This window comes from Rutidosis leptorrhynchoides, chromosome 9, assembly GCF_046630445.1.
Source record: "Rutidosis leptorrhynchoides isolate AG116_Rl617_1_P2 chromosome 9, CSIRO_AGI_Rlap_v1, whole genome shotgun sequence".
Taxonomy (NCBI): domain Eukaryota; kingdom Viridiplantae; phylum Streptophyta; class Magnoliopsida; order Asterales; family Asteraceae; genus Rutidosis; species Rutidosis leptorrhynchoides.
In genome coordinates, this window is record NC_092341.1 from 70,301,407 (window position 1) to 70,445,585 (window position 144,179).

Here is a 144,179-nt window from a genome sequence, read left to right on the forward strand (position 1 = left end):
TTGTTACCAATTTTCACGTAGCTAAAATGAGAAAAATTATCCAATCTTGTTTTACCCATAACTTCTTCATTTTAAATCCGTTTTGAGTGAATCAAATTGCTATGGTTTCATATTGAACTCTATTTTATGAATCTAAACAGAAAAAGTATAGGTTTATAGTCGGAAAAATAAGTTACAAGTCATTTTTGTAAAGGTAGTCATTTCAGTCGAAAGAACGACGTCTAGATGACCATTTTAGAAAACATACTTCCACTTTGAGTTTAACCATAATTTTTGGATATAGTTTCATGTTCATAATAAAAATAATTTTCTCAGAATAACAACTTTTAAATCAAAGTTTATCATAGTTTTTAATTAACTAACCCAAAACAGCCCGCGGTGTTACTACGACGGCGTAAATCCGGTTTTACGGTGTTTTTCGTGTTTCCAGGTTTTAAATCATTAAGTTAGCATATCATATAGATATAGAACATGTGTTTAGTTGATTTTAAAAGTCAAGTTAGAAGGATTAACTTTTGTTTGCGAACAAGTTTAGAATTAACTAAACTATGTTCTAGTGATTACAAGTTTAAACCTTCGAATAAGATAGCTTTATATGTATGAATCGAATGATGTTATGAACATCATTACTACCTTAATTTCCTTGGATAAACCTACTGGAAAAGAGAAAAATGGATCTAGCTTCAATGGATCCTTGGATGGCTCGAAGTTCTTGAAGCAGAATCATGACACGAAAACAAGTTCAAGTAAGATCATCACTTGAAATAAGATTGTTATAGTTATAGAAATTGAACCAAAGTTTGAATATGATTATTACCTTGTATTAGAATGATAACCTACTGTAAGAAACAAAGATTTCTTGAGGTTGGATGATCACCTTACAAGATTGGAAGTGAGCTAGCAAACTTGAAAGTATTCTTGATTTTATGAAACTAGAACTTTTGGAATTTATGAAGAACACTTAGAACTTGAAGATAGAACTTGAGAGAGATCAATTAGATGAAGAAAATTGAAGAATGAAAGTGTTTGTAGGTGTTTTTGGTCGTTGGTGTATGGATTAGATATAAAGGATATGTAATTTTGTTTTCATGTAAATAAGTCATGAATGATTACTCATATTTTTGTAATTTTATGAGATATTTCATGCTAGTTGCCAAATGATGGTTCCCACATGTGTTAGGTGACTCACATGGGCTGCTAAGAGCTGATCATTGGAGTGTATATACCAATAGTACATACATCTAAAAGCTGTGTATTGTACGAGTACGAATATGGGTGCATACGAGTAGAATTGTTGATGAAACTGAACGAGGATGTAATTGTAAGTATTTTTATTAAGTAGAAGTATTTTGATAAGTGTATTGAAGTCTTTCAAAAGTGTATAAATACATATTAAAACACTACATGTATATACATTTTAACTGAGTCGTTAAGTCATCGTTAGTCGTTATATGTAAGTGTTGTTTTGAAACCTTTAGGTTAACGATCTTGTTAAATGTTGTTAACCCAATGTTTATAATATCAAATGAGATTTTAAATTATTATATTATCATGATATTATCATGTATGAATATCTCTTAATATGATATATATACATTAAATGTCTTTACAACGATAATCGTTACATATATGTCTCGTTTAAAAATCATTAAGTTAGTAGTCTTGTTTTTACATATGTAGTTCATTGTTAATATACTTTATGATATGTTTTCTTATCATAGTATCATGTTAACTATATATATATATATCCATATATATGTCATCATATAGTTTTTACAAGTTTTAACGTTCGTGAATCACCGATCAACTTGGGTGGTCAATTGTCTATATGAAACATATTTCAATTAATCAAGTCTTAACAAGTTTGATTGCTTAACATGTTGTAAACATTTAATCATGTAAATATCAATCTCAATTAATATATATAAACATGGAAAAGTTCGGGTCACTACACAGTTGGTATCAGAGCGATGGTCTTAGTGAACCAGGTCTTGCATTAGTATGTCTAACTGATAGTTGTTTAAATGCATTAGTGAGTCTGTACTTCAACCGTGTCTGCATGTCAAAAATTTTGCTTATCATTTCGTGTCGAAAATTATCTGCTTATCATTCTTAGTCTAGACACATTTTACTGCATTGATTGCATGAATAGTGTATAGACAAAAATTCATATCTTAGCGTATCTGCTAAATCATATCTTAGCATATCTGTTAATGTAGACTTTGCTTGACAACTTCCTTAGATTCCTCTGTAACTAATGGGATTTTAGTATTATATATGCATATGTAAATTATGTATTGCAGGGTACTAATCTACATCCTAAAATCTATTTCTTATCGAAAATCCTTCATCTGATCATACGAGATGAATCCCTCAACCAGTTCGAGTCCCTCAGATTCCGATAGCTATTCCGATATTTATTCCGACAGCTATTTCAACATGGATATTCACCTAAGCTCTGAGAGCGGTGTCACCAGAATGAATCAATCAATCAACCATCCCCAATTCATCTGATGGGTTCGTAGTCGACTTAATCAATGGAGACGCGAAGAAGGCGATCCCTTCCACCAATCGAATTCACCTTTTGACAATGAACCTGAAGCGTTTACCGGCGAACCTGTTCGAGACACCATGTTCTCTCTCATTTCCAGAGTATCTCATCACGATTATATACTATCTCAGAATCTAAACCTCATTCATCTGCTCATCCGAACCGACAATCATCCTGATATAATAGAAGAAGTCTACGAGCTTCGCGCCCTAGTTGTAGCCTTGTAAAATATGGTGCAAAACATACCAGCTTCAGCAACATCACCGGCACCAACAGTACCATCAGTAATAACACCCGTACCATCAACAACACACGCTTCAACATCTCATTCTGTACCTCGATTATAATCATCATACTACATATTGTTCTACATCAATTATCTTCGTTCGACATGGCGATTATGTAATCTCTAATGTTTTAGAGATTTTATATTCTTGTTCAAACGGTAAATCAAATGAGATTAATATTATATTAACTCATTAAATCCATGATTACATCTGAAGAGAATATATATGTAAGTATATTTTTATAAAGATTGAAAAAAAAAAATATCTTTCGTACCAACTGTTAATGGTGAAAATATTTTAACGGGTAGGTAATACCCGAGGAATATTAGATTTCACATTAATAAGTTAAACTGTACATTCTTCGAATCTGATTCAACAGTCATTTACTATCCTACTTACAACCACCGTTATACGTATCCGTTCACCACAGAATAACCATTTTCATTCAATTTCATATTTAGATTTTGACCTATCAGAATCCCACAAGTGGCATAATGAAGAAATAATGGACACAATAAAAATTGATTAGAAACAGACTAATTAACAATATGAAAAATTTTGTTAAGAATCCACGCTAACTGTTTCCAGCTAACTGTTCCTAGCTAACTGATTACATTTTATTTCTCGCAATTTATTTTATCGCAATTTACATTCTCGCAATTTTATTTATCGTCATTAAATTTCTGTTATTTACTTTACGCACTTTATTTATCGTTATTTGATTTTCTGTTATTTATTTTACGTACTTTAAATATCGGGACACGTATACAAGGTTTTGACATATCATATCGACGCATCTATATATATTATTTGGAATCACCATAGACACTCTATATGCAGTAATGATCGAGTTCTCTATACAGGGTTGAGGTTAATTCTACAATAATATATATAGTTTGAGTTGTGATCGAGTCTGAGACATGTACACGGGTCACGATACGTATTAATTAATTCGAATATTATATATTAAACTATATATGAATTATTTGACTGTCAACTGTGGACTATCAACTGAGGACTATCAACATTGGACAATTAAAATGAATTAAAATATTGATTATAACATATGAAACTAAACAATTCTTCAAGTTTGCCACTTGATTTCATCTTAAACCTCAATTGTATCTTGACGATTACAATCTACGTTCAAACCTTTCATGATTCTTGAAAACACCTCAATCGAGAGTATGAACCAACCGCACTTCATCTACGGAAGAAGAGATTGACGCATATAGTTATGCACTTGAAAACTCTTGGAACCTGAGTAAACGATAAACACGTATCTGTGTTAACTCTTTTGGCATTGTTATTACCGAAAATAACTTTGCTATTCCTATCCAAAATTAGTCAATTTTGTCACAGCTCCAGCAAATCACCTTCGACTTTTCGTTCGAAACAACCTTATTATAATTTTGATATATATGCGTGCTCTTTTGTTGTTACCGGGGAATATTTTATATTCCATCATATTACCAGTAGACATACCAGCAACCTCGTTGCTCCTTGGTTTAAACCCCTCCGACAAATCACTATATTTATCTATTAAAGTCTCATCATGTACTCATCCGCATCTTATAACAAGAATTGCCATACCAATTACCGGGAATCAGCAAATCTGTATTGTGAGTCTCGCAACGTTTCCACATCAACAGTTATATGTATCTGTATAACCTTTAACTCTTAGAACTATGATCTTCCATTCTGAAATTCTGAAAAGCACCAAGTCTGCAAATCAATACTCTGAATGTTGAAAAAGCTAAATGAAGCAGCAGAAACCGTAGACAACCGTAATGACCTTAATCATCGAAAGTTGGATGATAAAAAAAATAGTATGTTGGAAAAGCTCAGAAAAGTTGGAACTGGATAACGGATTGAGCTAACCACGAAGGAGACCAAGGACAAATACAAGGATCATACCCTATATTCAAAGGATTCAGGTAATTCTAGATCCGTTGAAATCTTTAGAGAATATCTTGCTCCGAAGTCATGTTAAAATTTTGCGAAAAATCTTTCTCCATCCACCATCGAACTTAGAAATTCCAAAATATCATCAACAATATCTTCGATATTTCTGAGGATATTTTCATAAATATTTTCGTCCAAAATTATATACCTCTTCGTGCTTCCTGTGTATCATTATATTGGAAACATTCAATAGAAAATTTCGTACCGAAAAGCAGATTATGCGAAACTATGAAGAAAGCCTTGGACAAATCACAAAGAATAAGTCCGACTTCAAAGAATCCAAATGATTCAATGTCTGCTAACGTCTTTAGTGAATATCTTGCTCCTTACTCTAAACCCTTGCAGATAATAGTTTATATCATCCTCTGATCTTAGATATTCCGAGATATTATCGTATCTTTCATTATAAATACCCTCCATATTTCTGGAGATATTTTTATAACTATTCTTATCTGAAATCATTAATCTCTTCGTGCTATCAATATTACATCATATAGAAACTGTTAGTTTCTATATTCTGTAAACTTTTGAGCTTAAAATATGAATGTTATTGAAGTAATGTTGGGAACTGATGCATGAGTTAGTATAATATAATGACACTTGATCAACGTGATTATATTACAGTAAGTCATGCTGAGTTTCTAATGAAACGTGATGATTCACAGACCATAACGTCATCATGTGCCAGGTTACATGACTCTTACATTCTATCTAATCTCCAAATATATTGAGAACATATCTTCTTGATAAATCTATTTTTCCAGGATATTCTGGAAATTTGACAAATCAAGATTATGCCCTTACAATCTCCTTCTTAGAATATTAACTATGCTCATTCCGAAATTAATATTTACGAATTCTGCTGGACCATTATTCGCTTGATTTAAAGTCGGGAAGATAAAACAAAAGCATGAAGCCTCAAAATATCAATGGGGGTATAACTCACATTAAATTGGAGAGTGTATTAACTGTGGATGTCAATGATTATGGAAAGACAGAAGCAGAGACTTCGAAGTATAAGGGAAAATATAAAACCCAATAACAACGCATAAATTTAAAACCGTGGATATTAATACGAATACCAATATAAAGACACGATAAAATTAAGAATAGTATCACCCCAAGGTAATAGTAGAAGTAAACAGATTTTCCTGGTGGAGGATTGTAAAGAAGGATGACAGAAATGATAATTAAGAAAATATCAGGGATTAGAACGGGATTAAGCATTTTCACGATCTTTTGGATGTATGAACTAAGAAAGAAAGTATAGGAATGGTGAGAATAATGGAACGGAAAAAGTTTAATTTATAATGAAAATATCACACAGGGTAATCGAGGCAGATCACCGTATTTAATTATAGAGATCTTAATTTCCTTATTCGTCGAATAATCAAAACTTTTAGATTTCGAAGATTTTCTTTATATCCATTGAATTCCGGAATTCAACCAAGACGACGTCAAAAGTTAAAGACGAACCTTATTCTCTAAATTCAACCATGATTAGTGAAAAGTTATGATGAAACTTGTCTATCTCATTTTACTATTTAGTGATAACTTCATTCATCCGCTTCGAGTGATTAAATCGTTTTATCTATATTATTCAATAATGATAAAACTCTATTTATCAATTAATATTCGTCATGAAAACATTCTTATTGTTAGTTATGAAGACCCCACTCAAATTTCGGGATGAAATTTCTTTAACGGGTAGGTACTGTGACGACCCGGGAATTTCTGACCAAATTTAAACTTAATCTTTATATAGTTTTGACACGATAAGAAAAGTCTGTAATGTTGATGTTTTCAAAAACTTTGAATTGTGTTCATATAATCAATTACCCTTCGACTATTCTCGACGATTCACGAACAACTATATAAATAGATGCAAATAGATATTATTGAAATAATATATGATTAAGCTGTTAGCATTAAATATGTAAAATAGTATGCGATGTAACGGAAACTATATTTATAAATATATAGATATATATAATTATGTATATAAATATCACTTGTAAATATATAAAGTTATATTAAATCCATTTGTTTAAAAATATATAATATATTTGTTTTAGTAATTAAACTTTCTATTTTTAAAACTGTTTATATATAGAATGTGAATATATTAAAAATAAATGATTTCGAGTTTAATTAGTAAGCGTTAGTAACACTTGGTTAACGTTTTGTTAGTTTTAATATAGATATAGTACTTGTTCATGAAGGATTGAAATAAAAGTTGAACTGTAAACTGATTGCGAAGATCTTAGATTTGTTAAATATATTTTTACCTTTTTAAGTTTGAATATTAGTACTCCGTACATATAAATTGGAACAGAAAATAAATATTTTTCGAACCTTTTTTATCAGGTTTCAAACAGTTAATGAGTGAAATAATTAAATACATTTAATCTAAAAATTTGGGATTTTTAGGAACACTTTTATATTTTAACTGTTTAGCATTGGACACGAAATAATATTCGAAGTCATTAATAACTCCGATGGCTTTACTGTTCTTTCACATGTGTTTTTTTTATTATATTATTATTATTATTATTATTATTATTATTATTATTATTATTATTATTATTATTCTTATTATTATTATTATTATTATTATTATTATTATTATTATTTGATTATTATTCAATCTGTGTTTTCAATTGATAATTGTTAGGAGTTGTTATCCGTCCCCATCTATCCTTTTCTATCTTTAATCTTATATATTACTATCTATCTATCTTCTCTAATATATATTTACATATACATAGGAGATATACACAGATAAAATCCATCACCATAACCATAACAACAAACACACATCCTATCACCACCCTACAACCGTCACTATCATCTTTCATCATCCCTCTCGTTCCCTCTCTTATTTGTAACCAAGAACCACCATGGTTCTACACCATCTTCAAGACTCGACACCACCATAATCGTTTCCTTGTTTCATTGTGAACCACCACCACTATCACCCTAAATCATCACGATCGCCATCTTCTTCTTCTCTTTTATTTCTTCTAACCATAAATCACCATAGCATTTATTCACCATCGACATCTCACCACTGCAATTATTATTGGGCTACTGCTGTACCGTAACTGCTACATCCGAAAACCAATTAGAAACCATCACCCAACGCCACGACCACCCTATCTTCACCGTTTCTGTTTCACTTGCACGACCACACACCACCGTCACTCTCCTCTCTCTCAATATCTCTCTCCTCTTCATAGCTATAAAACACTCAAACCAAAATCACCACTATATACTTGTTGTTTCTGTTTTGATGTTTAAAACAAAACTACTTCACCACCATTCTTCTTTAAACAGTCACTAATGACTACCATTTTCCTCCATCACCGCCACCCTACAATCACTTATAAACAAACATCATCACCTCAATCCACCATCGTTCATCCCTCTATCTCTTTCCCCCTCTCTCTCTCTATTTTTGAGAAACATCAAACCAATGTGACTGCTTTTATTAATACTTCTATCAAGAACAACATATAATCTCCACCATCGTAAACCAACCCAACACCAAAGGCCTCCTATCATCTTTTTCTTTGTCTCTTTCTTTATGTCACGTTTACTGCTGCACCTGTTTGCTGTTACCATATTTATTCAGTGAAGACAAGGAAAATGATGAAGAAGATGATACAAGAAGAAAATGACAATGAACGGTGTACGTTGCTGTTACGATTTTAATAATGACGATTGTTGTTATAATTCGAAGATGAAGACTCTCTGTCACGATGATGGAGACGATAGTATACAATGGAAGATTAACACACGAATAAGAATAATGATGACGATTGTAGAAGATGATGAACAGTAGTGGGTGTTGTCGATAATACACTTTTGATGATGACACCGTGACCATTCTTCTTGTTTTGTGTTCCTGATCGAAGGATAGATAAAGATGATGATCGATATGATGACAGTGTCGTTTCTGTGTGTTGAAATCGTTACCCAATTATGTTTTAAAACCTAATATCGGCCCACTGGATCACTGTAATAGACTGCTATTATTCGATTTTTACTTGGACTTGTGGAGTGTATACAATTGGGCCAGAAGGTGGAGATGGTGGCAAGGTAGATTGATGATGAAAATGGGTTAACAAGAGTTAGTACGTGAAATAGAACAGAATGTAAGAGATAGAGGAATGGTTTGGGCGAGCGGCGAGTTAGCTGGAGGTCATGGGTTCGAGCCCGGTCCATGGCAAATCTTTTTAGAAAAAGCTTATAAGGGTATATACAATTATTTTTATTTCTATTATTATTATTATGATCCTTAATATTATTGTTATGATTATTATTATTAATTATTAATGTTATTATTACAATTATTATTATTATTACTATTATTATTATTATTATTATTATTATTATTATTATTATTATTATTATTATTATTATTATTATTATTATTATTATTATTACTATTAGAACGATTAAAAAGATTATTGTTATTATTATTATTAACATTTTATTACTAGTAATATTATCATTATTAATACAACTATTATTATTATTATAATTAACATTATTATCAGTATTATTATTATTGATATTATCATTATAATTAAATACAATTTTTTTTTAATACCATTATTAACATTATTTTACTAAATAAATATTATGTATATAAAATTATATTTATAAGTAATATTACATAAGTATTTACTAATCAAATTAACGAATTTTATACGAATATTTATATATAGCAAATTAAGTATTTTTAATATAGTATTAGCTAAATATATATTAATATAACTATATAAATAGTAAATTACTTTTCATATATATACACAAATCAAATATATATAGTATGTAAAATAAGCTTTAATATATGAATTTGTTCAATTACAATTATGTGTGTTAATATAAATATAAATGATATAGGTTCGTGAATCCGAGGTCAACCCTACTTTTGTTAAATGACGTCATATGTATTTTTACTACAAAATACAGTATGGTGAGTTTCATTTGCCCCTTTTACTCTTTACATTTTTGGGGCTGAGAATACATGCAAATGTTTTATTAACTGTTTTACAATAATTATATGCGTGAGTTTCATTAATCCCTTTTTAAATGCTTTTGCAATATATATTTTTGGGACTGAGAATACATGCGCTGTTTTTATAACTGTTTTACGAAATAGACACAAGTAATTGAAACTACATTCTGTGGTTAGATTATCTAATCAAATATGCCCTTTTTATTAAGTCTGGTAATCTAAGAATTAGGGAACAGACACCCTAATTGACGCGAACTCTAAAGATAGATCTATCGGGCCCAACAAGCCCCATCCAAAGTACTGGATGCTTTAGTGCTTCGAAATTTATATCATGTCCGAAGGAGGATCCCGAAATGATGGGGATATTCTTATATGCATATTGTGAATGACGGTTACCAGGTGTTCAATCCATATGAATGATATTTTTGTCTCTATACATGGGACGTATGTTTATGAGAAATGGAAATATGAAATCTTGTGGTCTATTAAAATTATGAAATGATTATTTATGTTAAACTAATGAACTCACCAACCTTTTGGTTGACACTTGAAAGCATGTTTATTCTCAGGTATGAAAGAAGTCTTCCGCTGTGCAATTGCTCATTTTAAAGATATTACTTGGAGTCATTCATGACATATTTCAAAAGACGTTGCATTCGAGTCGTTGAGTTCATCAAGATTATTATTAAGTCAATTATAGTTAGATATATTATAAAATGATATGCACTCCGTCAACTTTCGATGTAATGAAAGATTGTCTTTTCAAAAACGAATGCAATGTTTGTAAAATGTATCATATAGAGGTCAAGTACCTCGCGATGTAATCAACTGTTGTGAATCGTTTATAATCGATGTGGACTTTGTCCGGATGGATTAGGACGGGTCCTTTCAACCTCGCCGTAAGGACGCATCTCATGCGTAGCATCCTTACACAAATTAAAAAGCTCCCGCTCCCCTTAGTTAAGGTCAGGAGTCTTGGAGACATCTGGAGAACGCTTGGAATGCCATTGTACGAGGTGGGCACGCCCTTCGCCCAACAGTTCGGTCCCGGAAAAAAAGAACATTCTCCTCCACTCATGGAGGGATGGAGACTTCTTAGTGGTGAAGTTACATTTTTTATCAAAAGTGTACCACCCCTTTCCGGAAGCAGTGAGTTTGAACGTCGCTCGGAAAACGTTCAGACTCGCGGGTCTATTTTGTGCCCTAAAAAACATCTCGAAAATAGTAACACCCTGCCATGCGTGAGGATGTAATTGCGAGATGCTAATGTGATAATGGTCTAGTACAGCCGCCACGAATGGGCTCAACGGAAAATGCAGGTTGCCCAACGCCACCGCCTTCCAATATAAGGTAAAGTATCCTTGTGGCGGCTCGTCGGCATGCTGGCCGGGTATCGCTTGAAATGTCCCGTTCATATTGATTATAAACGTTCCATATTAATTGATTTCGTTGCGAGGTTTTGACCTCTATATGAGACATTTTTCAAAGACAGCATTCGTTTTTAAAACAAACCATAACCTTTATTTTATCGACAAGGTTAACAAGACACCACTTAGATTATCCAGAAATGATAATCTAACAAATATCACACTTACACACTACCAATACATATTGGTTTACAAATATTAATATGTTAAAACAAAATAAATCTCGAATGCAGTTTTAAACAATATAATACAAGCATGCTGACACCAAATCTTGTCCATATAATAGCATGCAACGGCGGAAGCTCTTAATAATCACCTGAGAATAAACATGCTTTAAACGTCAACAAAAATGTTGGTGAGTTATAGGTTTAACCTATATTTATCAAATCGTAATAATAGACCACAAGATTTCATATTTCAATATACATCCCATACATAGAGATAAAAATCATTCATATGGTGAACACCTGGTAACCGACCTTAAAAAGATGCATATAGAATATCCCCTATCATTCCTGGACTCCCTTCGTACATGATGAATTCGAAGTACTAAAGCATCCGGTACTTTGGATGGGGCTCGTTAGGCCCAATAGATCTATCTTTAGGATTCGCGTCAATTAGGGTGTCTGTTCCCAAATTCTTAGATCACCAGACTAAAAAGGGGCATATTCGGTTTAATAATCCAGCCATAGAATGTAGTTTCATTTACTTGTGTCTATTTTGTAAAACATTTATAAAACTGCATGTATTCTCATCCTAAAATATTAGATTTTAAAAGTGGGACTATAACTTACTTTCACAGATTTTTACTTCGTTGGGAAGTAAGACTTGGCCACTGGTCGATTCATGAACCTATAACAAATATGTACATATATATCAAAGTACGTTCAAAATATATTTACAACATTTTTAATACGTTTTGCTGTTTTAAGTTTATTAAGTCAGCTATCCTCGTTAGTAACCTACAACTAGTTGTCCACAGTTAGATGTACAGAAAATAAAGCAATATATATTATCTTGAATCAATCCACGACCTCATGTATACAAGCCTCAGGATAGATCACAACTCAAAGTATATATAATATTTTGGAATCAACCTCAACCCTGTATAGCTAACTCCAACATTACTGCATATAGAGTGTCTATGGTTGTTCCGAAATATATATATAGATGGGTCGATATGATATGTCAAAACATTGTATTCGTGTCTATGGTATCCCAAGATTACATAATATATTAGAATACATGTATAATACAATATGAGTTAGCTAGGATATGATTAATAGATTTGTTACCAATTTTCACGTAGCTACAACAAGAAAAATTATCCAATCTTGTTTTACCCATAACTTCTTCGTTTTAAATCCGTTTTGAGTGTTTCAAGTTGATATGGTTTCATATTGAACTTAAGTTTATGAATCTAAATAGAAAAAGTATAAGTTTATAGTCATAAATACAGGTTACAAGTCGTTTTTGTAAGGGTAGTCATTTCAGTCGAAAGAACGACGTCTAGATGACCATTTTGGAAAACATACTTCCACTTTGAGTTTAACCATGATTTTTGGATATAGATTCATGTTCATAAGAAAAATAATTTTCCCAGAAGAACAACTTTTAAATCAAAGTTTATCATAGTTTTTAATTAACTAACCCAAAACAGCCCGCGGTGTTACTACGACGGCGTATATCCGGTTTTACGGTGTTTTTCGTGTTTCCAGGTTTTAAATCATTAAGTTAGCATATCATATAGATATATAACATGTGTTTAGTTGATTTTAAAAGTCAATTTAGAAGGATTAACTTTATTTGTGAACAAGTTTAGAATTAACTAAACTATGTTCTAGTGATTACAAGTTTAAATCTTCGAATAAGATAGTTTTATATGTATGAATCGAATGATGTTATGAACATCATTACTACCTTAATTTTAGTAGGTAAATCTACTGGAAATGAGAAAAATAGATCTAGCTTCAAAGAATCCTTGGATGGCTTGAAAGTTCTTGAAGCAGAATCATGACACGAAAACAAGTTCAAGTAAGATTTCCACTCGAAATAAGATTGTTATAGTTATAGAAATTGAATCAAAGTTTGAATATGAGTATTAAATTATATTAGAAAGATATCTTACTGTAAATAAGAAAGATTTCTTGAGGTTGGATGATCACTTTACAAGATTGGAAGTAAGCTAGCAAACTTGGAAGTATTCTTGATTTTATGAAACTAGAACTTATAGAATTTATGAAGAACACTTAGAACTTGAAGATAGAACTTGAGAGAGATCTATTAGATGAAGAAAATTGAAGAATGAAAGTGTTTTTAGGTGTTTTTGGTCATTGGTATATGAATTAGATATAAAGGATGTGTAATTTTGTTTACATGTAAATAAGTCATGAATGACTACTAATATTTTTGTAATTTTATGAGATATTTCATGCTAGTTGCCAAATGATGGTTCCCACATGTGTTAGGTGACTCACAAGATCTGCTAAGAGCTGATCATTGGACTATATATACCAATAGTAAATACATTTAGAAGCTGGGTATTGTACGAGTATGAATACGAGTGCATACGAGTAGAATTGTTGATGAAAATGAATGAGGATGTAATTGTAAGCATTTTTGTTAAGTAGAAGTACTTTGATAAGTGTCTTGAAGTCTTTCAAAAGTGTATGAACACATATTAAAACACTACATGTATATACATTTTAACTGAGTCGTTAAGTCATCGTTAGTCGTTACATGTAAGTGTTGTTTTGAAACCTTTAGGTTAACGATCTTGTTAAATGTTGTTAACCCATTGTTTATTATATCTAAAGAGATGTTAAATTATTACATTATCATGATATTATGATGTATTAATATATCTTAATATGATATATATACAATTAAATGTCGTTACAACGATAATCGTTACATATATGCCTCGTTTCGAAATCCTTAAGTTAGTAGTCTTGTTTTTACATATGTAGTTCATTGTTAATATACTTAATGATATGTTTACTTATCATAATACCATGTTATATATATATATATATATATATATATATATATATATATATATATATATATATATATATATATATATATACATACATATATATATATATATTCATATATATGACATCATATAGTTTTTACAAGTTTTAACGTTCGTGAATCACAGGCCAACTTGGGTGGTCAATTGTCTATATGAAACCTATTTCAATTAATCAAGTCTTAACAAGTTTGATTGCTTAACATGTTGGAAACACTTAATCATGTAAATAACAATTTCATTTAATATATATAAAAATGGAAAAGTTTGGGTCACTACATCGCTACCATTGTCGGTACGCCTCGAAGTACCGGATACTCGGCTATAAATTTCTCCATCTCTTCCGTCGTAACGGTCGTGTCTTCTGTAGAAACATTAGCCTTAGACATTTTTGTTTACCTTAGAATCAAAACGGCACGCGTAATAAGAGGAGATAAGAAATTGTTTAATAATAAGGAAGCGGAGAAAGAGATGTAACAATGAGGAGGTAAAAATGCCATATTTATAGAAGAAACTTAATGTGGGCCCAGTTCATGGGCTTTGATCCTGATCGAACACGTGTCCTAGGGATGTTGAACCATAGCCGTTGGATTCGTGGCGTTTCATTTTTACAGCTGTAAAACGTAATGATTGCTGACATCATCCCCTAGCACACCCTACGAGGAAACAGGATTTGACATTTACGGCGTGTCAGCGATGATGGCCTTTTATAATATTTTATTCAATATAGTTTGGTTACAATCAAAGGCAATTTGATTCCAACCAAACTGGGGGGACTTAATGACGTACATCCCGCTAATTCCGTCACGTGAGATGCATGGCGTATCCTGTAGCTGGACGTTTAGCTTCAGCTCCTGGTTGGATACCAAGTCAACGCCGCTCTCAGGCCACGATTACTCCTATGCTACGCCACCCGTAGCGTGTCATTAACCATTTGACTTGGTCTACATAGCTACTTGTCCGTCTGACAAATCAGGAGAACGTGGAGCAGTTAGTGGGCATGATTAGAGGATTCCAGGAGTGGTAATTGTGGTTTAGTGGGCTAGTGGTGGTTATCCTTGGTAACCGCCATCTTATGCCTATAAATACTGCTCATATCACACATTTAGCGATTGATATCGCATATTTAATACACTTTTTCCTTAGCAATATCGATCACATTTTGGTCCTTTTGGATACAATTTGGTGTTATTTCGATAAGTGTTCGAGTTCTAAGACCAAGAAGATGATATTTGAAGTTATTTGACGGTTTTTGTGATTTTCTATGGAAACGAGTGAAAGATATTGGTTTGATGCGAGTTTGGATGAATTTAATGAGTTTTCAGCTCGGAATCAGCAAAAAGGGGCCAGGAGCGCCGCTCAGAAAGGTGGAGCGCCGCTCCATATATGGAGCGCCGCTCCACCTTCTGTCGGCTTCAGAATTTTACTATTTAAAGGCCGAATTTTTACCCTAATTAATCATTATTGCATCCAGACAAATTTCAGCAGCTTTTTGACAAAAAAGGGTGATTTTTGGGGAATCCCAAGATCATTCTAACACCTCAATCATTCTGAAAACGCGTCTCGATCCATTCATCATTCAAGAACACAATTTTCATTATGTTTTATTCTTATCATCATAATGAATACTCTTAATTGTTTATTTGTGAATTTGGTTTTAGCTATGATTGTTGGCTAAGCACTTTAATGTTTGTCTAGATTGAATGTTCGTATGTGTTTGGATGATACTTTAATGTTTAATTTGATTAATGCATGATAATTATGAGTTTTGATTAAGAACCATTCTTGTGGGTGATGATTATTGTTACAAGGCTTGATTAGTAATCTTGTTTGAACAAAGGGAACCCTGTTTCAATTTAGTACACTAATTTCCAATTGATTTGTCTTAACCAATTGGGTGCTTACTGGACCAAGGGGTAAACTGGGTAACATAGATTGAACAAAATTGGGGTGAATTGTGTGGAGCGAATGCGTAACCAATTGAATCTTAATCTTATAATTAGTTAATTACTAAGTCACAAACGAAAGAGGTCTTTGGTGAAAGGGAACCCTAAGCCAATAAATCCTAGTTTGACGTGTTTGCTAAAAGAGAAATCTGGGTAAACCGGCTCTGTAGTTGCATGTATTGATAAATTGAACTAGTGCTTAATAACAAATCATCTGACACTGTGAATAGGAGATCTAGGATTGAATTCAAATATCTTTACTTTTCGTTGAGTCTGCATTTATTTTCTATAAACTTAAAAACACAAAAATATTGTCTTTTACTTTTAATCCATCCTTGATTTAGCTAATCGTTAAATATCCATAAAACAAATTATCTCGTACTTTCAATTTTCATAGATTAACTTAGTTTATTTTCATTAGTTGCAATCTTAATTCTCACGTTTAAACTATCCTTGGAACGATTTCGGAATTACCAACTTTATACTATTGCACGATCGGGTACACTGGCTGTTAGTGTGTAGTAATCTTTAAAACTGGCATTTTCCAGAGATAAATTATATACTAGATTTCACACATCAAGTTTTTGGCACCGCTGTCGGGGACAGTTGTGTTGAAAATTAAGATTGTTATCTAATTGTTCTTAGCTTAGTTTTAATTGTAGTTTAATATTATTTTTCGTTTATTCTCAGTCGAATCGGTGCATTTAAGTAGTTGTTAGTTGTGATTTCACAGATAACAGGTAGTGCATGCCACATACGCGTTCTTCTAATTCTCCGATTCTTTAACCGTTTGACGAACCCAAAAGAGAGTTATTCAGAGCGTTAAGTCAAGAGCAACAGTCTACAGTGGATTCATCTTCTTCTTCGAGTGCTAATATAATTAATTTGGGTAGTAGTTCTGATACTGTGATGCCCGATACACCACCTGAAATCAGAGAAGAAGAAGAATCTTACGTTTCTTTAGATATTTTCGAGACTGAAGAGATGGTTGAACAACAAAATCGTCCTCAGACTATGGCAGAAAAGTTGAAGGCCACCCGAGCTGGCCAAGGCAATTCGATTACTCAACCAAACATCACTCAGCCTTTCCAAATCACAGGACCAATTCTGAGTTTGATAGCTACTGATTGCCAATTTCATGGCAAGGATAGTGAGGATGCTAACGAGCATCTTCGTGTTTTCAATGATGTTTGCAACTTGTTCAAGCTGAATCAGGTTGCCGATACTTTGATCAAGACAAGGCATTTTCCCTGGACTCTTAAGGGAGAAGCTAAGCGATGGTTAGATAAACAACCAGAGGGAACGATTACCTCTTGGGAAGTTTTGGTGGATAAGTTTTTATCAAAGTTTTTCCCTGCGTCTCGAGCTGCTAGACTTCAAGCAAAAATTTCACAATTCAGGCAAAAGAGCAGTGAGACATTATTTGATGTTTGAGACCGTTATGCTAATATGTTACGCTCGTGTCCTCAACACGGGTTGAATGATTTACAAAAGGTCCAGATTTTCTATAAGGGGTGTGACATACCAACTCGTTAGAGCATTGATCAAGCAGCAGGTGGTACTTTAATGGATAAGACAAAAGAAGAGGCACTAGAGATCATTGAAAAGCAAGCTGCCTACACTTATGAATGGCATCAAGATCATGAGTCAACCCGTTCAGCGTCAGTTAAGAGAACCGAAACCACTGGTGTGTATGATGATTATGGGTCTATTAATGCTAAGTTAGACAAATTTGGTAGACACTTGGAGAAGTTAGAAAAGGACATGCATGGTATTAAGGTTGGTTGTGATTTTTACGGGGGATTACATTTAGGAAAAGATTGTGATGCAGGTTTGACTATGAACCAGAAAGAAGAGATCGCTTATATTAGTCAACATAACAACAATCAGTTTTAGGGATGTGCTCAGTTTAATAGGAATTTCAACAATCCCTATAACCCTCAAGGTAATCAAGGTTCGAGGTTCCAGCCAAGATCTAGTGGAGGATATCAACAGCAAGCTCCCGGGTATTTTCAGAAGCCCCAAGCCGAAGAGAAAAAGTCCAACCTAGAAGCGATGATCGAAAAGCTTGTGATGTCTCAAACTCAGCTTGTTACCACTGTCACCCAAAACAATGAGAAGAATGATCAAATGTTTCGCAATCAACAAGCAGCTATTCAGAATTTAGAGAAACAAATTGGTCAACTTGCTAATCAGAGTAATGAGAGGAAACCGGGGGAATTATCGAGCAAAACAGATACTAACCTGAAGAATGGGCACGTTAATGCTATCACCACCCGAAGTGGTTTAGCATATGATTCACCGCGGAAGCCCGATGAGTATGATTTGCGAGTGCCATTAGCTAAGGATAGTGAACCGATTGTTGTTAGTGAATCGGAGGGGGAAAATGAGCCAGAACAGGTGATTGAAAAAGTTTTAAGGGTACCGAAAACCGTTGCTTCTAAACCGGTAGTTAAAGAGTATCAACCACCGCTCCCATTTCCGAGGAAGCAGAGATTGGAGAAGCTTGAGGCGGAAAAGTCCAAGTTCATGGACTTGATTAAAAAAGTTAACATAAATATGCCTTTTATTGATGTGATTGCAGGTATGCCAAAGTATACAAGGTTTCTGAAGGATTTTCTAACTAACAGGAAGAAGCTGGAGAACGTGTCTTCAGTCAGGTTGAATGTCGCGTGCTCAGTGGTAGTTGCAAACAAGCTTCCCGAGAAGCATGAGGATCATGGGAGTTTTACCATTCCTTGTTTACTTGGTAATTTAGATTGTGTTATGGCGTTGGCGGATTTGGGGGCTAGCATAAATTTAATGCCTTATTCTATTTATTTACATCTAGACCCCGGGGAGTTAAAACCCATGCGTATGGCTATTCAGCTAGCTGCCCGCTCTATAAAATTCCCTCGTGGAATTATAGAGAATATGCTAGTTAAGACCGGGTGGTTGGTTCTCCAAGCTGATTTCATGGTTTTGGATATGGAAGTGGATGAAAGGATTCCACTTATTTTGGGTCGGCCATTTTTGAATACTGCTAGGTGTATCATCGATGTTTATGGCCAAAAGTTGACCCTTAGGATAGATGACTTGAGTGCAACATTCTTAATCGACCATGCTTTAAAGTACCCTGCCTACACTGATGATACATGTTATTTTCTTAACACTGTGGATGTCCAGTCTGAGTTTTTGCAGGAATTTCTAGAGTTACAAGGTTCAGGAGAATGCTCCTTGGTTGAAATTTATGAGGACTTGCAGGTTGAGGAGGTGGATATTCTAACCGCCTTGATGGAAAACGGCTATGAGTCGACTGAGGAGGAATTCAAGGAACTCGAACGTGATGTGGACTACCGGAGCAAGTCTTCAATTGAAGAACCTCCCGAGTTAGAATTGAAGCCACTTCCAGATCATTTAGAATACGCTTATTTGCAGGAGGAATCTAAGCTCCCGGTAATTATTTCTTCTTCTCTTACTACAGGTCAGAAAACTGAACTTGTGACCATGCTAAAGGCCCACAAACCGGCCATTGCGTGAAAAATTCATGACATCAAGGGTATTAATCCCTCCTATTGCACCCACAAAATTCTACTAGATGATAACTCCAAACCTGTGGTGCAACTTCAAAGGAGGTTGAACCCGCACATGCAAGATGTCGTGAAGAAAGAGATCATTAAGCTCCTTGATGCAGGTCTGATTTACCCGATTTTTGACAGTCCGTGGATTAGCCCGGTACACTGTGTACCTAAGAAAGGTGGTATGAATGTTACCACCAATGATAAAAACGAGTTAATTTCCACTCGAACTGTCACAGGGTGGCATGTTTGTATTGACTATCGTAAGTTGAACGACGTCACACGCAAAGATCACTTCCCGTTACCTTTCATGGATCAAATGCTAGAGAGGTTGGCGGGAAACAGCTTTTATTGTTTTCTTGATGGTTTTTGGGCTATTTTCAAATTCCTATCTCGCCCGAGGACCAAGAGAAAACCACTTTCACGTGCCTGTATGGCACATTCTCATACCGTCGCATGCCCTTTGGCCTTTGTAACGCTCCGACCACTTTTCAATGGTGCATGATGGCCATATTCCATGATATGATAGAAGATTGCATGGAGGTGTTCATGGATGACTTTTCAGTCTTCGGTGACACTTTCGATTCATGCCTTCTTAATTTAGAGCGGATGTTTGTAAGGTGTGAGAAATCTAATCTTGTGCTCAACTGGGAAAAGTGCCATTTCATGGTACAAGGGGGTATAGTTCTCGGGCACAAGATTTCTAGGAACGGTATTGAGGTGGATCCCGCAAAGGTAACGGCTATTAAGAACCTTCCACCTCCCACCGATGTTAAGGGTGTTCGGAGTTTTCTAGGGTACGCCGGTTTTTACCGGCGGTTCATTAAGAATTTTTCCAAAATCGCTAACCCGATGAACAAACTCCTCGAAAAAGACACACCTTGAACTTCTCCGAAGAGTGCCAAAAGGCATTCGAACTTCTTAAGGAGAAACTCATCAATGCACCTATCATAATTGCCCCGAATTGGTTTCTTCCATTCGAACTTATGTGTGATGCATCCGATTTTGCTGTTGGCTCTGTCTTAGGCCAAAGGGTTGAGAAACATTTCCGACCCATTTATTACGCAAGCAAGACCTTGCAAGGAGCGCAGTTGAATTATACTACCACTAAAAAAGAGCTCCTTGCGGTGGTCTTTTCATTCGACAAGTTCCGGTCCTACTTAGTCTTATCTAAGACTATAGTCTTTACGGACCATTCTGCTCTAAAGTACCTTTTCGCTAAACTGAATGCCAAACCTCGACTGCTTAGATGGATCTTGCTTTTGCAAGAATTTGATATCGAGATCCGGGATAAGAAGGGTGTCGAGAATCTTGCGGTCAACCACTTGTCTACACTCGAGAATCCAAATCTCGAAGTCCTTCTTGAGTCGAGCATCCATGATGATTTTCCCGATGAATATCTCATGAAGATGGACAAGGTGGATGAGCCATGGTATGTGGACATTGCTAATTATCTCGTGAGGAAATTCATGGAAAAAGGGTGGTCACATCAAAAGAGGAAGAAATTCTTTAGTGACCTTAAGTACTATTTCTGGGAGGATCCCTATCTTTTTCGTTGTTGTCACGATGGGGTTATCCGCCGGTGTGTTTCCGGTGAAGAGTGTATGCGTATTTTAACCGAGTGCCATAGTGGGCCTACCGGTGGGCATTTTGGACCCCAAATCACGGGGCGTAAAGTCTATGATGCCGGCTTCTTTTGGCCGACAATCTTTAAATCGTGCGATTCTTGTCAAAGAGCCGGTAAAGTCACCAAACGGGATGAGATGCCTCAACAAAGCATCCAAGTATGCGAGGTATTTGACGTTTGGGGAATTGACTTTATGGGGTCATTTTCGAAATCTCATAATTATAGTTACATACTCGTTGTCATTGACTACATGTCTAAATGGGCCGAAGCGCAAGCTTTAGCCACAAACGATGCACTAGTTGTGATTTCTTTCCTTCAGCGCTTATTCTCTCGATTTGGAACTCCTAAAGCTTTAATTAGCGATAGGGGTACTCATTTTTGTAACGCCCAAATGGAGAAGGTATTGAAGCGATATGGAAATCTCCATAAAGTTTCTACTTCATACCATCCCCAAACGAGCGGACAAGTTGAGAATACCAATCGAGCTTTTAAAGGAATTCTTGAGAAAACTGTGGGGTCGAATCCGAAGGAGTGGGCGAATAAGCTCGGTGAAGCTTTGTGGGCGTTTCGAACCGCCTACAAAACACCGATTGATACCACTCCTTATTGGTTGGTTTATGGAAAAGTATGCCATCTCCCATTGGAGATTGAGCATAAGGCAATGTGGGCACTTAAAAAGTGCAATTTGGATTTAAAGGAAGCCGGACGCCTAAGGGCAGGGCAATTGAATGAGCTTGGTGAATTACGCCTTGATGCGTATGAAAATTCGTTGATTTATAAGGAGAAAACCAAGCAATGGCAAGATAGAAGGTTAAAGGGTCCGAAAGAGTTTAATGAGGGCAATCGAGTGCTTTTGTTTAACTCTAGATTGAAGCTTTTACCGAGAAAACTTAAGTTCCGGTGGACGGGACCATTTGAGGTTGTTAAGGTGTACCCATACGGTGCGATTGATTTGAAAAATACGAGTGGTACTACCTTTAAGGTTAACGGACATATATTTAAGAAATATTTTGATGGTCCGTTGGAGATTGATGACGGGGTCCACATTGAACCCGATCCTAACGTCACTTGAAGTTGGGGACGAGTCTTGTGAATGACTCGGTAATAAATTTCACATTGTTGTAGAGTTTGTATGTTTTTGTGCTTGTTGATAATATGTGCAATGTGATCGTACTCGGCTTTTTTTTTGGGGTGTTTGTTGGTTTTTAGGATGAGAAATTGGGTTAAAATGGCTTAAAATTGCGAAATAATGTGTTATCGGAACTTGGAGCGCCGCTCCAAACCTTTGAGCACCGCTCAAGGTGCACGTACCTGATGTGCCAGATTGTTAAAAGCCCTCGACATGATTTTTACGCCTAATGGAGCACCGCGTGAGCTTTTTGAGCTCCGCGCCATACCTGGAGCACCACTCCATTTGACAGACGGGCGGGCTGATTTGCTTTTTAATATTAAAAAAAGGAATTTTTCAACCACACAAAAATAAGAGGCGGGTTCCAGCTTTATTTTACACTCAAACTTTCTTATTCCATCTATTCTATCTAATTTTCTACACCTACAAACCCTTAGATCTAAAAACCCTAAATTCCTAAACTTCAATTTCTTGTCTAATTACTTTCACATCATGCAAGAATGGCTCCCCCTAAGGTCCAAATTTATTTTCTATCTTGCTAATTTCATCTAATTATGTGTATTTATTTGCTTAATCTTTGATTTACATGATGAATTAGTGTGGGGTTTGTCTAATTGGGGTTTTGTGTTCTAATTAGTGATGGGTTTTGTTAGACTATGATTGTATGCTTTGATTTCATGATTAATTTTGTGTTTTTAGAAGTTATATTTGAACCTAGGGTTTGTGTGTTTGAGAATCTGAATTTGTAAGTGATAGAAGAGTTACTTGCTTGAAATTGTTCTTGTTCTTGAGTTGTTGATATGCTTTTGAGCTAGTTTGAGGGTTGTGTTCATATGGGCGGGTCTTGTTGGTTTGAATGACATGTGTTATATTTGGTTTGTTTATTTATGATGCCATGCTAGAGGGAACATAACATGTGTTTTGTGATGTGATGAGTATTGTGTTAGTGGTAATTTGAATTGGTGAAAGTTAGCAAACATGATGAACTTTATTAGATTTGTGGAAGTTAAAAGAGTTATGTGTAATCATGTTTGTCATGTTTTAGTTATGTTGTTATGAGAGTATGGTTGTTATGTGCTATGTTTTAAGAGATAATGCAATATGCATAGATTTGAGCTCTTGGCATGTTTACATGTGTTACTTGGTTAACTTGGTGATTGTCTTTAAGGTGGATTAACATGCAACATGGTTTGGTTGTGATAGATATTTGGTGCCTATTATTTTGAATAACACTAACTTTTGAGTTTGGTGTTTTGTTTTCTTTATTTGTTTCATGTGTGTAGAGATCAAGAGGAAACACAGAACAACCACGACAACCACCAAATAACCTGGAACTTTGGTTGTCCCAAATCGCTAATGATGAGGAATTAGAAGAACGTTTTACGATAGTGAGAGCCCGTCCGATCGAACGAACATATTATTTGGATTGTACGCCACTTACAGCGTTGGGTAATAATATTGTTAGAACATTGCATCAGTATTTGTGGGTAACATATGCGGGTCAAGAGTTGAGGTCATACGAAAGGTTATTTGAAATTCGTGAAGATATTTTTGAACAGTTGACTATCGAGTTCTTTTCAACGGTTAATTGTCAACCGCGAGCCTCTCCGACCGAGGCAGATTTCTTGACATTCAGGTTAGGTGGGTTAGAGCGTAGCATGAGTAAGATTGGGGTAGCTCGGGCGTTAGATTTGTATCCCGAGTTGAATGACAATGATTTAAAGTGGTTTTTGATTCAATGCAAAGTGTTTGGGCAGGAGGCTTTTAGTGAGAGTGATTATTGGCCAACAGTAGCGAAGGAAACCGCGGGTGCTTTTAGTTCCAGTTGAAGTGTTCAGTCAATGTTACGACTTCCGGAGGACCGAATGATTTTCAAGATGATTGCTCATATGTTCATGGCTAGAGGAAATGCAAATGAGATTTAGCGACGGGACCTTTGGATTCTACAGCAGATTAAATTGAGAGAGCGAATTGATGTCCCTTGTATGTTAGGAGTGTGGTTACAAGAGATTGGAACGGATAAACCAACGGAATGCCCGTTGTTAGGTGGGCATTTGGTCACTAGGTTTGCTCGGGCATTTTCAGTCCCGACTAATAGGTGTGATATGTTGGGGGTTGAGGCGATGCCCACTAATATTCTATTTTTCTCTAAAGCTGAATTTATCAGGAGAGGTCCAACAGGTTGGGTTTTATGGGAGGATGAGCAAAAACAACCAGGTGGCGGTGCTGGACGCGGTCGCGAACGTGGAGTTAGTCGATCCACGTATGAGGCAGGTAGTTCGAGTGCAAACGTACCGGGTACGTGGTCCCTCAGTGAAGAAAGTTGGGATTCTCTGGTTAACAGCATTGATGGTATGCATTTGGAGTATCGGGATAGTCGGTCAGCGTATAATGCTCAGGTTGAGCATAACCAGAGGATGTTGGAGGAGCAACGATGGCATAATGACGATATGAGGGTTTGGCATGAGAACAGTTATGCGCTGATTAACACAGCGCTGGGACAGTTCGGAACGGAGGTTAGTAACTTGGGTGAGCATGTTAATAGGGTCGAGTATGATGTGAGGGGTATTCGGGCTCACAATCAGTGGGAGATGCATCAGAGGCAAATTCAGAGACAGATACGTCAGAATCCGGAAGCTTATATTCCGACACGGACTACCATTCCTGATTATACAGCCGTTACTCCTCTGAGGCCAGATCCGTCATATGACCCGTACCAGGCTTACAAGGACACTTATGGTGTGGATTGGGACCCTTTCAGAGATTTATGGCCGAGAGAATGATTGGTTGCGCATGTTTTTGTTGTCATTTGTTTAAAACTATTTCCTTTTCATTGGTCTGTATTTGGATAATTATGTATTCTGCTTATGTACTTTGAAACTTAATTTGGGGGCAAGGCATTTTTGCATCGGGTGGTGCCACCTTGTCCTGTTATGTAGTTTTTGGTTTTTCTTTTCTTAGGTTTGTTGGTGAAACGATTTTCAAGTCTGGCATTAAGTTCAGCAAAACTACATGATTGATGATATTGGTGTGATGATCGGGAATGGACGATGTTCTTATGCTGGCAGTCTGTTCAGCTCCATCTGTCACTGGTATTTCGCGATCAGTGGTTAAGCTCGATAAGTTTTTATATTTTCTTTCTCACATAACCCTTTCGATTTTAATCTATTTTTGATCTCAAGTGATGGGGACATTACTTGATCTCAAGTGTGGGGTGGGGGATGTAAAATCTCTCGGGTTGGTTGTTAATGGAATCATCATCATAGTAGTTTTAATCTAAAAAGACTTGACGTTTCACGGGTTTTTGTCGTAAAAAAAATTGAAAAATTAGGGGAAAAATAAAAAAAAAATAGAAAAGTTAGTTTAAGAATAAAAAAAAAGTAGAAAAACAATTGAAAATTCGGCCAAAACCTTTGTTATGAAAATTGGTTTTGATTTGGCTTGGTATTTTATGGCATATTTCGTGATTTCAAAGAAGCCAAAACCTTTGTTCCACATATTCATTTTCTTGGACATGAAATCCTACGAGTTCGGGGAACTCAATAGTAGGTCACATGTACCAAAACGGGTGTAAACCGTGAGAGTGCGGTGATTGCATAGCGTGATTGTGACCGAATCACGTGCCAGATCAAAAACTTTTGGTTACTTGGTATAGCAGACTTCCGAAACTATACCATTTTATTATTACATCATCTAATGGTGTGATACTGTGGGAAGAGGAGCCTTGAGCTTCACCAGTGTTGTCCTTTTTAGGAACAATAGCTACGTGCTTGTGTTTACTTAGACAACACAACCTATAGTCAAAAGCTATGGCACCCAAAGGTTTTTGGGATTTATCGGAAGGGTAGTATCTACTTCCTACCTTTCTTAAAACAAGCATAAAAGCTTGTCATGTGGGAAGTCGGCAACTTGGAATTAATTCCAACCACGTTCATTACTATTGAATGTGAAATCCTACGAATTCTTTAAGAATTCAATCGTAGGTCACTTGCACCAAGGCGGGTGTCAACCGTATAAACGGTGATTGTATCGTGTGGTCAAAACCGGGCCATGCGCAAGATCGAAAACTTTAATAGGGCGATCCTCATTGTTTCTCCTAACAAGGACAATGTTGCACCCGACCACTTTACATAACCCGAGGAGTAAAGTCTCCAAATCGACACACTTGCTGATTTATTTCAGAAGCTGTAGTCCAGACCAGTTGTAGGGTGACGAAAAATCTTGAAAAGTCATTGCTAAAATCGACTGGAAATCTACCAGGCCTCAACATCAAACAGGGAAACTGGTAGTCAGACTTATCTCGATGAGGGAGATCTGTCTCGTCAAATGGGAAGCGCACCATGATACACAATTCTGTGATTGATCAGATTCCCAGTTGGATAACCTCCGAAAAGGTAAGATATCAGCTTTTAAGCCTGATGAACTTCAATATTTATGATTGACTTAATGGATTAGATGATTACCTCATGATTATTGATGATATCTGGACGTAATGTGTATCCTCCTAAGCACATTATTTTCTTACCGACATCTCACGATATTAGGTACTGTGGGAGGCATTGGCTTGACCAATTGCGGGGTAGCCCGTGAGTTCTTTTTGGCATATGCGTTCGATTGTCATATCTTGGGTGTTTGGCTCCCACTTGATTCCCGGTTCCTTTGAATACTTACATTATGGTTCGAGATTCTTTGCCTCATTTTATTTGGTACGCTATTCAAGACTATATTTAGCTACTTAGTTCATATTTGATTGTTTAAGGATTGGAAAGTTAATTTCGGGGGAATGCAAGTGGGAGGTATGGGTGATATTTACTCCAAAATCGTGCCCATGCTAGATGATGGTTTATTGGTTGTTCGTTTAGTTCTACATACATGTTTGAAGAAGTTATCATATGGTAGAAGATTATTTTCGAGTTTAATTGCTTGAGGACAAGCAAAACTCTAGTGAGGGGTTGTTTGATATCACATATTTAATACACGTTTTCCTTAGCGATATCAATCACATTTTGGTCCTTTTGGATACGATTTGGTATTATTTCGATAAGTGTTTGAGTTCTAAGACCAAGAAGATGAAATTTGAAGTTATTTGACGGTTTTAGTGATTTTCTATGGAAACGAGTGAAATATATTGGTTCGATGCGAGTTTGGATGAATTTAATGAGTTTTCAGCTCGGAATCAGCAAAAAGGGGCCTGGAGCGCCGCTCAGAAAGGTGGAGTGCCGCTCCAGTCGGCAGGAAATTGAGTTCGAGAGTTTTCAGAATGCCAGAGATCAGGTTTCAATGATATGGAGCGCCGCTCCACCTTATGTCGGCTTCAGAATTTTACTATTTAAAGGCCGAATTTTTACCCTAATTAATCATTATTGCATCCAGACGAATTTCAGCAGCTTTTTGACGAAAAAGGGTAATTTTTGGGGAATCCCAAGATCATTCTAACACCTCAATCATTCCGAAAACGCGTCTCGGTCCGTTCATCATTCAAGAACACAATTTTCATTAGGTTTTATTCTTATCATCATAATGAATACTCTTAATTGTTTATTTGTGAATTTGGTTTTAGCTATGATTGTTGGCTAAGCACTTTAATGTTTGTCTAGATTGAATATTCGTATGTGTTTGGATGATACTTTAATGTTTAATTTGATTAATGCATGATAATTATGAGTTTTGATTAAGAACCATTTTTGTGGGTGATAATTATTGTTGCGAGGCTTGATTAGTGATCTTGTTTGAACAAAGGGAGCCCTGTTTCAAGTTAGTACACTAATTTCCAATTGATTTGTCTTAACCAATTGGGTGCTTACTGGACCAAGGGGGTAAACTGGGTAACATAGATTGAACAAAATATGGGTGAATTGTGTGGAGCGAACGCGTAACCAATTGAATCTTAATCTTATAGTTAGTTAATTACTAAGTCACAAACAAAAGAGGTCTTTGGTGAAAGGGAACCCTAAGCCAATAAATTCTAGTTGACGTGTTTGCTACAAGAGAACTCTAGGTAAACCGACTCTGTAGTTGCATGTATTGATAAATTGAACTAGTGCTTAATAACAAATCATCCGACACTGCGAATAGGAGATCTAGGCGAACATTCTTTTATCTATTGAATTCAAATATCTTTACTTTTCGTTGAGTCTGCATTTATTTTCTATAAACTTAAAAACACAAAAATATTGTCTTTTACTTTTAATCTATCCTTGATTTGGCTAATCGTTAAATAGCCATGATGTTAAAGCTAAGGGGTATAAAATACTATTAAATTTTAGCAGGAAATACTATTAAATACGATACAATTTTACACAAGATATTTATTTATTTATAGAATGGATATACTTAAACCTTGCTACAACACTTATAGGCAGTGTACCTAATCGTACAGTAGTGTAGTTTTTAGTAAGTCCGGTTCGTTCCACAGGGAAATCTTTAAACAAAGCTCAACGCTATATTAGTTTACTTTTATTAAAAATACAAATATATATATAAGTAATATTATTATTATAAAAGGGGGGTTTTTACCGTTTAATGACCGGTTTGTCGATTTTAAGACTTTAGTCGCAGTTAAAACCTAATGTAAAATATAAAATAAATACAAGACTTAAATTAAAGCGTAAAGTAAATAACGATAATGAAATTGCGAATAATAAAAGTGCGATAAAATAAAATTGCGATAATTAAAAAGTACGATAATTAAAAGTGCGATTAAATAACAATAAATAAAAGTGCGATAATTAGAAGTGCAATTAAATATAAAATAAAGGAAATTAAATATGAAATAAAAGAATTATGCTTATTTAAACTTCCGTAATCATGATGTTTGACGTGTTGATTTTAGTTTTATGCCCATGGGTTAATTGTCCTTTGTCCTGGATTATTTAATATGTCCGTCTGGTTTTTGTCCATAACAGTCCATCAGTCATAAATATAAAGTGCGAGTGTCCTCATCAAATTATTATTATACCCGAAGTTAAATATTCCAACTAATTGGGGATTCGAATTGTAACAAGGTTTTAATACTTTGTTTAATGAATACACCAGGTTATCGACTGCGTGTAAACCAAGGTTTTACTACTTTGTTAACAATTACACCAATTACCCTTGAATGTAATTTCACCCCTGTTTTAATTATTCTAGTGGCTATTAATCCATTCCCGTGTCCGGTTAAATGAACGATTATTCGTACATATAAATACCCTGCCCATCGTGTCCGATCGAGTGTATATGGTAATTTATAGGGACGCCCAATTGTAAATCTTTATATTAACATTAACAAACTTTCATTTAATTAAACAAATATAAAGCCCATTAATAGCCCATAGTCTAATTTCCACAAGTGTCGTTCTTTTGTCCAAACCCCAATTATGGTACAAAGCCCAATTACCCAATTTTAGTAATTAGCCCAACATCATGATTACTTCGTTTTAAATAAGCATAATAATAACTTAGCTACGAGACATTAATATAAAAAGGTTGAACATAACTTACAATGATTAAAAATAGCGTAGCGTTACACGGACAGAATTTCGACTTACACCCTTACAACATTCGCTAACATACCCTTATTATTAGAATTAAAATTAAAATTAAAATATAAATTATATATATATATATAAGTTTTACGTATGAATGAGGAAGAAAAGATGATGATTTTTGATCAGAATTCGGTTGGCTTTATAGCCAGAGTTGAAATTTGGGGCTCCGCGACTCGCGGCAAAATCCCCTTCAAACTCCGCGAGTCGCGGAGATAGTATTTACAGCTCAGTCCTTGGAGTTTTCTCTGCCGACGGTTTTTTATATATAAATATAATATATATATAATTAATATAATTAATTATATATTATATTATATTTATATACATAGTTAACTTGTAATTTTTAGTCCGTTGCGTCGAGCGTTAAGAGTTGACTCTGGTCCCGGTTCCGGATTTTCGAACGTCCTCGCGTACAATTTAATATCTTGTACTTTGTGTTTTGAATCTTGTACTTTTGTAATTTCGAGACGTTTCTTATCAACAATTGGAACCTTTTTGATTGTCTTTTGTACTTTTGAGCTTTTTGGTCGTTTGCGTCTTCAATTCGTCGAATCTGTCTTTTGTCTTCACCTTTTATTATTTAAACGAATATCACTTGTAAATAGAACAATTGCAACTAAAAGCTTGTCTTTCTTGAGGAATAATGCTATGAAATATATGTTCGTTTTTAGCATTATCAAATATTCCCACACTTGAGCGTTGCTTGTCCTCAAGCAATATCGTCTTGAAATACTAGAATCACTTCTTTATTCTTCACACTTTGTACATCAGTGATTTCTATACGGCGGTATAAACAATGGTAGTAACGATATGGTTTACAGTCCCACATGACTATAAAAATTTAGATCCATTAAGGAAATTGGATCTTTATGAAAATATTTGATCTTTTGAAATCTAGTTTTTACCCTCGATAAGTTTTCCGGAATAACCCTTTACCGGTGTTTGCAAAATATTTTTGTGGGTTTGGTGGGTTTCAGATTTGAAAATTTTAGCTCAAAACTTGCGGTTTTGTGTCACCCACTTGCTAACCTTGTATTTGGAAAGCAACACGTCCAGTTTACTTGTTCCGTATATTACCTTTCGGCAAACTACCGTCCGGTTGTAAAGGAAAGCGTTGAACAAGCAACTGTTAAGGCAATGTCCCGTGACATGCTTTTGATTATGGTCTATAACGTGTCGGACGCAATTACTATCCTTGGTAGGAGCAATAGTAAAGCTCACCCTTATAATTTTTCGGTCTGGCACAAGGTCCTGTCTTTGACCATGCTATGCAACCACCGTTCTTACGGTTGACACCCGATTTAGTTCAGGTGACCTAATGAATTCCAGGTGAATTCCTAGGATTTTACGTTCAATGGTAATGAACGCATTGAAAATAGGGTTTTCAGAAAACAAATCGGTTTGTAATTTTTGATCAAAATATTTTCTCGTTCAAGCTCGAGTTTAGATATCATTGAATTCCATGAGTTTGAATTCTCAATCTTTAAGGTCAATCTCTAGGATTGAGTAATATCAGTCTTAAAAGCTGATTTTAAATCTTTAAGGAGATTATCCTTTCTGGGGATCTGATTCATTAGTCTTATCCAGCTAATTTGCATGGTGCCCCCCCCATTGTACGAGATAAATCCTTCTCATGGTTAGGATAAATCTGACCACTTGGCGACCCTGTTTAATGCTGAGGTCCGTGGATTTCTTGCTGATTTTAGTGATGACTTTTCTAGATTTTTCGTCAACCTACAGCTGGTCTGGACGACAACTTCATGACCTAAATCAAGAAGCGCGTTTCTTTTTAGGAAGACTTTACTTCCTTTTAATGATGGAATTGATTCATCGTGTAGATCCATCTCTTCTTTTCTTTCATTGGGTAAAACAGTTTAGTTTAGTTCAAAGCAAAAGTATTTTCAGTTATTTGTTACAGATATATGTGACATATGTTTAAAATAACTTGGTAAATTTTCCCACACTTGGCTTTTATTTTCCTTTTTATCGTCCTCTATTCCATTTTAAATGAATTTTGACATTTTAGTTTGTTTCTTAATTTATGTCCTTTCCGAGGTAACAATAATTTCGGTGTTAAAACCTAGTTTTATCGTTCATAAATATGTATAAACATGATTTTGAATTCATTTAATTGAAAATTTTGAACCATTTTACTAGAATTGGGTAGTCAGTATATAAGACTAGGGCTGTTCTTTTTTATCAGAGAGCACTAGATTCTAATATAACTACTGCTTTATTAGTATTTTTAATGGTAACCAAGTGTTTAATATAAAAATTTTAAAATCCGAAAGAATTTAACCCCTTCCCACACTTAAGATCTTGCAATGCCCTCATTTGCAAGAAATCAGTAACAATTTAAATTATTGAGGGTGATTTGTGTGAAAATGATTAAATTTTTACCAAAGTTTCCAAATATATTGGCGTTTGTTTGCTGAATGATAAATGGTGCACATCATTTGTTCATTCCGTCTTGTTGTTATTTCACATATATTTTGCATCTTGTCGTCAAAATTACTTGCTTTTGCTGAACTTAATGCCAGTCTTTGAAAATGCGTTGTTTTACCCTGTTGTGTACATAAGATAAACTGCAAACATATATACATATTTTTGAAGTTTGGTATATTACCCCACATTCAAAAATTATTAAAATCTAAGAATAAAAGTTAGATAAAAATGATTACAATATTAACAAAAATATTAAATGTATCAATAATTACAAATTACAAAATAAAAAAAAATAATAATAAGTAAACTAAGGATGATATTGGTACCAATAGGGGTTCCAGGCATAACCATAAGTGCTATAGAATGCTTCGGCAGGGTCATACGTAGGATATGGTGGCTGCATCTCTATCGACCAAGGAGGGAAGACGGGTTTCGGTGTAGGAATATAGTTTCTACCTATATGTTGGCAATGCGCTATGATCTGGTTCTGATGAACTTGCCAATCTTCAAATGCTCTCTGTCTAGCATTTTCGTATTCCTGAGAAGCTATAAACCTATGCATTTCTTGCATCTCATTCCCCCCTCCTACATTACCTTGTTCCTGGTTTCTCTCCACCTGTGGATGTCTACCATGGTATCGTACTGCGGCGTTATTTCGCCGCTTCAAAACTTTCGCACCATGGTATACATTTAAACCTATAGTGTCGCGGGGTTCCGGCTCTTCTAGTAATAATCCCCCCCGACTTATATCCACACCGAGATATTCACCAATCAAAGTAATAAAAATACCACCTCCTATTATGCTATGTTGGCGCATCCCCCGAACCATAGCTGATAAATAATAACCCACACAATATGGTATACTTACAGCGCTCTGTGGGTCTCGAATACACATATGGTAAAACAAATCTTGTTCATTTACCTTTTCTTTGTTTTTACCCCTTTGTGTAATCGAATTAGCTAAAAACCTATGTATTACTCTTAATTCGGCTCTATCTATATCCAAATAAGAGTAGTTTCCCCCTTTGAAACGGTGATGGCTTGTCATTTGACTCCACACACCGTGTGTATCAAAATTTTCATCTATCTTTCTACCGTTTAGTATCAATCCTCTACAATCGGCAGACGCTAACTCCTCAGGCGTATATATACGTAAAGCCTGAGCCATGTCCAGTAAAGACATGTGGCGCATCGAACCGCCTAACAAAAATCTAATAAAAGAACGATCGGTTAAACTAGCTACCCGATCATTCAACTCTATACTACATAACAACTCTTCACACCATACTTTATATACAGGTCTGCGTATGGTGAATAAACATATCCAGTCATTAAAAGAAGAATTACCATACCTCTTTACAAGTAATTCCCTAATTGGCCCGGCCAATTCTACAGCTTCTAAGGGTCCCCATTCTATGACCCTCGGTACCTCAACAACCTTAGAGTGAAGAGTATGCAAACCCCGTTGATATTTTGGATAATCTATCCAAAGTCTGTCAAATCTCAGGTTCGGGTGCAACTCTTCCAAATGCATATCGGAAAAGGTCATGACTGGATGAGGTACATCCTGCTTGTAGTAGTTATCTACCTCCTGTTGTTCCAAATTCTCAGCAGGAGCATGGCGGGCTTGGGATGAAGATTCACCCCTTTCATTCTGCAAAACACATCAAACACAAATTTTGTGCATCCAAATATGCATTAGTGTCAGCAAAATCATCAATCAAAATAATTACAATGACATTATCAATTTATATCAAACTTAAGCTTATTTTCACATTTTTATCAAATCTACACTTTTTCAAATAAGCATATACGAAAATTTTCGCCAAGTTCATAAGCATTCAACTTAAATAACATGTCAAAATAATCATTACTAGCAATCAAACAAGTCTCAAATGGCATTGTCTTTCAAAAATCAAATTCATGAATTTTAGACTTGAAAAAGTCCACTTTAATTCTCAAAATCATGTTTAGGCTCAAAGTTTTGATCATTTAACTACCTAGACATGTTACACTACTCAATTTAGCAACAATTCATGACAAAAATCGGCCATAACCTGTTTATATCAAAAAGCCCCAAATTGCTCAAGAACACAAACCCTAGATTATTCAAAATTTGAAGTTTAAGGCTTCTAATCATGTTAAACAACATCAATCTAGGTTATACAAGCATAATACATAAACAATTTAAGTCTAATTACACTAAAAAGCATCAAAATCAAATTGGGGAAAAAATAGCTCAAGAACACTAAAATTCGAATTAAATGGTGTTTAGGTGTAGAAATTTACCGTTTTTCTTGAGAAATTCTTAGATAGCATCCTTCTTAACATGATTTTAGCAAAAAATTTGGTGATTAACGGTTAAAAATTGGGATTTTTGGGGGTGATTTTCGGGTTTTTCGGGGTGTTTTTCGCTGTGAAATTCGCAGTGTTTTTGTGTGGGAGTTGATCAGTTCGTGCAGCTCTTTTATTTTTTTTTTTCTGGGTTTTGGTCCCTCCGCGAGTCGCGGAGGTTTTGTACTTCAAACTCCGCGAGTCGCGGAGTTTGCTCTTTTTTTTTTTTTTTTTTTTTTTTTATAATCTTTAACTTATAAAACAATTAAGAAATTAATTTTAACATTTTGTTTCCCTTGTTATTTAGGACGAGGTCGTTTCGGATCGATGTCCTAGTCCGTCCCTCGACAAAATTTTAAAATTTGTCTTTTTGTAGCGATTGTTTTAAAAGCTAAGATTTTTGGGTTTTTTAAATGTTTTTGGCATACTCTAATTCAATAAGATTAAAAATAATGATAATAAAAGTTCTCGTCCCTCCCTCGGGTAAAGCAATTTCAGTTCAAAGACCTAGTCTTCAACTTACGACGAATTTTAAAAATCATATTCTTAACTTAATGAGATAAAGTAAATTTTTGTTTTTAAATTCACACAACATAAATATAAAATTCAAAATTAATATTAAAAATTCACACCAAACTCAAAATTTAAAATGCATAAAATTAAAAATTAATATTTTAAAAATTAAAAATTCACACCAAACTTAATTTAAAAATTTATAAATTCATATCAAACTTATATTAATTTTTCAAATATTTACAATTTTAAATATATTGTTTTTACAAAGTTTACAATATTAATTTAAGATTTAAATATTAATTTTAAAAACATGGTAAAAATAAAATTAAAAATATTTTTGTCTTTTTATCCCACTTTAATCAATCAAATATTATCAAAAATATGCGCCCCTCTTTTCGGTAAAGTAATTTCGGTTCCAAGACCTAATTTAACTCATGACGAATTTTTGAAATATTTTGGGTTGATTGATTAAAGATATTTATACCTTAAGAATAAACGTTAAATTTCGCAGTGATGTAATAAATTTTTGAATGATATCAATAATTTCGGTCGCCAAACCTAATTTTATTCAATACCAATTTAATACTTTTTAGCGAACAAATTAGCGTTTATTATCAAAAGGTTAAAAATAAAAATAAAAATAAAAACTGTACAGACATACCTGTGAAATAGATTTCTTAGTTATATGATCTATTATATTCATAAGATAGTCGGTTTAATTGATTTTCCATGGCTCCATAGGCGTAACCTCGAGCATTCAGTGTCTTTTCTTCTAAACATATGAACGGTCCGTCTCTGCATAAAGTAACAAATTCGGTATTTGAATAGGTTTGATTATTTGAACATTTACCTCCATGTGACCATTTTCCGCATTTGTGACATCGTTCTAGGTGTCGTGCTCTTCTTTTCGCTGCGGATTTTGATTTTCCTTTACCAAATTGTAACTTATTATCTTCGCATCTGGATTCTTTTCTAACTCCGTCCATTCTTTCTCTGATTACTGATACTATTTCACTCGGTAGTATGTCATTATTTCTTTTAGTGATCAAAGCGTGTAGCATTAGACCATGGTTTAGTTCACAGGCAGTCTTCATTTTGTAAAAACCTAAAAAAATAAAAATTCAGAATGGGGGGAGAAGACTAGTTCTTTAGGGTCTGCTAGGGAAAGACCATACGTGTTCCATTTTCGAGAACTACACGAAAACAGACAATCTAACTCTAACAGAAATACATATTATCCTTTAAAGACTTGATTCTCCCCACACTTAGTTAGCTGTGGTGTCGAAATTGTGATTAACTTCGTTGTCGACTTCCATCGGACCATGTATGTAATGTTTAACTCTGTGACCATTAACTTTAAATTCAATCCCATTTGAATTTATCAATTCTATCGTTCCGTATGGGAAAACTCTTTTGACTATGAATGGTCCAGACCATCTTGATTTCAATTTTCCAGGAAATAGCTTGAATCGTGAATTGAAAAGAAGAACTCTGTCTCCTTCTTTAAATTCTTTTGAACTTCTGATTCTTTTATCATGCCATTTCTTCGTTCTTTCTTTATAGATTAACGAATTTTCGTATGCTTCATGTCTTAATTCTTCTAATTCGTTTAGTTGACTTAATCGTAGACGTCCGGCTTCATGTAAATCAAGATTACATGTCTTCAAAGCCCAAAATGCTTTGTGTTCAATTTCTACTGGAAGATGACATGCTTTTCCATAAACAAGTCTAAAAGGTGTGGTTCCAATTGGAGTTTTGTAGGCTTTTCTAAAAGCCCAGAGTGCATCCTCCAATTTAATGGACCATTCCTTCGGATTTGATCCTACGGTTTTCTCTAGAATACGTTTTAAAGCTCGGTTGGTATTTTCAACTTGTCCACTTGTTTGTGGATGATATGCGGTGGAGATTTTATGAGTTACTCCATATCTTTTAAGAACTTTCTCAAGTTGATTATTACAGAAATGAGTACCCCGATCACTTATTAAAGCTTTCGGTGTTCCAAACCTTGCAAAAAGACGTTTTAGAAAGTTGACTACAACTCGTGCATCGTTAGTTGGGAGAGCTTGTGCTTCCGCCCATTTAGATACATAATCAATGGCTACGAGTATATATAGATTATTATGAGATTTTGGAAATGGACCCATAAAGTCAATACCCCAAATGTCAAATACTTCACATACTTGGATGACATTTTGTGGCATTTCATCACGTTGACTTATTTTTCCGGTCCTTTGACATGCATCACAGGATTTGCAAAGAAGGTGTGCGTCTTTGTAAATTGTAGGCCAATAGAATCCAGCTTCATAAACTTTTCTTGCTGTTAGTTGAGGCCCATAATGCCCTCCTGTTGGTCCTGTGTGACAATGGTTTAATATTTTACTAGCTTCATCTTCAAATACACATCGGCGTATTATTCCATCGGGACAACTTTTAAACAGATGTGGATCTTCCCAGAAATAGTGTTTTATATCACTGAAGAATTTCTTTCGTCTTTGGTACGATAATCCTTTTTCAAGGAATCCACAAACTAAGTAGTTTGCATAGTCTGCAAACCATGGGATTTCTTTATAATCTATCTTCAATAGATATTCATCAGGAAAGTTGTCTTGTATGGCCGATTCATTTAGAACTTCTAATTCGGGATTTTCAAGACGAGAAAGATGATCAGCGGCGAGATTTTCTGCTCCTCTTTTATCTCGGATTTCAATATCAAACTCTTGTAAGAGTAAGATCCAACGGATTAATCTTGGTTTAGCATCTTGTTTTGAAAATAGGTATCTAAGAGCAGAATGGTCGGTATAGACCACCGTTTTTGCTAGAACGAGATATGATCGAAATTTGTCAAAAGCAAAGACAATAGCAAGGAGTTCTTTTTCAGTAGTTGTATAGTTCGTTTGTGCTCCTTGTAATGTCTTACTAGCATAATATATAGGTTGAAATCGTTTTTCAATCCTTTGTCCTAAAACGGCTCCCATTGCAAAATCACTTGCATCGCACATTAGTTCAAATGGTAGATTCCAATTTGGTGTTATCATGATCGGTGCATTAGTGAGTTTTTCTTTAAGAATATTAAAAGATTTGATACACTCATCTGAAAAGATGAATGGCGCATCCTTTTCTAGGAGTTTATTCATAGGAGTGGCAATTTTAGAAAAATCTTTTATGAAACGTCGGTAAAAACCGGCATGCCCTAGAAAACTCCTAACTCCTCTAACATTTGTGGGATGTGGAAGTTTAGCAATTACATCTACTTTAGCTCTATCCACTTCAATTCCTTCTTTTGAAATTTTATGTCCAAGAACGATGCCTTCTTTAACCATGAAATGGCATTTCTCCCAATTAAGTACTAGATTTGATTTTTCGCATCTAATTAGCATTCGTTCCAGATTAACTAGACATGATTTAAATGTATCACCGAAGACTGAAAAGTCATCCATGAATACTTCCATGCATTCTTCTATCATGTCGTGAAAAATCGCCATCATGCACCTTTGAAAGGTTGCAGGGGCGTTACAAAGTCCAAATGGCATGCGTTTGTAAGCAAAAGTACCATAAGGGCACGTGAATGTGGTTTTCTCTTGGTCTTCGGGTGCTATTGGAATTTGAAAATATCCGGAAAATCCATCTAGAAAACAATAGTAACTATTTTCGGCTAATCTTTCCAACATTTGATCTATGAAAGGTAAGGGAAAGTGATCTTTTCTGGTGGCTTCATTTAATTTTCTATAATCAATACATACACGCCATCCTGTTACAGTCCTAGTAGGAATAAGCTCATTTTTCTCATTTGTGATAACAGTCATGCCACCCTTCTTAGGTACGCATTGAACTGGGCTTACCCATGGACTATCAGAAATTGGATATATCAAACCTGCATCTAGCAGTTTAATAATCTCTTTCTTAACTACATCTTGCATATTAGGATTTAGTCTTCGTTGGCGTTGCACATACGTTTTATGACCTTCTTCCATAAGGATTTTATGTGTGCAATACGAAGGACTTATTCCTTTAATATCATGAATCTTCCATGCAATGGCTGGTTTATGAGCTTTCAACACAGAAATGAGTTGTGATTTCTCATTTTCAGTAAGAGAAGACGATATTATTACAGGTAATTCAGATTCACCATGTAAATAAGCGTATTCCAAATGGTTTGGAAGTGGCTTTAACTCTAATTTCGGAGGTTCTTCTATCGATGATTTATATCGATATCTGTCTTCTTCTTTTAGCATTTGAATTTCTTCTGTTGTTGGTTCATATCCATTAGCTATAAGTGTAGCTAACATTTTAGCTTCATCAATTGGTTCATTACCTTCTCCTAAAGAACATTCTCCTGTTCCTTGTAATTCTGGAAATTCTTCTAATAATTCTGCATGTGCATCTATAGTTTGAATATAATAACATGTATCATCTGCAGATTGTGGTTGTTGCATTGCTCTATCAACTGAAAAGGTAACACTCTCATCCTCTATACTTAGGGTCAGTTTCTTACCGAACACGTCTATCATTGCTTTAGCCGTGTTTAAGAATGGTCTTCCTAATATGAGAGGAACTTGAGAATCTTCTTCCATGTCCAAAACAACAAAATCTACTGGAAATACTAAAGTACCAACTTTAACTAGCATGTTCTCCATTATCCCTCTAGGATATTTTATTGATCGGTCGGCTAGTTGTATACTTATTCTTGTTGGTTTCAATTCTCCAAGGTCTAGTTTAGCGTATAGTGAATACGGCATTAGATTTATACTAGCACCTAAGTCTGCCAATGCTTCTATTGAACTAAGACTACCCAGAAAACATGGAATTGTGAAACTTCCTAGATCAGATAATTTTTCTGGTATCTTATTCAACAGCACTGCTGAACAATTAGCATTCATAGTAACAGCCGAAAGTTCTTCCATTTTCTTTCTATTCGTGATCAGATCTTTCAAGAATTTAGCATATCTAGGCATTCCTGAAATCACATCAATGAAAGGAAGATTTACATTTATCTGTTTAAACATATCCAAAAATTTGGATTGCTCTGCTTCAAGTTTTTCTTTCTTCATTTTACTCGGGTAAGGAAGTGGTGGTTGGTATGGTTTAACATAAGGTTTATCCTTAACTGTGTTATCTTCATTAACCTTTTCAACTACCGGTTCTTTTTCCTTATCTTGATCAGGTTGTGGTTCTTGTGGAGTAGGAATAGTTTCATCAGAAGTTACAGGTATTTCAAGTGATTTAAGTGTTGTACCACTTCTTGTGGTAATAGCTTTAGCTGTTTCATTCCGGGGGTTAGCATTTGTATCACTAGGTAAACTTCCCGGTTTTCTTTCACCTATTAACCTTGCTAGGTTACTTACTTCTTGTTCCAGATTTTGAATAGAAGCTTGTTGATTTCTAAATGCTTGAGCATTTTGTTCATTAGTTTGTTTTTGAGATGTGAAAAACTGCGTTTGAGTTTCAACTAGCTTCGTCATCATATCTTCTAAATTTGGTTTTTTATCATCGGTTTGTTGTGGTGGTTTGTTTTGAAAATTCGGTCTTTGCTGATTGTAAGTATTATTGGATACTTGTTGATTGCTAGGACCTTGTTGGTTGTTGTATGGAATATTTCGGTTATAATTCTGGTTTTGATTGTAAATCGGTCTTGGCGGTTGATAATTATTCTGATAATTATTTCCAGGCCTTTGGTTTATGTATGAAATATTCTCTCTTTGTTCCATTGTTAATTCAATACTGAGACAATCTTTTGTCAAATGTGGTCCTCCACACTGCTCACAACTAATTCGTATAGCATGAATATCTTTAGTCATCTTTTCCATTCGTCTCTCGAAAGCATCTATCTTTGCCGAAATGGAATCTAAGTCATGGCTAGAATCGGCTCTAGCTGCTTTAGATGATCTAATGATATCTTTTTCTTGGTGCCACTCATGTGAGTGGGAAGCAGTATTATCAATAATTTTGTAAGCATCAGTTTCGGTTTTCTTCATAATAGAACCACCAGCTGCTATATCTATGTCTTTTCTTGTAGTGATGTCGCATCCTTGGTAGAATATTTGTACTATTTGGCAGGTGTCTAAACCATGTTGCGGACATCCTCTTAACAACTTTCCATATCTTGTCCACGCCTCATATAGAGTTTCATTTGGCTTCTGTGTGAACGTAACAATTTCTGCTTGAAGTCTTACGGCTTTAGATGCAGGAAAGAATTGTTTAAGAAATTTGTCAATTAAAACGTCCCATGTATCGATCGCCCCTTCAGGTAACGATTCCAACCAATCTTTGGCTTCTCCCTTTAAAGTCCAGGGAAATAACATGAGATATATCTGTTCATCCTCCACTTCTCGGATTTTAAATAGTGTGCAGATCCTATTAAAGGTACGTAGATGTTCATTTGGATCTTCCTTCGGCGCACCACTAAATTGGCATTGATTAGTCACCATGTGTAGAATTTGTCCTTTGATTTCATAATCTGGCGCATTAATGTCTGGATGAGTAATTGCGTGACCTTGGCCAGTGCGTTTAGCTCTCATTCGGTCTTCCATACTTAAAGGTTCCAGATTCTCCATAATTGAATTTGTTGAATCGGTATCACTAGATGATTCTGATTTAATGGTTCGTTCCTCAACAATCTCTGTTTGAATGATTGGTGGTTCCGGAGGAAAGTTTAGTGGTTCAGGATCTATGAACCGTTCCTGAATATTTTCCGGATTCTCAATTGTGAGGTCGGGTTCAAAAAATGGATTATCGGAAATTTGAACTGAAGTACTTGGTTGACTGGATGACGATTCTAAAGAAAAATCAACGGCGGTTATATTCGCTAAATGTCTTGATCTAGTTACAGGTGGTGAACGTACAAAAGGTGATGAACTTCTTGCTCGGTGCATTCACTGAATATCTTATTAGTTTTAAAAAGGAAAGAAAAATTATAATAAGTTATCCAATCAATAGACTTTTCTGATTTTGCCCACGTTTCGAATAGCCAAAAGATGCAGCAGAGGGGCAGGATTCGTTTGGTCTCAATATAATTGAGGACTGTTTGGCTCCAATAACCCGGTCCACGTACAAATCCAACTATTACTACGAACCAGAAAATTTTGATGTCTATTAATTTAACCACTTAAAATAAATTTTCGTAATTTTAAGAAATTTAGATAAGAAGTAGAAAAAATTCTAAGTCCTAAAAACTAGAATAGCGAGAAATAAGAGAGAAAAAGAGTTCGTCGAAAAAGGTCGAAAAAGAAAAAATGGTTGAAAAATAAAAGGTGACGGAAAAATAAAAGAAACTTATAAAAACTTAAGAATACTTAACTAACCTAACCTTATTACTACAACTAACTTAAAATTATAATCGCAAATTGAAATTATTAATTGGAATGATAATTGGTACATAGTAAAAGGTGTCTAAAAATATTAAAGCTTACAAGGAAAAACTAAATCCCAAATGGAAATAACTTAAAAAAAAAACTAAAACTTAAAAAGGCGTCGCAAAATTCTAAAGCACCTAAATCTTAGTCTAAAGAAAAAGCACTTAAGGAATTCTACGGCAAAGCCTAAAAATATAGGAGTAAAAATAACTATAGCAAAAACTAAGTTTAAAATTAAATATGAGCTAAAAATACAAAAATTACGCTACAACGATTAAAAAGGGACAAAATATAAAAATATACAAAAAGTTGTACAAAGTACAATTTTTATAAAAATATTATTTTTATATTATTTATTTTATAAAACTATTAATTTTATAATTTAATAAAACTAATTTAACTAAAATATATAAATAAAAAGTAAAAAGTAAAAATAAAACTAAAACTAATAATAATAATAATAATAATTAGGTTAACTAATAATAATAATAATTAATAACCCGTAATTAATGCAGTTTTAGGGTTTCTGTTCGCGTGTCAGAAAGGCTCCGCGACTTGCGGTATTCAAGGCTTCAAACCCCGCGACTCGCGGGGTTCAGAAATTCAGCTGACAGCTTAGAATTTTTACGCGTTTTTCTTTATTTTTTTTTTTTTATTTTATGTTTTCTGTTTTTTTAAATAAATAAAAGATTTTAAAATAAAACTTATATTTTTATAAACTAAAATAGAAATAAAGAAACTTATAAAACTTAAATATTTAACAAAATCTTAAAAATGCTTATATTTTTGTTTTTTCTTTTTTATATTTTTGAATAATTAAAACGTATTTTTACAAAAGCGAATTTTAATAAAAGTAAACTAAAAAATCTTTTTTTTTTTTTTTTATTAGCGTTGCGCTTCCGGCTTTTAAGATAGTTCCCCGGCAGCGGCGCCAAAAATACTTGATGTTAAAGCTAAGGGGTATAAAATACTATTAAATTTTAGCAGGAAATACTATTAAATACGATACAATTTTACACAAGATATTTATTTATTTATAGAATGGATATACTTAAACCTTGCTACAACACTTATAGGCAGTGTACCTAATCGTACAGTAGTGTAGTTTTTAGTAAGTCCGGTTCGTTCCACAGGGAAATCTTTAAACAAAGCTCAACGCTATATTAGTTTACTTTTATTAAAAATACAAATATATATATAAGTAATATTATTATTATAAAAGGGGGGTTTTTACCGTTTAATGACCGGTTTGTCGATTTTAAGACTTTAGTCGCAGTTAAAACCTAATGTAAAATATAAAATAAATACAAGACTTAAATTAAAGCGTAAAGTAAATAACGATAATGAAATTGCGAATAATAAAAGTGCGATAAAATAAAATTGCGATAATTAAAAAGTACGATAATTAAAAGTGCGATTAAATAACAATAAATAAAAGTGCGATAATTAGAAGTGCAATTAAATATAAAATAAAGGAAATTAAATATGAAATAAAAGAATTATGCTTATTTAAACTTCCGTAATCATGATGTTTGACGTGTTGATTTTAGTTTTATGCCCATGGGTTAATTGTCCTTTGTCCTGGATTATTTAATATGTCCGTCTGGTTTTTGTCCATAACAGTCCATCAGTCATAAATATAAAGTGCGAGTGTCCTCATCAAATTATTATTATACCCGAAGTTAAATATTCCAACTAATTGGGGAATCGAATTGTAACAAGGTTTTAATACTTTGTTTAATGAATACACCAGGTTATCGACTGCGTGTAAACTAAGGTTTTACTACTTTGTTAACAATTACACCAATTACCCTTGAATGTAATTTCACCCCTGTTTTAATTATTCTAGTGGCTATTAATCCATTCCCGTGTCCGGTTAAATGAACGATTATTCGTACATATAAATACCCTGCCCATCGTGTCCGATCGAGTGTATATGGTAATTTATAGGGACGCCCAATTGTAAATCTTTATATTAACATTAACAAACTTTCATTTAATTAAACAAATATAAAGCCCATTAATAGCCCATAGTCTAATTTCCACAAGTGTCGTTCTTTTGTCCAAACCCCAATTATGGTACAAAGCCCAATTACCCAATTTTAGTAATCAGCCCAACATCATGATTACTTCGTTTTAAATAAGCATAATAATAACTTAGCTACGAGACATTAATATAAAAAGGTTGAACATAACTTACAATGATTAAAAATAGCGTAGCGTTACACGGACAGAATTTCGACTTACACCCTTACAACATTCGCTAACATACCCTTATTATTAGAATTAAAATTAAAATTAAAATATAAATTATATATATATATATATAAGTTTTACGTATGAATGAGGAAGAAAAGATGATGATTTTTGATCAGAATTCGGTTGGCTTTATAGCCAGAGTTGAAATTTGGGGCTCCGCGACTCGCGGCAAAATCCCCTTCAAACTCCGCGAGTCGCGGAGATAGTATTTACAGCTCAGTCCTTGGAGTTTTCTCTGCCGACGGTTTTTTATATATAAATATAATATATATATAATTAATATAATTAATTATATATTATATTATATTTATATACATAGTTAACTTGTAATTTTTAGTCCGTTGCGTCGAGCGTTAAGAGTTGACTCTGGTCCCGGTTCCGGATTTTTGAACGTCCTCGCGTACAATTTAATATCTTGTACTTTGTGTTTTGAATCTTGTACTTTTGTAATTTCGAGACGTTTCTTATCAACAATTGGAACCTTTTTGATTGTCTTTTGTACTTTTGAGCTTTTTGGTCGTTTGCGTCTTCAATTCGTCGAATCTGTCTTTTGTCTTCACCTTTTATTATTTAAACGAATATCACTTGTAAATAGAACAATTGCAACTAAAAGCTTGTCTTTCTTGAGGAATAATGCTATGAAATATATGTTCGTTTTTAGCATTATCAAGCCATAAAACAAATTATCTCGTACTTTCAATTTTCATAGATTAACTTAGTTTATTTTTATTAGTTGTAATCTTAATTCGCACGTTTAAACTGTCCTTGGAACGATTTCGGAATTACCAACTTTATACTATTGCACGATCGGGTACACTGCCCATTAGTGTGTAGTAATCTTTAAAACCTGCATTTTTCAGAGATAAATTATATACTAGATTTCACACATCAGCGATCAACCAATGTTGTGCACTTACCACCGCTGATTACTCTTCTAAGCTCACCTTGGAGGCTCGGAAAAATTCAACCACCACAACACCCCTCATACTCATCACGTTAACCGAAGGAAACCCTTCCGAAGGTTAGTCATTTCAACTAATTGCACTCAAGTCAATTTTGGCTTGATCAATAAACAAAAGGATCTGGTAAATCTCGTATTGGATACTCTATTTCAGGTTATATAGAAGCAACTTGAACGTAGTTTACTCCAAAAAATAACAATAGGTTATAATCCATGATGGTTGAATTCAATGTTTGGGGTTTAAAATTAGGATTCTTATTATTATTATCTATAGTTAATATTATAATGATATAATGATGAAATCATAAATAGTTATTTTTCTTCATTGAAAAAAATCAAAAGAAAATAGAAAAAATATTTAACCCACTTGGATGAAATCATAAATCAATTTAATGTACAATTAAAATTTAATTTTTACAATTATTTATAATTTAATTATTATGATTAAGATATAATTTAATCTTTACAATTTTAAAAAAAAATTAAAAGACATTTGTTATTAGTTATAATTATTATTAAAAATATAAATACTGTTATAATTTAGTAGGCTTATAACTACCTTTATGGCTGATCTTAGCAACAAGCCTTCTTATAAATATATATATGAGCATAGATAAAAGAGAGAAGAATAAAATTTTTTATATATGTGAATTGGTATCTACACTGATTACAATCGATCGCATATTTATAGTATAATAATTCACTGTGCAGTTAGGTGCACAGTAATATCCGTGAATTTGTAATCGAATAAAGTTCACTTTATCAAAAGTGTTATTAAAGTTGTCGGCCATAAGTTTTGGCTATATATAACACTCCCCCTTGGACGACAATTTTGTTTTATTAAAAATCAACTACATGTTACTGCCTCGTTAAAAACCTTGCTAAAGAAAAACTCAGTGGGATAAAAACTTTAGCCAATGGAAAAAGAGTGCAGCATAGAGTTGACTCCCCCTCAAGTAGACATCGCTGAGTTGTCACATGTTTTGAACATGCCTCATGCCAATATTGTGAACATGCGTTCTGAAAATAGTAGTTGGAAGTGCTTTGGTGAAAAGATCGGCAGAGTTTTTGCTGGATTGAGCATGTCTCATTTCAATCTGGTTGTCTTTGATGAGATCTTGAGTGTAAGAGAAGAATCTAGGAGGTATGTGTTTCGTTCGGTCACTTTTGATATACCCTTCTTTCATCTGTGCTATGCAAGCTGCATTATCTTCATAGATAGTTGTTGGGCTTTTATCGCGTTCTAGTCCACAAGAATCAGTAATGAGTTGTGTCATTGATCTCAACCAAAAACATTCCCGAGTAGCTTCATGTAATGCAATCACTTCAGCATGATTTGATGATGTTGCAACAAGTGTTTGTTTTTGAGAACGCCATGATATTGCGGTACCTCCATTTAGGAATACATATCCATTTTGAGATTTAGCTTTATGTGGATCAGATAAATAACCTGCATCTGCATAACCAACTAAATCTTGTTTTGAATCGTTAGAATAAAATAATCGCAAATCAGCAGTTCCTCGAAGGTAGCGGAATATGTGTTTGATACCATTCCAGTGTCTTTTGGTAGGAGCTGAGCTGAACCTTGTCAACAAATTAACTGCAAAAGAAATGTCAGGTCTTGTACAATTTGTAAGATACATAAGAGCTCCAATTGCACTAAGATATGGTACTTCTGGTCCCTGGATATCTTCATGATCTTCACAGGGACGAAATGGATCAGTGTCAACATTAAGTGATCTAACAACCATAGGAGTACTTAATGGTTTTGCCTTGTCCATATTGAAACGTTTTAAAATCTTTTCCGTATAAGTTGTTTGATGTACAAGTAAACCATTAGGCATATGCTCAATCTGCAAACCAAGGCAATACTTGGTTTTTCCGAGATCTTTCGTTTCAAATTCTTTCTTTAGAAGTTGAATGGTTTCATGGATCTCTTTATTTGTACCTATGATGTTAAGATCATCGACATAAACAGCTATGATCACATATCCGGATGTTATTTTCTTAATGAATACACATGGGCAAATAAGATTATTGGTATACCCTTTGCTTATCAAGTAATCACTTAATCGTTTATACTACATGCGACCCGATTGTTTCAACCCATATAAAGACCTTTGTAACTTAATTGAGTACATTTCTTTGGGTTTTGCATTGGTTGCTTCTGATACCTTAAATCCTTCAGGTATCTTCATATATATATCACTATCAAGTGATCCATATAAATAAGCAGTCACAACATCCATGAGATGCATTTCTAAATTTTTAGAAACTGCCAGGCTGATTAAGTATCTAAAAGTAATTGCATCCATAACAGGAGAATAAGTTTCCTCATAATCAATTTCTGGTCTTTGAGAAAAACCTTGAGCTACAAGTCTAGCTTTATATCTTGTAACTTCATTTTTCTCATTTCTTTTTAGCACAAAAACCCATCTATATCCCACAGGTTTCACATCTTTAGATGTGAGAATGATAGATTCGAAAACTTTTCTTTTATTGAGCGATTCAAATTCAGCTCGTATTGCTGCTTTCCAATGATCCCAATCATGTCTATTTTGGCATTCCATGACAGATTTTGGTTCTGGATCATCATCATCATTCATGATGTCATATGCAACATTATATGAAAATATCTCATCAAGATTTTTCATTTCATTTCGTTTCCATAATATTTTTGAATGTGCATAATTGATTGAAAATTCCGTATTGACATCATCAATCTCCTCTGCAGAAGGAGTATTGATTTGTGGTTCTTCTTGAACACTTTCTTTTACCTCATTATCAGCTGATTTTCTTTTTCGAGGATTTTTATCTTTGGGACCAATTGGTCTCCCACGTTTCTGGCGTGGCAAAGACTCAAGAGTGACATTATTGCCAGCTTTTGGAATTTCAATTCGAGCTGGAGCATTTGCTGCTGGTATATATGATTTAGTCACTCTTTTTGTATCTGTAAATGCATCAGGCAGTTTATTCGCAAGTTCTTGCATATGCATTATTTTTTGAACTTCGATCTTGCATTCTTTTATGCGAGGATCAAGATACATTAATTGAGGTTCACACCATGAAACATCATTTTCTTTATTTTTTATTTCTCCCCCTAATCTAGGGAACAATGTTTCATTAAAGTGACAATCAGCAAAACGTGCTGTAAAAACATCATCCGTCATGGGTTCAATATATCTTATGATTGAAGATGTTTCATATCCAACATATATTCCCATCCTTCTTTGAGGACCCATTTTAGTGCGTTGTGGTGGTGCGATAGGAATATAAACCGCACAACCAAATGTTCTAAGGTGGGAAATATTTGGCTGATGGCCAAAAGCAAGTTGCAAGGGAGTATATGTATGACTTGCACTTGGTCTAATGCGAATTAATGATGCAGCAAGTAAAATTTCATGACCCCATACAGATACTGGGAGTTTTGTTCTCATTATCAATGGTATAGCTATTAATTGCAATCGTTTGATTAGTGATTCGGCTAAACCATTTTGTGTATGCACATGGGCAACAGGATGTTCAACAACAATCCCAATAGACATGCAAAAATCATTATATGCTTGAGATGTAAACTCACCATCATTATCCAATCTCACCCTTTTAATAGTATAATCAGGGAAATGTGCTCTTAATTTAATAATTTGAGCAAGAAATTTTGCAAATGCCATGTTTCGACTTGATAATAGACATACATGAGACCATCTACTAGATGCGTCTATTAGGACCATGAAATATCTAAATGGTCCACATGGTGGATGAATTGGTCCACATATATCACCTTGAAATCTTTCAAGAAATAATGGTGATTCTTTTTCAACCTTAAGAGGTGATGGTCTTATTATCAATTTTCCAAGTGAGCATGATGTACATGGGATAAGTGCATCATGAGGGATCTTTTGATCCATCAATGGATGTCCATGTGTATTTTGAATTATTCTATTCATCATTGTTGATCCTGGGTGGCCTAATCTTTCATGCCACAGATTGATCATTACATGATCACATGCCTTTTCATTAACTACCATGTGTGCTTCTGGTACATTTATATATGTATAATGTAAACCAGAACTAAGTCTTGGTAGTTTTTCAATCACATGCTTCTTGTCAGTGATACTTAAATATATATCATTTTCTGTAGTCACTGATTGATAATCATATCCATTTTGGTATATGTCAGAGAAGCTTAACAAATTTCTCTTTGACATGGGAGAAAATAAGGCATTTTTTATCAGAAAATTTGTACCATTTGGTAACATGAATTCTGCCTTTCCCATTCCTTTTATTAAATCTGCAGGACCTGATATAGTATGTACCATTCCTTCTGTTGCTTTAAAATTAGTGAAATATTTTTTAGATTTGAGTATAGTGTGTGTGGTACCACTGTCTGCAATACAAAGATCCCCACCATTTGACTGATTTTGCACTCCAGTAGTGTACATCATGAACTTCAAAATATGAGAAACGAATAATGAGTACATATTTCATCAATATATTACATTCAAAATATGTTATAAACGAAAGTACATAATAAGGAAACATATAGTAAAGTAGATATGGTATAGATCGTAAATCTACATCCATTTATTTGATATGGACATATAATAGAAAATTTATTCATTAAAGTAGTCACTTGTTGGCTCAGTGATTTTTGTATCAAGGTCATCCAAAAGGTTTGCCTCTTTTCCTTTTCCCTTTAGGAATTCTTGATATTGATTAACAGAATATTAATTTGTTCGACAGTTCTTAGACCAATGTCCAATTTTACCACATCGATAACAAGAATCTTCAATATTCTTTGAAGAGCTTTCTTCAACATTATGATTTGTGGGATTGTATGGTAGTTGAAATTTATAATTTTGTGAATTATTATTTCTTTGTCCACGACCACGACCACCGTAACCATTACGACCACGACCACCACCACGACCATTACCATAAGGGTGATTTCGAACATAGTTATGATTTTTATTATTGTTATGGTAATTTCCATGATGATTTTGGCCAATATGACCACGACCTCGCCCACGTCCTCGTCCAGGTGCATTTCTTTTTTTATTATTATTATTGTTAATAGCATTAGCTTTAGGGAATGTTAGCGCTCCCATAGGACGAGATTATTGATTCTTCATCAGTAATTCTTTATTCACTTCTGCAACTAAAAGATAAGTTTGAAGTTTGGAAAAAGTTTTGTAATTCTGCAATCTTAAATTTTCTTGTATAGTAATGTTTGAAGAATGCATTGTGGAGAAAGTTTTCTCTATCATATCAGCATCACTTATTTCTTGACCACAGAATTGAAGCTTTGAACGGATCTTGAACATGGCCGAGATGTATTCACTTACCTTTTTAAAGTCTTGGAACCTTAGATTTCTCCATTCTTCCCTCGCAGCTGGGAGTAATATTTCCTTTTGATTATCGAATCTACTCTTGATACTTTCTCATAAAACATGTGGATCTTTGATAGTGAGATACATATGTTTTAAGGTGATATCAATATGTTTGCGAATAAAAGCAATTGATTTTAATTTATCTTGATCAGAACAAGTATTATTTTCTTTTAAAGTTTCTAGAATACCCAATGATCCAAGATTTATTTCTACATCCATGACCCATGATGTGTAGTTTGTTTCCGATATGTCTAGGGCATCAAACTCAAGCTTTGATAAGTTTGACATTTTCTATTTTCATAAAGATGAACAACATTAATTATAATCATAATCAATTTTTAACAACATGAAATTAGAATTATTTTAAATTCATAAGTAGCAAAAAACAGAATAATGGTATGATTACAAATAATAAAACCACAAGGACAGGATAGAATATAGGTTCACCCGGTGGTATATTAGCAACAATGATGATAGTTAATATGACCAATACAATAGGAAAAATCATCCTTGTGTGAATCATCTTTACAAAAAAAAAATTTTGAGAGTGGTAATCTGAGAAAATGAAGATTGATTTGTGAAAATGTGAAAACAGAGATGTTTATTTTATATTTGAAAAATATAGTCGTTGTAACGTCGTCAGTTGACATTAACAACCGTTATGTATATATGACCGTTGTAATGTAGTTAGTTGACGTTAACGAATGTTATGTACTCGTTATATTAATAATCATTTTAATAAAATAATTTTATTAGTATAAATATGATTACTATAAAATACATTTAGTATAAATACGTTTAGTATAAATACGAAGATTAAGAGAATAAACATATTATGCATAAATAATAAATTTAAGAATAAACATTAGTATGCATGAAATAAATAATGATTAATTGCATAAGTAGTCATAAATGTTAGATAATATAAATATAAATGTTAGTGAAGTTAATAAGAGTTAGATTACAGAAATATAATTCAGGCGGTATAACCGACCATATATAACATAAATATGAATGTTAGTGAAGTTAATAATAGTTAGATTACAGAAATATAATTCAGGCAGTATAACCAACCATATATAACATAAATATAAATGTTAGTGAAGTTAATAATAGTTAGATTACAGTCTTATAATTCAGGCGGTATAACCGACCATATATAACATAAATATAAATGTTAGTAAAGTTAATAAAAGTTAGATTACGGAAATATAATTCAGGCGGTATAACCGACCATATATAACATAAATATAAATGTTAGTTATGATGATAATAATATTTACCTTACTAATAAATAATAGAAGATATCGTTAAAGAATTCTTTTTTATTATTATTACCTTGATTAATGACTTGTGCTTGCTTAGATAAACCTTGGTTATACGGAGCACTTCGTGCTGATAAGGTGTTATAATTCAGTAGGCTTATAACTACCTTTATGGTTGATCTTAGCAACAAGCCTTCTTATAAATATATATATGAGCATAGATAAAAGAGAGAAGAATAAAAATTTTTATATATGTGAATTGGTATCTACACTGATTACAATCGATCGCATATTTATAGTATAATAATTCACTGTGCAGTTAGGTGCACAGTAATATCCGTGAATTTGTAATCGAATAAACTTCACTTTATCAAAAGTGTTATTAAAGTTGTCGGCCATAAGTTTTGGCTATATATAACAAATACTCAATTTTTAAACAAACTTTATTATTATTATTATTATTATTAATATTAATATTATTATTATTATTATTAATTATTATTATAATTATAATTAAAATAATTATTATTATAATATTAATAATCAAATATGGATTCTCCTTACGTGATTAATTACGTTACATATGTATGTGAAAATACATGTCTCTATATGTTTGTAACAACAACGACAACTTTCTTAGTCAGAATCCGTGATTTTACGGTCATTAAACTAAACGACTTTAACATTTACATTCACTTAATTCCTAAAACATATCATTAAAATGTTTCGTTTAACTAAACCCGTGATTCTACGGGTCATTTCACTAGTTATTATATTTTTTTTTTTGTGATGAAGATGAAGATGTTAGGGTTCTTATTGATGAAGGGAATTGTAGGATGAGATAGGATTTAACGGACGCTGACCAACCACGAATTTTTTGTATATATTAACTGGATACCTAATCTACAAGTTACATAATGCATACAATAGAACAATTAAAAAGTTGAATGCATACAATAAGAGATCTGAAAGTTGTATACATACAATAGAAATTTAGTGAAAGTTTAATGTATTTTCAAATAATTTTCTCTAAATTTATTATAAAAAATTAGAAAAAAATAAAATACTGACGTCGAGTGACATCAGAGAGAGTCCTCTTCATTTGATTTATTGTTTTAATTTTCAAGGGTAAATTTTTGTCACCGTACTCCATATTTTTTATTTATTTATCTTGCATCTTTATTTATTTCCGTTTTATTATTATTCGGCTCTATTATTTCAGTCAACAACAAATAATGTTAATTTATTGGCGAATTGACTGTCAATTAGAGCCTAAATTTAATTTCAGACAACATTTAAGATCAATAGAAATTTGATTGTACCATTTTCATGGCGTCTCAGTTTTTTATTTTTTATTTATTAAATTCTACTTATTGGTCAGGGGCTGTCTTGGAAGCAATCTTGATCCGTCAAACAAAGAGAGTGAAGACTTCTCTAATCTTGGAATGTTTCACTCCGGGTGGAGATATGACCAGTAGCGATTCCAGGATTATAATTCATTGGGGTCTCAAAAAATTAATTATATTTGAATGCTATATTAGTGATAATTTACCTTTATAAAAACTTTGAAAAAAATATATAAGGTCCGAATGATTAAATTTAGTGATGTCATATACAATTTAAAAGAAAAACTATAAATATGAAAAATATATGGGGTCCTGCAGTTAATTTTAGTGATGTTCTAGACAATTTAAAAAGTATTTTCTACTAAAAATATCTATATAGTCTAATAAACCTCTAAAATGATGACATCATCATTAAGCTAAATTACCCTTTATTTTTCATAACGCTGATGTCATACTTATATATTAATTTAATAAAAAAAATATAAACTCTTTTATAAAGGGAAATATTAATCTCTCCTAAATTGTAATTTTATTTTTAAAAAAATAAAAATAAAAGGCATTTATTATTATTAATAATCATAATCATTATTATTATTAAAAATATAAATATAAATACTCAACTTTGAGCGAACTTTATGTTTGTAAAATCAAAGACAAGTTTCTTAGTCGGAATCCGTGGTTTCACGGGGCAATAAACTAAATGACTTTAACATTTACATTCACTTAATACCTAAAACATATCATTAAACTGTTTCGTTTAAACAAAACCGTTTTTTCACGGGTCATTTCACTAGTATTGTATTAAAAGGTTATTGAATATCGATTATAGTGTTTTTTTTGTTCTCTTATTTTTCACTTTGTATATACATACATAAAGAACTAAAAAAACCCCACAAGTTATCGGCAACAATGCGGGAGCCTATCCTCTCTCGTTGTTTTGAGGCGAGTTTACTTACATGCCCATGTGGTTACATGACACCACTAATTTGAAATTTTTTTGTAGAAAATACTTTTTAAAATGTGTAGGACACCACTAAAGTTAACTCCAGGGCCTCATATATTTTTTAAATTTATAGTTTTTCTTTTAAATTATATAGGATACCACTAAATTTTATTACTCGGACTCACTATATTTTTCGAATTTGTTAAATGTAAACTAGCACTAATATATTATTCAAATATAATTAATACCGAACAAAATTTGAAACCCCAATAAGTTATAACTATACAATCGTCATTGGTTGTTATGGTGTACCAACAAAAAGGATAAATAATGCCTTACCAGTGGACTCAACTATGCAATTCTAAAAGAAAGTGGGTCTATGAAGAAACCTATTAATGAGCTTAATTATATCGGGCCAGTAAATTACACAAATGATTCAAGAGGAGCGGCCCAAGCGAATGCAAATCAATTGCAAGCTCAAATAGCTGCGACCCTTAGATGTGGACTCTAGCTTTAATGAACCCATGAAGTTGATTTGTTTTTTTTTTTTTTTTTTTTTAAACCCATGAAGTTAAAACTATTTTCTTTTGTTTTCCTTTTCAAAAATAACGTACATTATTATAATGGAGTCTTTTCATTGAAAGATGAAAAAGACAAATAAAATTACAAACCGAAATAGTAAGCCTCAAACTTAGAAAACAAACCCTATCAAGGAGCTAAAGGTAACTAACACCAAACTTTACATAACCGAGCCAAAAGGAAAAAAAAAATTAAAAACGGACCTTGAGACAATGATAAACAAATCAAAGCGTGTAACAAACCGCATCACAAATAATTAAACCATGAGATGAATAATCAAAACAAAATAACCTAACATACAATCAGTCGAATTAACCAACTACCTGTTTACCCTTTCAAGTCTTGAAAATTGGTTTTACAACCAAACCATCAACTTTCATGTGGTTCAAATTCCTCCCCGACTGTTTATCAAACAAGTACGATAAAACATTAGCTGAAGCACTACTTATGAAAGTATCCAACGATGGCGGGATCAAACCATGCTTTACCAATCCATCAAAGAACCTGACATTCTTGTCCGTCTCAATAACAACATCATCTTCTTCATCCCACAACACCAAATCTTCTTATTTGGCAAACTAATTACTTAACGACTTCATAAACCTCGTATGTGGCAAACCTCATTAACTTGTAAATCAATTTCACAAACCAACCCCTCCTTATTATTGGTGCCCAAATAACCCAAAGGTGGGGAGAAAGCCCCTCTTTATCATTATCTGAGCAAACCAGAATATCGTTATTAAGTTGGTCATCAGCCAAAGAACCAAATTTTATGCCCGAACAATTGTCATCCATGCTCGTAACTTTAGCCGAAGCGATCGTTCGCATCTCTAAGGGTGTTATAATGCGAAGAATAAATCGGATTCTCCACACCATGACCAATGACAATCTCTTCATCTAATGAACCACTCATCATCAAAAAACAATTACTAGATTCCAAGATTTGTTGATCAAAAACCTTGAAAAGTACCCAGTTCAAACTAATTAAATCCGTAACTTCAAACACTCACACATGGCTCATCGAACAAACAAAATCTTTCAAGTCCACTATGACTGAATCATTTATGTGTTTCGCATTTGATGATTTGATAAAGGCGTAAAGAGAGCAAATGCTATCAGGGTTGAAAACGATTTAGCCACCGCCATAACCTCACCAAAAATTTCGGCAACTTCCGATACACTTTCTTTCAAAGTGCAAGTCGCCATAATATCAAAAATTTCCAACCAAGGGAACCGATAAAAGATGCAGCCATATCCGAGAAGGGGCAATCAAAACAAAATCATTGTTACGAACATTGATATGATTGTTGTAACTATCCAAGTCAACACAAATGCATACGCACCAGAACGGGTCAAGCTTGTTAATATGTTTAACTTGAACCTTGCCTGAAATCAATAAGATGGAAATCTTAGTGTCCACCAACGGTACTAAATTCAGCAATAAAACATAAAGACATAGTTGATCCATAAGTAGAGAATTTGGGGAAACCAAACACTTCAAATTTGCGCCCGCCGGAACCCTTTTTCGACCGGAAAAACTTACACTATGTTGTTTTGGCCAACCCACGAAGATAGCGTGGCCAAGAACCTTTGTACCATTTAGAGTACCTTCCAGATTAATATCCAAAAGCGTACCAATATTTCCAAAAATACTTTACACCATATGTCGAGTAATGGTCTTATTGATCCACCAATTAAAAAACATATGATTGTGCGTATCAGAGGAATTAAAACCGGAACAGAAATCATCTCCGGCAGCCAGATCAAATCCAGTTGACATGTTTTCTGGTAGCGTGATTAGATGTAGAAAATTCAGGCGGGGATGAACCATCCGCAAGAAATAGAGATAAGCTTGGGTTTAAAAAGTCATAAAGAGTGGCTGAATTGGGGGTTGGGGAGGTTGAAGAAAGGGTCAACGTGCTGAAGAGTGGTGGTTTGGGGCTGAGGGCGGTGTTGGTGAATTGAGGTGGGGATTTTGAAATAAAGAGTCGTTGACGGTGATTTTGAGGGTTTTTTTTGGCCAAAAAACGGGAAAACTTATATTAAATAAAAGAAGACTCATCTAAAGAATGAGATCTCCTTACAACTTACAAAAATCGAGAACCAAGCATAACAAAACTAAACCTAACCGAACCTCAATATAACCAGAAACAAAGACGATAACCCTATGAAATTATACAAGCGACACATGAAAAAGATGAAATTCAATCTACCCGAATACCGAGATATTAAGAATCAACATCTAATTCCTCAAACGAATCAAAAGGCAGCAAAGTAAACTCGATAGGCGAAGCAACACATCTGGAAGTAAACGGCGGATTTGATCCAATAGCCGTTGGCGTGTGAATTAAAACACTCCCGACGAATAATTCGTTAGGAGCAGACGGAGGTAGGGTACAAATTCCTTATCTTGCATGACATAAGACGGTTTACGAGCCAAACAATCAAAGGCCAAATTATTCCTCTGGCAAAAATTCCATGACCGAGCACACTTTTTCTCACAAGGAAGACCGGATCAGGGACTAACACGATCACCAATATGATCAACAGAAGAAGTCGAAGGTAATTTATTACCCACCATAGCCTTTTTAACATTCAAAGAAACAGAGTCAAAAATAACGGGGTAAGGCGGATCGACGACCAAATTGTCCTAGACCAAATCAACAAGATTGGGACAAACAACAGGAGTTGGTAAAGTATCGTCCTCAAAACCAGTCCGGTTAGAGCTACACAAATCCAATAAAGGAAAAGCATCATTGACGACACGAACAATGTCATGCGGGAGAATTTCAAATACACGAATAGCAAATGATTTTGGGCCCATATTATTCCTAACGTCATTCACCGTGTCTATAATCAATGACGGGATATTCATCTCCATAAACACATAGGCAACCCCCAATTGCTTTAGTTCGGAAGATGAACGTGCCACTTGAATTGCCTTACCGAAATTTGCGGCGATTTCTTTGATGTTTTCCTCTGAGAAAAAAGTGGTTGGAATACCCGAGAGACAAACCCATGTGTATCAACGATCTGCTTTGGACGAAAAAGGGTTGATGTACAGCAATCCATCCTTACTAGGTTGATCACAACACAACCTATCCAAGTTAGAAGCATCGACGCACATGACCACAAAGCCGCAATGACCCCATTTAAAAACCCAATTTGCGAGAACACCCCATCGGGTTAATCAAGAAACCAATTTATCGTTCGAAAAAGGTAGATAATTGATATCGGCTAAAAAGTCACATTTTTACCTCGATATTAGAGTCCAAAAATAATAAAGTTCCAAGCTTTGTCGGCAAAATAATCGCTTTTTCGGTTAATTTTGTAGATTATGTTATTACAAAGGCAATGCAAAAAGAATCAAGTAAATCAGAGCTAAATCGAAGATTCTAGAGCGAAAACGGTGAAAGACAAGTTAAGACCCCAGAAATCAAGTTACGATCCAGCAAAAATAACATACCAGAAGGGGCCATACGGCCTGCCATACGAATTTCTATGTATGGATACGGACTGCCATGCATCCGGGCAAAACAAAAGGCTCACCATGTCATACGGGCAGGCCATACGGCTTGCCATACGGCCTGACAGCCGTATGACAGATTTTTCCAAGCTTATTTAAAGGGCTCTTGTCATCCATTTTTCACACACCTCTTTTCACTCCCTCACTACAATACACTTTCTCTCACTAGAGTTTTCAAGGCCTTCTCACCTCCGAGCGGGAAACTAAGTACCAGGAGGTGAACGTCGAAGATTGTACTAGGAGCGGTCTAGAGGATGTCAGTACTTGTAATGGTCCAGATCTCGTTTGTAAACGGTGAACGCCTTCCTTAATGTAATGAAGTTATTTTGTTACTTTAAGTTGCTTTCATCTTGCATGCTTATCTATCCGTTGCAAATGTTTATTATATGTTGAATATCTTATCTGAAACTTATGCTATTGGTATGCTGAAACCTTGACGTTTTAAAAGTATAATTTACGGAACACCCTTTCCATCTACTCACGTGGCTATAACCTAGTATTGGGACATGATCAACCCTAGGATACAAGGTAAGTAGTTATGTATGCTTAACGTCACAATAAGGATATAGTGCCTACGTACGGTATATCATTTATCCGTCAAAGAAGAGCTGCTCATTTAGGTTGTGATTAGAGTAGGCAATATAGAGTTCAGTGAACACTGGCTTACTCAAAAGCATGATTCGCGTCAGAAGCAACGTTCTTGAGATGTTGTAAGATGATTCGGGGTTGAGTAAGTGATTGCAAATGAGAGACCTCTAATCCAATTAGCAGTACCTTAGGAGATCTAAGATTGCACATCTGTTAATGTTAAGGCATAGCTTAGTATTAAGTGGAGGAACGTTACTGTAGTTAAACCAACTTGGATTAAGAAAAGCTGAGACTTTCCTTTAGGGATATACCACTTTATTCATGTACCTAGGATTATATCCATAAGGTCGTTTAAACTTATTCATGCACCTCGTACGGTTGAGCCAGTTTTGGGGGCAGTTGTCACCAAACTACTTAGGCGGATGCATATTTTGGGTAGTATTGAGGCAATGGGTTATAGGAGAGAAACTGAGTCAGAGGAGATAAGGTACAAACTGCTACACAATTGGCAGTTCATTCAGATACGGGATCAGCAGTTGATAGTTCGGTCAGACCCAACGGTTGCAGGTTCAGTCGATCGGACTGTGCCTGATGTGATAGTCAGAGGATATAGGCCTGACCCTAGGACAAGGGATGGTAGGAGGCGAGCTAGAGGTTCACAGGAACCAAGGGATGAGGATGATCCCACTGCACATAGTGAGCCAACCGACAGTGATACTTAGAGGCACTCACCAGTACGTCAGGGAGCCCAGCCCTATTACGAGCCTTATCACTATCATATGGGAGACGTTCCTGGGCCCGAGAGGTGGTTCGCTGAGTCTGCGATATTCCATAACTTTCAGCACTTCACGTATCATGCAGGGAGGCAGCTTAACGCGCCACCATATCCTTAGGAGCATCGTTTGATTGTTGCCCATAGAGATCCTAGAGATATAGGGACCAGTTATCAGCGTCCACCACCTCCTCCTCCTCAGCATCACTATACTCAGCACACAGTCTTTCCTTCTCCACTATGGGAGCAGAATACAGGGTATGAGGATTTGGCCAACAACATTTTGCACCAAACCTCGTCAGCACACATGGAGATACATCTGCCAGTGTTCAGACTTCTGTATGGGATCAGGCTATAAGCCAGGGTATGGCTGAGGATGTAACACAGGGTCTGGCAATAATGGGTATGAACCCTGATTGGGGTAGGGATCTGCAGGAAGGACAGGGTTGGCGTACCGGGCCAATGATCCATACTAGCACCTCATCACTCGCTGGACTAATCACACGCTCGGACGAGGTTCGCTTTGTGGTATCTTCAGGAACCAACACTTCAGGATGGGTACAGCAGTTGGCCACCGGTGAGGAGATACGTGATGAAGGCCAGTCAGACTTGAGACCTCCGAGGCAGCCCCGTACCAGCGTATCATATTCTCTCCCTCCGCACCAGCCAGATCAGCCATGAATCTAACCTATCTCTCTCTATCATTTTATGATTATCTCCCTCCGCACCAGCCAGAAGTCAACGAGCTTCGCGCTCGGGTAGTGATTTTAAAGGATGTGGTGCAAAGGTTGCAAGCACCAGCAGCAGCACCGGCAGCAACAGTACCACCATCAGTAACACCAACAGTACCATCACCACCACCAGCAGCAACATTCGCATCCCACACCTCAACATCACAATATGTACCTCGAACATCAACATCACATGCACCATAGATACCAAGGAGTACCAACAACAATAACCGATGAAGTATTAATATATAATTTCATTGGAGAAACATTCTGTGGTGATTATGTAAATCTCCAAAGTCTCAGAGATTATATATTCTAGCCTTAACCATAAATCAGATGAGTATACCGAAATGATAGAAGGAAGAGTAGAAACCCTGATAGGATGGTGCGCGATTTACAAGCTAGACTTGTTTTACCAACATCATCAACAGTACCTTCAACATCACAGCACCGTCATTACCGTCAGCATCGTCAGCATCAGCAGCGCTTACAACATCACAAACTCCATGTCACGACCCTACTTTTTCCGTTATCTTTTACCTTTAATTATTTAACGACCGTTAACTGTTAATTGTGCTACGTCATTTCTATGACCTATATTATTATTTTAATAATAATAATATATTAATTATTATGTGTTATGTGAATATTTGTATTCATATTTTAAATTATACGTTTCTACGTGTCGCGGATTTCTATCCGGCGAATCTTTTCGGTCTTCAAACCAACGGTCAAGTTTTTGGGATATTTAAATCCTAATTATTTTAAATATGATATTTTAAGGTCATATTATTATATATAGTATTTATATCTATTTTTCGTCGCGTATTTGTTATCCCTCCGAATTTTTAATCGCGTAAGCGCGTTTTCGCGTTTCGGGGTTCGTTCGGGCTTTCGGGCCACAAGGAAATCAACATTTAGCAAATTTGGGCTAATGGGGCCCACCTCATGGCTTGGTTCGGCCGAAACCACCAAGGGAGGGAGTAATACTCCTTTGATTTTTATTTTTGGTTTATTATTTCCATTCCACTTTTTATCAAACCTAATTTTTCTATTTTTGCTCTCCTCTCCCTCTTCCCTCTCCTTTGGCCATCGCCTAGAACACCACCATCATCACCATTCTTCAACAAAAAGCTTGCTTGGATCATCAATTGGTTTACATCAACGCGTTCCTCATTCCGTTCTCTACGCGATTATACTTGTTGATTCTTGATTAGGGTATAAACCCTAACCCTAGAACTTTTGATTTTTCTTTATTTTTCTGTATTTTGATTATATATTAATAGTATGATGATTACTTGTTGTTGTAATGGTGTTTATGATTAGGGTATAAACCCTAACCCTAGAACTGGTATGACTAATATCGAAGTAAGAAGGATGATGTTGTGGTTATCATCGAATAAGAAGTTTCTCGTATTAAGTTAGGATTTAGAGTTGCGTAAGAATGAGTATCAAATGATATTCTTAGGAAATCTTCAATATAGAATTTGAATTGTTGAAGGGACGGAATACAATTCCTTTAAGTATCGTTGTGCAAGTTTGTCCATTGTATCGGTTTCTTTCATGGCTAGAAGGTGAGCAGTTTTGGCGAGATGGTTAATAATAACCCAGATGATGTCCTAACCGCCTTACCATCTCTGGTAGCTTAGTGATGAATTCCTTCCCATTTCCATTGTGGGATTTCGGGTTGTTGTCATGTAACTAATAAGGTTCAGTTTTCGGGTTACATCTCTTCCCATAACAGTTTCACCATTCTTGCGAGGTATACGAATAAATTTTCCTCATTATAAATAAATTCCGCTTTCATCCTTGAAAGTCAGTTCGTCCCAACCATTTCATCAAAGCTTCCTAACTTGATGAGTATTAGATTAATCTTAAAGTTCATCCCAACTATTGCATCCAATTTCTCAAATTGATAGGTTAGGTTAATCTTAGGGTTCATTCCAACCAATCTTATTATACTTCTGTGAAAATTTTATCAATCTTCTCAAATAACATATGCATGTACGTAGGTAACTAATCCTTCTCAACTACTACATTACAACTTCCAAGTTTGGTTAATATGAGGTCATCTCCAAATGACCCACCAGTTAATCTTAAAGTACTACCTTAAAGTATTCCTCTATCTCTGCCAGTTTACCATTTGCTTGTCCTCTAGAATACTTAACCCTCATGGTTGTTAATGGCTTATTATTCATGACACTAAAGTTCTTAGATATAAGGTTTCTATCGCTCCAGTATTAAACAGCCTTGTGACAATAAAACGTTGTGATGAAACGTACCCTAACTAAAATCAGGATCCATGCAAAACTCCATAACGATTGCTTTACCGCAGGTAATTTTAAAGTTTTTCCTATATGAGAACTTTTTCCCTTAAATGACCAGGGTGTCGATATCTATAGCAAATTTTCGGGTTAACAATTCTGCAATCAAGGCCCCTCTTGTACAGTATCTTGGCTGCGTGGTTATTCTTTCCCTACCTTTAACAGGCTACAATGTGTATGCTCAAGTAATTCCTGACAAAATTCTCCCTGGATCACCCCATTTTCCTCATGTAGTAACATTGGAACTTCTGCATGATTTACTTCAATATAATCATGCTGGCCTGGCGTCATTATATTGTACTAAATCGTACGTTCATTCCAATATCATTTCATATGGTCAATGTAATGTGATCACTTCCAATCATACACAATTTCATCTAACGGTGCTTTATCTATGCCATCTCAAAACGAATCGACATAACTAATCTCACAGTTTCTCAATGTGGGTGCGTAGGTTCCGTAGGTCATGTATTAATGCCTAAGTGTCCCGAAGTTTCTTCAAAGGTTCGGATTCAGGTAACGTTGTTAGGTTCCTTCTAGATATTCATTTCGGGTCTTGCGTCGGGTTGTACGTGTAGCAAGTAGTGATACGATATGTCTCGAGGTGACTCGAAAGTCTTTGGTTATGGCTGAACATCAGTGGAAGACAATATGAGTTTGTGAAAGGAGGTGCCTTTCCGACTTCTCCAATGCCTAAGTATAGAAGTGTCGTTAGGTCGTCAAGTAGTGGTGAAGGATGAAAGAGATGAGTGACATTCATGAAAGCGTACAGGGTATGTGTCAACTGAACAATCTTCTGGAACGGTGGAGTAGTAGTAACAGGTGGATAACACTACTAGTTCTTAGGGTCAGATGAGTGGAAAAGTAGTTCAGGAAAACATCTGAACCGAGAAAGATAAGTTCTCCAAGTCGGTATAGCGGATAGTAGGCAGGTAGCAAGAGTGTAATCAGGCATAATAACTACAGCAGCCTAGTTCATTTACAGCAGTACGTAGCATGGCAAGTAACAGTATCATACCGAGGTAACATGCTAAAGGCAGATAGTGGCATGCAGTAATATAACACAGTAGCATGCAATCGAAGGCGAATAATAGCATGCAGTAGTGAAACATGTAGTAGCATACGACATATAGCGGTAAAAAGTAAGCAGCAGCATGCAGTAAGTTCAACGGAAACAAGTAAACTAGCAAGTTGTAGATTAGTCCTGTTAGTGGATCCTACTCGGGGCGGTCTTAGACTCACTAATGCAACCTAATTCCCTACAACCAATGCTCTGATACCAAATGTGATGCCCCGTACTAAATCATCATGTACGGACCATCAACAACAGGATCATTACAAGGTTAAGTACTATATGCAATTTCAAAAAGAGTTTACATTCATAATAAAAGTGACGTCATAACCAACGTCGAATGTTTTACATCAAAAGTATGCTCCTACGAATAGCAAGCATGAATAATAGTACGTGACCCCATAGGTCGTTACAAATCATTGTTTCAAAAGTAATAATGTTTGAATTCAAACAAACGTTCATGCAGTGACATCTCTAAAGCAGCGGGTGTCTACAGCAAGACTAGTACAACAGCGGAAGCAAGTAACCTTAAGCACCTGAGAAAAACATGCTTAAAAACGTCAACACGAATGTTGGTGAGCTATAGTTTAAGTATAACAATAATATAAGGTAGGCCACGAGATTTCAGTGCTACAAAGAGCGTTTCAAAACAGTAATCCAAATCAGTATGTTTAAGTATATGCTCAACCGTGGGCACTCGGTAACTAACTTAACGTTTAATAATATATCACCCCCTGAAAGTACACTTGGCAAGTGCGTATGTTTACGAAGTATTAAACACTTGTTAAATGCTAGTGCTACTAGCCCGAGTGGGGATGTCAAACCCTATGGATCCATATCTAAGATTCGCGTTCACCGGTTCAAAAACCAATGACTAAACGTTACCGAGCTAAAGGGAATGTTTATGCCGTTGTATAACCCACACATATATAAAGTTTAAGTACTCGTGCCTAGTATGTAAAACATAAAATCCGCATGTATTCTCAGTTCCCAAAATAAGTTAAAGTAAAAAGGGAATGCTATAACTCACAATGATAAAGTAGCGGTAAAGTCGAGTCGGGAAAAGTGTGCAAGTAATCGGTCCGAAAGGTCCAACGAGTTCTCAACCTAAGTCAAATATTACTAAGTCAGTAAATCGTCTGAAAAGGTTTAAATGTATGTAAATAAGGTCTTAAGGGTCATCATCATTCATCATCAAACAAAAGGAATAAAGTAAGTTTCGTTCATGAAAAGAGTTTTAAACGAAAGCTGAGTTCGGTCAGTCACCACGGCCTCAATACCTACTGAAATAAGGTGAGACCAGTGGCCATGGCTCAGTATATGAGTCCTTTAGTTGTGGTAAACATTACAGAAGCAAACTCGTCTTTGTTTGACCGCGGCGATGGTCTAAGTGCGAGTAGGTCAGAATTTTCAGCACAACGTTAAATGGACATAGTGACGATCGGAGGGCCATAAATCCTAAACTGTTACTCGGATTAAGACGAGTACTATATGAAAAGTTATCTAATCGAACAGAGATATCTGAAAATAATAATTACAGTAGCCCAGGTCATACGGGTCAGACACAGAAACAGTAAAACAGTAGGGTCAGTAGGTTCCGGTGGTTCTTGGTGCTGGATGCTTATCATGGTTCTCATCCTTGATGCATATAGCTTCAAGTGTACAACTCGTTGATGTGTTTGCAACATTTTCACCAAGGTTTGACCATCATAACCCAAGTGTAAGTGTAAGACATGAAGCACAGCTCACTTAAGTGTTGCAAGTGCTTTGATGAACCAAAGTTACATCAAGGTCTTAGATTCAACACATACATGAAATGTAAAAGTAATATTAACCAAGTTTTGACTATTATGACACAAGTGTAGGTCTAAGACATGTAGCACAACTCACTTAAGAGTTTTATGAAGTTTGATGAACCAAAGTTACATCAAGGTCTTAGATCTAACACATACATGAACTTTAAAACTAATAATAAGTTACAAACTTGTAAGTAAACTAACTAATCAAGATCTTAAGATGTAGAACATAGTTCTTAGTTAGATCTTGAAGATCCAAGACCCAAAAGTCTAGATCTAAAGTTATTAAGTTAAATCTAACACAAGTATATGAAGTTATAACTAAAGAGTTACACTTCTATGTTCTTGAACTTTTAAAGTTAACTTTTAATTCAAGATTTATGAGATCAAAGTTAACTAGTAACACTTGACCAATCTTAACCATCAAACATGAATTTAAAGTGCATAAAATAAAGAAAAAAGTTAAGTAAACAAGTAACTAGTTCATGGGTTGTTCATACTTTAAAGATTCAAACCAAAGTTTGATCTTTAAGAGAGTAAACTTTAAAGTTTACTAACATGACTTACAAGTATTATTTGCAACACATGAACTCTAAATCTTTTAAAACAAGTAAGGTAGAATCATAAACTAGTAAGTTTATGTTCTTGAGTGTTCTTGTAATTACTAGATAAAAGAAGAATGAAACTAGTAAGTTTGATTCTTGAAACCAAGTAAGTAAGTAACAAACAACTACTAGTAATCAACACAAGTAACAAAAGATTGAAACAAATAAAGAATGATGATGATTATTGTAGTGACCCGAACTTTTCCATGTTTATATATATTAATTGAGATTGATATTTACATGATTAAATGTTTCCAACATGTTAAGCAATCAAACTTGTTAAGACTTGATTAATTGAAATATGTTTCATATAGACAATTGACCACCCAAGTTGACCGGCGATTCACGAACGTTAAAACTTGTAAAAACGACATGATGATATATATATGGATATACATATGGTTAACATGAGATTATGATAAGTAAGTATCTCCATAAGTATATTAACAATGAGTTATATACATATAAACAAGACTACTAACTTAAGGATTTCGAAACGAGACATATATGTAACGATTATCGTTGTAACGACATTTAAATGTATATATATCATATTAAGATATATTAATATATCATAATATCATGATAATATAATAATTTAACATCTCATTAGATATTATAAACATTGGGTTAACAACATTTAACAAGATCGTTAACCTAAAAGTTTCAAAACAACACTTACATGTAACGACTAACGATGACTTAACGACTCAGTTAAAATGTATATACATGTAGTGTTTTAATATGTATTTATACACTTTTGAAAGACTTCCATACACTTATCAAAATACTTCTACTTAACAAAAATGCTTACAATTACATCCTTGTTCAGTTTCATCAACAATTCTACTCGTATGCACTCGTATTCGTACTCGTACAATACACAGCTTTTAGATGTATGTACTATTGGTATATACACTCCAATGATCAGCTCTTAGCAGCCCATGTGAGTCACCTAACACATGTGGGAACCATCATTTGGCAACTAGCATGAAATATCTCATAAAATTAGAAAAATATGAGTAATCATTCATGACTTATTTACATGAAAACAAAATTACATATCCTTTATATCTAATCCATACACCAACGACAAAAAACACCTACAAACACTTTCATTCTTCAATTTTATTCATCTAATTGATCTCTCTCAAGTTATATCTTCAAGTTCTAAGTGTTCTTCATATATTCTACAAGTTCTAGTTACATAAAATCAAGAATACTTTCAAGTTTGCTAGCTCACTTCCAATCTTGTAAGGTGATCATCCAACCTCAAGAAATCTTTGTTTCTTACAGTAGGTTATCATTCTAATACAAGGTAATAATCATATTCAAACTTTGGTTCAATTTCTATAACTATAACAATCTTATTTCAAGTGATGATCTTACTTGAACTTGTTTTCGTGTCATGATTCTGCTTCAAGAACTTCGAGCCATCCAAGGATCAGTTGAAGCTAGATCCATTTTTCTCTTTTCCAGTAGGTTTATCCAAGGAACTTAAGGTAGTAATGATGTTCATAACATCATTCAGTTCATACATATAAAGCTATCTTATTCGAAGGTTTAAACTTGTAATCACTAGAACATAGTTTAGTTAATTCTAAACTTGTTCGCAAACAAAAGTTAATCCTTCTAACTTGACTTTTAAAATCAACTAAACACATGTTCTATATCTATATGATATGCTAACTTAATGATTTAAAACCTGGAAACACGAAAAACACCGTAAAACCGGATTTACGCCGTCGTAGTAACACCGCGGGCTGTTTTGGGTTAGTTAATTAAAAACTATGATAAACTTTGATTTAAAAGTTGTTATTCTGAGAAAATTATTTTTATTATGAACATGAAACTATATCCAAAAATTATGGTTAAACTCAAAGTGGAAGTATGTTTTCTAAAATGGTCATCTAGACGTCGTTCTTTCGACTGAAATGACTACCTTTACAAAAACGACTTGTAACTTATTTTTTCCGACTATAAACCTATACTTTTTCTGTTTAGATTCATAAAATAGAGTTCAATATGAAACCATAGCAATTTGATTCACTCAAAACGGATTTAAAATGAAGAAGTTATGGGTAAAACAAGATTGGATAATTTTTCTCATTTTAGCTACGTGAAAATTGGTAACAAATCTATTCCAACCATAACTTAATCAACTTGTATTGTATATTATGTAATCTTGAGATACCATAGACACGTATACAATGTTTCGACCTATCATGTCGACACATCTATATATATTTCGGAACAACCATAGACACTCTATATGTGAATGTTGGAGTTAGCTATACAGGGTTGAGGTTGATTCCAAAATATATATAGTTTGAGTTGTGATCAATACTGAGATACGTATACACTGGGTCGTGGATTGATTCAAGATAATATTTATCGATTTATTTCTGTACATCTAACTGTGGACAACTAGTTGTAGGTTACTAACGAGGACAGCTGACTTAATAAACTTAAAACATCAAAATATATTAAAAGTGTTGTAAATATATTTTGAACATACTTTGATATATATGTATATATTGTTATAGGTTCGTGAATCAACCAGTGGCCAAGTCTTACTTCCCGACGAAGTAAAAATCTGTGAAAGTGAGTTATAGTCCCACTTTTAAAATCTAATATTTTTGGGATGAGAATACATGCAGGTTTTATAAATGATTTACAAAATAGACACAAGTACGTGAAACTACATTCTATGGTTGAATTATCGAAATCGAATATGCCCCTTTTTATTAAGTCTGGTAATCTAAGAATTAGGGAACAGACACCCTAATTGACGCGAATCCTAAAGATAGATCTATTGGGCCTAACAACCCCCATCCAAAGTACCGGATGCTTTAGTACTTCGAAATTTATATCATATCCGAAGGGTGTCCCGGAATGATGGGGATATTCTTATATATGCATCTTGTTAATGTCGGTTACCAGGTGTTCACCATATGAATGACTTTTATCTCTATGTATGGGATGTGTATTGAAATATGAAATCTTGTGGTCTATTATTATGATTTGATATATATAGGTTAAACCTATAACTCACCAACATTTTTGTTGACGTTTTAAGCATGTTTATTCTCAGGTGATTATTAAGAGCTTCCGCTGTCGCATACTTAAATAAGGACAAGATTTGGAGTCCATGCTTGTATGATATTATGTAAAAACTGCATTCAAGAAACTTATTTTTGATGTAATATATTCTTATTGTAAACCATTATGTAATGGTCGTGTGTAAACGGTATATTTTAGATTATCATTATTTGATAATCTACGTAATGCTTTTTAAACCTTTATCGATAAAATAAAGGTTATGGTTGTTTTAAAAATGAATGCAGTCTTTGAAAAACGTCTCATATAGAGGTTAAAATCTCGCGACAAAATCAATTAATATGGAACGTTTATAATCAATATGAACGGGACATTTCAGTTGGTATCCAAGCGTTGGTCTTAGAGAACCAGAATTTTGTATTAGTGTGTCTTATCGAGTTTGTTAGGATGCATTAGTGAGTCTGGACTTCGACCGTGTTTACTTGAAAAATGATTGCTTAACAAATTTTGTTGGAAACTATATATTTTTAACATGTGAATATTATGTGATATATTAATCTCTTAACGCGTTTGATATTATGTGATAGATGTCTACCTCTAGAACAAGTCCCATTGACTCACCTAATAATAATGAAGAGTCAAATGTAAATTGGAATGATTCGTGGACTGATTCACAAGTTCCCGAAGAGGAACCGGAAGAAGAGTCGGAACCGGAAGAAGAATCGGAACCGGAAGAAGAATCGGAACCGGATGAAGAAATAGAACCGGTGGGGGAAATAATAAAATGGTTAAGTAAAAGAAAATCCTCAACCAACCGACCAAGGTTAATTATGGTCAATGGTGTTTCCGCCAAGGAAGCAAAATATTGGGAGGATTACCAATTCTCCGATGAATCGGATTCCGACGAGAATTCCGATGATGTTATAGAAATTACCCCAACTGAATTTAAAAAAGCAAAAGAAAATAATAAGGGAAAGGGCATAAAAATAGAGAAATCTAATTCCAACCCCGATGAACTTTATATGTATCGTCAACCCCCGAAGTCCTTAAGTTGTAATAATGACCCGGGAACCTCTAAACCACCAGGTTTTTCTAAACCAATGTGGATAACGACGGCTCGTATTAGGGGAACATCATATATCCCTAGAAACTTGGCAAAACGAACCAAAATCGAAGAAGAAGAAACAAGCGAGTCGGAATAAGATAGCTGTATTCGTGTGGTGTAATATATGTAATATAGTGTGCTTATGCTTTATGATATATGTAAAAATTGCTTGTATTAATAAGTATTTTTTTTTTATGAATCTAACTCTTGTCTATTTTACAGTATAAAAACACAAAATGGATAGACAACCCAATATTTTAAGAGACCTACCCGGAGACATGATTGATGAAATCTTGTCTAGAGTCGGTCAGAATTCTTCGGCACAACTATTTAAGGCGAGATCAGTTTGTAAGACATTCGAAGAACGTTCCAAGAATGTCTTGGTTTATAAAAGGCTTTCGTTCGAAAGATGGGGGATATCACATTGGGAAATCCATAAGTTACGATGTGTTTACTTTGACGCATATATTGCGGGGAACCCAAATGCTATTTTACGCAATGGGTTAAGAAATTATTTTGACTCAATATATCCGAATATTGGACTTCGTGATTTAGAAAAAGCGGCTAACATGCAACATAAAGAAGCATGTTATGCTTACGGATTAGTAATGTTCGCTTCTCACCAAAGTGAGAACAAGAACATCGGCCTATAACTATTAAACAAAACGTTCCCACAAGTGACGGAGTCGGTAATTGGGGTAAGAAATGAGGTTTTTAGATTGTTACGGGACTGTTGGACATTACGTAACCCTCGTCCCTTTGACGACGTTACAACACGCTGTCTTATCAACGGCCATAATGGTTATGTTCCACAAGACCAAGGATGGGAAGTAATCCTAGTAAAACCAGAATGCATGACTTGTTTCTGGACATATGAATTACGTGTCTTTATTGCCTTTGCTGAACGACTTGTGTACTAACTAGAATTATCTTCACAACCATCTTGTATCAAATTTATTGTGTGCTATATTTCATGCTATATGTAAAATAAGCGGTATTGTAAGTTTGTAAAATATTGTGTAAAAGTTTGAACGCGAAATATTATTATAATCAGTTTTTCATATAGAATTATAGTAGTTGAATTGTATATTAGCTACTAAGTATGAACTTAACGGGTAGGTACTACACGAATTTAAACTTATAAAACGCTAATATGAAGAAAAAGCTTTTATAAATGAGTTCATATTATGCTACGAGATACTATTAACTACTCTTAATATTCTGTATGATTAACTTGTTCCATTTGATTATTTTGAAGGAAATGGCACCGACTACTCGACACACTGTGAATATGAATGAAGAGGAATTCCGTACTTTTCTAGCTTCAAACATAGCCGCAGTACAGGCTGCACTACATACTAACAATAACCTTGGATCTAGCAGTACAGGAAATCATGTAGGATGCACCTACAAATAATTCACTGCCTCCAAACCTTTGGAATTTGATGGAACCGAAGGACCGATCGGATTGAAACGGTGGACCGAGAAGGTCGAATCGGTGTTTGCCATAAGTAAGTGTAATGAAGAGGACAAAGTGAAGTACGCTACGCATACCTTCACAGGTTCTGCGTTAACATGGTGGAATACCTATCTAGAGCAAGTGGGACAAGACGATGCGTACGCACTACCGTGGTCAGCATTCAAGCACTTGATGAACGAGAAGTACCGTCCCAGAACCGAGGTCAATAAGCTCAAGACAGAACTTAGAGGGTTACGAACCCAAGGATTTGATATTACCACGTACGAAAGACGATTCACAGAATTGTGCCTATTGTGTCCGGGAGCATTCGAAGATGAGGAAGAGAAGATCGACGCGTTTGTGAAAGGATTACCGGAAAGAATCCAAGAAGATATAAGTTCACACGAGCCCGCCTCCATACAACAGGCATGTAGAATGGCTCACAAACTAGTGAACCAGATTGAAGAAAGAATTAAAGAACAGACTGCTGAAGAGGCCAATGTGAAGCAAGTCAAAAGAAAGTGGGAGGAAAACGGTGATAAGAATCACCAATACAACAACAACAGTAATTACAACAATAATCGCAACAATTATCCCAACAATCGCAACATCAATCGTAACTACAACAAACGGCCCAACAAGAACAAAAACAACAACAACAGCAACTACAACAATCATCCCAATAACAATAATAACCGCAACAACAACAACAATCAGAAGCAGCTATGCCAAAGGTGTGAAAAGTATCACTCGGGGTTCTGCACCAAATTTTGCAACAAGTGTAAAAGAAATGGTCATAGCGCGGCGAAGTGTGAGGTCTACGGACCAGGGGTTAATAGAACGAAAGGAACAAATGGTGTCGGAATGAGTAATGGCGGAGCAAGTAGTGTCGGAGCAAGTTATGCCAATGTAGTTTGTTATAAATGTGGAAAACCGGGCCACATTATTAGAAATTGCCCGAACCAGGAGAACACGAATGGACAAGGCCGCGGAAGAGTTTTCAATATTAATGCGGTAGAGGCACAGGAAGACCCGGAGCTTGTTACGGGTACGTTTCTTATTGACAATAAATCTGCTTACGTTTTATTTGATTCGGGTGCGGATAGAAGCTATATGAGTAGAGATTTTTGTGCTAAATTAAGTTGTCCATTGACACCTTTGGATAGTAAATTTTTACTCGAATTAGCAAATGGTAAATTAATTTCAGCAGATAATATATGTCGGAATCGAGAAATTAAACTGGTTAGCGAAACATTTAAGATTGATTTGATACCAGTAGAGTTAGGGAGTTTTGATGTGATAATCGGTATGGACTGGTTGAAAGAAGTGAAAGCAGAGATCATTTGTTACAAAAATGCAATTCGCATTATACGAGAAAAAGGAAAACCCTTAATGGTGTACGGAGAAAAGGGCAACACGAAGCTACATCTTATTAGTAATTTGAAGGCACAAAAACTAATAAGAAAAGGTTGCTATGCTGTTCTAGCACACGTCGATAAAGTACAAACTGAAGAAAAGAGCATCAATGATGTTCCCGTCGCAAAAGAATTTCCCGATGTATTTCCGAAAGAATTACCGGGATTACCCCCACATCGATCCGTTGAATTTCAAATAGATCTTGTACCAGGAGCTGAACCAATAGCTCGTGCTCCTTACAGACTCGCACCCAGCGAGATGAAAGAACTGCAAAGCCAATTACAAAAACTTTTAGAGCGTGGTTTCATTCGACCAAGCACATCACCGTGGGGAGCTCCTATTTTGTTTGTCAAGAAGAAAGATGGTACATTCAGGTTGTGTATCGACTACCGAGAGTTGAAAAAACTTACCATCAAGAACCGCTACCCACTACCGAGAATCGACGACTTATTTGATCAACTACAAGGCTCATCTGTTTATTCAAAGATTGACTTACGTTCCGGGTATCATCAAATGCGGGTGAAAGAAGATGATATTCCAAAGACTGCTTTCAGAACACGTTACGGTCATTATGAGTTTATGGTCATGCCGTTTGGTTTAACTAATGCACCAGCTGTGTTCATGGACCTTATGAACCGAGTGTGTAGACCATACCTTGACAAGTTTGTCATTGTTTTCATTGATGACATACTTATTTACTCAAAGAATGACCAAGAACACGGTGAACATTTGAGAAAAGTGTTAGAAGTATTGAGGAAGGAAGAATTGTACGCTAAGTTTTCAAAGTGTGCATTTTGGTTGGAAGAAGTTCAATTCCTCGGTCACATAGTGAACAAAGAAGGTATTAAGGTGGATCCGGCAAAGATAGAAACTGTTGAAAAGTGGGAAACCCCGAAAACTCCGAAACACATACGCCAATTTTTAGGACTAGCTGGTTACTACAGAAGGTTCATCCAAGACTTTTCCAGAATAGCAAAACCCTTGACTGCATTAACGCATAAAGGGAAGAAATTTGAATGGAAGGATGAACAAGAGAAAGCGTTTCAGTTATTGAAGAAAAAGCCAACTACGGCACCTATATTGTCATTGCCTGAAGGGAATGATGATTTTGTGATTTATTGTGACGCATCAAAGCAAGGTCTCGGTTGTGTATTAATGCAACGAACGAAGGTGATTGCTTATGCGTCTAGACAATTGAAGATTCACGAGCAAAATTATACGACGCATGATTTGGAATTAGGCGCGGTTGTTTTTGCATTAAAGACTTGGAGACACTACTTATATGGGGTCAAAAGTATTATATATACCGACCACAAAAGTCTTCAACACATATTTAATCAGAAACAACTGAATATGAGGCAGCGTAGGTGGATTGAATTGTTGAATGATTACGACTTTGAGATTCATTACCACCCGTGGAAGGCAAATGTGGTAGCCGATGCCTTGAGCAGGAAGGACAGAGAACCCATTCGAGTAAAATCTATGAATATAATGATTCATAATAACCTTACTACTCAAATAAAGGAGGCGCAACAAGGAGTTTTAAAAGAGAGAAATTTAAAGGATGAAATACCCAAAGGATCGGAGAAGCATCTTAATATTCGGGAAGACGGAACCCGGTATAGGGCTGAAAGGATTTGGGTACCAAAATTTGGAGATATGAGAGAAATGGTACTTAGAGAAGCTCATAAAATCAGATACTCAATACATCCTGGAATGGGGAAGATGTACAAGGATCTCAAGAAACATTTTTGGTGGCCAGGTATGAAAGCCGATATTGCTAAATATGTAGGAGAATGTTTGACGTGTTCTAAGGTCAAAGTTGAGCATCAGAAACCATCAGGTCTACTTCAACAACCCGAAATCCCGGAATGGAAATGGGAAAACATTACCATGGATTTCATCACTAAATTGCCAAGGACTGCAAGTGATTTTGATACTATTTGGGTAATAGTAGATCGTCTCACCAAATCAGCACACTTCCTGCCAATAAGAGAAGATGAAAATATGGAGAAGTTAGCACGACTGTATTTGAAGGAAGTCGTCTCCAGACATGGAATACCAATCTCTATTATCTCTGATAGGGATGGTAGATTTATTTCAAGATTCTGGCAGACATTACAGCAAGCATTAGGAACTCGTCTAGACATGAGTACTGCCTATCATCCACAAACTGATGGGCAGAGCGAAAGGAAGATACAAACGCTTGAAGACATGCTACGAGCATGTGTTATTGATTCCGGAAACAGTTGGGATCGACATCTACCGTTAGCAGAATTTTCCTACAACAACAGCTACCATTCAAGCATTGAGATGGCGCCGTTTGAAGCACTTTATGGTAGAAAGTGCAGGTCTCCGATTTGTTGGAGTGAAGTGGGGGATAGACAGATTTCGGGTCCGGAGATTATACAAGAAACTACCGAGAAGATCATCCAAATTCAACAACGGTTGAAAACCGCCCAAAGTCGACAAAAGAGCTACGCTGACATTAAAAGAAAAGATATAGAATTTGAAATTGGAGAGATGGTCATGCTTAAAGTTGCACCTTGGAAAGCCGTTGTTCGATTTGGTAAACGAGGGAAATTAAATCCAAGGTATATTGGACCATTCAAGATTATTGATCGTGTCGGACCAGTAGCTTACCGACTTGAGTTACCTCAACAACTCGCGGCTGTACATAACACTTTCCACGTCTCGAATTTGAAGAAATGTTTTACTAAAGAAGATCTCACTATTCCATTAGATGAAATCCAAATCAACGAAAAACTTCAATTCATCGAAGAACCCGTCGAAATAATGGATCGTGAGGTTAAAAGACTTAAGCAAAACAAGATACCAATTGTTAAGGTTCCATGGAATGCTCGTAGAGGACCCGAGTTCACCTGGGAGCGTGAAGATCAGATGAAGAAGAAATACCCGCATCTATTTCTAGAAGATTCGTCAACACCTTCAACAGCTTAAAATTTCGGGACGAAATTTATTTAACGGGTAGGTACTGTAGTGACCCGAACTTTTCCATGTTTATATATATTAATTGAGATTGATATTTACATGATTAAATTTTTCCAACATGTTAAGCAATCAAACTTGTTAAGACTTGATTAATTGAAATATGTTTCATATAGACAATTGACCACCCAAGTTGACCGGCGATTCACGAACGTTAAAACTTGTAAAAAAGACATGATGATATATAGATGGATATACATATGGTTAACATGAGATTATGATAAGTAAGTATCTCCATAAGTATATTAACAATGAGTTATATACATATAAACAAGACTACTAACTTAAGGATTTCGAAACGAGACATATATGTAACGATTATCGTTGTAACGACATTTAAATGTATATATATCATATTAAGATATATTAATATATCATAATATCATGATAATATAATAATTTAACATCTCATTAGATATTATAAACATTGGGTTAACAACATTTAACAAGATCGTTAACCTAAAAGTTTCAAAACAACACTTACATGTAACGACTAACGATGACTTAACGACTCAGTTAAAATGTATATACATGTAGTGTTTTAATATGTATTTATACACTTTTGAAAGACTTCCATACACTTATCAATATACTTCTACTTAACAAAAATGCTTACAATTACATCCTCGTTCAGTTTCATCAACAATTCTACTCATATGCACTCGTATTCGTACTCGTACAATACACAGCTTTTAGATGTATGTACTATTGGTATATACACTCTAATGATCAGCTCTTAGCAGCCCATGTGAGTCACCTAACACATGTGGGAACCATCATTTGGCAACTAGCATGAAATATCTCATAAAATTACAAAAATATGAGTAATCATTCATGACTTATTTACATGAAAACAAAATTACATATCCTTTATATCTAATCCATACACCAACGACCAAAAACACCTACAAACACTTTCATTCTTCAATTTTATTCATCTAATTGATCTCTCTCAAGTTCTATCTTCAAGTTCTAAGTGTTCTTCATATATTCTACAAGTTCTAGTTACATAAAATCAAGAATACTTTCAAGTTTGCTAGCTCACTTCCAATCTTGTAAGGTGATCATCCAACCTCAAGAAATCTTTGTTTCTTACAGTAGGTTATCATTCTAATACAAGGTAATAATCATATTCAAACTTTGGTTCAATTTCTATAACTATAACAATCTTATTTCAAGTGATGATCTTACTTGAACTTGTTTTCGTGTCATGATTCTGCTTCAAGAACTTCAAGCCATCCAAGGATCAGTTGAAGCTAGATCCATTTTTCTCTTTTCCAGTAGGTTTATCCAAGGAACTTAAGGTAGTAATGATGTTCATAACATCATTCATTTCATACATATAAAGCTATCTTATTCGAAGGTTTAAACTTGTAATCACTAGAACATAGTTTAGTTAATTCTAAACTTGTTCGCAAACAAAAGTTAATCCTTCTAACTTGACTTTTAAAATCAACTAAACACATGTTCTATATCTATATGATATGCTAACTTAATGATTTAAAACCTGGAAACACGAAAAACACCGTAAAACCGGATTTACGCCATCGTAGTAACACCGCGGGCTGTTTTGGGTTAGTTAATTAAAAACTATGATAAACTTTGATTTAAAAGTTGTTATTCTGATAAAATGATTTTTATTATGAACATGAAACTATATCCAAAAATTATGGTTAAACTCAAAGTGGAAGTATGTTTTCTAAAATGGTCATCTAGACGTCGTTCTTTCGACTGAAATGACTACCTTTACAAAAACGACTTGTAACTTATTTTTCCGACTATAAACCTATACTTTTTCTATTTAGATTCATAAAATAGAGTTCAATATGAAACCATAGCAATTTGATTCACTCAAAACGGATTTAAAATGAAGAAGTTATGGGTAAAACAAGATTGGATAATTTTTCTCATTTTAGCTACGTGAAAATTGGTAACAAATCTATTCCAACCATAACTTAATCAACTTGTATTGTATATTATGTAATCTTGAGATACCATAGACACGTATACAATGTTTCGACCTATCATGTCGACACATCTATATATATTTCGGAACAATCATAGACACTCTATATGTGAATGTTGGAGTTAGCTATACAGGGTTGAGGTTGATTCCAAAATATATATAGTTTGAGTTGTGATCAATACTGAGATACGTATACACTGGGTCGTGGATTGATTCAAGATAATATTTATCGATTTATTTCTGTACATCTAACTGTGGACAACTAGTTGTAGGTTACTAACGAGGACAGCTGACTTAATAAACTTAAAACATCAAAATATATTAAAAGTGTTGTAAATATATTTTGAACATACTTTGATATATATGTATATATTGTTATAGGTTCGTGAATCAACCAGTGGCCAAGTCTTACTTCCCGACGAAGTAAAAATCTGTGAAAGTGAGTTATAGTCCCACTTTTAAAATCTAATATTTTTGGGATGAGAATACATGCAGGTTTTATAAATGATTTACAAAATAGACACAAGTACGTGAAACTACATTCTATGGTTGAATTATCGAAATCGAATATGCCCCTTTTTATTAAGTCTGGTAATCTAAGAATTAGGGAACAGACACCCTAATTGACGCGAATCCTAAAGATAGATCTATTGGGCCTAACAACCCCCATCCAAAGTACCGGATGCTTTAGTACTTCGAAATTTATATCATATCCGAAGGGTGTCCCGGAATGATGGGGATATTCTTATATATGCATCTTGTTAATGTCGGTTACCAGGTGTTCACCATATGAATGACTTTTATCTCTATGTATGGGATGTGTATTGAAATATGAAATCTTGTGGTCTATTATTATGATTTGATATATATAGGTTAAACCTATAACTCACCAACATTTTTGTTGACGTTTTAAGCATATTTATTCTCAGGTGATTATTAAGAGCTTCCGCTGTCGCATACTTAAATAAGGACAAGATTTGGAGTCCATGTTTGTATGATATTGTGTAAAAACTGCATTCAAGAAACTTATTTTGTTGTAACATATTTGTATTGTAAAGCATTATGTAATGGTCGTGTGTAAACAGGATATTTTAGATTATCATTATTTGATAATCTACGTAAAGCTTTTTAAACCTTTATTGATGAAATAAAGGTTGTGGTTTGTTTTAAAATGAATGCAGTCTTTGAAAAACGTCTCATATAGAGGTCAAAACCTCGCAACGAAATCAATTAATATGGAACGTTTTTAATCAATAAGAACGGGACATTTCAATTATGTGGGTGATATGCTACGGTTTTGGATGAAGAAAAGAGAGAAAAAGAAGTCTCATAACACTTACAAGAATGTAAAGAAAGAGTGAAAAGAATGTTGCAAGTTTGAAGTGTTTTGTGTGTGTGAGAAGTGAGGATGTAATGCTAGTAACAAGTAGTCAAAAAAAAAATGAAATACTCCTCCCTTATTCCCCTCAAATGCGACGGTTTTAGCAAAGGACAAGGGAAGGGAAAGATCCACAAGATTTACTCATGTAAAGCCTTAAAAAAGTTGGATAAATGGGGGGGGGGGGGGGGGGGTGGGGGTTTCATGGGGATTATGGTGGAACTTGATTCCTTACTAACTTAAACCAACTAGTTAAGTTCTAATGTGATACTTACATGTAAGAATGGGCTAGTTAGTCCATTAAGATGTAGGGTGGGCTTATAAGTCCAAGTTCAAGAGTCCATTAACATTAATCAAGCCCAAGTTCCATTAGTTAACAAGTAAATCCAATAAAAACCCAAGTAATTAACTACTAACCATAGTTAATTAAAATGATTAATAAAACTTAATCATGAATGTAAATAATATCTAAAAATATTATTCGTGTAAGTTTCGTGTATCACAAAGATGTTTCGGGCAATTAAAGTCAAGTACGGGCAATCATGGAAACATGTAAATGTAATAACATACATTCGTTTAATCACAAGTATTATTAATAAACCATTATTAATTAAGGATGGAAAAACCAGGGTCATTACAGATCACCATGACTTGTGGGCTGTTCTTGGTGTGTTCTTGAGTGAACCAAAGTGTCGAGTGGTTTGATTAGGCGGAGATATATGTAAGGCTCGCCGAAAACCGACACCCGGGGCTCAGGATACGACCCGATGAACTTTTGATTTAAAACTTATGACTAATTATTAAACTTATGATATAAATAATGAATTTCATTATCATTTAATTACTTATGATATAAAAAGTAATTATTAAAATTTTAAGACTTATGATATATATATTTATTATATCATTTAATTATTAATTATGATTTAATTAAACTTATGATTAATAATACTTTTATTATTAATGGAAAATACTTATGATAAGTATTAAACTTATATTATGAGATTATTAAAATGAGACTTATAATAAGGATTAATTAATTATTTAATTATTATAAGGCTTAGTTATTATTTATTTATAATTTAATTATTAAATACTTATGATTTAATAATTATAATTAGAAACTTATGATATGATTAATAATTCATTATTAATTAATAATACTTATGATATGATTTAAAATTTATTATTAATTAATAATACTTATATTATGACTAATATTTAATTAATTAATTAAATACTTATGTTATATTAATTATATCATTTAAACTTATATTAACTTTAATAATTCATTTTAATTTAATTAAACTTACGTTATGACATAATTAGACATATTTAAATTTAATAAACATTATAACTTACATTATTATTACAACTTACACTTTTAAAATTAACGTTGACTATGTTTGACCAAGGTTGACTTTTGAGTTGACTTTCGGTTGACTTTGATTTTTAGTTTACTTTTGTTGACTTTCTAATTAAGGAAACTTTCCTAACTTATAAACTTTCCTAAAATAGCAACTTTCTAAATTTGGAAACTTTCCAAAAATAGAAACCTTCCAAAAATAGAAACTTTCCAAAAATAGAAACTTTCCAAAAATAGAAACTTTCCAAAAATGGAAACCTGCTAAAAATAGAAACTTTCTAAAAATAGAAAGTGTGTGTCCGTAAGCTGTTCCAATCAAACCGATGCATATTGAGTATTGTTCTATGACTACTTGCAACATGTACAATAGCTATCATACTAAGACTTGACCTAAGTTAGTTATTTATATCGACCTGCTTTATTTATAGGTCGGCGTTGTGATCATTCCTGATCACTGTACTCATTTGCTGTACACTTAATTGTGTTGATTTCTTCGTTACTATTAAGGTGAGTTATAGTCCCGTTTTTACATACTTTTCAAAGTATATTTTTGGGATGTGATTACATGCATTTTATTTTACGTTTAGACACAAGTGACAATTTAATTTAAATTATTCATTGTGAGTTGGACAAAAATATTCCCTAGTCTGGTAACTGTAATCATTGGTTTCTACCGGTGAACGCGAATCCTATGGATAGATCTATCGGGTTTGACAACCCCATTTCGAGCTAGTCGCGCTAGCAATTTATAATCGAAATGTTTAGTACTTCGTATTTTGTTGTAGATACATTGTCCAGTGTATATTATTATTGTGTTTGGCAAGGGTAAATAAAGGGTTAAGTGGTTACTAGGTGGCTCATTGATAATGGAATAATGTTTAATGTTTTCTAACATTTTAAATCTTGTGGTCTAAAGTTTATTCGTTTATTTAAACCTATAAATTCACTCAACCTTTGTGTTGACAGTTTACTCACATGTTTTCACAGGTACTTGAGTTTATGTGATGCTTCCGCTGTGTTTAGAAGAGTCTGCATGCATTTGGGCAGATCTTAATGAAACAATTTATGAAACTTAAGCTTGCATTCTGTTTTTGGATAATTTAAATTTGTGGGTTTGTTGACAATGTTTTGTGTCAACTTTGGTTAACTAATATGTTGGGTTACTTTTAAACTACATATTTTGGTATGCTTTCCTTTTTGGGAAACTTTTGAAATAAAAGAATGCAATGTCGTTTGTTAAATTCATTTAAGTTCGATCAAGTTGTGGGACCAAGTGACGGAGCCGTTAAGTGTTTTGATGGGGCCATCACACTCCACCAGATCTATAATCACCACAAACATCATCATTAATCAACAACGCGTATATTGTATCAACGAGTTATCAAGTATTAACTCATTTTCACTGAAGAATTTATATGTATATCTTATATATATAAATTTTGAAACTATAATATATCTTTTCGTACGAAGCTATTATGTATGAATTATAAAAAGGGGTAGATTACTACTCGGTTAAATTCATATTATTAATATGCTATGATGTACATCCTTCGTTATCAACTTAACCATCGTTAATTACAATTTCTATTTCAATTCAATGAATTTCATTTCATAATAAACTAAGTGTATTATTAGATTACATATTTGATTTTACACTTTCGATATACTCGAAACTTTCTAGAGAACATCATTCGTACCTTGCGAAGTTCACAAGAATCCCACGAACACCAACATCATTTACCGAGTACATATCAATAAAAATGAATGATGAAGCATTGATTCATAATTTCATTTATGATGAAGTGATAATCCACGAAAATTAGGAAATTTCTAAAGTTTCAGAAATTATTCATTTCTAAATTCCAGTCGAAAATCAAATGAGTTTAATTTAATATCAACTCATTAAATTTAAATTACATCGGAAGAAAATATACATACATATATTTTCATAAAGACTGTAATAAAATTCATTTGTACAAAAAAATGTTATTTGTGAAAAAAATTTTAACGGGTAGGTAATACCGAGAGATATAAAAATTAACAACTAATATGTTACATTCTTCGAATCTGATTCCGCAATCATCAACTATACTTACTACTTTCACAACAATGTACATCCTTTCATAGAAATCAAAACAACGTTTCTCATCCAAATTTGATTACATATTCTGATTTTGACAAATCAAAATCCAAGTCAAAATTTAACAGAAGACATCACTCTTAGATTTTTATATCTTTCAAAGCTATACTTTGACTTCAAAACTGTGCTAGAACCTCATATATATATATATATATATATATATATATATATATATATATATATATATATATATATATTAACGACTACAATCGGTGTTCAAACCCTCCAAAATTTCTGAAGACACTTCAAATAATGAACAATCGAGATGATGATCCAACCACATATTACCCACAGTCATACACCTGAAAAACTCTCGAAACCAAAGTAAAAGTTTAACACATACCTGTGTCAGACCCTTTGGTATTTATTAGCAGAAATAACTTTGCAATACCTTTTCAAATTAGCCAGTTTTGTCACAGCTCCAGCAAGTCAACCTCGACTTTTCAGTTGAAACAGTCTTATTATAACCTCGATATATACGTTGCCCTTTCGCCATCGTTAGCAGGGAGCCGTTTATGTTCCACCACATTAGCAATAAACTTACCAACAGCTTCACTGATCCTTGACTTTCCAAAAAAAAAAAAATCATTATAGTTATCGAAACCCCATCATTTACTCATCTGCATCTTGTAACAAGAATTGTCTTGCCAATTACTGGGAATCAGCAATCAGTATTTTGAAATCTCACAGCATGTTTACGCCAACAGATATATGTGTACACATAACGTCTATCTCCTGGACTTGTATGTGAAGTTTCTGAAAAATACCCTAAACTGCGAACAAGTTCTAGAAATTTTGAAAAATGTCGATGAAGCAGCAAAAACTGTAAACGACCTTGACAGTCAAAAGTTTGATGATAAAGAATAGTGTGTTGGCAAAGCTCAGAAAAAGAGAAGGTTTGGAATTGGAAAACGGATTGAGCAAACTATGAAGGAGGCTGTGGACAAATCACAAAGAATAAACCTGCCTTCAAAGAATCCAAATGATTCAATGTCTGCTGAAGTTATTATCAAATACCTTGCTCCTGACTCTAAACCTCTACGGACAAATCTTCATCATCATCCATCGATGTTAGAAATTTCAAGATATCATCGTATCTTCTATTATAAATATCCTTTATATTTCTGAAGATAATTTCATAACCATTCTTATCTGAAATCAGTTATCTCCTCGCGTTAGCTGTATCACAACAAAAAGGAAACTATTTTAGTTTCTAAACATCTAAAACCTCTGAGTGTAAAGTATGAATGTTTTGAAGTAATGTTGGGAGCTTAAGCATGAGTTAGTATAATATAATGACACTTGATCAACGTGATTATATTACAGTAAGTCATGCTGAGTTTCTAAATGGAACGTGATGAATTCACAAATCATAACGTCATCATGTGCCATGTTACACAACTCTTGTATTCTACTTAATCTCTAAACATATCAAGAAAATATTTTTCTTGATGATTCGGTCTTTTTCAGGATATTCTGGTAATTTGACAATCGAGATCATACCATTACAAATTTCTTCTTAGAACATTAACTATATTCATTTCAAAATCCATACCTACGAATTCTGGGCCACCAACCGCTTGACTTGAAGTCGGGAAGAGGAAACAAAAGTTTGGAACTCTTGAATATAAATGAAAATACAAAGCTCGACAATAACACATAATTTACAAACCGTGCATATCAATACGTACTGCCACGTAAAGGCATGGGAGAATTAAAATTACTATAACCCCAAGGTAATAGTAAAAATAAATAAAATCCTCCGGTGGTAAATGAAAAAGAAGAATAACAGATATGAAAGTTAGGAGTATATCAAGGATCAGAACGGGATGGAGTATATTGACGAATGCTTTAAAGTATGAGTTGAGGGAGAAAGAATAAAAGATGTGAGTTGTAAGGAAACGAAGGGGATGGATTTATAGTGAAATATCCGACAAAGCAATCGAAATAGATTATTGCAATTAACCAAAGAAGATCCAATTTCCTTAATTACCGATGAATCAAATCTTATTACGAAGATTTTCTCCAAATTTCTTGAATTTGGAAATCAATCCTATCTACGTCAAAAGATATGACGAATCTATACCTACTCATTTCACTCTTTGGTGATAGCTTCACTCGTACTCTTCATTTAATCAAATTATTTTATCCATATTACTCAATGATGATAAAACTCTATTTATCAACTCATATTTGTCATGAAAATATTCTTATTGTTATCCATGACGACCTCTATCAAATTTCGGGACGAAATTTCTTTAACGGGTAGGTAATGTGACAACCCGGAAATTTCCGATCAAATTTAAACTTTATATTATTCCGACACGATAAGCAAAGTCTGTTAAGTTGAATTTCAAAAATCTTAAAATATGTTCATACATTCATTTAACCTTAACCAAATTCCGACGATTCACGAACCATTATAATTGGATAGGAATATATACATGTGTATATATATATATATATATATATATATATATTATAAATTGAAAACGTTAATAAAGTATTAGATATAATACTTTACATGATCGTATTTACCGACGGAATTAAAAGATAATATTAAATGATTGATTTATCAAGATACAATGAATTATGATTACAAGTCTCTGTTGAGAGGTCCACTTTAATTTAGGAAACCTTTTCTTTTTAACGATATTCGGAATAAATGATAAAGTGATCTACAAGTAGGCATAAGGTGACAAATAACGAAAGTTAGACAAATGTTAGTAGAGAATTGAATTTCATATGATTCAATTGATTTAGTTTCAAACATGCGGAAACGTTTTTCTATTTATCAGAGCTTGATTTATTAAAATGATTTTGATAATATAATTTGAATATATAAATGTTGGTTATTAAATATATTAATAAACTCGTAACATGTATTTAAAATATGTTTATGAATATTGAATATAAATATATATAAATATATATATATATATATATATATATATATATATATATATATATATATATATATATGTATATATATATATATGTATATATATATATATATATATATATATATGATTTCAAATTAATTAAGTAAAACGATTGTAACACTCGCTCATTGATTCAATTAATATTTGGACATGTCAACTAGTACGTAGGAAGTTAAAGTAAACGCTAGAACACAAACGAACTATATCCATTTAAGTTTTAGAAAATAAACGTTATATGGTACAATATTTTCTATTATGTAAACGGTTTTAAATTATACTTTGAAATATAAATATCTTTTGAAATACTAAATAATATATTACTAAATAAATATTTCTAATATGGATAATTACATTTCTAAATAAAAATATATTTATGAATTACAAAGTGATAGAATAGAATATTAATTTACTCATAAAATGTGTTGATTTAAAATAATATTATTATATGTATTTTAGTAGACAACGAGAAGTCGTTTTATAGAAGCAAATGACCAAAACACTCAAATGATTAAGGTACATTTTTAGTAATATAGTTTATTAATAATCTAAGGTTATATTTTGACAAGGGTACGAATCACTAAACGAAAACTGCTAGATTTCTAGGTGTACGAAAATACGTTCGAGAAACTGAAATCGAGACATAAGTTGAGTGACAACGTACGAGTCATGGGAACTAAATTTACAATTTAACTACGCACATAAATATAATATAATATATAAATAATTATATAAATTAAATATATTATATATAAATTAATAATAAAAACTGTCGGCAAGAAAAAGTTAAACGAATGTGAGTTGGTCACTTGACCCATGCGATCGCATGGCTAACCCATGCAAACCCCATGCGATCGCATGGGGTGGGTTAGGTGGGCAAATGTGTTTAAAGTTCGATCGTTCTCATTTTCTGATTCATTTTTCATTTCACCTCTCTCGAACTCTCTATATTTATATTTATTATTATTAATATTATTATTATTAATAATAATATTAAGATTATTAATATTAATCTTATTATTATTAGTATTAGTATTATTAAGAGCGATATTATTAGTACTATACATAAAATATTACGACGGAGTGCTGTTCGAGCAATTTAAAAACGGGTTTTATGAGCGGGATAGATCTAAGGAAATTATGGGTTATAGTTATGGAGGTTATGGGTATAGATTGAGGGCATGCTAGTGAGGTCAATCTAGTATTTATCATCTCCATCGCGCCTACATACTTTTCTGCAATATTGAATCTCAATATTGATACGTGAGCACTCATAGCTTAACTTTTATATATTAATAGTGTATCCCTGACTAGTGTAGTGACCCGAACTTTTCCATGTTTATATATATTAAATGAAATTGTTATTTACATGATTAAGTGTTTCCAATATGTTAAGCAATCAAACTTGTTAAGACTTGATTAATTGAAATAGATTTCATATAAACAATTGACCACCCAAGTTGACCCGTGATTCACGAACGTTAAAACTTGTAAAAACTATATGATGACATATATATAATTATATATATAGTTAACATGATATTATGATAAGTAAGTATCTCATTAGGTATTTTAACAATGAGTTATATACATAAAATTGAGTTTATTGAATTAAGAAACTCGAAATGATATATATAACGATTATCGTTATAACAAATCTTACTAAATACATATGAATCATATTAAGATATTGATACACTATGTTTAATCATGATAAATGATAAGTAAACATGTCATTAAGTGTATTAACAATGAACTACATATGTAAAAACAAGACTACTAACTTAATGATTTCGAAACGAGACATATATGTAACGATTATCGTTGTAACAACATTTAACTGTATATATATCATACTAAGATATATTAATATATCATAATATCAAGATAATATAATAATTTAACATCTCTTTGGATATAATAAACAATGGCTTAACAACATTTAACAAAATCGTTAACCTAAAGGTTTCAAAACAACATTTACATGTAACGACTAACGATGACTTAACGACTCAGTTAAAATGTATATACATGTAGTGTTTTAATATGTATTCATAAACTTTTGAAAGACTTCAAGACACTTATCAAAATACTTCTACTTAACAAAAATGCTTACAATTACATCCTCGTTCAATTTCATCAACAATTCTACTCGTATGCACCCGTATTCGTACTCGTACAATACACAGCTTTTAGATGTATGTACTATTGGTATATACACTCCAATGATCAGCTTTTAGCAGTCCATGTGAATCACCTAACACATGTGGGAACCATCATTTGGCAACTAGCATGAAATATCTCATAAAATTACAAAAATATTAGTAATCATTCATGACTTATTTACATGTAAACAAAATTACACATCCTTTATATCTAATCCATATACCACGACCAAAAACACCTACAAACACTTTCATTCTTCAATTTTCTTCATCTAATTAATCTCTCTCAAGTTCTATCTTCAAGTTCTAAGTGTTCTTCATAAATTCTATAAGTTCTAGTTTCATAAAATCAAGAATACTTCCAAGTTTGCTAGCTTGCTTCCAATCTTGTAAAGTGATCATCCAACCTCAATAAATCTTTCTTATTTACAGTAATATATCTTTCTAATACAAGGTAATACTCATATTTAAATTTTGATTCAATTTCTATAACTATAACAATCTTATTTCGAGTGGAAATCTTACTTGAACTTGTTTTCGTGTCATGATTCTGCTTCAAGAACTTTCAAACCATCCAAGGATCATTTGAAGCTAGATCTATTTTTCTCATTTCCAGTAGGTTTATCCACAAAACCTGAGCTAGTAATGATATTCATAACATCATTCGATTCATATATATAAAACTACCTTATTCGAAGATTTAAACTTATAATCACTAGAACATAGTTTAGTTAATTCTAAACTTGTTTGCAAATAAAGTTAATCCTTCTAACTTGACTTTTAAAATTAACTAAACACATGTTATATATCTATATGATATGCTAACTTAATGATTTAAAACCTGAAAACACGAAAAACACCGTAAAACCGGACATACGCCGTCGTAGTAACACCGCGGGCTGTTTTGGGTTTGATAATTAAAAACTATGATAAAATTTGATTTTAAAAGTTGTTCTTCTGGGAAAATGATTTTTCTTATGAACATGAAACTATATCCAAAAATCATGGTTAAACTCAAAGTGGAAGTATGTTTTTCAAAATGGTCATCAAGACATCATTTTTTCGACTGAAATGACTACCTCTTACAAAAATGACTTGTAACTTATATTTCTGACTATAAACCTATAATTTTTCTGTTTAGATTCATAAAATAGAGTTCAATATGAAACCATAACAATTTGATTCACTCAAAACGGATTTAAAACGAAGAAGTTATGCGTAAAACAAGATTGGATATTTTTTGATTGTTGTAGCTACGGGAAATATTGTAATAATTCTATACAAATCATATCCTAGCTAACTTATATTGTATTATACACGTATTCTAATATATTATGTAATCTTAGGATACCATAGACACGAATACAATGTTTTGACATATCATATCGACCCATCTATATATATTTCGGAACAACCATAGACACTCTATATGCAGTAATGTTGGAGGTAGCTATACAGGGTTGAGGTTGATTCCAAAATATTATATACTTTGAGTTGTGATCTAGCCTGAGGCTTGTATACATGAGGTCGTGGAATGATTCGAGATATTATATATTGTTTTATTTCTTTACATCTAATTGTGGACAACTAGTTGTAGGTTACTAACGAGGACAGCTGACTTAATAAATTTAAAACAGTAAAACGTATTAAAAATGTTGTAAATATATTTTGAACATACTTTGATATATATATGTACATATTTGTTATAGGTTCGTGAATCGACCAGTGGCCAAGTCTTACTTCCCGACGAAGTAAATCTGTGAAAGCGAGTTATAGTCCCACTTTTAAAATCTAATATTTTGGGATGAGAATACATGCAGTTTTATAAATATTTTACGAAATAGACACAAGTAAATGAAATTACATTATATGGGTGAATGATCGAAGCCGAATATGCCCCCTTTGCTTGGTAGCCTAAGAATTAGTAAACCGATCTACTAATTGACGTGAATCCTAAAGATAGATCTATTGGGCCTAACGAACCGCATCCAAAGTACCGGATGCTTTAGTACTTCTAATTCATTGTTATCATGTCCGAAGGATTTCCCGGAATGATAGGGGATATTCTTATATGCATCTTGTTAATGTCGGTTACCAGGTGTTCACCATATGAATGATTTTTATCTCTATGTATGGGATGTATATTGAAATATGAAATCTTGTGGTCTATTATTATGATTTGATAATATATAGGTTAAACCTATAACTCACCAACATTTTTGTTGACGTTTTAAGCATGTTTATTCTCAGGTGATTATTAAGAGCTTCCGCTGTTGCATACTAAAATAAGGACAAGATTTGGAGTCCATGCTTGTATGATATTATGTAAAAACTGCATTCAAGAAACTTATTTTTGATGTAATATATTCTTATTGTAAACCATTATGTAATGGTCGTGTGTAAACGGTATATTTTAGATTATCATTATTTGATAATCTACGTAATGCTTTTTAAACCTTTATCGATAAAATAAAGGTTATGGTTGTTTTAAAAATGAATGCAGTCTTTGAAAAACGTCTCATATAGAGGTTAAAATCTCGCGACAAAATCAATTAATATGGAACGTTTATAATCAATATGAACGGGACATTTCAACTAGTGCTCAAGTATATAGGTTTATGCATGCTTGTACGTTTGATATTGTCGTTAGATAGGTTATGTTGAATCTTGAATTAGATACATATTCTACTGAGATAGGGTATATGATATGCATGTCGTTGGAAAGCTAGCGAAAAATTAAGAACTTTTCATTTAGAACTCGAATGGTTTCGATGAACAGATTAGAAGTTATAGTCAACTGAATTTTTTGTATTATTGATAAAATGATTATTATTACTATCGTCATTATTATCGCCGTTATTATTATTATCTAATAATAATAATAATAATTATTATTATTAATATTATCATTATTAATATATGTATCATTATTTAAAAATCGTTATTATTATTATTATTATTATTGTTACTATCATCAAAAATTATTATTAATATTATCATCATTATTATTATAATTACTAGTATTATTATTATAATACTTATTAGTATCATTATCTTTAAAACTAATATTAATATTATCTAATTATTATGAATGCGATATAAAAGAGGACTAAAAGCTATTAAACAAATCGATTAGAAATTAATGAGTATATATATCATGATGAAATTAAAACATTGTAAAATATTGATTTAGATAAAAACATCGTTTTCATTATTTTTATCATTATTATTATTATTTAAAGTATCATTAATATTAAAACTATCATTTTTATTAAAATTATCATTTTTAATAGAAATATCATTGTTATCATAAAATATCATTATTAATATCATTTTAGTATTATTATTATCATTTTGAATAGAATTATTATTTTTATATAAAATATTATTATTATTACAGTTAATATTAAAACATATCGTTATTATTAAAATTATCATGATTAAAATTATCATCTTATTATAATTAATATCATCATTAGTAAATATAAATATTGTTATTATTATTATTAATAAAATAATAATAATTATTATTATTATAAAATAATACAACTTTTACTACTATTATTATTATTATTAATATTATTTTACCAAATAAATATGTGATACAAAGATATTTTTACCACACGTAATATTATTACATTAATAATACATACCACTATATTTTTATGATATTAACTGAACTTTATAAATTTTATTAATTGAGATATATAAAAGTATATTTTTATCATATATAAATTTTAATATAAATTTTTATTTATTAATAAATGACTTATATTATTTACACTAATAAAATATGTAAATATATTAAATATATAAAACGACTATATATAATAATCATGTATAGATTTTTGGAAGTCATTTTGGGTCAAGTTGACTTTTGCATATTAGTCTCGAGCATTAGGATTGTGATACACTACGGTTTAACCTAAATTGTTAGACCGATTTAGACCAACATATAAATATATATAATTAATATAGGTTCGTGAATCCAAGGCCAACCTTGCACTTGTTCAGTGCTGTCATATGCATTATTGCTACGAAATACAATTTTGTGAGTTTCATTACTCCCTTTTTAAATGCTTTTGAAATATATATTTTTGGGGCTGAGAATACATGCGCTTTTATAACTGTTTTACGAAATAGACACAAGTAATCGAAACTACATTCTATGGTTGAATTATCGAATCGAATATGCCCCTTTTTAGTCTGGTAATCTAAGAATTAGGGAACAGACACCCTAATTGACGCGAATCCTAAAGATAGATCTATCGGGCCCAACAAGCCCCATCCAAAGTACCGAATGCTTTAGTACTTCGAATTTATCATGTCCGAAGGTTGTCCCGGAATGATGGGGATATTCTATATGCATCTTGTTAAGGTCGGTTACCAGGTGTTCACCATATGAATGATTTTTATCTCTATGCAGTTTGCGAAATGCCTGATATGAGATGATGTTTTATGAGAAATGGAAATATGAAATCTTGTGGTCTATTAAAATTATGAAAATAATTGATTACCTTAAACTAATGAACTCGCCAACCTTTTGGTTGACACTTGAAAGCATGTTTATTCTCAGGTATTAAAGAAATCTTTCGTTGTGCATTTGCTCATTTTAGAGATATTACTTGGAGTCATTCATGGCATATTTCAAAAGACGTTGCATTCAAGTCGTTGAGTTCAATAAAGATTATTATTAAGTAAATGACAGATTATGTCATTTATAGTTTGAATATTATGAAGTGGTATGCATACCTGTCAACTTTCGATGTAATGAAAGGTTGTCTTTTGAAAATGAATGCAATATTTGTAAAATGTATCATATAGAGGTCAAAACCTCGCAATGTAACTATATGTTATTGTATTCATCCTTATGGATTGGGACGGGTCGCTTCATGTGGTATCAGAGTGGTGGTATTTGTGAAACAGGTCTTGCATTAGTGTGTCTAACTGATAGTGGATAAGATGCATTAGTGAGTCTGGACTTCGATCGTGTCTACATGTTAAAAGTTTTGCTTATCATTTTTGTCAGAAATCACCTGCTTATCATTCTTAGTCTAGACACGATTTACTGCACTGATTGCATGAATAGTGTATAGACAAAATTCATATCTTAGCGTATCTGCTAATTCACATCTTAGCGTATCTGTTACTGTAAACTTTGCCTGACATATTCCGTATATTCCTCCGTAATCTACGAAATCTTTTATTCTATATATATAGATATTCTATGAAATTAGAATACCATCCGATAGCCGGAAATCATTTCATATCAAAAAATCATTTATTAAATCTTACAAAATGGAACTCGACACTAATTTAAGTCCCTCGAATTCCGATATGGAGTTTCACTCGGGCTCCAAAAGCAGTGTGACCGGAATGGATCAACCAATTAGTCATCATCTATTCTGGATGAATTGGGGATGGGTTCGTAGCCTCCTCAATCATTGGAGACAAGAAGAAGGTGATCCCTTCCATCCACCACATTGCCCTCTTGGCGATGAACCTGAAGCACTTACCGGCGAACTATCCGAGACACCATTTTCTCACTCATTTCCAGAGTGTCTCGTCACGACTACATATTATCTCAAATACTAGATCTTATTTATCCGCTCGTCCGGACCGCCAATCATCCCGGTGTAATAAAAGAAGTCAACGAGCTTCGCGCTCGGGTAGTGATTTTGGAGGATGTGGTGCAAAGGTTGCAAGCACCAGCAACAGCACCGGCAGCAATAGTACCACCATCAAAAACACCAACAGTACCATCACCACCACCAACAGCAACATCCGCATCCCACACCTCAACATCACAATCTGTACCTTGAGCATCAACATCACATGCACCATAGATACCAAGGAGTACCAACAACAATAACCGATGAAGTATTAATCTATAATTTCATTAGAGAAACATTCTGTGGTGATTATGTAAATCTCCAAAGTCTCAGAGATTATCTATTCTATCCTTAACCATAAATCAGATGAGTATACCGAAATGATAGAAGGAAGAGTAGAAACCCTGATAGGATGGTGCGTGATTTATAAGCTAGACTTGTTTTACCAACAACATGAACAGTACCGTCAACATCACAGCACCGTCATTACCGTCAGCATCGTCAGCATCAACAGCGCTTACAACATCACAAACTCCACCAGATCTATAAGCACCACAAACATCATCATTAATCAACAACGCGTATATTGTATCAACGAGTTATGAAGTAGTAACTCATTTTCGCTGAAGAATTTATATGTATATCTTATATATATAAATTTTGAAACTATAATATATCTTTTCGTACGAAGCTATTATGTATGAATTAAAAAAAGGGTAGATTACTACTCGGTTAAATTCATATTATTAATATGCTATGATGTACATCCTTCGTTAACAACTTAACCATAGTTAATTACAATTTCTGTTTCAATTCAATGAATTCCATTTCATAATAAACCAAGTGTATTATTAGATTACATATTTGATTTTACACTTTCGATATACTCGAAACTTTCTAGAGAACATCATTCGTACCTTGCGAAGTTCACAAGAATCCCACGAACACCAACATCATTCACCGAGTAGATATCAATAAAAATGAATGATGAAGCATTGATTCATAATTTCATTTACGATGAAGTGATAATCCACGAAAATTAGGAAATTTCTAAAGTTTTAGAAATTATTCATTTCTAAATTCCAGTCGAAAATCAAATGAGTTTAATTTAATATCAACTCTAAATTACATCGGAAGAAAATATACATACATATATATTTTCATAAAGACTATAATAAAATTCATTTGTACAAAAACATGTTATTTGTGAAAAAAATTTTAACGGGTAGGTAATACCGAGAGATATATAAATTAACAACTAATATGTTACATTCTTCGAATCTGATTCCGCAATCATCAACTATACTCACTAATTTCTTAACAATGTACATCCTTTCATAGAAATCACAACAACGTTTCTCATCCAAATTTGATTACATATTCTGATTTTGACAAATCAAAATCCAAGTCAAAATTTAACAGAAGACATCACTCTTAGATTTCTATATCTTTCAAAGCTATACTTTGACTTCAAAACTGTGCTAGAACATTATATATATATTAACGACTACAATCGATGTTCAAACCCTCCAAAATTTCTGAAGACACTTCAAATAATGAACAATTGAGATGATGATCCAACCACATGTTACCCACAGTCATACACCTGAAAAACTCTCGAAACCAAAGTAAATGTTTAACACATACCTGTGTTAGACCCTTTGGCATTTATTAGCAAAAATAACTTTGCGATACCTTTTCAAATTAGCCAGTTTTGTCACAGTTCCAGCAAGTCAACCTCGAATTTTCAGTTGAAACAGTCTTATTATAACCTCGATATATATGTTGCCCTTTCGCCATCGTTACCAGGGAACCGTGTATGTTCCACCACATTAGCAATAAACTTACCAACAGCTTCACTGATCCTTGACTTTCCAAAAAAAAAATCATTATATTTATCGAAACCCCATCATTTATTCATCTGCATCTTGTAATAAGAATTGTCTTGCCAATTACTGGGAATCAGCAATCAGTATTTTGAAATCTCGCAGCATGTTTACGCCAACAGATATATGTGTACATATAACGTCTATCTCCTGGACTTGTATGTGAAGTTTCCGAAAAACACCCTAAACTGCGAACTAGTTCTCGAAATTTTGAAAAATGTTGATGAAGCAGCAAAAACTATAAACGACCTTGACAGTCAAAAGTTTGATGATAAAGAATAGTGTGTTGGTAAAGCTCAGAAAAAGAGAAGGTTTGGAATTGGAAAATGGATTGAGCAAACTATGAAGGAGGCTGTGGACAAATCACAAAGAATAAACCTGCCTTCAAAGAATTCAAATGATTCAGTGTCTGCTGAAGTTATTATCGAATACCTTTCTCCTGACTCTAAACCTCTACGGAAAAATCTTCATCATCATCCATCGATGTTAGAAATTCCAAGATATCATCGTATCTTCTATTATAAATATCCTCTATATTTCTGAAGATAATTTCATAACCATTCTTATCCGAAATCAGTTATCTCTTCGCGTTAGCTGTATCACAACAAAAAGGAAACTATTTTAGTTTCTAAACATCTGAAACCTCTGAGTGTAAAGTATGAATGTTTTGAAGTAATGTTGGGAGCTGAAGCATGAGTTAGTATAATATAATGACACTTGATCAACGTGATTATATTACAGTAAGTCATGCTGAGTTTCTAAATGGAACGTGATGAATTCACAGATCATAACGTCATCATGTGCCATGTTACACGACTCTTGTATTCTACTTAATCTCTAAACATATCAAGAAAATATTTTTCTTGATGATTCGGTCTTTTTCAGGATATTCGGGTAATTTGACAAATCGAGATCATACCATTACAAATTTCTTCTTAGAACATTAACTATGTTCATTTCAAAATCCATACCTACGAATTCTGGGCCATCAACCGCTTGACTTGAAGTCAGGAAGAGGAAACAAAAGTTGGAACTCTTGAATATAAATGAAAATATAAAGCTCGAAAATAACAAATAAATTACAAACCGTGCATATCAATACGTACTGCCACGTAAAGGCATGGGAGAATTAAAATTACTATAACCCCAAGGTAATAGTAAAAATAAATAAAATCCTCCGGTGGAAAATGAAAAAGAAGAATAACAGATATGAAAGTTAGGAGTATATCAAGGATCAGAACGGGATGGAGCATATTGACGAATGCTTTAAAGTATGAGTTGAGGGAGAACGAATAAAAGATGTGATTTGTAAGGAAATGAAGGGGATGGATTTATAGTGAAATATCCGACAGAGCAATCGAAATAGATTATTGCAATTAACCAAAGAAGATCCAATTTCCTTAATTACCGATGAATCAAATCTTATTACGAAGATTTTCTCCAAATTTCTTGAACTTGGAAATCAATCCTATCTACGTCAAAAGATATGACGAATCTATACCTACTCATTTCACTTTTTGGTGATAGCTTCACTCGTACTCTTCATTTAATCAAATTGTTTTATCCATATTACTCAATGATGATAAAACTCTATTTATCAACTCATATTTGTCATGAAAACATTCTTATTGTTATCCATGACGACCTCTATCAAATTTCGGGACGAAATTTCTTTAGCGGGTAGGTACTGTGACATCCCGGAAATTTCCGATCAAATTTAAACTTTATATTATTCCGACACGATAAGCAAAGTCTGTTAAGTTGAATTTCAAAAATCTTAAACTATGTTCATACATTCATTTAACCTTGACCAAATTTCGACGATTCACGAACCATTATAATTGGATAGGAATATATACGTGTGTATATATATATATATATATATATATGTATATATATTATAAATTGAAAATGTTAACAAAGTATTAGATATAATACTTTACATGATCGTATATACCGATGGAATTAAAAGATAATATTAAATGATTGATTTATCAAGATACATTGAATTATTATTACAAGTCTCTGTTGAGAGGTCCACTTTGATTTAGGAAACCTTTTCTTTTTAACGATATTCGGAATAAATGGTAAAGTGATCTACAAGTAGGCATAAGGTGACAAATAACGAAAGTTAGACAAACGTTAGCGGAGAATTGAATTTCATATTATTCAATTGATTTAGTTTCAAACATGCGGAAACGTTTTTCGATTTATCAGAGCTTGATTTATTAAAATGATTTTGATAATATAATTTGAATATATAAATGTTGGTTATTAAATATATAAATAAACTCGTAACATGTATTTAAAATATGTTTATATATATATATATATATATATATATATATATATATATATATATATATATATATATATATATATATATATATATATATATATATATATATATATATATATATATATATGATTTCGAATTAATTAAGTAAAATGATTGTAACACTCGCTTATTGATTCAATTAATATTTGGACATGTCAACTAGTACGTAGGAAGTTAAAGTAAACGCTAGAACACAAACGAACTATATCCATTTAAGTTTTAGAACGTAAACGTTATATGGTACAATATTTTCTATTATGTAAACGGTTTTAAATTATACTTTGAAATATAAATATCTTTTGAAAGACTAAATAATATATTACTAAATAAATATTTCTAATATGGATAATTACATTTCTAAATAAAAATATATTTAGGAATTACAAAGTGATAGAATAGAATATTAATTTACTCATAAAACGTGTTGATTTAAAATACTACTATTAGATGTATTTTAGTAGACAACGAGAAGTCGTTTTATAGAAGCAAATGACGAAAACACTCAAATGATTAAGATACATTTTTAGTAATATAGTTTATTAATAATCTAAGGTTATATTTTGACAAGGGTACGAATCACTAAACGAAAAGTGCTAGATTTCTAGGTGTACGAAAATACGTTCGAGAAACTGAAATCGAGACATAAGTCGAGTGACAACGTACGAGTCATGGGAACTAAATTTACAATTTAACTACACACGTAAATATAATATAATATATAAATAATTATATAAATTAAATATATTATATATAAATTAATAATAAAAACTGTCGGCAAGAAAAAGTTTAACGAATGTGAGTTGGTCACTTGACCCATGCGATCGTATGGCTAACCCATGCAAACCCCATGCGATCGCATTGGGTGGGTTAGGTGGGCAAATGTGTTTAAAGTTCGATCGTTCTCATTTTCTGATTCATTTTTCACTTCACCTCTCTCGAACTCTCTATATTTATATTTATAATTATAATTATTATTATTATTATAATTATTATTATTATTATTATTATTATTATTATTATTATTATTATTATTATAATTATTATTATTATTATTATTAATATTATTAATATTAATCTTATTATTATTAGTATTAGTATTATTAAGAGCGATATTATTAGTACTATACATAAAATATTACGACGGAGTGCTGTTCGAGCAATTTAAAAACGGGTTTTATGAGCGGGATAGAGCTAAGGAAATTATGGGTTATAGCTATGGAGGTTGTGGGTATAGATCGAGGGCATGCTAGTGAGGTCAATCTAGTGTTTATCATCTCCGTCGCGCCTACGTACTTTCCTGCAATATTGAATCTCAATATTGATATGTGAGCACTCATAGCTTAACTTTTATATATTAATAGTGTATCCCTGACTAGTGCTCGAGTATATAGGTTTATGCATGCTTTTAAGTTTGATATTGTTGTTTTATAGGTTATGTTGAATCTTGAATTAGATACATATGCTACTGAGATAGGGTATATGATATGCATGTCGTTGGAAAGCTAGCGAAAAATTAAGAACTTTTCATTTAGAACTCGAATGGTTTCGATGAATAGATTAGAAGTTATAGTCAACTGAATTTTTGTATTATTGTTAAAATGATTATTATTACTATCGTCGTTATTATCGCAGTTATTATTATATTATTATTATTATTATTATTATTATTATTATTATTATTATTATTATTATTATTATTATTATTATTATTATTATTATTATAATTATTATTAATATCATCATTATTAATATATGTATCATTATTTAAAAATCGTTATTATTATTATTATTGTTACTATCATCAAAAATTATTATTAATATTATCATTATTATTATTATAATTACTAGTATTATTATTAGAATACTTATTAGTATCATTATCTTTAAAACTAATATTAGTATTATCTAATTATTATGAATGCAATATAAAAGAGGACTAAAAGCTATTAAACAAATCGATTAGGAAATAATGAGTATATGTATCATGATGAAATTAAAACATTGTAAAATATTGATTTAGATAAAAACATCATTTTCATTATTTTTATCATTATTATTATTATTTAAAGTATCATTAATATTAAAACTATCATTTTTATAAAAATTATCATTTTTAATAGAAATATTATTGTTATCATAAAATATCATTATTAATATCATTTTAGTATTATTATTATCATTTTGAATAGAATTATTATTTTTATATAACATATTATTATTATTACAGTTAAAATTAAAACATATCATTATTATTAAAATTATCATGATTAAAATTATCATCTTATTATAATTAATATCATTATTAGTAAATATAAATATTGTTATTATTATTATTAGTAAAATAATAATAATTATTATTATTATAAAATAATACAACTTTTACTATTATTATTATTATTATTATTATTATTTTACCAAATAAATATGTGATACAAAGATATTTTTACCACACGTAATATAATTACATTAATAATACATACCACTATATTTTTATGATATTAACTGAACTTTATAAATTTTATTAATTGAGATATATAAAAGTATATTTTTGTCATATATAAATTTTAATATAAATTTTTATTTATTAATAAATGACTTATATTATTTACTCTAATAAAATCTGTAAATATATTAAATATATAAAACAGCTATATATAATAATCATGTATAGATTTTTAGAAGTCATTTTGGGTCAAGTTGACTTTTGTTGACTTTTGCATATTAGTCTCGAGCATTAGGATTGTGATACACTACAGTTTAACCTAAATTGTTAGACAGATTTTGACCAACATATAAATATATATAATTAATATATGTTCGTGAATCCAAGGCCAACCTTGCACTTGTTCAGTGCTGTCATATGCATTATTGCTACGAAATACAGTTTTGTGAGTTTCATTACTCCCCTTTTAAATGCTTTTGAAATATATATTTTTGGGGCTGAGAATACATGCGCTTTTATAACTGTTTTACGAAATAGACACAAGTAATCGAAACTACATTCTATGGTTGAATTATCGAATCGAATATGCCCCTTTTTAGTCTGGTAATCTAAGAATTAGGGAACAGACACCCTAATTGACGCGAATCCTAAAGATAGATCTATCGGGCCCAACAAGCCGCATCCAAAGTACCGGATGCTTTAGTACTTAGAATTTATCATGTCCGAAGGTTGTCCCGGAATGATGGGGATATTCTATATGCATCTTGTTAAGGTCGGTTACCAGGTGTTCACCATATGAATGATTTTTATCTCTATGCAGTTTGCGAAATGCCTGATATGAGATGATGTTTTATGAGAAATGGAAATATGAAATCTTGTGGTCTATTAAAATTATGGAAATAATTGATTACGTTAAACTAATGAACTCGCCAACCTTTTGGTTGACACTTGAAAGCATGTTTATTCTCAGGTATTAAAGAAATCTTTCGTTGTGCATTTGCTCATTTTAGAGATATTACTTGGAGTCATTCATGGCATATTTCAAAAGACGTTGCATTCAAGTCGTTGAGTTCAATAAAGATTATTATTAAGTAAATGATAGATTATGTCATTTATAGTTTGAATATTATGAAGTGGTATGCATACCTGTCAACTTTCGATGTAATGAAAGGTTGTCTTTTGAAAACGAATGCAATGTTTGTAAAATGTATCATATAGAGGTCAAAACCTCGCAATGTAACTATATGTTATTGTATTCATCCTTATGGATTGGGACGGGTCGTATCATGAGGCACCCCAAATAAGCCTCAACAAGCACTAATTTTTAGTGCTTCACTATATTTCTGTTGAATGTGCCGATATTAGGTACATCTGAATCAGAACTTGCTCTTGATCTACATTTCGGAATCACACCTTTTGACGAGAATTACTAAGTTAGAAACTTCAGCTATTCGTAAAAAACACCCCCATCACATACCTTCATTTCCATTTTCACTCCAAGCTACCATAAATCCATCCATCCACCGCTACCTTTTCATTTACATCTTAAATAAAGAAATAAATCCCGAGGAAATCATAACTTTCGGGAGATCCTCTATAAAACCGCATTAGAAAAATGCGAGTATCCAAGTCAAGTATCAAGGAGACCGCCAATAAAAGGAGACCTCGAAGAGAAAAGCAAAAGATGCTTGCCAAAAAAAAAAAAAAAAAAAAAAACAGCTCTTGGCAGTCAAAAAGAAGGATGCTCATTCTGAACTTCCGAATAAAAAGCTGAAAGGATTATCAAAATCAATCCTTAAAGAACTCCTATCTATCCAAACCCTTTCACAAACTAAACCTCCAAATCACCATCTCTTCACGATATAAGCCGAGTCTATAACTAAAAAATCTCTCGAATAAGTGATGGAGATTTAAGTCTTGATCAAGCCTATGACGAAGAGTGCAAACATGACTGGCTATGAACGATTCCATCAGTATCCTATTCTTCATACCTATCCCTTTTTATCTTTATAGTTTACATTACCTTAGTTAATCTTAATCTATCACCACTTGTCGCTAGGGTTAACTATTTAGGCATTTTTATCTCACATTACTGAGCAAACATACAAAAATACGAATATGAGTTATACTTACCACTTACTCGTTAAAAGAAAGACAAGTAGGTGAAATATAGCTAGGAAACCCAGCTAAATATAAATAATAAAACCATTAATCCCTCTTGGTAACTGATTCTGACGTTTTGCGACCTAACGACACCGTACAAATAAAATCGTCCGTTGCGGCCATATCAATAATCAACCAACAAAGCACACACATGCATTTTGTTCGAGATATCAAAGTTAACATTAAGTTTAGCCCTCAAAATCCTGTGGAAGCAATCTTAGCCGAAGCATGAAACCAAGGTCCAAACTCAGAATGACGAGAAGCCTTTCACACAAAAATATTCTTACAAACATTGTGATTCCATTAAGCTTACCAATAGGGTCCAAGGCAGCCGAGCAAGACTTATACTAATTGGGAGAGGATAAAGTGTAGCTTAAGCAATTTTAAAAAAATAGGTTTGTGACTGTGAAAGTAAAATCATACAATCTCCACTAATTCGAAGCTGACACGCTTTCCTGAGTTTGACCTCAAGTTTTTTCCAATTGATTATATGTATAATATAATTAGATTTATTGATGAGGTCTTCACAACTCTAAAGTCCGGAGTAGTTTAAGATGATATGTGAAATTCTGTACATACAATCGGGATGATCCGTACTATTACCATTACCATTACCATTATTTCTAGAAGAAAAAATTATGAATAGTAAAGTACAATTATTAGTGCATGTAATCCAAGTAGTAATGCATATAATACAAGTAATATCGCTAATTTACCATTTACCATTGACCATTTACCACTATTACTAGAAGATAAACTTGTGAATAGTAAAATATAATTAATAATGCATGTAATCCAAGTAGTAATTCATGTATTACAACTACTATGGCTTATATACCACTATTACTAAAAGATAAAATTGTGAGTGGTAAAGTACAATTAGTGATGCATGTAATCTAGGTAGCAATACAAGTAATACAAGTACAATTGTGGTAAGATGATGAAGATTTGAAGATTTGAGGTTGAAGATGTATGTGTTTGGTGTTTGAAGGTTTGAAGGTGGAGGCAAAACATTCATAATATTCATAGGATCTCCTTCGTTTCGTTGAAGGTTAGGCTCTGATACCAATTGATAGGACCCTTGACACATGAATATCAATGAATGTGAAGATTAACCATAAAGATTGAGAGAGAAAGTCAATCAGTCAAGATTGACTTTCTACGGCTCTCTTGAATGTCTCTACATAACAGTGGCTAAGCTTAGCTAATCTAGGGAGCCTTGGATCCTTTATATAGCCTCGTATAAAGGATCCTCCGTAAGGCTAGGGAAACACGTTTTACTCCTTCTCGGGTACCTAACACTATGGCTAATATATCAAAGTTGACATTACCCTTTATTTACTAAAACTCTCGTGGTTTTATGTCATTTTGTAAGTAACTAGAGGGGGGGGGGGTGACAACCCGGAAATTTTCGACCAAATTTAAACTTAATCTTTATATGTTTTCGACACGATAAGCAAAGTTTGTAATGTTGAGTCTCGAAAGTTTTGGAATTATATTCATGTAAACAATTACCCTTTGACCGTGCTAGACAATTCATGTAACACCCCGTCAAAAATCCCTTTAACGGAACGTTAACTCTGGTCCCAGTGCTTGGCTTGACTTCTATGTAACAGCAATATTCTACAGCGGAAGAAATTAATACCAGAGAATAAAATACGCAAAACGGGATCAACAATAATGTTGAGTGAATCTACAGGTTTTAGGTAAACAATACAGTATGTTTAAAAAATAATATTTCGAAAATGTTTATTAGTAGAAGACCACCAAAGTTTTATGTTAAAAGTTTGCATACAGTAAATGTCAAGTGTTAACTGTTCGTAATCAGTGATGTCAAGTTCCAAATGTGTGACATAAAAATAGTTTCGTTTCATATAATTGTAGACATTACCATGTCTAGTTTCAAATGTTTGTAAACCACAATTTCAAGTAACGTATCATAGTATCTGAAAAACAGTTATCAGAAAAATATTTTAAATATCCTTGACCACGAGATTTTACAAGTACAACACCAAGTCGTAAAAACGTTTGCATAATATGAGCACCTGAATACTAGCAATGACCCGAGTATAGAAGCCACTATACCCGCCTTTACCTCCTAAAATGTTATACACTTGTTCGAGCGTATCTAATGTTCAAAATAAATGCACCACAGTTTTTATAGCGGGTGAGGCTGTCAACCTAACGGATCCATCCATCTAAATCGTGCTTACACCGATGGTATTAAAAGTATTCAAGCTAGAGGCTTTGTGAACAAACTCAATATGCATATATAGTACTCGTGTCAATACAAAAGTATTTGATAAAGTAAGTATAACATCATGTATTCTCATCCCTGAAAACATGTAAAAAGTGGGACTGTAGACTCACCTTTGAAATAAGCTCGGATGACAGACAAAAACTTGTACGGTTTACAGCTGAATAATGCAACCTAAGTATACGTATTTAGGTTGGTCAATATATGTATCTTAAATAAGGGTGGTTTCATAGTATAAGTTGTCTTATTGCTCGACTCGACGCGTTTCAAAGTAAAAGTCAACTATATCATGCAAGTCAAACAAAGTCAACCGAAGTCAAACCGAAAGTCAAACTTGGTCAATGTGGTCAAATAAAGTCAACATAAGTAGGTTCATGTCAAATATTGGTTAACATGTCAAACCTAAGTCAAACAATATGTTTCAGGTCATGAATGATCATTTTAACAATTTCAGTTTATCGTTGTGCACAAAGTTCATGAACACGTAGCATACTTTGCACAATATCTCATAGTACAAAATTCACGTAAACATGGAAAACTCCAGATCATAAATATACTTAAAATAGATTCCAAAAAGTCAGGCCAGGGACTCATACGATAATTAAAAGTCAGGAATCAGAAGGGGTACATTTGGGGTTTGCCCAGTCAGTTTTTGACCGCGCACTGATTTCGTTTTGGCTATAACCGGAGTTAGGGACATGCAATTGATACAAAACCAGTAGACTTAGTTCAAGGACAAGTCAAAGTAACACATATAAAAAATATAGCAAATTTTGTTTAGCCAATTTGTACAGTTTATTCATGCAATTTGGATGTTCAGTTTTTCAGCTCAAATCAGAATCCACATAAAGTACGGCTCTATTGTGCCCAATGCATAAGTTTTCAGAGATTGACATAAACTAACAATAAGTCACATATCATGTTAAAATTCATATTTCAGAAGCTTACATGCTCAAACAATAAGCACAATCCACAGAGTATAAAACAGAGAGCAATTTACAGATTCGATTCTAGTTTAGTTAGTCACATTCGCACGCGATTATCCGAAGATATAGATACAATTAGCCTATGATATCTACATGAAAGATGAATTAATTTTTGTGTAGATTTCAAATATGTAAAGCTTTAATCACAGAAGTTAACACATTTTTATCATACAAGGTTATTTTCATGCAAGTGCTGTATAAAACTACTTTTACACTAATTCAAGCATATATCGGGTTATGCATAAGCAAATGACATGATATCCTAGTCTAAATTGAGTGTTTTTAAATTATATTTCCAGTGGTATAAGTTTCACATGCCAATTCATTGTCTATCAATACCAGATTTCTGATCAATCACGAAAACACAACGTTAATTTCAATTAAGCATAACTTGATCATCCGGAAATGAAATCAAGCGAATCCAAAGCCTAAACTCAATAGTTTTTCGCAAGGAATCTGAATATAACATAATAATTAACATTTGAAAAACTTAATTTTTCTGATCATGCAATAACAAATTCGTTTTTAAACCCTAACGCATCAAACAATCAAATTAACGATAACAATTAACATGTACGCGTATAGACTTGAGAAATTGACAACATAATATGAAACTTTAATAAAAATCAGATTTTTAAGATTAGGGTTCATGTGATTTTACCTTTGATCACGAAAAGAATTATATCAATGCGTAGAGCACGGAGGGAATTACAACGTTCGTGTAGAAGGTTTATTTGATTGAGCAAAAATTAATGGTGTTGTGTGAGGGTTGTTGGTCGACGCAAGAGGGAGCCAGGAGGAAGAAGACAGTCAACTTTTTTAGGTTTAGGGAAATTAGGTTATAGGGTGTGATTACTAGAATTTAACCTAGGGCCTAAATTAGATTAATGGATCACTTAAAGAGTAATTAGTAGTCCAAATAAGTCCATCAAGGGGAATGGGGAAGGGGTCGGCCGTGGCCCACATGGGGAGTATTCCCGGGCTCGTGTTTTGCAATTCCGTGTAATCGTGGTGCGTTTCAAGTGCCGTTTAGTCGTACCGAAGGCCCGGAACGCTAAACCGATCGTTAAACGCAACCAATCGTTTAATTTATTAAAAACCCAATAAATTAATTATTTTTAAAAAAGTTAATAATTAATAAATTAATTATTAAAATAAACCCGAGCGTTTCGTTGCTCAAAAGGCAGTTATCAAAATCGTATCGTTTTTATCATATTTCATTATCCAAAATATTTATTTGAATTAATATCAACCCATATTAATTATTGTAACCCTCCAAAGATCAAATATGCATTTATTACATGTAAACACACGAAAGTTAAGTAATCGCCGTTAAATAAACTAACAGTGTGACGACCCGGAAATTTCTGACCAAATTTAAATTTAATCTTTTTATGATTCTGACACGATAATCAAAGTCTGTAAAGTTGAGTCTCAAAAATTTTGAACCAATTGCATATATCCATTTGACCTTCGACCATTTCCGACGATTCACGAACAATAGATATGTATATATAAATATTTAGATATAAATTCTATACATAATTATTATATGAATATTGTAATAAGTTATAAAGTATTATATGTAGAAATTCATAATATTTATTTATATGTAAGTGAAAATTTCAAATCAATAATTCGCAACGAGATATTATTGATTCAACTTTGAATGGTAGCCAGCTAACATTCCACCTACAACAGTATCAATCATTTGCCTATAAAAGCAAGGCACGGAGTGATGAAGAAACTACACCTTTTTCTTTTCCTTTCTCATATCATATACGATATATATATATATATATATATATATATATATATATATATATATATATATATATATATATATATATATATATATATATATATATATATATATATATATATATATATTATAATTATAATTTTAATTTAAGTTTAATAATAATTGGGTTATTGTAAGAATGTTTTACGGGTTTTAAATCGAAACTCTGTCCGTGTAACGCTACGCTATAAATAATCATTGTAAGTTATGTTCTTCCTTTTTAAATTAATGTCTCGTAACTAAGTTATTATTATGCTTATTTAAGTCGAAGTAATCGTGATGTTTGACTAAATATTAAGATAGGGTTATTGAACTTTGGACCATAATTAAGGTTTGGGCAAAAGACCGACACTTGTGGAAATTGAACTATTGACTATTAATAGATGGGGGGTATTGTCTAATTGAGTGACAACTCATTGGAGTCTGTCGAACCTATCTTCAAATTAATTAACCTAATAATTAATAATGATTATGGTTGTCCTATTTAGTGACGTTCATATGGAATCTATTATAATCATTTAATTAATTATTCGGGTTGGGTAATTGATTATTCAAACTGATCAAGTGGGTAAATTAATATTCATATCTAATCAAAACAGGAGTGGATTACATACAGTGATAACTGGTGTAATTGTTGACAGAAGTGATAACTGCATCAAAGTTTAAATCCTTAATTAGTGGGAATATTTGACTTCGGGTATAAGGGTAATTTGACGAGGACACTCGCACTTTATATTTATGACCGATAGACTATTATGGACAAAAACCAGATAGGTATCAAATAAACCAGGACAAAGAACAATTAACCCGGGTAACAATTAATTAAAATCAAACGTCAAACATCATGATTACGGAAGTTTAAATAAGCATAATCCTTTTATTTCATATTCTATCGCAATTTTATTTATTGTTATTTTATTTATCGTCATTTATTTATTTTACGCACTTTAATTATTGTCATTTATCTTTACGCTTAAAAATATAAAATCGACAAACCGGTCATTAAACGGTAAATCACCCCAAAGTTACCTATAATTACTATATATTACTAAATCTAGTTTAACTACTTAATTAACTAATTTGACCTAGTAAGACACCCAATAATAGTGTCCACGGATCGACCTCCCGGACTTTACCTTAGCTATATTATTACACGATAGGTATAATTGCCTTTTGTGTTTTAGTTTAATTTAGGTGATTTCCTGTAGTAAATAAATATAAAACTGATAGCCGTTTCATACACACCCTCTAGAACACATCAAGTTTTTTGCGCCGCTGCCGGGGACACTTTTTGTGTCTTCACGGGGTATTTAAGTTTTTTTTTTTTTTTGACTGATTAAAGATATATTAATTTAAATATAATAATTTAATAAATATAATAATATAATAATATTGAAATAAAATATAATAATAATTTTAAATCTGTAAAGTTTTAAAAAGTCGTATTTATTAAATACTTCAGGGGTATATTATGTAACTTATAATTAATAATTTCTATCATGTCGCTTTCATGTGAATAGTAAATTAATTAATTTCTTTTCATTTACTATTCAATGAATAGTAAATGAATTAAAAAACAATTAAATAGTTTTTGCTTTTCTACTTTTTTTTAAGTTAAAAAAATTAAAAAAAATATAATAAAATTGAAAAATAAAAAAAAATTAAATAATAATAAAATTTTAAAAAAATAATAATAAAAAATCTCGTTTTTTTAAAATAAAAATAAAATAAAAAAATTTTTAAAAAACATATTTAAAAAAATTTTAAAAAATTAAAACATAAAATAAAATAAAATAAAATAATAATTTAAAAAAAATAAAAAAAATATTAATTTCATAAAAAAAAATTAAAATCGTTAAAAAAAATTTAAAAATATAAAAAAAAATTTATTAAAAAAAATCTATTTTTAAGATTTTGTTTATAAAAAAAAATTTAAGTTTTATTACCTTTAGATTTTTAGACTCTAGTCACAACTTTTAGTATTAAGTTTAGTTTTGCCATAGTTATTTTTATACTTTTAGATTTTTAGGCTTTGCCGTAAAATTCCTTAAATGCTTTTTCTTTAGACTAAGATTTAGGTGCCTTAAAATTTTGCGACGCCGTGTTAAAATTTTAGTATCCTTTTAAGTAATTCCCATTTTTCGTTTAGAATCCCTTTTTAATTTTCGACGCGCTACAATTTTCTTATTTTTCGACCTTTTATTTTTCGACATTTTTTGACGCGCTCTTTTTCTTTCTTATTTCTCGACGCTCTAGTTTTTAGGACATAGATTTTTATTTCAAAATTTCGACGAAAAATTATTTTAAGCGATTGAATTGATAGACATCCAAATTTTCTGGTTCGTAGTAATAGTTGGATTTGTTAGTGGCGAGTTGTGGGCTTCTGATTTAAAGGGTCCTGGCTACCTGCTGCAACTATTGGCTATTCGAAATGTGGGCAAGATCAGAAAAGTCTATTAATTTGATAACTTATATAATTTTTATCTTTTATAACTAATAGGATATTCAGTGAATGCACCGAGCAAAACGTTCACCACCTTTCATACGTTCACCACCTGTAACTCGATCAAGACATCTAGCCAATATTGTCGCCGTTGATTTTTCTTTAGAATCGTCATCTAGTCGACCAAGTACTCCAATTCAAATTTCCGATAATCCATTTTTTGAACCCAACCACACAATTGAGAATCCGGAGGATATTCAGGGACAATTCAGAGATCCTGAACCACTAATCATTCCTCCTGAACTACAAATTACTCATCCAGAGATTGTCGAGGAAGAAACCATTAAAACAGAATCCTCTAGTGATTCAGATTCAACAAATTCAATTATGGAAGTAACAGAACCTCTAAGTATGGAAGACCGAATGAGAGCCACACGCACTGGCCAAGGTCACGCTATTATTAAGCCAGATATTAATGCGCCAGATTATGAAATCAAAGGATAAATTCTACACATGGTAACTAATCAATGCCAATATAGTGGTACGCCAAAATAAGATCCAAACGAACATCTTCGAACCTTTAATAGGATCTGTACTCTATTCAAAATCAGAGAAGTTGAGGATGAACAGATCTATCTCATGTTATTTCCCTGGACTTTAAAGGGAGAAGCCAAAGATTGGTTAGAATCGTTACCTGAAGGGGCGATTGACACATGGGATGTCTTAGTTGAAAATTTTCTTAAACAATTCTTTTCGGCATCTAAAGCCGTGAGACTTCAAGGAGAAATTGTTACGTTCACACAAAAGCCAAATGAAACTCTATATGAGGCGTGGACAACATTCGAAAAGTTGTTGAGAGGATGTCCTCAACACAGTTTAGATACTTATCAAATAGTACAAATATTCTACCAAGGATGCGACATTGCTACACGAAAAGACATCGACATAACAGCTGGTGGTTCCATTATGAGAAAAACCACAACCGAAGCTCACAAAATCATTGATAGCACAGCTGGTGGTTCCAATACAAAAGGATTTGACTTTTTCCCACGTAACAATTAATTTAGGTGATTTCCTATAGTAAATAAATATAAAACTGATAGCCGTTTCATACACACCCTCTAGAACACATCAGGTATTTAATCGAAAAGGGTTGGTACAAAATTCCAGACGTATGTGTCTCGCGGGAAATAGATGAGGTGTAGTTCTCGTCGATGTGTTCAAAGTTGGTCGGTAACGTTCGTGGGTATAATGAAAATGATTGCCGCTTAAGAAACGTACGTTGGAACAGAATGAGAAGGGATGTGGTAACGAGTAGTATTACTAGTTGCAACGAGTGATGGCGTTAGCGATAAGTAGCGATGGGTTGTGATAAGCAGGGATGATAGTAGTGACGGATAAGTTGTTGGATAGCATGCTCGCATCATAAGTATTTACACATGTATACTAATGCACCTAATAAGGCATAATGGTTATCAGTCGGTAGGCTCGTGTTGGGAAACAGAACCTTGAATGGCAGATGGCTGAATGATAGGTAAGTTGGAAGTCGAGTATACAATATCTACTATGTATTGTGCGGGCTGTCACCAGGAACTCCTCCTCTAAAGACGTATCAAAAATGAGTTGTGATGCACATTAGCGAGTAGTAAAATGCAGTGGTGTTGGTAGTGTCGAGTATTACTTAATAGTGGTAAACAGTATTGAGTAGTAGCAAGTAGCAAGGGGTAGTAGTAAGTAGCATTTAGTAATGAAAAGCAGTGAGAAGTAGTGTTCAGTCGTGACTAGCAGTGAGAGGCGGTGTTGAGTAGTAGTTAACAGCGATAAACAGTACTGAATAGTGGTATGAAATGACGAGTTTGTTCAAGTAGTGTCCTTGTAGTGACAAGTAGTGATCGGTGGTGGCAGGTAGTGTCGAGCAGTGATGAGTTGTGTCAAGATTACAAGTTATACTACAATTAATTTGCACAGTGTAAGTTTCTACTCACATTTAAGATTACACTGTTTGTTTTCTAAACGTTGTTTACCCAAGTAACCTAGTTGACTCGGCCCCAATTCCTTATTTTGCTATGTCGGAACTTCTATATGAGTTACTGTAATGTAATTCCAGTCATCACATTACGCTATCTCACATTTCCATTCGACATCGCTCCACAAGTTCAAGATGGCGTTGTCAACTTAACTTAGTTAAATCTCGCTTCGTGTGTACGTATGTGATTCGTGATACAGTATTTAGTCTAAGTCCATATCGTATGGGTATATGGTGTATATGTACGTGATGTAAAGTGTAGCCCTACACGTCGTATTGTGAAGTAAATAGTGCAGGTATGGTGTGTAAAAGTCATCCAAGACACACGGCTATAGACTAGACTTCACTAATGTGCCCTACGGTTAGACACACTAATGTATCCTAGTTCCCTATAGCTAAAGCTCTGATACCATATGTAACACCCCGTCAAAAATCCCTTTAACGGAACGTTAACTCTGGTCCCAGTGCTTGGCTTGACTTCTATGTAACAGCAATATTCTACAGCGGAAGCAATTAATACCTGAGAATAAAACACTTAAAACGGGATCAACAATAATGTTGAGTGAATCTACAGGTTTTAGGTAAACAATACGGTATGTTTAAGAAATAATATTTCAAAAATGTTTATTAGTAGAAGAAAACCAAAGTTTTATGTTAAAAGTTTGCATACAGTAAATGTCAAGTGTTAACTGTTCGTAATCAGTGATGTCAAGTTCCAAATGTTTGACATAAAAATAGTTTCGTTTCATATAATTGTAGACATTACCATGTCTAGTTTCAAATGTTTGTAAACCACAATTTCAAGTAACGTATCATAGTATCTGAAAAACAGTTATCAGAAAAATAGTTTAAATATCCTTGACCACGAGATTTTACAAGTACAACACCAAGTCGTAAAAATGTTTGCATAATATGAGCACCTGAATACTAGCAATGACCCGAGTATAGAAGCCACTATACCCGCCTTTACCTCCTAAAATGTTATACACTTGTTCGAGCGTATCTAATGTTCAAAATAAATGCACCACGGATTTTATAGCGGTTGAGGTTGTCAACCTAACGGATCCGTCCATCTAAATCGTGCTTACACCGATGGTATTAAAAGTAATCAAGCTAGAGGCTTTGTGAACAAACTCAATATGCATATATAGTACTCGTTTCAATACAAAAGCATTTGATAAAGTAAGTATAATAGCATGTATTCTCATCCCTGAAAACATGTAAAAAGTGGGACTGTAGACTCACCTTTGAAATAAGCTCGGATGATAGTCAAAAACTTGTACGGTTTACAGCTGAATAATGCAACCTAAGTATACGTATTTAGGTTAGTCAATATATGTATCTTAAATAAGGGTGGTTTCATAGTATAAGTTGTCTTATTGCTCGACTCGACGCGTTTCAAAGTAAAAGTCAACTATATCATGCAAGTCAAACAAAGTCAACCGAAGTCAAACCGAAAGTCAAACTTGGTCAATGTGGTCAACTAAAGTCAACATCAGTAGGTTCATGTCAAATATTGGTCAACATGTCAAACCTAAGTCAAACAATACGTTTCAGGTCATGAATGATCATTTTCACAATTTCAGTTTATCGTTGTGCACAAAGTTCATGAACACGTAGCATACTTTGCACAATATCTCATAGTAAAAAATTCACGTAAACATGGAAAACTCCAGATCATAAATATAATTAAAATAGATTCCAAAAAGTCTGGCCAGGGACTCATACGATAATTAAAAGTCAGGAATCAGAAGGGGTACATTTGGGGTTTGCCCAGTCAGTTTCTGACCGCGCACTGATTTCGTTTTGGCTATAACCGGAGTTAGGGACATGAAATTGATACAAGACCAGTGGATATAGTTCAAGGACAAGTCAAAGTAACACATATCAAAAATCTAGCAAATTTTGTTTAGCCAATTTGTACAGTTTATTCATGCAAGTTGGATGTTCAGTTTTTCAGCTCAAATCAGAATCCACATAAAGTACGGCTCTATTGTGCCCAATGCATAAGTTTTCAGAGATTGACATAAACTAACAATAAGTCACATATCATGTTAAAATTCATATTCCAAAAGCTTACATGCTCAAACAATAAACACAATCCACAGAGTATAAAACAGCGAGCAATTTCCAGATTCGATTCTAGTTTAGTTACTCACATTCGCACGCAATTATCCGAAGATCTAGATACAATTAGCCTATGATATATACATGAAAGATGAATTAATTTTTGTGTAGATTTAAAATATGTAAAGCTTTAATCACAGAAATTATCACGTTTTATGATACAAGGTTATTTTCATGCAAGTGCTGTATAAAACTACTTTTACACTAATTCAAGCATATCTCGGGTTATACATAAGCAAATGACATGATATCATAGTCTAAATTGAGTGTTTTTAAATGATATTTCCAGTGGTATAAGTTTCACATGCCAATTAGTTGTCTATCAATACCAGATTTCTGATCAATCACGAAAACACAACGTTAATTTCAATTAAGCATAACTTGATCATCCGGAAACGAAATCAAGCGAATCCAAAGCCTAAACTCAATAGTTTTTCGCAAGGAATCTGAATATAAAATGATAAATTAACATTTGAAAAACTTAATTTTTCTGATCATGCAATAACAAATTCGTTTTTAAACCCTAACGCATCAAACAATCAAATTAACGATAACAATTAACATGTACGCGTATAGACTTAAGAAATTGACAACATAACTATAAAACTTTAATAAAAATCAGATTTTTAAGATTAGGGTTCATGTGATTATACCTTTGACCGCGAAAAGAATTATATCAATGCGTAGAGCACGGAGGGAATTACAACGTTCGTGTAGAAGGTTTATTTGATTGAGCAAAAATTAATGGTGTTGTGTGAGGGTTGTTGGTCGACGCAAGAGGGAGCCAGGAGGAAGAAGACAGTCGACTTTTTTAGGTTTAGGGAAATTAGGTTGTAGGGTGTGATTACTAGTATTTAACCTAGGGCCTAAATTAGATTAATGGATCACTTAAAGAGTAATTAGTAGTCCAAATAAGTCCATCAAGGGCAATGGGGAAGGGGTCGGTCGTGGCCCACATGGGGAGTATTCCCGGGCTCGTGTTTTGCAATTCCGTGTAATCGTGGTGCGTTTCAAGTGCCGTTTAGTAGTACCGAAGGCCCGGAACGCTAAACCGATCGTTAAACGCAACCAATCGTTTAATTTATTAAAAACCCAATAAATTAATTATTTTAAAAAAAGTTAATAATTAATAAATTAATTATTAAAATAAACCCGAGCGTTTCGTTGCTCAAAAGGCAGTTATCAAAATCGTATCGTTTTTATCATATTTCATTATCCGAAATATTTATTTGAATTAATATCAACCCATATTAATTATTGTAACCCTCTAAAGATCAAATATGCATTTATTACACGTAAACACACGAAAGTTAAGTAATCGCCGTTAAATAAACTAACAGAAGGTTAACGGAAGTAACGAAAAAAGCAGGGTTGTTACAATTCACGAACAATATATATATATATATATATATATATATATATATATATATATATATATATATATATATATATATATATATATATAACTGGATGTGCATATATGATTATATATAAAAATATTAATTAAAAACGTTAACAAAGTATTGGATGTATAATACTTTATGTGAACGTATTTGATTCAATATATTGTTTAATATGTTTATCGACGGAATTAGAAGATAATATCAATTGATTGAATTATCAGATACATGATGAATTTGTTACGGGTCTCTGTTACGAGGTCCACATTGATTTGAGAAATCATTCCTTTTTAACGATATTCAGAAAAATTGGTAAAGTGATCTACAAGTGAGAACAAGATGTTAATTAACTAGTGTTAGACAAAAGTTAGTGGAAATTTCTGTTTGATTTTCAATGCATGCTTTACAATAATTACCTAGTTACTTTTGATAAAATAAAAATTTAGTTTTCATATTAGTTAAGGTGAAAGTGAAATTAGGGAATATAGATAACTTAGAAAATAGGTATCGACAAGTTAAATAAATCGACATTTTACATTAAGATAATTTCATACGTTTATTTAACCTTTGGACTTTATTCCATGCTTCACCAACAGACTGTAATTTAAAAACTTGAAACCTATTATGAATATATATAATTCTACTTTTCTAAAAATGTTTTATGATATAACGATTTCCATTATTTTAACCTTTTAACAAAATGATTCTTAAATATATTTAGTTTTGGAAAATAAAATTATCATATTTATTTGATTTAGTTTCAAACGTACAAAAACGTTTTCAATTTAAAAAGAACTTTATTATTAAAACGTATATAACTTTTATAAATATCTAGAACCACTTTTGACAACTCATTACTTAACCAGTATAATAAAGATAAAGATATTTATATTTTATTTTATTAAATATATATAACGATTTAAATTAATATTATATATATTTATACGCGTATTATACGTACATAGTTTTATACTTTTACTATACTTTAACTTTACCTTTACTTTACTTTTACTTTACTTTAACTTTAATAATTTACTTTAATAATTCATACTTTAATAATTCATACTTTAATAATTTACTTTAATAATTCATACTTTAATAATTCATTTTAATAATTTAAAAATCTATTATAAATAGAATTCAATAGGTTTCATTATTTCATAGAAACTTGAAAATATATTTCTCTAAACTCTCTCAATCGATTTACATATATATATTTACTCAGTATTATTTCAAGATATTATTAGTATACATAAAATACTACGACGGAGTTATGTTCAGGCGATTTCAAAATAAGTTTTCAAATGGGATAGAGCTAAGGAAATTATGGGTTATAGCTATGGAGGTTATGGGTATTGTTCGAGGGTATTGTTCGAGGGTATTGTTCGTGAGGTCAACCTAACGTTTATCATTATCATTGCGTCTACGTACTTTCCTGCAATATTGAATCACAATATTGATACGTGAGCATTCATATCTTATCTTTTATATATTAATAGTGTATCCCTGACTAGTGCTCGAGTATATATGATTATGCATGTTTTGTATGATTAGTTTCGTCATTAAATAGTTTATGACAAATCATAAATTTAATACATATGCTACTAAGATAAGGTATATGATATGCATGTCGTTGGAAAGCTGGCGAAAAATTAATAACTTTTCATTTAGATATCGAATGGTTTCAATGAACGAATTAAAAGATATAGCCAACTGAATTATCGTTAATTTTAGTATCATTATTAAAATGATTATTATTATTATCGTCATTACTATTACTATCTAATAATTATTATTATTATTATCGTTATTGTTATTAATATAAGTATTATCATTAAAAATTGTTATTATTATTACTATCTTTATTATCATTAAGGTTATTATTAATATTAGCGTTATTATTATTATTATTATTATTATTATTATTATTAATTATTAATTATTATTATTATTATTATTATTATTATTATTATTATCATTATTATTATTATTATTATAATTATTAGTATTATCATTAGTATTATTATAATTATTATTATTAGTATCATTATCATTAAAACTAATATTGTATCATCTAATTATTATGATTACTATTATTATCATTATTATATTATGAATGCGATATAAAAGAGGACTAAAAGCTATTAAACAAATCGATTAGGAAATAATGAGTATAAGTATCATGGCGAAATTAAAATATTGTAAGATATTGATTTAGATAAAAATATCATTTTCATTATTTTTATCATTATTATTATTAAAAGTATCATTAATATTAAAACTATCATTTGTATTAAAATTATCATTTTTAATAAAAATATCATTGTTATTATAAAATATCATTATTATTATTATCATTATAGTGTTATTATTATTAAAAATTATCATTTTGAATAGAATTATTATTTTTATATAAAATATTATTATCATTATTACAGTTAATATTAAAAAGTATCGTTATTATTAAGATTACTATAATTGTTAGAAAATGTATTCATTAAAATTATCATTTTATGAATATTATTAGTATTATTAATAACAACAGTATTATTATCATTGTTATTATCATTAACATGATTATGATAATAATATTTATTATTAAAATTATTATTATCATTAATAAACATAAATAATGTTATTATTATTATTATTAATTAAAATAATTAATATTATTATTATTACAAAATAATATAACTTTTGTTCATTATTATTATTATCAATATTATTTTATCAAATAAATATGTGATACAATTACATTAATAATACATACCACTATATTTTTATGATATTGAGTGAACTGTATAAATTTTATTACTTGAGATATATAAAAGTATATTTTTATCATATATAAATTTTAATATGAATTTTTATTTATTAATAAATGACTTGTATTATTTAATTTAATAAAATCTAATAAATATATTTAAATACATAAGACGACTATATTTAAGTTATATAATAAACATGTATAGATTTTAGAAATCATTTAGGGTCAAGTTGACTTTTGTTGACTTTTGCATATCGGTCTCGAGCATTAGGATTGTGATACATTACGACTTGACTTAAATTGTTAGACATATATTGACCAACATATAAATACATATACTAATATAGGTTCGTGAATCCGAGGTCGGATACCAACTGAAATATCCCGTTCTTATTGATTAAAAACGTTCCATATTAATTGATTTCGTTGCGAGGTTTTGACCTCTATATGAGACGTTTTTCAAAGACTGCATTCATTTTAAAACAAACCATAACTTTTATTTCATCAATAAAGGTTTAAAAAGCTTTACGTAGATTATCAAATAATGATAATCTAAAATATCCTGTTTACACACGACCATTACATAATGGTTTACAATACAAATATGTTACAACAAAATAAGTTTCTTGAATGCAGTTTTTACACAATATCATACAAGCATGGACTCCAAATCTCGTCCTTATTTAAGTATGCTACAGCGGAAGCTCTTAATAATCACCTGAGAATAAACATGCTTAAAACGTCAACAAAAATGTTGGTGAGTTATAGGTTTAACCTATATATATCAAATCATAATAATAGACCACAAGATTTCATATTTCAATACACATCCCATACATAGAGATAAAAATCATTCATATGGTGAACACCTGGTAACCGACATTAACAAGATGCATATATAAGAATATCCCCATCATTCCGGGACACCCTTCGGATATGATATAAATGTCGAAGTACTAAAGCATCCGGTACTTTGGATGGGGTTTGTTAGGCCCAATAGATCTATCTTTAGGATTCGCGTCAATTAGGGTGTCTGTTCCCTAATTCTTAGATTACCAGACTTAATAAAAAGGGGCATATTCGATTTCGATAATTCAACCATAGAATGTAGTTTCACGTACTTGCGTCTATTTTGTAAATCATTTATAAAACCTGCATGTATTCTCATCCCAAAAATATTAGATTTTAAAAGTGGGACTATAACTCACTTTCACAGATTTTTACTTCGTCGGGAAGTAAGACTTGGCCACTGGTTGATTCACGAACCTATAACAATATATACATATATATCAAAGTATGTTCAAAATATATTTACAACACTTTTAATATATTTTGATGTTTTAAGTTTATTAAGTCAGCTGTCCTCGTTAGTAACCTACAACTAGTTGTCCACAGTTAGATGTACAGAAATAAATTGATAAATATTATCTTGAATCAATCCACGACCCAGTGTATACGTATCTCAGTATTGATCACAACTCAAACTATATATATTTTGGAATCAACCTCAACCCTGTATAGCTAACTCCAACATTCACATATAGAGTGTCTATGGTTGTTCCGAAATATATATAGATGTGTCGACATGATAGGTTGAAACATTGTATACGTGTCTATGGTATCTCAAGATTACATAATATACAATACAAGTTGATTAAGTTATGGTTGGAATAGATTTGTTACCAATTTTCACGTAGCTAAAATGAGAAAAATTATTCAATCTTGTTTTACCCATAACTTCTTCATTTTAAATCCGTTTTGAGTGAATCAAATTGCTATGGTTTCATATTGAACTTTATTTTATGAATCTAAACAGAAAAAGTATATGTTTATAGTCAGAAAAATAAGTTACAAGTCGTTTTTGTAAAGGTAGTCATTTCAGTCGAAAGAACGACGTCTAGATGACCATTTTAGAAAACATACTTCCACTTTGAGTTTAACCATAATTTTTTGATATAGTTTCATGTTCATAATAAAAATCATTTTCTCAGAATAACAACTTTTAAATCAAAGTTTATCATAGTTTTTAATTAACTAACCCAAAACAGCCCGCGGTGTTACTACGACGGCGTAAATCCGGTTTTACGGTGTTTTTCGTGTTTCCAGATTTTAAATCATTAAGTTAGCATATCATATAGATATAGAAAATGTGTTTAGTTGATTTTAAAAGTCAAGTTAGAAGGATTGTTTGCGAACAAGTTTAGAATTAACTAAACTATGTTCTAGTGATTACAAGTTTAAACCTTCGAATAAGATAGCTTTATATGTATGAATCGAATGATGTTATGAACATCATTACTACCTTAAGTTCCTTGGATAAACCTACTGGAAAAGAGAAAAATGGATCTAGCTTCAACGGATCCTTGGATGGCTCGAAGTTCTTGAAGCAGAATCATGACACGAAAACAAGTTCAAGTAAGATCATCACTTGAAATAAGATTGTTATAGTTATAGAAATTGAACCAAAGTTTGAATATGATTATTACCTTGTATTAGAATGATAACCTACTGTAAGAAACAAAGATTTCTTGAGGTTGGATGATCACCTTACAAGATTGGAAGTGAGCTAGCAAACTTGAAAGTATTTTTGATTTTATGTAACTAGAACTTGTAGAATTTATGAAGAACACTTAGAACTTGAAGATAGAACTTGAGAGAGATCAATTAGATGAAGAAAATTGAAGAATGAAAGTCTTTGTAGGTGTTTTTGGTCGTTGGTGTATGGATTAGATATAAAGGATATGTAATTTTGTTTTCATGTAAATAAGTCATGAATGATTACTCATATTTTTGTAATTTTATGAGATATTTCATGCTAGTTGCCAAATGATGGTTCCCACATGTGTTAGGTGACTCACATGGGCTGCTAAGAGCTGATCATTGGAGTGTATATACCAATAGTACATACATCTAAAAGCTGTGTATTGTACGAGTACGAACACGGGTGCATACGAGTAGAATTGTTGATGAAACTGAATGAGGATGTAATTGTAAGCATTTTTGTTAATTAGAAGTATTTTGATAAGTGTATTGAAGTCTTTCAAAAGTGTATAAATACATATTAAAACACTACATGTATATACATTTTAACTGAGTCGTTAAGTCATCGTTAGTCGTTACATGTAAGTGTTGTTTTGAAACCTTTAGGTTAACGATCTTGTTAAATGTTGTTAACCCAATGTTTATAATATCAAATGAGATTTTAAATTATTATATTATCATGATATTATCATGTATGAATATCTCTTAATATGATATATATACATTAAATGTCTTTACAACGATAATCGTTACATATATGTCTCGTTTAAAAATCATTAAGTTAGTAGTCTTGTTTTTACATATGTAGTTCATTGTTAATATACTTAATGATATGTTTACTTATCATAGTATCATGTTAACTATATATATATCCATATATATGTCATCATATAGTTTTTACAAGTTTTAACGTTCGTGAATCACCGGTCAACTTGGGTGGTCAAATGTCTATATGAAACATATTTCAATTAATCAAGTATTAACAAGTTTGATTGCTTAACATGTTGGAAACATTTAATCATGTAAATATCAATCTCAATTAATATATATAAACATGGAAAAGTTCAGGTCACTACAGTACCTACCCGTTAAATAAATTTCGTCCCGAAATTTTAAGCTGTTTAAGCTGTTCGAGACACCATTTTCTCTCTCATTTCCAGAGTATCTCGTCACGATTATATAGTATCTCAAATTCTAAATCTTATTCATCCGCTCGTTCGAACCGACAATCATCCCGGTGTAATAGAAGAAGTCAACGAGCTTCGCGCTCAAGTAGTGGCTTTGGAGAATATGGTGCAAAGATTACAAGCACCAGCAGCATCACTGGCATCAACAGTACCACCATCATCAATACCAACAGTACCATTACCACCACCAACAACAACATCTGCATCCCACTTCTCAACATCACAACCTGTACCTCGAGCATCAACGTCATACACACCGTAGATACCAAGGAGTACCAACAACAATAACCGATGAAGTATCAATTCATAACTTCATTGGAGAAACATTCTGCGACAATTATGTAATCTCTAAAGTCTTAGAGATTATCTATTCCAGCCTTAATCATAAACCAGATAAATGAGCGAATAGAAATGATGAAATGAAACCCTGACCGGAATGGTGCACGATTTACAAGCTAGACTTGTTTTACCAACATCATCAACAGTACCGTCAGTATCACCAGCACCGTCAATGCCGTCAGCATCGCCAACATCAACAGCACCTACAACATCACAAGCTCCACTAGATCTATAATCACCACGAACAACGTCACTAATCAACAACAAGTATGTCATATCAACGAGTTATGAAGTATTAACTCATTTTCACTGAAGAAATTATATGTATAACTTATATATATAAATTTTGGAAACCATTGTATATCTTTTCATATTAAGCTATTATGAATGAATTAAATAAGGGTAGATACTACTCGGTTAATTCATATTACTAATATGCAATGATGTACATCCTTCGTTAACAACTTAACCATTGTTAACTACAATCTCTGTTCCAAACTCAATGAATTCCAATTCATAATAAATCAAGTGTATTAATCAATTACATGTTTGATTTTACACTTTCACCTTCGATGTACTCGAAACTTTCTAGAAACATCATTCGTACCTTACGAAATTCACAAGAATCCCACGAACACCAACATCATTCACCGAGTAAATATCAATAAAATGATTAATGAAGTATTGATTCATAATTTCATTTACGTCGAAGTGATAATCCACGAAGATTACGAAATTTCTAAAGTTTTAGAGATTATTCATTTCTAGTTCCAGCTGAAAATCAAATGAGCTTAATATGATATTAACTCATTAAATCTGTATTACATTTGAAGAAAATATACATATTAATATTTTCATAAAAATTGTAATAAAATTCTCTCGTACAAAAGATTACTTGTGAAACTTTTAACGGGTAGGTAATACCCGAATGATATATAAATTCACAATTAATATGTTACATTCTTATATTCTGATTCAGCAAATCATCCACTATACTCCCTACTTTCAAAACGATATACATTCTTTTATAAAAATCAAAACAACCATACTCATTCAAATCCAATTACATATTCTGATTTTGAAATCTCAGAATTCAATTCGAGATATAACCGGTATCATCACTTTTAGATTCCTACATCTTTCAAAGCTATACTTGGATTTAAGCTACTGGTCTGACACGATCAATAATCTTGAATGGTCCAATATACCTTGGATTTAATTTCCCTCGTTTACCAAATCGAACAACGCCTTTCCAAGGTGAAACTTTAAGCATAACCATCTCTCCAATTTCAAATTCTATATCTTTTCTTTTAATGTCAGCGTAGCTCTTTTGTCGACTTTGGGCGGCTTTCAACCGTTGTTGAATTTAGATGATCTTCTCGGTAGTTTCTTGTATAATCTCCAGACCCGTAACCTGTCTATCCCCCACTTCACTCCAACAAATCGGAGACCTGCACTTTCTATCATAAAGTGCTTCAAACGGCGCCATCTCAAAGCTTGAATGGTAGCTGTTGTTGTAGGAAAATTCTGCTAATAGTAGATGTCGATCCCAACTGTTTCCGAAATCAATAACACAAGCTCGTAGCATGACTTCAAGCGTTTGTATCGTCCTTTCGCTCTGCCCATCAGTTTGTGGATGATAGGCAGTACTCATGTCTAGACGAGTTCCCAATGCTTGCTGTAATGTCTGCCAGAATCTTGAAATAAATCTGCCATCCCTATCAGAGATAATAGAGATTGGTATTCCATGTCTGGAGACGACTTCCTTCAAATACAGTCGTGCTAACTTCTCCATCTTGTCATCTTCTTTTATTGGCAGGAAGTGTGCTGATTTGGTGAGACGATCAACTATTACCCAAATAGTATCAAAACCACTTGCAGTCCTTGGCAATTTAGTGATGAAATCCATGGTAATGTTTTCCCATTTCCATTCTGGGATTTCGGGTTCTTGAAGTAGACCTGATGGTTTCTGATGCTCAGCTTTGACCTTAGAACACGTCAAACATTCTCCTACGTATTTAGCAACATCGGCTTTCATACCCGGCCACCAAAAATGTTTCTTGAGATCCTTGTACATCTTCCCCGTTCCAGGATGTATTGAGTATTTGGTTTTATGATCTTCTCTAAGTACCATTTCTCTCATATCTCCAAATTTTGGTACCCAAATCCTTTCAGCCCTATACCGGGTTCCGTCTTCCTGAATATTAAGATGCTTCTCCGATCCTTTGGGTATTTCATCCTTTAAATTTCCCTTTTTTAAAACTCCTTGTTGCGCCTCCTTTATTTGAGTAGTAAGGTTATTATGAATCATTATATTCATAGATTTTACTCGAATGGGTTCTCTGTCCTTCCTGCTAAAGGCATCGGCTACCACATTTGCCTTCCCCGGGTGGTAACGAATCTCAAAGTCGTAATCATTCAATAATTCAATCCACCTACGCTGCCTCATATTCAGTTGTTTCTGATTAAATATGTGTTGAAGACTTTTGTGGTCGGTATATATAATACTTTTGACCCCATATAAGTAGTGCCTCCAAGTCTTTAATGCAAAAACAACCGCGCCTAATTCCAAATCATGCGTCGTATAATTTTGTTCGTGAATCTTCAATTGTCTAGACGCATAAGCAATCACCTTCGTTCGTTGCATTAATACACAATCGAGACCTTGCTTTGATGCGTCACAATAAATCACAAAATCATCATTCCCTTCAGGCAATGACAATATAGGTGCCGTAGTTAGCTTTTTCTTCAATAACTGAAACGCTTTCTCTTGTTCATCATTCCATTCAAATTTCTTCCCTTTATGCGTTAATGCAGTCAAGGGTTTTGCTATGATTTCAGGAATGCCTAGATATGCTAAATTCTTGAAAGATCTAATCTCAAATAGAAAGAAAATGGAAGAACTCTCGGCTGTTACTATGAATGCTAATTGTTCAGCAGTGCTGTTGAATAAGATACCAGAAAAACTATCTGATCCAGGAAGTTTCACAATTCCATGTTTTTTGGGTAGTCTTAGTTCAATAGAAGCATTGGCAGACTTAGGTGCTAGTATAAATCTAATGCCGTATTCACTATACGCTAAACTAGACCTTGGAGAATTGAAACCAACCAGAATAAGCATACAACTAGCCGATAGATCAATAAAATATCCTAGAGGGATAATGGAGAACATGCTAGTTAAAGTTGGTACTTTAGTATTTCCAGTAGATTTTGTTGTTTTGGACATGGAAGAAGATTCTCAAGTTCCTCTCATATTAGGAAGACCATTCTTAAACACGGCTAAAGCAATGATAGACGTGTTCGGTAAGAAACTGACCCTAAGTATAGAGGACGAGAGTGTTACCTTTTCAGTTGATAGAGCAATGCAACAACCGCAATCTGCAGATGATACATGTTATTATATTCAAACTATAGATGCACATGCAGAATTATTAGAAGAATTTCCAGAATTACAAGGAACAGGAGAATGTTCTTTAGGAGAAGGTAATGAACCAATTGATGAAGCTGAAATGTTAGCTACACTTATAGCTAATGGATATGAACCAACAACAGAAGAAATTCAAATGCTAAAAGAAGAAGACAGATATCGATATAAATCATCGATAGAAGAACCTCCGAAATTAGAATTAAAGCCACTTCCAAACCATTTGGAATATGCTTATTTACATGGTGAATCTGAATTACCTGTAATAATATCGTCTTCTCTTACTGAAAATGAGAAATCACAACTCATTTCTGTGTTGAAAGCTCATAAACCAGCCATTGCATGGAAGATTCATGATATTAAAGGAATAAGTCCTTCGTATTGCACACATAAAATCCTTATGGAAGAAGGTCATAAAACGTATGTGCAACGCCAACGAAGACTAAATCCTAATATGCAAGATGTAGTTAAGAAAGAGATTATTAAATTGCTAGACGCAGGTCTAATTTATCCAATCTCTGATAGTCCATGGGTAAGCCCAGTTCAATGCGTGCCTAAGAAGGGTGGCATGACTGTCATTACAAATGAGAAAAATGAGCTTATTCCTACTAGGACTGTAAAAGGATGGCGTGTGTGTATTGATTATAGAAAATTAAATGACGCCACCAGAAAAGATCACTTTCCCTTACCTTTCATAGATCAAATGTTGGAAAGATTAGCCGGAAATAGTTACTATTGTTTTCTAGATGGATTTTCCGGATATTTTCAAATTCCAATAGCACCCGAAGATCAAGAGAAAACCACATTCACGTGCCCTTATGGTACTTTTGCTTACAAACGCATGCCATTTGGACTTTGTAACGCCCCTGCAACCTTTCAAAGGTGTATGATGGCGATTTTTCACGACATGATAGAAGAATGCAGGGAAGTTTTCATGGATGACTTTTCAGTCTTCGGTGATACATTTGAATCATGTCTAGTTAATCTGGAACGAATGCTTCTTAGATGCGAACAATCAAATCTAGTACTTAATTGGGAGAAATGCCATTTCATGGTTAAAGAAGGCATCGTTCTTGGACATAAAATTTCAAAAGAAGGAATTGAAGTGGATAGAGCTAAATTAGATGTAATTGCTAAACTTCCACATCCCACCAATGTTAGAGGAGTTAGGAGTTTTCTAGGGCATGCCGGTTTTTACCGACGTTTCATAAAAGATTTTTCTAAAATTGCCACTCCTATGAATAAACTCCTAGAAAAGGATGCTCCATTCATCTTTTCAGATGAGTGTATCAAATCTTTTAATATTCTTAAAGAAAAACTCACTAATGCACCGATCATGATAACACCAAATTGGAATCTACCATTTGAACTAATGTGCGATGCAAGTGATTTTGCAATGGGAGCCGTTTTAGGACAAAGGATTGAAAAACGATTTCAACCTATATATTATGCTAGTAAGACGTTACAAGGAGCACAAACGAACTATACAACTACTGAAAAAGAACTCATTGCTATTGTCTTTGCTTTTGACAAATTTCGATCATATCTCGTTCTAGCAAAAACGGTGGTCTATACCGACCATTCTGCTCTTAGATACCTATTTTCAAAACAAGATGCTAAACCAAGATTAATCCATTGGATCTTACTCTTACAAGAGTTTGATATTGAAATCCGAGATAAAAGAGGAGCAGAAAATCTCGCCGCTGATCATCTTTCTCGTCTTGAAAATCCTGAATTAGAAGGTCTAAATGAATCGGCCATACAAGACAACTTTCCTGATAAATATCTATTGAAGATAGATTATAAAGAAATCCCATGGTTTGCAGACTATGCAAACTACTTAGTTTGTGGATTCCTTAAAAAAGGATTATCGTACCAAAGACGAAAGAAATTCTTCAGTGATATAAAACACTATTTTTGGGAAGATCCACATCTGTTTAAAAGTTGTCCCGATGGAATAATACGCCGATGTGTATTTGGAGATGAAGCTAGTAAAATATTAAACCATTGTCACACAGGACCAACTGGAGGGCATTATGGGCCTCAACTAACAGCAAGAAAAGTTTATGATGCTGGATTCTATTGGCCTACAATTTACAAAGACGCACACCTTCTTTGCAAATCCTGTGATGCTTGTCAAAGAGCCGGAAAAATAAGTCAACGTGATGAAATGCCACAAAATGTCATCCAAGTATGTGAAGTATTTGACATTTGGGGTATTGACTTTATGGGTCCATTTCCAAAATCTCATAATAATCTATATATACTCGTAGCCATTGATTATGTATCTAAATGGGCGGAAGCACAAGCTCTCCCAACTAACGATGCACGAGTTGTAGTCAACTTTTTAAAACGTCTTTTTGCAAGGTTTGGAACACCGAAAGCTTTAATAAGTGATCGGGGTACTCATTTCTGTAATAATCAACTTGAGAAAGTTCTTAAAAGATATGGAGTAACTCATAAAATCTCCACCGCATATCATCCACAAACAAGTGGACAAGTTGAAAATACCAACCGAGCTTTAAAACGTATTCTAGAGAAAACCGTAGGATCAAATCCGAAGGAATGGTCCATTAAATTGGAGGATGCACTCTGGGCTTTTAGAACAGCCTACAAAACTCCAATTGGAACCACACCTTTTAGACTTGTTTATGGAAAAGCATGTCATCTTCCAGTAGAAATTGAACACAAAGCATTTTGGGCTTTGAAAACATGTAATCTTGATTTACATGAAGCTGGACGTCTACGATTAAGTCAACTAAACGAATTAGAAGAATTAAGACATGAAGCATACGAAAATTCGTTAATCTATAAAGAAAGAACGAAGAAATGGCATGATAAAAGAATCAGAAGTTCAAAAGAATTTAAAGAAGGAGACAGAGTTCTTCTTTTCAATTCACGATTCAAGCTATTTCCTGGAAAATTGAAATCAAGATGGTCTGGACCATTCATAGTCAAAAGAGTTTTCCCATACGGAACGATAGAATTAATAAATTCAAATGGGATTGAATTTAAAGTTAATGGTCACAGAGTTAAACATTACATACATGGTCCGATGGAAGTCGACAACGAAGTTAATCACAATTTCGACACCACAGCTAACTAAGTGTGGGGAGAATCAAGTCTTTAAAGGATAATATGTATTTCTGTTAGAGTTAGATTGTCTGTTTTCGTGTAGTTCTCGAAAATGGAACCCGAATGGTCTTTCCCTAGCAGACCCTAAAGAACTAGTCTTCTCCCCCCATTCTGAATTTTTATTTTTTTTAGGTTTTTACAAAATGAAGACTGCCTGTGAACTAAACCATGGTCTAATGCTACACGCTTTGATCACTAAACGTAATAATGACATACTACCGAGTGAATTAGTATCAGTAATCAGAGAAAGAATGGACGGAGTTAGAAAAGAATCCAGATGCGAAGATAATAAGTTACAATTTGGTAAAGGAAAATCAAAATCCGCAGCAAAAAGAAGAGCACGACACCTAGAAAGATGTCACAAATGCGGAAAATGGTCACATGAAGGTAAATGTTCAAATAATCAAACCTATTCAAATACCGAATTTGTTACTTTATGCAGAGACGGACCGTTCATATGTTTAGAAGAAAAGACACTGAATGCTCGAGGTTACGCCTATGTAGCTATGGAAAACTAATTAAACCGACTATCTTATGAATGGGATAGATCATATAACTAAGAAATCTAATTCACAGGTATGTTTGTATAGTTTTTATTTTTATTTTTATTTTTAACCTTGTGATAATAAATGCTAATTTGTTCGCTAAAAAGTATTAAATTGGTATTGAATAAAATTAGGTTTGGCGACCGAAATTATTGATATCATTCAAAAATTTATTACATCACTGCGAAATTTAACGTTTATTCTTAAGGTATAAATATCTTTAATCAATCAACCCAAAATATTTCAAAAATTCGTCATGAGTTAAATTAGGTCTTGGAACCGAAATTACTTTACCGAAAAGAGGGGCGCATATTTTTGATAAAATTTGATTGATTAAAGTGGGATAAAAAGCCAAAAAGATTTTTAATTTTATTTTTACCATGTTTTTTTAAAATTAATATTTAAATCTTAAATTAATATTGTAAACTTTGTAAAAACAATATTTTTAAAAAATTGTAAATATTTGAATTTTTAAATTAAGTTTGGTGTGAATTTTTAATTTTTAAAATATGAATTTTTAATTTTATGCATTTCAAATTTTAAGTTTGATGTGAATTTTTAATATTAATTTTGAATTTTATATTTAAGTTGTGTAAATTTAAAAACAAAAATTTACTTTATCTCGCTAAGTTAAAAATATGATTTTTAAACTTCGTCGTAAGTTGAAGACTAGGTCTTTGAACCGAAATTGCTTTACCCGAGGGAGGGACGAGAACTTTTATAATCATTATTTTTAATCTTATTGAATTAAAGTATGCCAAAAACATTTAAAAAACCCAAAAATCTTTACTTTCAAAAAAAACCGCGCTTTGATTTGACAAATTTTAAAATTTTGTCGATGGACAGACTAGGACAATGATCCGAAACGCCCTCGCTCCTAAAGGAAAACAAAATTTTTAAAATTTAATTAATTATAAGTTTTATAAAGTATAAGGTTTTATATAAAAAAAAAAAAAAAAAACTGAAAACACTGTACCCGGACCCCCATGCGATCGCATGGGTTTTACACTTCAACTCCATGCGATCGCATGGAGCTGAAATGCAGGTCAGAAACAAATAACAGCAGCTGTTCTGTCTTCTTCACCACAACACACACACATTCACGAACCAACTCCAAAAATTCACCAATTTTCGCCATTTTCCCACCGTAATTCGTCATTTTTCTTGCTCTAATCATGCCTAGATTCTCATTCTTCAGCAAATTGGTAAAAATTACACCCCTAAACTCTATAAATTCCTAGTTTTTGTGACAATTACCAATTTTTTACCTAATGCAATTTTGTTAATTTCTAGTGTAATTAGTGTTAAATTGTTAGTATTTTATGCATGTATAACCTAGATTGATGCTATTTAACATGATTTGAAGCCAAAAACTTCAAAATTTTTAGAAATCTAGGGTTTGTGTTCTTGAGCAATTTGGGGCTTTTTGATATAAACAGGTTATGGCCGATTTTTGTCATGAATTATTGCTAAATTGAGTAGTGTAACATGTTTAGATAGTTAAATGATCCAAACAATGATCCTAAACATGATTTTTGGAGATTAAAGTGGACTTTTTAAGTCCAAAATTCATGAACTTGATTAATTTGATATATTTGCCATTTGAGACTTGTTTAATTATTAGTAATGAATATTTTGACATGTTATTTGAGTTAAATGCTTATGAATTTTGTATACATTTTCATATGTGCTTATTTGAAAAGTGTAGAATTGTGAAAAATTGTGAAAATGTGTATAAGTTTAATTTTGATTTAACATGTTATAGTGATTGTTTTAAGTTGTTATTTTGATAACACTAATGCATATTTGGATGCACAATTTTTGTGTTTGATGTGTTTTACAGAGAGCCGATACTGGAGGTTCAGGAGCATCATCATCTAGACGACCAGCACCAGCACCAGAACCAGAACCAGAAATGCATCACGAACAAGAACCACAACAGGAACAACAACAGCCTGATCAGCACATACCTTATTATGATCCGGTACAGTTTGTTGATGAATTCATAGTATTCCCAATGAGGCCGCCAGTAGAATTCTCAACGATTCCTGAGCACACTCTACATCCTAATCTGCGATTTGATAGAAGATGGAGAGATTACGAGACATATCAAAGGAACAAATTCAAATTGGTAACAAAAAATGTAGAGGTGCCAAGGGTAATTGATTGGGCCCCTTTGGAAACGGTCCATCTAGCTGACCGTGTTAGACAGCTTTTAGTTCAAAGGTATGGCAGTTCTTCTTTTACAGATTGGGAACGTCTTTTCACCATTTGTAGACCTGTATATAAGGAATGGTGTGTTGAGTTGATGAGTACTGTATCACTTGATACAAATATAGTTAGGATAGATGATAGAAGATTTCTTAGGTTTATCCTTGGCGGTAGGATGTACAGAATGTCCATGCTGGACATGGCCAGGGCCTTACAGATATATACTCCTAGTGAGTTGCTATTACCCGATTGTACAAACTTGATTCATTATGGTGAACGGGTAGATAGTAACTTTGACGCTGACGCCATTTGGAGGCGTATGTCACATTTTGATGTTTTTACATGAGCAGGAGGACACTCCTATACACATATTGACAGAGCCGAGCTTCGTATTATTCATAGATTTTTGGCTAACTCGATTACACAAAGAGGTCATAATAAAGAAAAAATTACCTTATATGATTTATTCTACCTAAAGTGTATTCGGGATCCTAGAAGCTTTGTCAATATCCCTTACTGTGTTGCTTTTTATTTATCTAAAATGGTAGAGGGAATGCAGGACAGGAGTATAATAGGAGGAGGTATTTTTGTTACTCTCATTGGAGAGTATTTAGGTGTTGATAGGAACCAAGGGGGTCCATTACAGATTTGTAGAGAACAGGTTGAGCCCTTAGGATTGAAAGTTTATGTGGGTGCTAAGGTATTGAAAAGTATACGTAACCAGGCAGTACCCTATGAGGGATCTCATCCTCAGGTAGAGAGAGGCTCAGACGAGTAAATGGAGGAGGCGGAAGACATTAGGGATGTCTTTCGAGATGCTATTCTTGACGTCCACGTTCGTATAGATGAGGAAGCAATGACGAACGCGGCCAGACATAGTATGTATGAGCAGTGGAACTCCGAGCGAGTATACGAGGATTATAGGCGACGCCAACACGATAGCTGGTTAGTTCATCAGCACCAAATCATGAGCCAGCTATCATATCAGGTACCAAATAACTATGTACCTACTCGACCTGCTCATTTTCCGCCACATAGCCCCGATATCCGACCACCCTTTAACCGGTATGACTATAACCAAGCCTATCAGAACACCTATAACCAACAATGGAACCCACCCGATGAGATGAACTGGAACCCCTATCCAGACTGATTTAGTTCCATTTGGTTATTTTTATGATTATTATGTTTTTATCTTTTGACTTTTTCATGTTTAAACTTATGTTATTGGATAAATTTGTGTAATTTTTATTATTTTATTATTATTGTGTACTAATATTTCATATTTAGAATTTGAAAGTGGGATATTAAGTCCCATTTCAAATTGCCATGCATGATTATACTTGTATGTATGTATATTGTCGATTGTTCAAAACAGGGTAAAACAGCGCATTTTCAAAGACTGGCAAATGAATGTGATGTAACAACAGACGAAATGTGATGTAACAACAGACGAAATGACAAATAAATGTGATGTAACAACAGACGAAATGAACAAATGCTATGCACCATTTATCATTCAGCAAACAAACGCCAATATATTTGGAAACTTTGGTAAAATTTAATCATTTCTACGCTAATCATCCTCAATAATTTAAATTGTACTGATTTCTTGCAAATGAGGGCATTGCAAGATCTTAAGTGTGGGAAGGGGTTAAATTCTTTCGGATTTTTAAAATTTTTATCTTTATACACTTGGTTACCATTAAAAATACTAGTAACGTAGTAGTTGTATTAGAATCTAGTGCTCTCTGATAATAAAGAACAGCCCTAGTCTTATATACTGACTACCCAATTCTAGTAAAATTTTTCAAAATTTTCAATTAAATGAACTCAAAATCATGTTTATACATATTTATGAACGATAAAACTAGGTGTTAACACCGAAATTATTGTAACTTCGGAAAGGACATAAATTGAGAAACAAACCAAAATGTTGAAATTCATTTAAAATGGAATAGAGGACGATAAAAAGGAAAATAAAAGCCAAGTGTGGGAAAATTTACCAAGTTATCTTAAACATATGTCACATATATCTGTAACAAATAACTGAAAATACTTTTGCTTTGGACTAAACTAAACCATTTTACCCGATGAAAGAAAAGAAGAGATGGATCTACACGATGAATCAATTCCATCATTAAAAGGAAGTAAAGTCTTCCGAAAAAGACACGCGCTTCTTGATTTAGGTCAAGAAGTTGTCATCTAGACCAGCTGTAGGTTGACGAAAAATCTAGAAAAGTCATCTCTAAAATCAGCAGGAAATCCACGGACCTCAGCATCAAACAGGGTCGCCAAGTGGTCAGATTTATCCTAACCATGAGAAGGATTTATCACGTACAATGGGAGGCACCGTGCAAATTAGCTTGATAAGACTAATGAATCAGATCTCCAGAAAGGATAATCTCCTTAAAAGATCAAAAATCAGCTTTTAAGACTGATATTACTCAATCCTTGAGATTGACTTTAAAGATTGAGAATTACAAACTCATGGAATTCGATGATATCTAAACTCGAGCTTGAACGAGAAAATATTTTGATCAAATTAAAACCGATTTGTTTTCTGAAAACCCATTTTCAATGCGTTCATTACCATTGAACGTAAAATCCTAGGAATTCACCTGGAATTCATTAGGTCACCTGAACCAAATCGGGTGTCAACCGTAAGAACGGTGGTTGCATAGTGGTCAAAGACAGGACCTTGTGCCAGACCGAAAAATCATAAGGGTGAGCTTTACTATTTCTCCTACCAAGGATAGTAATTGCGTCCGACACGTTATAGACCATAATTAAAAGCATGTCAGGGGACATTGCCTTAACAGTTGCTTGTTCAACGCTTTCCTTTACAACCGGACGGTAGTTTATCGAAAGGTAATATACGGAGCGAGTATACTGGATGTGTTGCTTTCCTAATACAAGGTTAGCAAGTGGGTGACACAAAACCATAAGTTTTGAGCTAAAATTTTCAAATCTGAAACCCACCAAACCCACAAAAACATTTTGCAAACACCGGTGAAGGGTTATTCCGGAAAACTTATCTAGGGTAAAAGCTAGATTGAATTTTCAAAAGATCAAATATTTTCATAAAGATCCAATTTCCTTAAGGATCTACATTTTCATAGTCATGTGGGACTGTAAACCGCCTTTCAAATGTGCACTTTGCTTTGGAAACCAAAAGTAAATCGGCTATTTGATTGCAAGTGTCGTTGACCTAAACCCGAGGCAACTGTGGATGACACACCCACCTTTAACCATGGTTCTATCGTTACTATCATTGTTTATATCGCCGTATAGAAATCACTGATGTACAAAGTGTGAAGAATAAAGAAGTGATTCTAGTATTTCAAGACGATATTGCTTGAGGACAAGCAACGCTCAAGTGTGGGAATATTTGATAATGCTAAAAACGAACATATATTTCATAGCATTATTCCTCAAGAAAGACAAGCTTTTAGTTGCAATTGTTCTATTTACAAGTGATATTCGTTTAAATAATAAAAGGTGAAGACAAAAGACAGATTCGACGAATTGAAGACGCAAACGACCAAAAAGCTCAAAAGTACAAAATACAATCAAAGAGGTTCCAATTATTGATAAGAAACGTCTCGAAATTACAAGAGTACAAGATTCAAAACGCAAAGTACAAGATATTAAATTGTACGCAAGGACGTTCAAAAATCCGGAACCGGGACATGAGTCAACTCTCAACGCTCGACGCAACGGACTAAAAATTACAAGTCAACTATGCACATAAATATAATATAATATTTAAATAATTCTTATAATTATTTAATATATTATATTATTTATAAAACCGTCGGCAGAAGAAAACAACCAAAAATGAGCCTCCCCAGCTGGCCATGCAATCGCATGGCCTGGAAGGCATAAATCCATGCTATCGCATGAGCCCCAGTTCCAGCCCATATGCCTATAAAAATCGAGCTTTGGTGCACCAAAAATATCAATCCATCTTTCTCTTCTCTCCATATATACGTAAAATATATATTTATAATTTATATTTTAATTTTAATTATAATTCTAATAATAAGGGTATGTTAGCGAATATTGTAAGGGTGTAAGTCGAAATTCTGTCCGTGTAACGCTACGCTATTTTTAATCATTGTAAGTTATGTTCAACCTTTTTACATTAATGTCTCGTAGCTAAGTTATTATTATGCTTATTTAAAACGAAGTAATCATGATGTTGGGCTAATTACTAAAATTGGGTAATTGGGCTTTGTACCATAATTGGGGTTTGGACAAAAGAACGACACTTGTGGAAATTAGACTATGAGCTGTTAATGGGCTTTATATTTGTTTAACTAAATGATAGTTTGTTAATGTTAATATAAAGATTTACAATTGGGCGTCCCTATAAATTACCATATACACTCAATCGGACACGATGGGCGGAGTATTTATATGTACGAATAATCGTTCATTTAACCGGACACGGGAATGGATTAATAGTCACTAGAATAATTAAAACACGGGTGAAATTATGTACAAGGACACTTGGTATAATTGATAACAAAATATTAAAACCTTGAGTTACACTCAGTCGACATCCTGGTGTAATTATTAAACAAAGTATTAAAATCTTGTTACAGTTTAAGTCCCCAATTAGTTGGAATATTTAACTTCGGGTATAAGGATAATTTGACGAGGACACTCGCACTTTATATTTATGACTGATGGACTGTTATGGACAAAAACCAGACGAACATATTAAATAATCCAGGACAAAGGACAATTAACCCATGGGCATAAAACTAAAATCAACACGTCAAACATCATGATTACGGAAGTTTAAATAAGCATAATTCTTTTATTTCATATTTAATTTCCTTTATTTTATATTTAATTGCACTTCTAATTATCGCATTTTTATTGTTATTGTATTTAATTGCACTTTTAATTATCGTACTTTTTAATTATCGCAAGTTTATTTTATCGCACTTTTATTATTCGCAATTTCATTATCGTTATTTACTTTATGCTTTAATTTAAAGTCTTGTATTTATTTGGTTTTAACTGCGACTAAAGTTTTAAAATCGACAAACCGGTCATTAAACGGTAAAAAACCCCCTTTATAATAATAATATTACTTATATATATATATATATTTGTATTTTTATAAAAGTAAACTAATATAGCGTTAAGCTTTGTTTAAAAAGATTCCCTGTGGAACGAACCGGACTTACTAAAAATTACACTACTGTACGATTAGGTACACTGCCTATAAGAGTTGTAGCAAGATTTAAGTATATCCATTCTATAAATAAATATCTTGTGTAAAAATGTATCGTATTTAATAGTATTTTCTGTAAAAATATAAGCTATTTTCTTATACCACGCTGCAAACATCAACGATACATATAAAGTTCATCGGGGTTGGAATTAGATTTCTCTATTTTTATGCCCTTTCCCTTATTATTTTCTTTTGCCTTTTTAAATTCAGTTGGGGTAATTTCTATAACATCATCGAAATTCTCGTCGGAATCCGATTCATCGGAGAATTGGTAATCCTCCCAATATTTTACTTCCTTGGCGGAAATACCATTGACCATAATTAACCTTGGTCGGTTGGTTGAGGATTTTCTTTTACTTAACTGTTTTATTATTTCCCCCACCGGTTCTATTTCCTCCTCCGGTTCCTCCTCTTCCGGTTCTGATTCTTCTTCCGATTCCGACTCTTCTTCCGGTTCCTCTTCGGGAACTTGTGAATCAGTTCAAGAATCATTCCAATTTACATTTGACTCTTCATTATTATTAGGTGAGTCAATGGGACTTATTATAGAGGTAGACATCTATCACATAATATCAAACACGTTAAGAGATTAATATATCACATAATATTCACATGTTAAAAATATATAGTTTCCAACAAAATTTGTTAAGCAATCATTTTTCAAGTAAACACGGTCGAAGTCCAGACTCACTAATGCATCCTAACAAACTCGATAAGACACACTAATGCAAAATTCTGGTTCTCTAAGACCAACGCTCGGATACCAACTGAAATGTCCTGTTCTTATTGATTAAAAACGTTCCATATTAATTGATTTCGTTGCGAGGTTTTGACCTCTATATGAGACGTTTTTCAAAGACTGCATTCATTTTAAAACAAACCATAACTTTTATTTCATCAATAAAGGTTTAAAAAGCTTTACGTAGATTATCAAATAATGATAATCTAAAATATCCTGTTTACACACGACCATTACATAATGGTTTACAATACAAATATGTTACAACAAAATAAGTTTCTTGAATGCAGTTTTTACACAATATCATACAAGTATGGACTCCAAATCTCGTCCTTATTTAAGTATGCGACAGCGGAAGCTCTTAATAATCACCTGAGAATAAACATGCTTAAAACGTCAACAAAAATGTTGGTGAGTTATAGGTTTAACCTATATATATCAAATCATAATAATAGACCACAAGATTTCATATTTCAATACACATCCCATACATAGAGATAAAAATCATTCATATGGTGAACACCTGGTAACCGACATTAACAAGATGCATATATAAGAATATCCCCATCATTCCGGGACACCCTTCGGATATGATATAAATTTCGAAGTACTAAAGCATCCGGTACTTTGGATGGGGTTTGTTAGGCCCAATAGATCTATCTTTAGGATTCGCGTCAATTAGGGTGTCTGTTCCCTAATTCTTAGATTACCAGACTTAATAAAAAGGTCCATATTCGATTTCGATAATTCAACCATAGAATGTAGTTTCACGTACTTGTGTCTATTTTGTAAATCATTTATAAAACCTGCATGTATTCTCATCCCAAAAATATTAGATTTTAAAAGTGGGACTATAACTCACTTTCACAGATTTTTACTTCGTCGGGAAGTAAGACTTGGCCACTGGTTGATTCACGAACCTATAACAATATATACATATATATCAAAGTATGTTCAAAATATATTTACAACACTTTTAATATATTTTGATGTTTTAAGTTTATTAAGTCAGCTGTCCTCGTTAGTAACCTACAACTAGTTGTCCACAGTTAGATGTACAGAAATAAATCGATAAATATTATCTTGAATCAATCCACGACCCAGTATATACGTATCTCAGTATTGATCACAACTCAAACTATATATATTTTGGAATCAACCTCAACCCTGTATAGCTAACTCCAACATTCACATATAGAGTGTCTATGGTTGTTCCGAAATATATATAGATGTGTCGACATGATAGGTCGAAACATTGTATACGTGTCTATGGTATCTCAAGATTACATAATATACAATACAAGTTGATTAAGTTATGGTTGGAATAGATTTGTTACCAATTTTCACGTAGCTAAAATGAGAAAAATTATCCAATCTTGTTTTACCCATAACTTCTTCATTTTAAATCCGTTTTGAGTGAATCAAATTGCTATGGTTTCATATTGAACTCTATTTTATGAATCTAAACAGAAAAAGTATAGGTTTATAGTCGGAAAAATAAGTTACAAGTCGTTTTTGTAAAGGTAGTCATTTCAGTCGAAAGAACGACGTCTAGATGACCATTTTAGAAAACATACTTCCACTTTGAGTTTAACCATAATTTTTGGATATAATTTCATGTTCATAATAAAAATCATTTTCTCAGAATAACAACTTTTAAATCAAAGTTTATAATAGTTTTTAATTAACTAACCCAAAACAGCCCGCGGTGTTACTACGACGGCGTAAATCCGGTTTTACGGTGTTTTTCGTGTTTCCAGGTTTTAAATCATTAAGTTAGCATATCATATAGATATAGAACATGTGTTTAGTTGATTTTAAAAGTCAAGTTAGAAGGATTAACTTTTGTTTGCGAACAAGTTTAGAATTAACTAAACTATGTTCTAGTGATTACAAGTTTAAACCTTCGAATAAGATAGCTTTATATGTATGAATCGAATGATGTTATGAACATCATTACTACCTTAAGTTCCTTGGATAAACCTACTGGAAAAGAGAAAAATGGATCTAGCTTCAACGGATCCTTGGATGGCTCGAAGTTCTTGAAGCAGAATCATGACACGAAAACAAGTTCAAGTAAGATCATCACTTGAAATAAGATTGTTATAGTTATAGAAATTGAACCAAAGTTTGAATATGATTATTACCTTGTATTAGAATGATAACCTACTGTAAGAAACAAAGATTTCTTGAGGTTGGATGATCACCTTACAAGATTGGAAGTGAGCTAGCAAACTTGAAAGTATTTTTGATTTTATGTAACTAGAACTTGTAGAATTTATGAAGAGCACTTAGAACTTGAAGATAGAACTTGAGAGAGATCAATTAGATGAAGAAAATTGAAGAATGAAAGTGTTTGTAGGTGTTTTTGGTCGTTGGTGTATGGATTAGATATAAAGGATATGTAATTTTGTTTTCATGTAAATAAGTCATGAATGATTACTCATATTTTTGTAATTTTATGAGATATTTTATGCTAGTTGCCAAATGATGGTTCCCACATGTGTTAGGTGACTCACATGGGCTGCTAAGAGCTGATCATTGGAGTGTATATATGTAATGACCCGCACTTTTTCGATCGTTCTATACTTATAAGATTAATATTTATATAAATTAAACCTTACCAACATGATAAGCAATCCAAATTGTTAAGATTTATGTTTTTGAAAAGAGTTTTACACAACGTTTGACCGTCTAGTTTGACCGATGATATCACGAACTATACAATATATGATAATTATACATACATATTTAACATGATCTCAGGATGTTTTAATATCTCATTTTGTATTAATAACAAAAAGTCATAAGTATATTTTGAAACTACTAACTTAAGTTTTCAAAACAATAACCATACGTAACGTTATTTGACATAAATACTGATGATTTATAATGTTTATACATATATCGTATAAGTAATGTATTTAATCATTTTTAAAGGACTTTTATACATAAAACAATATAAGTATATTTACAAAAGATAGTTATATTTGAATTCTCGTTCCGTTTCCTCAATAATCCTATACGTATATCTAGGGTACTATACACAGCTTCTAGAAGTATTTACTATTGGTATATACCAATAGAAATCTTCAATTATTGGAATAATATGTCATTCATGACATAATAAATTTTAACTTATCTTAGATATTTTCACTAAAAACCAAATTTTCAAGCCTATAAATAAGCACCATTTTTAACTCATTTTTACACATTCATTTTCCAAATTTTACTTCCAATTTTCACACACACTTGCAAGAACTCTCTCAACTTTTATTTTACTACTTCTTTCCAGCAACTTTACATTTTAAACTTGAGGTAAAAACTCTACTTCAACTCTTTTTCAATTCATATATTTATAGCTATATATATAAGAGTTTATAAACTAGAACATAGTTTGAATGATTTCAAACTTGTTCGCAAACTAAATAGATCCTTCTAAATTAACTTTTAAAATACTTCAAGACCTGTAACATATCTTAATTATATGCTAACTTAACAAGGTATAACTTGGTTTTTCAAAGAACACCTTAAAAACTGAATTTACGACGTCGGAGTGCAACCGGGGGCTGTTTTGGGTTGGATAATTAAAAACCATCTTAAACTTTGAATTGGAGGTTTATTTTCTGGAAAAATGATTTTTACTATGAATATGATAACACATAAAAATTTCATGATTTAACTCAAAGTATAAGTATTTTTAGAAAAATAATCATTTGAGGTTGTTTACATGATGGAAAATGATTAACTTCATAAGTTTCACTAAAGTTTGACCTATGCCGTGTAATTTTGAATACAAACTAAGGTATTTACAGTTCATAGTCTTAAAGAGGGACTCGATCCAAGGAGATGGCAAGTTGAATCAACGAAAACGGAGTTGTAACGAAGAAACTATGACCGAAACAAAATCGGATATCCAAGACTAGTTTAGCCACGAAAATAATTGGGAAAAAATTAAATAAATCACATCTTTTTAAGTTAACATGATATTTTATATATATGTACTTATAATTCAATTTTATATGGTTCAGGATCACCCGTAAACAACACGAGAAGATTAATCATAAGATCCCATGATTGTACGCAACACGTCATTTGACAACACCGGTACTTTATGTACGCAACACGTCATTTGACAACACCGGTACCATGGGTCAAGATTAATCTCGACCAATACATATACGATGGGGTTTTATTTATTTCGTTGGGGGTTTTATTTATTTCATTGCGGGTATATTAAACATCTAAAAATGAACCATTAAAATTGAATTACTAACAACGAACTGCTAACTACGGACTAAGGAATTATTCAAAGTATTAAAAGTATAACAAGTATATATATGTGACGTTTGTTTAAAAAGAAAAGGTATTGATATATTATATATGGATAGGTTCGTGATATCAACCGGAGACCAAGTCAAATTATATATATATCTTCAAGACGAAAGTGAGTATATAGTTCCACTTTTAAACTCTAAATATTTCGGGATGAGAATACATGTATTTTATGTTTTACGATATGGACACAAGTAACTGAAAAATATATTCTACGTTGAGTTGTACCACTGGCATACTTCCCTGTAGCTTGGTAACTGTTATTTACAGCGGTATTGTAAACGCGAATCCTGTTGATAGATCTATCGGGCCTGACAACCCCAACCGGACTGGACGACCAGTATTCAACGGTTGCACAGTACTTCGTTTCGTGACTACACTTGGTACGGTGTAGTAAGATTTCATAATAAAGGGAATATGCGACGTGATTAAATGTTAAGTATGGTTACCAAGTGCTCAACCACTTAGAATATTTTTATTAAAATGTTTATATATGAAATCTTGTGGTCTATATATATATATATATATTGCTGCCGGCATTAAACCTATATCTCACCAACTTTATGTTGACGTTTTAAACATGTCTATTCTCAGGTGATAACTAAAAGCTTCCGCTGCAACATGTTGAATTTAAACAAGATCTTGAGTATGCATATTTGTGTCAAAAATAAAACTGCATATCGGAGGATTTGTAGTGTAAAATATGCTAGAAATTGTATTGTTATCATCACATGTAAAGTTTGTAAGTCTAAGATTATCGCTAAACGATAATCATCTTTTTATTGTCTAAAGCTTGTATTAAAATAAGAGTTATGGTTTGTAATGTAAAATAAATGCAGTTGTTCTTTTAAAAATGTCGCATATAGAGGTCAATACCTCGCAATGAAATCATACGTTATCTAACTCGTTCTTATGGTTAAGGACGGGTTATGACATGTGGTATCAGAGCGGTGGTCTTAGCGAACCAGGTTTGCATTAGTGTGTCTAACCGATAAGTCGTTAGGATACATTAGTAAGTCTGGACTTTGACCGGGTCTGATTTAAAAACCATTGCTTATCATTGTTGGTTAAAATTTATATGTAAATATTATGTAGTACTAATGGGTTAGTTGTTGTGTGATAGATGTCGGGCTCAAAACTTGTTATCACATTCAGCGACTCCGAACCAGAATCTTCAGATGGTGTTCCAGTCATTAACCTATCCGATGACGAAAATGATATCTTTGAGGAAGACTCACAAATTCCGGATGAACCGACTATAGAGAACCCGGAAAGTGAACCCGAGGAGGAAAGTGAACCCGAGGAGGAAAGTGAACCCGAGGAGGAAAGTGAACCCGAGGA